General features: G+C 52.7%; 1 protein-coding gene across 1 annotated transcript; it reads right to left on the reverse strand.

Annotated features, from left to right (window-relative positions):
• Positions 1-11204: 11204 nt before the first annotated feature.
• LOC309684907 (E3 ubiquitin-protein ligase TRIM36-like) lies at positions 11205-95327 on the reverse strand (the record flags this gene model as incomplete). The annotated part of the gene is given in 9 exon segments (XM_082500745.1): positions 11205-11376; positions 63566-63627; positions 63631-63863; positions 64149-64442; positions 64984-65108; positions 65760-66013; positions 66950-67045; positions 68124-68270; positions 95322-95327. Coding segments are annotated over 9 exon segments (1389 nt in total).
• Positions 95328-142753: the final 47426 nt, after the last annotated feature.

Genomic DNA, 142753 nt, shown 5'->3' on the forward strand with positions numbered 1-142753 from the left:
GATGATTTTTATCCTTGGGCAATTCTCCAACCTCTGGGATACATCCGAGATTCTTCCCAGTCGTCTCCCGCAGACATTTTTCCTGTGGTTTGGGGTACTATAATCCTGGAATGCAAGCCCAGACTCCTCCAGCCAAGATAGCCAAGATGATTTTTCTCCTTGGACAATTCTCAATCCTGCGAGATGCACCCGAGACTCCTCCCACGTCTGTTTCTGAGTGTTCTCTTCCTGGGTTTTAGGGCCCTGTGATCCCAGGTAGCAACCCCAGACTCCTCCAGGGAAGATAGCCGAGATGATTTTTCTCCTTGGGTAATGCTCTATCCTCTGGGATGCACCTGAGATTTCTCCCAGGCATCTCCCGCAGATATTTTTCCTGTGGTTTGGCGCACTGTAATCCTGGGTAGCAACCCCAGACTCCTCCAGGGAAGATACCCGAGATGATTTTTCTCCTTGGGCAATGCTCCATCCTCTGGAATTCACCGGAGGTTCCTCACAGGTATGTCCCTCAGTCTTTTTTCCGGTGGTTTAGGGTCCTGTCATCCCAGGTAGCTACCCTAGACTCCTCCAGGAAAGATACCCAAGATGATTTTTCTCCTTTGACAATACTCCATCCTGCGGGATGCACCCGAGACTGCTCACAGGTATGTCACCGAGTCCTATTTTCGGTGGTTTAGGGCCCTGTGATCCCGGGTAGCAACCCCAGACTCCTCCAGGGAAGATACCCGAGGTGATTTTTCTCTTTAGAAAATGCTCCATCCTCTGGGATGCATTCGAGACTTATCCCAGCTATGTCCCTGAGTCTTTATTCCGGTGATTTAGGGTCCTGTCATCTCGGGTAGCAACCCCAGACTCCTCCAGGGAAGATACCTGAGATGATTTTTCTCCTTGGGCAATGCTCCATCCTCTGGGATGCATCCGATACATATCGCAGCTATGTCCCTGAGACATTTTTCCGGTGGTTTAGGGTCCTGTCATCCCAGGTAGCAACCCCAGACTCCTCCAGGGAAGACACCCGAGATGATTTTTCTCTCTTGATAGTGGTCCATCCTGCGGGATCTACCCAGAACTCCTCCCAGGCATCTCCCGCAGAGTTTTCTCCAATGCTTTAGGGCCCTGTGATCCCAGGTGGCAACCCCAGACTCCTCCAGGGAAGATACCCGAGGTGATTTTTCTCCTTGGACTATTGTCCATCCTTCGGGATGCACCCGAGACTCCTCCCAGCTCTGTTCCTGAGTGTTTTCTTCCTGGGGTTTAGGGCCCTGTGATCCCAGGTAGCAACCCCAGACTCCTCCAGGGAAGATACCCGAGATGATTTTTCTCCTTGGAATATTGTCCGTCCTGCGGGATGCACCTTAGACTCCTCCTAGGCATCTCCCACACAGTTTATCCTTTGGTTTATGACCCTGTAATCCTGGGTACCAGTCCCAGACTCCTGCAGGGAAGATACCTGAGATGATTTTTCTCATTGGACAATGTTCCATCCTCTGGGTTTCACCCGAGACTCCTTCCAGGCTTCTGGTGTTGTCTTTTGTCATGTATTTTAGGGACCTCAGATCCCTGGTAGGACCTCCAGACTCTCCAAAGGGAGATAACTGTGATGGTTTTTTCTCATTGGGAAATGTTTTTTCTCTTTTAGGCAAAGCTTTTTACTCTGCGACAAACCCATGACTCCTCCCAGGCATCTCCCACGGACTTTTGAACTCTAGTTGAGGGACCTGATAGCACAGGTAGCTACCAAGACTCCTCCAAGGAAGCTTCCTTCTGTTTTTCCAATAGGTCTCTGTTCCTGGATCCATCCAACCCTCCCATTAGCGTTAGGTTAGGGTGTGAGTTCTGTATGAGAATCCCACAGCTCCAGGGACACCTGGCTGGAAAAGATATGTCGAGGAGGGAACGGTATTGCACCAACATCGCTTCCTTGACACTGTGATGGTGTGCTCCCCCTCCCCGCCTTCCAACCTGACCTTTATCTCCCGTGACCCTGCCCAAGCACTAACACCTGTGGTGGTCACAATGGGCACGTGTACATGTGATGGCTGCCCCCGGCTCGATGTGGTTTCGGGGAAACACATAACACCACAGTAGCCAAGGGCTAACTTGAGCAGTGCTGGTACTGTGGCCAATATGCAGATATGACTATAGGTCAGTCATCTCACCCACATCAATAGTGAACAGCCCAAGAGCCCTTTGAGCTCCCCTGCACGCCAGGATCTCCCCATGAGCGGGGACGCCTCTCAAGGTTACTCCTCGAGCTTCACAGATTCTTTGCCGCAACAGATCCTCGGTCAGTGATTAATAGCACGCGAAACTGTGAAATCTTAGCTAAGTGATAGAAAGGATCGATTGCACATATATAATCCCTTAGACATAAACCGTTGACCCAGTCTGGGACCAGGATTGGATCCAGCCGCACCCAGACTCCTCTCTGAGAAGGAGGTTAGAAAGCAAGGGGCTCCTTTCCGAACCTCAGCCCAACAGGAGGGTCTCCCTGGCAGTTCTGCCTGACCCTGTCCTCCATGCAGGAAATAACCAAGTGTACCTTGCCATCGAATCCTGCTAAAGCACTGTCGCATTTACTCTCAAACTTTGTTAAATCCCTGTTTTGTATCAATAAACGTGTCGCTGCTTCTCTCTACGAGTGAAGTGCATCACTCCATCCGCAACAGACACCTCTCTCCTCTGGGCCACCCGTGCTGCTGGGGACCTCAGCCTCAGCCCACGCTGCCATTAGCTGCCTGTCAAAGCGCTGCTACGGGATGGTGAAGGCAGGAACAGCTTTCCATCCTTGCTCCTTTTGTGTAGGAGCAGTCGCTGGATGTTTTCCATTTTGGAGCGGGGCTCTGGCGAGTGTGGGAGAGAGTGTTGGGAGCGTTACGGTGCAAGGAAAGCGCAGAGCCCCAGTGTTGGTCGGGCTGTGAAAGTGCTGCCGAGGGATAGTGAGGGCAAGCAGTCTAATATGACCGAATTGAATGAAACAATCCAGGAATTCTTTACTTACAGAATCTCACTTGGCTACAGCCCACGCTAAGGGATGCTGGACTAAAGTCACACTCCTTTTCTTTGGAGGAATTCTGAAAGGAAAAGGAACCAAAGAACTGTTACACAATGTAAAATTCTGTTGTACAGGAGAAGTTTATTTGTTTGCTTGCTTTAAGAACTAAAGGTGGTTTCAAACCCTAAAAATGCAAGGTAACCAAAGTACAGAAGGAGATACCCGAGCTAAACAAAAGACATCTCTCTCGTCTGTGCTATCGCCTAGCGGCCAACTACTCCCCTCGATAAATATCACCGTCAGGAGGAGCCCAATTTGACCTCTCCCTGAATGGCAGCTGGACTGCACGCCAGGCGACTCTCCCCGTGGGCAGGGGCGACTCTCAAGGTTAGAGATTCCTTACCTGAGACTGAGAGCCTTCCTCACCCACGGCGGAGAGATGCCTTAGCTGCGGCAGATCCTCAGTAAGTGACTGAGAGCGTGCTGAATTAGTACTAATGAGACATTACTAATCCATGCAGCTACTCAATATTATTGCAAACATTGTATAGATAATTCCGTTAGACATAAGCTGTTCTCCAAGTGTGAGACCGGGGCTCCATAAGGAGTTTAGAAGGCAAGGGGATCCACTCTGAACCTCGTGACTCAATGGGAGGGTCTTCCTTACTCTTTGCGTCTCCAGTCTCTGTGTGAATCAGCCTAACCTGCTTCTAACTCAGTTTTCCTTTGTATGTTTTTTCCATGCGGTAGTTAATCATAGAATGGTCTGGGTCGTCTTCAATTGGATCTGGTTGCTCAGAGCCCCATCCAACCTGACCTGGAATGTTTCCAGGTATGGGCCATCTCCCACCTCTTTGGGCAACCTGGGCCAGTGTCTCCACACCCTCATCATCAAAAAACATAATCTTCCCAGATGCCCCATCCCTGCTTATTGCAGGGGGTTGGACTCAACAACCTCTAAAGGTCCCTTCCAACCCAAATGATTCTATGATACTGTGATTTCACTGATGTTTCCCTGTTGGCTTCTGTTCCGTCAGAAGCCCCTGGCTCATCTCCATAAGACTGCGAGTCTGCTGCACCCAGCACGTCTCAGACCTACAGGCTGAGGGTCATCGCTGGCGCCCCGTACCCCTGACCTTAGCATGTTCCCGCAGCTTGTCACGGGCAAGCCTGATCCTATCCCTGACCCCTTCAAGTCTAGTTTAAAGCTCTGCCAATGAACCCCACTGGCTCCTGAGCAAAGACCCTCTTCCCCCTTTCAGAAAGCTCAATCCCATCTGACCCCAGCAGGCCTGGCACAATGGAGGCCACCCTATTTGTGCAAAAAAACGAAAATTGTGGTGGTGACAGCAGCCACGGAGCCTTGTATTAAGAGACCAGGTCCGTCTGTTCCTTCCAGTGTCGCTGCACATAACTGGAAGGAGAGAGGAAAAATAGCCGGCGCTCCAGATTCCCTTACCACCCATCCCAAGGCCCTGAAGTCTCTCCGGATTGCCCTCGGACTACGCATTGTGGCTTCGTGGCCACCCACAGGGAAGAGCAGCGCTGGGCAATAGTCCGAGGGCCGTACCAGGCCGGGAAGTTTCCTAGTGACGTCCTTAACCCGGGCCCAGGGGGGCAGCAGACTTCCCCAAGAGGAGGGTCTGCCCGGTGAGTCAGGGGTATGTGATAGAGACAATAACACTTTGTGCACTGATTGACTAGCAGTGATTCATAACCTAAAGGACAGGCCTGATAAAAATGGACGAAGCAAGAAGCCTTGAGATTGCCAAGGACAGCTCCTGATAACGAATAAGAGTATGCCTTGAAAAGCGGCTGAAACCGACCCTGCGGTCTGGACAGAGACCAAAGAAGAACTGAGTCTGCGCAAGGACAAAGAGTTACTTGCGGTGATGAAGAGGAATCATCAGCCTTCGTGGTCACGACCCTCAGTGACCACCACCAGGAGGCATTGTGCAAGCGCAGTTGGGAGGAGTTTATGGAAATGACTTCTTAGAGCTAATTTTAATACGAAGTGGGGACAGGTTATGCATATGTATAGGCGTATTGGGAAATCTTATGATTATGTAATTAAGCACTATATATATTTGAGAAGGCCGCTGCATTGGGCGCGCACGATTGTGGTGGGGCGACCCCCCCGTGCTGCCCAGCGCTGAATAAACACCTACTTTACAACCTTCCCGGTTGTGGAGTCTGGAGTTTCGTTTCCGCATGTCACCGGCAGATCCGGTCCTCTGTTCCCGTCCCCGTCTCCGGGAGGGCAGAGCGTGGCTCCAGCGGCCCCTCTCTCTCTCGCTCACGCTCCCGGCTGCTCCTCAGCCTTTCTCCTTCCCCCCCGGCTCTGCCGCCAGGCCGAGCGCACCGTCCCCCTGCTCCCCCCTCACGCTGCGCTGCTCTCCGCCGCGGAGCGAGCCGGCCCCGGAGCGGCTCCCTCGGCCACCGGCCGCTCCCTCCGCTGCGGCGCGTTTGAGCCTCCCGCCGTTGCCCGGGCAACGCCCAGGTCTCGCCAGCGGCTGTGGCGAGAGGTACCGGCTGCCGCTCGGCCCCGCTCGGATCGGCTCGTCATCTCGCGGCCCCTCTCGGCCGGTCAGGGCCGTCCCCGAGCGCGGCGGCGGGGCCGGGCTGGCGCAGGGCGGGCAGAGGAGCGGCGGGCGGAGGGTCCGAGCCGCCCTGGGAGGAGGCTGCGGGGCGCTCCCCTCCTGCGCTGCCCCGCGGTCCCGGCCGGTCCGGGGCAGCCGCTCGGTGTCCCTCGGGTCCCCGCTGTCCGGGCGTCGGGGCAGCCCCGGGGCTGGGCTGGGGCCGCTCCGTCCCGGCGGCCATCCCCCTTTGGCGGGGCAGCCGGCGGGGGGCACGGCCGGACCCTCCTGCCTGCCCCGGGCCCCGCCGCACGGGCTCTGTGCCGCACACACCGTCCCGTCCGTACCCGCCCTCTCCCCCGCTGGGAGGGCGGTGGGGCCACCGCGGGGCGGGCAGAGCCCTGCGGGGCTGCGCCCGGGAGTCACCGAGCGCCGCAGGTTGCCCGATGCGGAGCGAAAGGAGCCCGAGGGGCCGCCCAGAGCAGCCCCCGCAGCGCAGCGCAGCGCAGCGGCAGGAGGGGCAGCCCCCGGCCGGGGGAGCCCCCGTCGGGGCGGGTAAGTAGCACAGCCACGTCTGCGCAAGAGGAGCAACGCAGAAGCCTTTTCCCGCCCCGACTGCTCCCGCCAGCGAGCTCGGGGCCGGTGGCACTGACGGCGGCAGCCAGGAGCATCGGGCCCCGAGTCACCGGCGCCGACAGCACAGGCGCCGCTGGAGGCGTCCGCCTCTTCCCGCCCCGACGGGATGCCGAGGGCAAGAGCGGGAAGAGGCCCCCAGACGCAGCCCCGCTGCCTTGCTGCGGCTCCTCTGCTTCCAGTACCTTTCCCTTTCCTTCCACAAGGCCGCCGTATCTTCACCAATCTTGACCTTTTCATGCTGGGAAGCAGAGGCCCGGCTCATACTAGAAACCTCTGCTGCTTCTTGGAGGGAATGAGTGTTTTCTGCCGGGGTAAGACTGATTAAAGACTGATTAAAATAACACCAAGTTCCAAGTTGCTGCTTCTTTTATTAGAATCCCATAGAACAGTTTTTCAAAGGCACATTCCTGCTTTGTGACACGCAAGGATCAAAATCTTAAAGCTTGTTGCTCTTTTCCCCAAAACTCTAGGTTGTGCAGAAAAACACATTCCAACCCAACACCTTCAGTACATCAATTTGGAAACATAAACAAAGTAGCATTTCACTTAAAGCATTCACTAGCTGAGACAAGCCATGTGAAAAGCAGAGTTACACAAGAAACAATACCACCAAACAGTCACACTACAAGTTTACCTTTCCACAACAATCAGTGCTTCCAGGTCAGTTCTTTCCACCAAAAAGATGCTGGAGTGGCAAAAAGATGATGCTGGGGAAACAACAACGAGCACGTTACACTGCCAGTCCTTCTCTGCGAATTGTAATGACAAGGCCATTTCTGGCCACCGGAAAGACACAACCCCAGCACAAAACAGACAGGGAAAGACTGAAAAAATAGAGACAACATAAAGAATAACTGGTGCACGGTGATGTTAATTTCAGTTTGCAATGGTGTCTTCAGGAGTGTTATGGTTTGAGAGACCCATAACAATCTGTTGTCATTTAGACAATCATTCTATCACCCGATGACCCCTCCCCACCTGGGAAAGGGAAATCGGGAAAAACAAGAAAACCCGAGAGCTGAAGTATAAACAGATTTAATAGAATAAGATTAGATAATTAACATTAACAGCACTAAAGAACTGATATTGATCCCGACACCAATACGGAATATGCAAAGATTATACTCAGCCAATTCTATCAGTAGGAAGCTGTGCACTCCCAGCAGTGGACAGCAAATGTCGGACACTGCGAGCGCTACGGCTTCAGGAGGAAGGGAAGGCCTCAGGGCTCCGGCACCAGGGCACGAAGTTCTCAGGATGGCAGCCATCAAGGGAGAGAGAGAACTTCGCAGCAAACTTTCTAATTTATAATGAGTGTGACGTTGATGGTATGAAATAATCCTGTTGGCCAGCTTGGGTCAAGTGCCCGGGTCTCGCTCCTCCTCATTCCTGCACCTGGCGAGCTCGAAAACACTGAGACCTTGAGACCCACACACCATAGCTGGCTGTAAAGTAAATATTTTCACAAATTCAGACACTGGAGACTTCTGAAAGTGCAGTTTTCCCAAGCATTAGAAGAGAAATTAGTCCTGTGTCTCTCAAACCAGGACATTTTCGGTAAATGCTCATCCCACTTTTTAAATGTTCCAGCAGTCATTGCTTTCAAGGTAGTCTCCAGTAATCCATTAAATAAACCGTAGAACAGGTTTCTGCCAAAATGGCTCCTCTTGCAGCTGGAGTGTTTGCCCATGGCATGCACTCAGTCCCTTCCTCTGCTTAAAAGGAGTCAAATTCTTACCACCCTGCCCTGTTGGCTATGTACTGCTCTGGCTTTCTGCCTTGACTACTAAAGTTGTGATTTAAAAAAAAATAAATGATGAAATGTTGGCCGAACCAGAGATGGTAGGGAAGAGTAAGTGGTGCCCTGACCTGGCAGGTTGATGCTGGCTACTGTCCTGACCAACTGTTTCATGTAAAGAAGTCATTGAAGGAAATGCGTAAACAATCCATGGAGCAGGGATCAGGATCTGGGGGATCCCCTCACCTACCCATGCAACAGATCTGCTCAGCAGGCCAAAGACTGGTATTTCGTTTTTGTCTCTCGAGGGATTCAAGGATGGCAGTCTTTGGTTTGAGAGCTAGTAATGCAGGGAAATTATTTGGTGAAAAAGGAGTCTGTCTTCTAGGGACTAGAATTTCCTGAAGTGCCTTTGGCATGCAGCAAGTCTACAGAGCTTAAAGAGATCATGCAGGCTTGCATGATGGCATTCAAGTCCTTGGTCCAAATCGGCCTAAAGTGGCGACTTGAAATTCTCTAACCATTAGCTGGACCTGTTTCTCTCTGGCTTTAAGAGCCAGTCTCAGAAATGGGCTCACAGCTGACATTTCTTAGCGGACACAATTACATGTTCTTGGTGGCCTGCACTGTTGGCTAGGCTCAGATGGCTCTTTGCTTAGCTTGATGGTTTCCAGGGAAGACAGTTCCACTTTCTACTGCTCCGTGACATTATCTGGGGAGCCCCCAACACCCTGCCCAGGAGAGTGAGGTCTCTCTGGTTCTGACTAATTCAGTTCCCCTTTGGATTTAGCCCTCAGGTCAAAGTAGCAAATTTGTCTGCCTTGTGATTGATCCCAGTGTTAAAAGCAAGTCTCTAGAAAGATGGTACGTTACTGTGTTGTGTCCTCTGACTTTGCACGTTACACGGGGACAGGCTGGAGACTGCAGCCTCTGAGCTAAACAGACCTGAGACAAACTTTTACAGAGACCTGAGAGCATTCTCAGAGTTCCCTCCCGAGTCCTCTCCCTGCACTAATCCAAACAGGGTCTTTTAAAAAGTCAGGAGGCTTCTGCTCCTCTCAATCCCAGGAAGACTCTGCTAACCATGATGCATTACAATACTCTGGGCACTACCTGCTCCGTTGTCTTCTCATGGAGAAACGGCAGATTTTCCACGTATTATCATCACTCCTGGAAAATAATGCAGACAAGGTATACTAATAAACTCCTTTTGCCATGGTTATACTGGGAAATATCGTTACTTAATCAGCTCAACGGATTATAACATTTACTCACAATCACACGCAGAGGTGCGCTTGGGTTCAGGAAAAGGCTGTATTGTATGTGGAAGGGTTAAACTGAATCAGTTCTTCCTGCAGAGTAGCCAGATGCGGTTGTTTCTGTCTCCAGGCAGACAAGCCCGGCTGTAGCCCTCTGAAGATATAACTCACTGTGAAGACTTTCCGTGAAACTCAGCAGTGTGGGCCGATGTGATCCCAGTTTCATCTTTCTTTGATCTGCTCTGAAGCCAAGTCTGGCAAGGATATGGTCTTGTGCGACCTGTGGGCTTGTCTGAGTTCTTCGGGCGATTTTAAGATTTAAGATCATCAAGTCCAACCATTAACCTACCCTGATAAAAACACCACCACTCCTAAACCATGTCCCTAAGCACCTCATCTACCCTTTTCTTAAACACCTCCAGGGATGGTGAATCCACCACCTCTCTGGGCAGCTTATTCCAATGTTTAATAACCCTTTCAGTGAAAAAATGCTTCCTAATATCCAATCTAAACCTGCCCTGACATAACTTGAACCCATTTCCTCTTGTCCTATCACTTGTCGCCAGGGAGACGAGGTCAGCTCCCATCTCTCTAAAACCTCCTTTCAGGTAGTTGTAGAGGGTGATAAGGTCTCCCCTCAGCCTCCTCTTCTCCAGGCTAAACAACCCCAGATCCCTCAGTTGTTCCTCATAAGGTTTGTCCTCCAGACCCTTCACCAGCTTTGTAGCCCTTCTCTGGACATGCTCCAACACCTCAATGTCCTTCTTGTAGTGAGGGGCCCAAAACTGAACACAGTACTCGAGGTGAGGCCTCACCAGGGCCGAGTACAGGGGGATGATTACTTCCCTAGTCCGGCTCACCACACTATTCCTGACGCAGGCCAGGATGGTGTTGGCCTTCTTGGCTGCCTGGGCACACTGCTGGCTCATGCTCAGCCGGCTGTCCACCAACACCCCCAGGTCCTTTTCTGCCAGGCAGCTTTCGAGCCACTCCGCCCCCAGTCTGTAGCGCTGCATGGGGTTGTTGTGACCCAAGTGCAGGACCCGACACTTGGCCTTGTTGAAGTAGAAAGTGTCTATTTTCTGGGAGTTTCCTCTGAGTCATGAAGAGTTGGACAGTAAAGCATTTAGCACTGGAAGAAATAACCGGAGTCGCAGGTGCTACTTACAGCCGCGTCAGATTAGTTTTTGAAGTTGTCTTTTTATTCAGATACTAACAAAAGCCATACAGTCTATTTTAAAGTATTGAGTTGTCTGTTCTTTCAGCAGCAATGGCTCTCTGGACATAAAGCCCCAGAGAGATTGGGTGTAAACCAGCGCAAATGACAACATTACTTTTCAGCCACTGGTGCCTGATCAGATGAGCACAAGCAGTTGGTCCATCTCTGCTGTCACTCTTTCTCAGCAGTAACGTATCTGACTAAAAGCTTTGTTCTCAGGTTTTGTGTATGGCTTGAGTTCCTCTCTCTGGGAATGTGCCATGCTGAGCAATGCAGCTAATTTTTTTCTCATGAATCCGGTCATGTTTCCTACCTCCCAAACTGTCCTGATGGCATATGTACCTGTTCTGGGGTCATCGTGCCCTTTTGCTTGACTCTGACCAGGCACACGTACTGCTACCTAAGGATCAGCAAACACACCCCTTCTGGACTGTTAGCTCAAACTTGTGTTCTCTTCTCATCGAATTTGTGAATTTGGAAGAAAACCGAAACCTCTGTGCTGTTAACTGGGTGAGTACTTTTGTTTGAGTTGAATTATCTTGAAAGGCAGAAATACGCTGGAACTGAAACTTCACAGCTGAAATACTTGGGTTATATCTATTTGGTTGGTCTGTACCTTACCTGAAGGTAACTTAGACCCACTGCATCTTTGCTTGATACTCAGAGAGTCAGAGTTACGGCTATCTTGTGGAAACGCAGATTTGATTCATATGCTAGTAATATTGCGCCTCTGTCTTCTCCATCTTTTGCTTGGTTGAAACCTTCTGTTATTGGTCTGCGTGTGTCAGTTGATAGAACATTTCTTTGGCACATCCACGTGAAGCTTGTGGATGATGTCTACTGCTAAGGATGTTAGCAGAGTCAAGTCCTCTGATACAGCAATTGCCTTCAGACGCCTTGCATTCAGCGGGGGTGTTAGGTTATCTCCGGCGGGTGGAGTTGGTGCCAGCAGCACGCTGAAATGGCAGAGGGAGCTTGGAGTGGCTGGCAGGATGCGGTGCTCTCTGGGTATGGGTGAAAACAGCGTCGTCTTCTGCCAAATCTTACAGAGGTCTGTGTGCGCCAATGTTCTGATGTCCCAAAACACGTGGGGATTCCTTTGGTTTTAAACAATTCACGTTGCCAGCAGACGAAGTGCTAAAATAGGGGTTTTATTCCCGCTCCCTCCCCCTCCCTTCTTTACTATAGGAATTACAGTAGTGGAGGGAGATAGCCTGTGGAATTCAGAATCCTCTTCCAGTGGTTTTGACCCCCTAATGAAATACAGGAGGTGCTTTGTCGCTGGTGAGGACCTCCAGACAGAGGCTCAGCAAAAGAAACCTCTTGTAAATTGTATAGATACTCGCCTCACTTCCTACAGACGTCGTTAAGTTCCCATAAGTGTCATCTCTATTATGTTGTTGGGGAGTTGTGCCATGCTCTACTACTTTCTTTCCTAAACATCGGGTATTCTCTGCCCCATATTTGACAGCATGTTGGAATAGCGCTGCAAGTGAGGAGAATCCCGAGGCAAAACACTCGGGCGGAGCGGAGAGCAATGGCTTCTTCACCAGTCATGTGCATGGACAGTGCGAGGCGGTGGGGAAAGGTGAGCATGCAGCCCTCTGCAGCCGCTCTCGACAGCACGGGTGATTCGATAAAGACATCTGCACTGAGCAACAAACGCACGTGAAGTAGCAGGTGGTTGTCTGAGCCAAGTTAAGAAAGACGTGCCCAGGCACATTCAATCCAGCTTGAATAATCTTCATCAGTGAGGACAGCAGATTTATGTTCCTATGAACAGGCTGTGTCTGAAATAGCGGACACGGCTCCCAGAAGGGATTTTCACAGGCTTTGGCAGGCAGCCTCGGGAGGGATTTTCACTGGGTGGGTGTTCCCAGAACAGATCGTGCGCGTTATTTTAAGGGAAAGTTAGGAAATGAAAGCATTTCCCCCTCTACTCGAACACTTGGTCGAGTTTGAAACCCTTCCTTGGCGGGTTCCCGCTGTGCTGACCTGGCTGCGAGATGCCTGACACGTGTCGATGAGGCTGGGAAAAGTTCTCGCAGCCTAATGCTGGCCGTCCTCATGTTAGGTGTCCAGTGACGGTGCTATGTCTATATACCGGTGTATAGGTCCAGTAACGCTGACTTGAGGGAATTGAATGATGATGCTGGAGGAATGGGAGGGTGCTTTGCCCTTCTCCCCCCTCCCCAAAAAACAGGTGTGCTGCCATAAGTGTGCCCACCCAGCTGCCTTGAGAGCGTCCACGAGAGCATTGAATGGTGATTCTTGGAAGCCCACCAGCAGAACCAGCCCACTGGCTGGGCGTAGGGGTGGCCATCCAGCGGCAGCAGAAGGAGAGGACATCTGTCCAAAGGCCACAGCCTCCCTCCTGTGCCCTGAACGCATGGGCAAACCTTCTCTGGCAGCAGCTGCTCCCGGTGGCTCTGTCCCTACCTGCAGAGCATTCGCTGTGCTGGCTACTGAGAGCATCTCCCAGCCCGTGCTGGTGTCACTGGGTGTCCTCCCTGCCAGAACCCCCGCTCCCCTTGCGCCTGCCTGCCTTCGGGCCAGCCCGGGCTCTGCATCTTTACCGGTCAAAACTGGATCTTGCCCCGGGCCCGTCAATGCAATTGATCTGGCAGGTGACTCCAGGAGAGGAGGCAGCGCAGGTGCTGGGGAGCCCGTGCTCTTAGGGAATTATAGTGGGTTGTGGTTTTTTTTCTCCAGGGCCTGGAGAAATTTGTGAAAAACTCTTTCATCCTAAACTTGGCTGCTTCTTAACCCACCCTTTCTTGTCTAGATAGTAAATACAAACAAGCCCTAAAAAAGCGGTCCCCATGTCTGCTGGTGTCCTGCAAGTGCTGTTGCCCTGTGTCCGTAGCCCCCAGCGCTGCCTCTCCCTGGACAGTGGCCGGGAGAGGCATGTTGGTATGGACAGGTACAACGCTCCAATTTGTTACTGTTTGAGGAAACCTCATTAGTTTTAGGAAAAAGTAAAAAAGGTTTTGTTTTATTTCTGTAACGACTCTTGCCATGCCATCTGCTGCTTTTTATTCTTGAACTGGGTGGGTGCCATGGAGCTGATCAACAACTTGGGCGCTTGCTTTGGTAGCAGGAGGTGAGGACCTGCAGCCACACGCCAGTGGCCCTGCTGCCTGTGGCCTGGAATAGGCACTAGCCAGGACTCCCTTGCTTCCTGGGAAAGGTGGCCAGATTTTTCCATGCTACATGATCCATATCTGTGTCACTTTATGCACCTGTAGTTTGAGGGTCTGGCCCATACATTCATGCTTAAGAATATAGTGGGCCCCAGCACCCTGCTGATGTAAATGGGCTCAAGTCCCTTGGCATTCCTCCCCCTCTCCTCTGCCCTGGTGGGGCCACATCTGTGTCCAATACTGTGTCCAATTCTGGGCTCCCCTGTTCAAGAAAGACGAGGAACTACTGGAGAGAGTCCAGTGGACGGCTATGAAGATGGTCAAGGGAGTGGAGCACCTCTCTGATGAGGAGGGGCTGAGAGACCTGGGTCTGTTTAGCCTGGAGAAGAGAAGACTGAGGAGGGATCTCATCAACGCTTACCAACATCTCAAGGGCGGCTGTCAAGAGGATGGGTCCAGACTCTTTTCAGTGGTGCCCAGCAACAGGACAAGGGGCAACGAACACAAACTGGAATGCAGGAAATTCTGTCTGAACATGAGGAAAGGCATCTTTACTTTGAGGGTGACAGAGCGCTGGAACAGACTGCCCGGAGAGGTTGTGGAGTCTCCTTCTCTGGAGATGCTCAAAACCCGCCTGGATGCATCCCTGTGCAATGTGCTCTAGGTGAACCTGCTTTAGCAGGGTGGGGGGTTGGACTAGATGACCTCCGAAGGCCCCTTCCGACCCCTACTGTTCTGTGATTCTGTGAAGAGCTGGTGCAGTGGGCCCTGCATTCGTGATTCAGTTGGTGGCCGGTCAGAAGCGGTGTTCTCCAGGGCTCAGTATTGGGGCGCACCTTGAGTTCTGTGTTCAGTTTTGGGACCCTCACACAGGAGGGACGTTGAGGTGCTGAAGCGTTTTCAGAGAAGGGCAACAATGCCGGTGAAGAGTCTAGAGGACAAGTCTCATGAGGAGCGGCTGAGGGAACTGGGGTTGTTTAGCCTGGAGAAAAGGAGGCTGAGGGGAGACCTTATTGCTCTCTACAAGTACCTGAAAGGAGGTTGTAGCGAGGGGGGTGTTGGTCTCTTCTCCCAAGTAACAGGCCATAGGTCAAGAGGAAATGGCCTCAAGTTGCGCCAGGGGAGGTTTAGGATGGATATTAGGAAAAATGTCTTCACCCAAAGGGTTATCAAGCATTGGAACAGGCTGCCCAGGGAACTGGTTGAGTCAGCATCCCTGGAGGTGTTTAAAAGACGTGTAGCTGTGGTGGTGCTCAGGCACATAGTTTAGTGGTGGACTTGGCAGTGTTTTGGTTGACGGTTGGACTTGAGAATCTTAAAGGTCTCTTCCAACCAAAAGGATTCTATGAGTCTATTCTATATTCAACTTGCCATCAGCCCAAAACCCCTAGATGTCTTTCCGCACGGCTGCTCTCCAGCCTCTTGTCCCCCAGTTTGTATGTGTAACCAGGATGACCCCATCCCAGCTGCAGAATCCCTGACTTGCTCTTCTTACCCTTCAGACGGTTGGTGGTGATTGCACCGCTCTCTACTCTACCCCGATCTCTCTGGAAAGCCTCTCTACCCTCCAGGGAGTCCACAGCTCCTCCTCCTTTACTATCCTCGGCAAACTTACTGAATGTCCATTCAAGTCCTGCATACAGATCATTTAGAAAAACATTCAAGAGCACTGCCCCTGAAATTGAGCCCTGGGGGAACCCACCTGGTGACTGGCGCCAACCTGATGGAACCCCAATTACTATAACTCTTGGAGCCCGACCCGTCTGCCACTTAGTGTTGCAGTTGGACTCGAGGGTCTCAAGGGTCTTTACCGACCCGAATGGTTCTGTGATTCTATGACTTAATTGAAGGTTGCCCGGCGCGCAGTCAGGGGCTGGACTGCAAGATCCTCGTGAGTCCCTTCCCACCCAGGGTATTCTGTGATTACGAGATTGCCGCTGGCAGGCAGACGAGAGCCAACGCAAAACACAGCACGACGGCAGCTCCCGTGAAGAAAATTAACTCCAGCCCGGCCTGAACCAGGACCCCAGGGCAGCCGAGGGCCGCTGGGACAGGCTGGGGCCTGCCGCCGGGTGTGCCTGTGATGCGTTCCAGCGCCTGTGACATCACAGGCGACGTGTCGCGATGCGGGCAGCTGTAAAGAGCACCAGCAGGCAACGCTGCCCCAGTACGGCTTGGGCCAGCGGTGAGTGCGCAGGCGGGGGGAGGCTGGGCTGGACGAGGGCCAGGGCAGAAACGCGCGGCCCCGGGGGGTGGGTTCTCACTGGGCATCGAGGGCCCCGCCGCTCGCGGCAGCGCCTTGGGCCAGGCACGGTGCGTTGCCACCACCGGGGCTAGGCGCAGGCCGTGCTGCCTCCCCACTGCCTCAGCCCCTCTCCTACATGCCCCCAGCTCCCTGCAGCTCCCGTCCCCGCTGCCCCCACCGCCAGCACTGATCCCCTTCTCTCCCTCCTCCTGCAGACCATGGCTATCGTAGAATTCATCTGCATGGTTATAGAAACCATGGTGCAGAATGCACTGACCGTCGGTGGTGAGCTGGACGAGGAGACGCGCCAGAGCATGCAGCAGCGTGCGGAGTTCCTCAGCCGGCAGATGAGCCGTCTGCTGCAGGAGGTGGAGCAGAGCGACTCTGCCTGGGGAGCCCTGCTCTTTGCTGCCTTGCAGCGCTGGCAGTTCTGGGCGGTCGCTGCACTCCTGGTGCTGCTCTTCGGGCTCTGCTGGTGGCTCAGGAAAAGGAGCCGCTGGCCAGCCAGCAATAGCAAGGAGGGCAAGAAGCAGGAAGGAGAAAAACCCCGGGTTGCCCAGCATGCGTGCACTGTTTCAGCCGACCGCCTCCTGGACCTCTCTGAATCCTTCAGCATGGTGGAGGAGCTGATGGATGAACTTCTCCGTGTCTGTGGAAAACTGTCCAGGAATAGTTTCATGCCACGACTGAAGCCAGTCATCGGGGTGAGCGGTGCCCTAGGATTGTTGAGTCCCGGTGAGGAGGATGCCGTCTACCACCTGCTCGTGCCCCTGAAGCCCCCCCGCGGGCACACCTTCCACGTGGACCTGGGCACCGCCACCGAGGACATGCCGGCGAGGAACTCCAGCCTCCGCGTCGAGCTGCAGTGCACCTGCATGAGGGAGTCGCTGGAGGAGGACATGCTGTGCTTCCTCCACCACCCCCAGGAGGAGCTGAGGAAAAAACAGGGTCCCAGCCTCCTACGCACCCTCTGCACCGGCCCCTACCTTGACATCGTCAAAACCGCCCGCTGGTTGCAGGTAGTGGTAAAAGGAGCCTGGGCCATGTTACCTCACTCCAAGTTCTGCCATCTAACGGTGCTGCCATCCAGGCACTCCTGCAAACTCCGGCTGACGCACGCTTCCGGTAGTACCATCCTGATTGACATGATGTTTGGCGTGAAGCAAGGTGACTCCTACACCTTCCTGAGCACCGACTAGGCAGAGGCCACCACTACCAGCAGCAGAGACTCCCATTACCCCCTGGTCAGCTCCCGCCCTCCCTCCTCCTGACTCCCGTTCCCTTGGGGAGTTTTACCGTGTATGAAGGTGTCAATAAACCACTTGTTTAACACACAGACGCTGTGTCTCTCATTGTCTGTGCCTCTCATTGTCTGTGCATCACTTGGTTGGGCGACATAGGCACAGGGTGCTGACAGCTCAGCTGCCACAGAGTCAGGGAGCATTTTGCAGAAGAGGCATTCCTGAATGCTGCCTTGGCTTCAGTCTTTAAGCTGGTCCTCATGAATCCGAGACCCTGGAGGTAAGAGAGCCTGCACAAAGGAAGACTTTCCCTTGGCCAAGGAGGATTGGGTCAGAGATCATTTAGGCACACTTGACACCCCCAAATCCATGGGCCCTCATGGGATGCACCCACAAGCACTGAGGAGGTGGCAGATGCTATTGCAAAGCCGCTCTCCACTGTCTTGGAAAGGTGAAGGAGAACAGGAGAGGTGCCTGAGGACTGGAGGAAAGCCAGTGTCCCACCGGTCTTGAAAAAGGGCAAGAAAGAGGAGCCTGGAAACTACAGGCCAGTCGGCCTCACCTCCATCCCTGGCAGAGCGATGGAACAGCTCATTCTGGATGTCATCAGTAGGCATGTGGAGGAAAAGCAGGTTATTGGGAGTGGTAAACATGGATTCACCAAGGGGGAACCATTCTGTGATGGCATGACTGGCTGTGTAGATGAGGGCAGAGCAGTGGACGTTGGCTACCTCGCCTTGAGGCGACACTGTCTCCCATAACATCCTCCTAGCTAAGCTTAGGAAGTGTGGGTTAGATGAGTGGACAGTGAGGCACATTGAGAACTGGCTGAGTGGCAGAGCTCAGAGGGTTGTGATCAGCGGCGCAGGGTCTGGTAGGAGGCCTGTAACTAGTGGTGTTCCTCAGGGGTCATTACTGGTTCTAGTCTTCTTCAATAAGTCGTCATCAATCACATGGGTGAGGGGGCAGAGTGTACCCTCGGCAAGTTTGCTGATGACACAGCACAGGGAGGAGCGGCTGACACACCAGAAGGCTGTGCCGCCAATCAGTGAGACCTGTCCAGGCGGGAGAGGTGGGCGGAGAGGAACCTAATGAAGTTCAACGAGGGCAAGTGTAGGGTCCTGCACCTCGGGAGGAACAACCCTGTGCACCGGTAGAGGTTAGGGGCTGACCTGCTGGAGAGCTGCTCTGCAGAGAGGGACCTGGGAGTCCTGGTGGTGTCCTGGTTTGAGGTAAAACAGAACCAATTTTCTGTTCAGTAACTTTACTTTTCAGTCAAGCCTCTTCTAACTCCTGAAATGAACAGCGTATCGTGCAGGCACTGGTCGCTCTCAGAGTGATAAGACCCGATGTGTATAGCTGATGCCCAGGGATGGTATGCGGAGAGGCTCGGGGTTAGACTCATTGCTCTAACACCCAAGGGCAGCCAACTTTGTTATTTGCCCCGTTGGAGGGTCAGAAGCAGAAAAGCATAGAGGTGTCGCAGCTGTGGGCAGGAGCGGGCTGGACAGGTGACCCAAAACTGACCAACGAGGTATTCCATTCAAGGAAGCTGCTTTACACTGACTGGCAAAAATCATTTCAGAACTGTCTGAAAGTCTCTCGTAACAGTGGCTTTCCAGTTTCGCTAACTGGCAATACTAGGAAGCCTCTGCACTCCTACAAAAATGATACTCAAGTTCTGAATTAGTTTACTTTTTAAGAGTTGTCTTCATATGTAGTATTCTTTTTGGCTATTTTATTCCTTTTTCTATGTGTGTTTATTTCATGCCTCTGTAAATTACTCTGTATTACACCCCACAAGTTTGAATGAACATTTCCAACTTTATCAGCCCCAGCAGAAGCGGTCTCTTGAGCGAGGGGGTGGAATGTGGGAAAGTAACGGAAGATTGGCGAGGAGGACTGCTCAAGTGCCGCGCCCCTGGGGTGCTGGACAACACATGTGTCACACTAATTGTTGTTCAGCCCCATGTGTGCTCTCAAGTGGAATATCCGCACTTAGATACCGTGAGCCTGGGATGGGCTCAGGGACACCTTATCTGGCATACAGGAGATCACTGCTTTGGTGTTGAAGAAGATCAAAGTGCACTGGAAAGCTATGCCTGCTTCAACCCTTGAAAAGCAGTCGAGAACAGCGAGTTGGGAAAATTAAATATCAAACCGATCACGGTCTCCATAAGAGAGACCCAGATCAGTCAATTAGGATATTTTTTTTATTATTATTATTTTTAATTTTTATTTTTTATTTTTATTATATTTTTTAAATTTAAAAATTTAAAACCACTCTGTAGAGATCTCTAAGTGTCCCGGGGAAGTGTTCGAATCTTACCCACGAGTGTCCTTCTGGGGGGAAGTGAGGCTCAGGCCGTCGACTGGTCCCAGAAGTCCACGATGGTGTTTTCCCTCACATCCCCCCTTTCTTGGGCTATTTTTATACTTTTTTTTTATCGTCAAGGTGGAGTTTGAGTGACTCGAGTCATAAATACTTTCATTATGATTGGTGTAAAATTTTCTCGCCTCGCATTTAAAGGCATAGTTTACGAACAATTCAGGGCGCAGACTCAAGCAGGAGTGGTCGCACCTTGGAGACGTGTAGCTTTTGGGATGGAGGTGTGTTTTGGTATTATGATGACATTATAACGAGCAAAGTTCACCAAAGGACAGCATTTCATCAAAAAAATGACAGATCGTTTGCTCAAGGTAAGAAGTAGGCAGTTTATCAGTTCTATAAGACCTTCGAGGGCTCCGTTTGGCCCTCAAGTTCCCAGTTTATGACAGGGTTTTAGCTGCAGTGTCTCCACTCTGCTCCATCCTTCGCCCTGTTTTTCTTCCGTGGTGCCATCTCTTTCCCATGTTTGCTGGATTATCACAGGGTTTGGCCAACATCCATGGTTGAGCCCATGGAGACCAACGCATGCCAAAGGACACCCCTGGCTGAACTATGAATTACTCTTCCGTCTGTAGCATCTAGACACATCCTGGCAGTTTGTGAACATAACAAAATACTGCCAATGATGAGGCTACTGGTGGCAGAAGTAAGCCCACTTCGAACTACAAACGGAACCTCACAAGGCAAGTGGCACTATAAAGTAGCCACAGTGCTCTTCGCCCGGCCCCTGCTACTCTGCCTGTTCTTCCTTTTCTCCTGCTAATGTAAATTAAGCAGTTAGTTCCTCTCAGTTCAGGCCAGAATGCAGCAGAAATTGTGGACTTCTGCTTCAGTTTATGGGGTGGCTGAAAGCCAAACTCTGTGCTTTTTTTCTTTTTGCTCCAAAACTGCAAAGTAATATCAGGTGAAAATTTACCTGCAGTAATCAGATTGATCCATTCTATACACTGCCAAATCTACTCTAGAATTCTCTTGTGAAAAGGATGAAGCCTATCCACCAAGGTACTTAGGTGTCAGTATTTTAATTTGCTGTATGTGACTAGCTTCTAAGTGCACTTTATGGAGGGTTATGCTCTTTCCTCGACTGTAGTCTGACTGGTTCTGTAAGGCCCATGTTCTGTGAGATATCAACTACATGCAAATCTGTTTCACCCGATGGAAGTGGAAAATGCACAGCACATCACATGCTCAAACATGTGGACATCAAAGCTTTTGGGAACTCAGGGACTGACCCTGCTCACATTGAATTTAACAGAGGGTGCAGACTGGCTAAAAGAAGCAGAACTGGTACATAACATAGAACAACTTCTGCCGTCTTGCAATGAAAGAAAATTTCACTTCAGATTGGTTTTATGGAGAGTGTATAGCGTCCAGCGCATTTGCAGGCAAAGAAAAGTAATCTCATCTAAAAATTATGAAATACATCATAATTAGGTACCTTTCACGTTGGGATACTTTGATGCAATTGCTTCTCTTTCCCGAGGTAGTGCCTCGCATCTTTTCCCTTCAACACATGTGTTCCTCTCTGCCACAGAGCAATCACCTCCTACAGGAAAGAAGTCTCACAGAGTCACCTGTACTCAAGAGCACCCTGAGAAATGAGAACAATGCAAAGACTCTGCTCTTCTTATAATTACATGAAGTTTATAACGGGAATGAATAAAAATACGCAAAGAATACCACAAAACCAAATAGATGATTCACTAAGGCTCACAAAAAGTTAGATAAACAGTCCACTTCGAAAGCTTTCTATAAATATGGGTATAAAGAGAGATTTCATTCTAGAATTTTTTCTCATCTCTATCCTTTTCTCGGAATGTATGTAGTTATAAATGAAGATATATCTTAAAAGCGATATTCATATATTGTTACTGATTTCCTTGTTTATAGTCTAAATATATTGAGATACTTGCCAGAAATAGCTTATCAAAACAATTTTAATAACAAAAATTTTAAATGTAGAAATGAGAAGAAAAGAATGTTGCCCAAATCTATTTAACAATTTAGGCTGACAAAAACGATCAGTTGAAAAAATGTGACTTCACTTGTCTGTATTATTCAAAATTGAGACAGATTTTCCATTCCCAGTTTTTATCAGCACATCATCCTACTCAAATCTGCTTTACATAGAACAGTATTGTGGGAAACCTCGGCTGGTCCGAGGCATCAGAATACGAGTTTAACATTGACCTTGAGCAGATATCCGTGTACCCTTGAAGAGACTGGGGAGTCCTGAGAAGAGCTAAGTAAAAAGATAAGGGTTGGCAAACGTCCTGGCTTTGACCAGAGCATGAACAGTATGTGATGTGAGCGCGTATCGGGCAAAAGTAGAATGCTGAATATATGCATAGATAAGCACCTGGGTAAAAGAATATAAAAAAGCACTGCTTGTTAAATAAAGAAATTGGATTGCTGCAACTTGATGTCCAGTGTCGTGTCCGTCCCAACAACGACAACTGGTGACCCTGACGTGATTCTAAGGAAGAAGATGACTGGAAATAGTCGTGGGGACGGAGCCCAGTGAAGCTGAGGACAGCGGGCAGAGGTGTTGATGGATCCAGACCATATTTAAGAAGACACCTGTAGTAGTTGAGCCACTGGGGACATGGGAGGGAAGTTAACTAAGGAGGAGCAGACTATACTCTCCACATGGACGCTGTTGTTGAAACGGCAAGGTGTAATCCTCCCTGAAGTGACTTTGTGAAAAATGCTATTGTGGGGAAAAGAATGGGGAGTAGAAGTAACGTCGGTTACAGCATTTAGTATAACGCAATGGACAAAGCTAGGGCAGACTTTGAGGAAGCTACGCGCGGCTCAAAAACGGCTGTTGTTAACTCCGTGGTGACTTTTATTAGAGACATTAAAGAACTTTAAGGAGCAGAGAGATTTAGCAGGAGGGAGTGAACAGCCGTCCACAGCCCCTACGTCGTTTGTCTCTAAACCTTGTGTTGATGATTTAAAAGGGCTGGAGATTGCTGCTTGGGAAAATAAAGGACTGCTCCCGATGAACACAAAAGATAAACAATATAAATATGTATTACCTCACGATCAAGTTGCAAGTGAAGGTGCTAACCGATCGGGATTTTTATTGCCTAGAGACCAAATCAAAAGCAGTGAAGAGGTCCAAAAGACCCCTCCGGAGGAGGTGCTCATGCCTTGTGAACCTCCTAATCCACCCTTCCCTTATCCACCTTTGCCCCCTGAATCGGACAATGAGGAGGAAAGCAATTTGATCGACTTGGGCAATTCTCCTCCAGTTTCTGTCCCTTCTGCCCCACCTCCCCCTTGTCCTTCTCACACTGATGTAAAATCACAAATAGAACAAGGGGGTCCTCTCTGTTGTTCAAAGTATCCCCGAACTTGGGACTTACCACCAGTTCAAGTGACGGTTAAACCCCGAAACCCTGTCCGATTGTGGAGGGAGGTGAAGCAAAAAGCGATGGAATTGGGTGAATGGGACTTGTCAGAGAAAATACCTGTTTCACTTTCTCATGCCGAGTCTCCTAGTACTGAAATTGCCGAGCCTGCTGCTTTTCCTGTAGTATACGATGACCCTGCATCAGGGCAGCCCCATGAACATATGCCCTGTTCCTGGAAAGTGATTCAGGATTTGCAGAAAGCTGTTGCTCAGTACGGCCCTAACTCTCCTGCAGTAATGCAACTCATAAGATTGCTGTCCTTAGAAGCGATGACTCCTTATGATATTCAACACCTCGCTCAGATTATTTTTCAGCCGGTGCAGTTAACAGTTTTTAGAAGCATTTGGCAACAAAGAGCTGAGGCACAAGCTGTGGCTAACTTACAGTTTCCGCAAGGGGACCCTCGCTATGGTAATGGCGCTGAAGTATTAACAGGGACAGGTCAATTTAATAATCCACAGCACCAGGCGCAATGGCCCCCCCTTGTGTTAGAACAAGTGAAGCAAGTAGGAATTGAATCATTAATCCCTACTGCCGAGTTGGCAGAGCCAAAACAGAAATATACCACTATTAAGCAAGGTACTCGTGAAGCATTTCTTCCGCTTGTTGAAAAACTGCAGGCAGCCATTGAGCGACAGGTGTTTGGCACTCACCTCCGTGAGATGCTACTGAAACAGCTAGCCCGAGGTAATGTGGACTGCCAAAAAATAATTGAAGCTTTGCCAGGTGATCCCACCTTAGAGGCAATGAGAACCGCATGTGCTAAAGTTGGGTCTATGGAACATAAAATGACTGCACTTGCAACAGCAATGGCAGCAGTGCGTGAGCAAAGCCTAAAATGTTATGGGTGTGGTCAGTCGGGCCATGTAAAAGCAGAGTGCCCTAGAAAGAAGCCACAGAGAACTGGCCCTCAAAAGCAGAGTACAGGAGGTGCTGCAAGCATGATGTGTCATCGATGTGGAAGAATGGGACATATTGCTAAGCAACGTCACTCAAAATATCACTTTAATGGGAAACCTATACCATCGGGAAACGGCAAGAAGAGCACAAAAGGGTGTGCGCAGACACAAATACCCCGCCTCAACAATCCGTTCCTGGGAGTAGTGCAAGAGCAACCCTCTGTGACAGGCTATCAGGAGAGACAAGGGGGGCAGCCGGGATGGATGTATCCACTGCCGACGCAGTGACAATAAGTACGAAAGAGGTACACAAGGTGCCCCTGGACGCTTGGGGACCAATGGGCAAAGGTTTAAGTGCCTTACTGATAGGAAGATCTCGTACCACCTTACAAGGCCTCATGGTACGTGTTGGAGTGATTGATGCTGATTACACAGGACAAATATGTGCCATGGTATCAACAGCTACACCACCTGTGACTATTGAGAAGGGAACTCGACTTGCTCAGTTAATCCCATTTCAAAGTTGTGTTCCACGAACAAACAATGTTACACGTGGTAATGGTGGTTTTGGCTCTACAGGAAAGCCACAAGTCTATTGGGTGCAAAGAGTATCTAATCAACGCCCACAAATGCATTGTGTTCTTGAACTTAATGATGCCACCCCCAAGAAGATCCGACTGACTGGATTATTAGACACTGGAGCAGATGTGACGATCATCTCTTTATGGGAGTGGCCTGTTGCTTGGCCATTAACCTCCAATGCCTTGGGAGTGGCAGGACTTGGAGGAGTTGCCAACAGTTATATGTCCACTAACCCTATTGTGATTGTAAACTCAGAAGGGCAAAGGGCTACAGTGCGGCCATATGTGACCTCAACTCCTTTAAACCTATGGGGAAGGGACTGCTTAGGCCAATGGGGAGTTCGCATAACTACGGATTTTTAGTCGGGGCCACTGTATTGCAGGGTGTTTCTCAACCCACTTTAGCCCTAAAATGGCTAACAGAAAAACCGGTGTGGGTTGATCAGTGGTCCCTTGGCCAAAAGAAGTTAACGGCCCTGCAGTCTCTGGTAACGGAACAACTTGTTGCAGGACACATAGAGGCCTCACATAGCCCCCCAGTATTTGTTATCAAAAAGAAATCGGGGAAATGGAGATTGTTGCGTGATTTGAGAAAGATTAATGATGTCATGGCAACAATGGGAGCACTACAACCGGGATTACCTTCACCTACTATGATACCTACGGGGTGGGAAATTGTTGTAATAGATTTAAAAAAATTTTTTTTTTACCACCCCTCTGGCAGAACAAGACAAAGAAAAATTTGCATTTACTGTTCCCTCTGTGAATAACATGGAGCCTACCAAAAGGTATCAGTGGAAAGTGTTGCCACAAGGTATGAAAAACTCACCTACAATTTGTCAATGGCCTGTAGCAAAAGCGTTCACCATTTATCTTCACACCCACTGATTAAATTGGGCACACAAATAATCTTTGGCCAAAAAAAAAAAAAAAATCTCAGTCGTGGAAACCCAGTGGAGGGCCCCACGGTGTTCACAGATGGGTCAGGAAAAACTGGAAAAGCTGCCATTGTCTGGAGACAAGGAACACAATGGCGACGTAAGATCGAACATCAGGAAGGTTCGCCCCAAGTCGTAGAACTACAAGCGATGACCATGGTGTTTCAGAGTTTCCCCGGCCCAGTCAACATTGTGACAGATTCAGCTTATGTGGCCGCTCTGGTACAACGTTTAGATAAAGCTGTTTTAGGTAATGTAACTAATGAATTACTGTTTGGTGTATTGAAACTGTCATGGATAACAATGCAGAGGCGACAGCAGGAATATTATGTGATGCACATTAAAAGTCATACCCAGTTACCAGGATTTATTGTAGAAGGCAATGCACAAGCTGATGCTTTAGTGTCTGCAGTGGCCCTGGGACCTGTGCCCAACGTTAAACAGCAAGCGATAGCATCGCATAGTTTTTATCATCAGGGACATCGTGCTTTGAAACGTCACTTTAATCTTAGTAATACTGAAGCCCGCAATATTATTGCGGCCTGCCCCGATTGTCAAGATGAACATGTACCTGTATATTATGGCACCAACCCACGAGGATTACGCGCTTTACAGCTTTGGCAAACTGATGTCACACATATTACTGAATTCGGCCATTTGAAGTATATACATGTATCAATGGATACCTTTTCTTCTGCCCTCGTAGCCACTGCTCACACTGGAGAATCAGCTCGAGATGTCTTACACCATTGGCAGCGTGCATTTTCTGGTTTAGGTGTCCCACAACAGATCAAAACTGATAACGGTCCTGCTTATGTATCGCAAAAGGTAGCTTGTTTTTTACAACTCTGGGGCGTGACACATGTCACAGGCATCCCCCACTCACCCACGGGTCAGAGTATTGTTGAGCGTGCACACGGGACTCTAAAACGCCTTTTACAAAAACAAAAAGGGGGAATGATAGGGGAAACCCCTGAAGCACGATTAACTAAAGCTGTATATGTATTAAACTTTTTGCAGTTTGCTGACGATACTCCTGCTGCGATGCCACCCCTTCTTCGGCACTTTGGTTCCCTTGTGACCCAGGAACGGGTGGGTCCTGGAGCAAAAGTGCTGCTGCGAGACCTCAGGACAGGACAGTGGTTGGGTCCGCATGACTTGATCACGTGGGCAAGAGGTTATGCTTGTGTCTCCACAGATCACGGACCACAGTGGGTGCCGTCCAGGTATATTCGTCCATACCTAAAGTCTACAGACAACGACTCCTCACGTGAACTCACAGGATGAAGGCTTTGCACTTGATCCTGGCATGCGTGACTCTAGTTACTCATGTCTCGGGATTTTGGATGCCCGCACAAGCAAAGACTAATGCGTGGGTCACCCTAGCAAACTTAACGGGCCAGGACACACTTTGTTTGTCAACCTCATCACCAGAAAATCTTTTCTCAACATGTCTGCTGGGACAGCCCTTAGACACCTGGCCTGTGCCGGAGTTAGAGTCTCTGAAGCACTTGACAAAAGGGGGTGATGCAGTTGATAATTGGGATGCCTGGGTACCCTATCTGCAATACAGTAACCTCAAACCACAAGAACTAGAATTACTGGGTTCTGTTAAAATGGATTACTGCTTGTATTTTAATTATAGTGGCAAAAATCAGTCAAACATTCAATGTATTAATTCTAGTCTGATTGTTTATAGAAATGAATCTGCTTGGTGTAACTACACATCAACTAATATCTCTAAATCTACTAATCATCCTCTTAGCTTGCCAGCGGGAATCTTTCTCATTTGTGGACATAGAGCATGGCCTGGTATCCCCTCTCATATAAAAGGGGGACCCTGTAGTTTAGGAAGATTAACCTTACTAACACCAAATACATCTATGATTGTGTAACACTATAGGTGCCCAAAATGAAGTGCTCATGCATTCAAAAATAGCTGCGATGACAATGTACAATTTTGGAACCTGGAGAAATAATCATGGCATCCTTTTTAGGCCCCAGAGTGCCGTCAGCTAAAGCACTTGCTACGCATAACAAGCTTGGGTGTTGGCTGGCTAAGCAATCTAATGCTACATCTTCAGCTTTTAGTAGTTTACTACTAGATGTAGACTCAGACATGCCACACTGCAGAATCGAGCTGCAATAGATTTTCTGTTGCTGGCTCAAGGTCATGGTTGTCAAGATTTTGATGGGATGTGCTGCATGAACTTATCAGACCATTCTCAATCCATTCATGCACGCATACAAGAGTTAATGGAATGAATGAAAAAATTAAAGGAAGAGGATGGGTTCTTCTCTTTTGATCACCTTTTGCAAAACTGGGGACTCTCGGGATGGCTGGTTTCAAAGGTCAAAGCAGGATTAATAATATTGTTGATAGTTGTAGTTGTGCTAATGATGGTGCCATGTCTCATCTCCCTACTGCACAGGGCCCTGGAGCAGGTGATGGAGGCGGCATTTGTAGCACAAATACAAAAAGGGGGAATTGTGGGAAACCTCGGCTGGTCCGAGGGATCAGAATGCAAGTTTAACATTGACCTTGAGCAGATATCCGTGTACCCTTGAAGAGACTGGGGAGTCCTGAGAAGAGCTAAGTAAAAAGATAAGGGTTGGCAAACATCCTGGCTTTGACCAGAGCATGAACAGTGTGTGATGTGAGAGCGTATCGGGCAAAAGTAGAATGCTGAATATATGCATAGATAAGCACCTGGGTAAGAGAATATAAAAAAGCACTGCTTGTTAAATAAAGAAATTGGATTGCTGCAACTTGATGTCCAGTGTCGTGTCCGTCCCAACAACGACACCTCCCCACACGGGAGTTGATGGGAATATTTCCTCAATCCACACTAATGTGTTTTAAGAAACCAGAACCTGTGGAGATCTCTGGGAACCAAGCCGTGGCACCCCACCAGCCACCACCTCCGGGAGAAGACTGCTTGCTGCTGGAGTCCTTTTGGGCTCATCCCTGCTGCAGGCAGAGCCTCCTCGTGCAGATGCAGCAGACACCAAGTCCTCTGCCACACATCAGTGGTGTGAAATCCCTTCTTCGAAGAAGAGGGAGCAAAGCAGACGCGCTCAGGGGTTCACCGGGTTCAGGCTGGAGGCGTTTGCTCAGCAAGGAGCACCCAGGGACGGTGCAGTTGTCAAGCACAGGACGTTTCTCCAGGGCAGACCTCGGGTTTTAGCTAATATTCCTTCATTCCCAGCACTTGGAGTAGGATAACTTCTATTCTCCCAATTGTCACAGAATTGACAAGAGACAAAACAAGCTCCTATTGATACATGGCGTCTGTCACCCCACGAGACCTTAACTCTGCCCCTTTAGCAAAGAAATTCGAACCTGCAGAACAGAAAACTCGGGAGCGACTCCCAGCTCATCCCAGTGCCAAAGGCTGTCCTAGACCAGTAGGAATTCAAAAACAGCTGATTCTTACCAGAGCTTCATGCAGGCGGTGCAAGGCATGCTCGAGGTTGGCTCTTTCCCCTGGCACGATCTTGGAGCCGGTATCCAGGTTTGTTTCGAAGTCTCCCCAGGGCTTCCACACCAGCGACGCTCCCTCTTCTTCCTCTTCCAACCGGGAACTGTCCTGCAGGTCTTGGATCTCCGTCTGAAAGTCGCTGCTCATGTTGACGTATCTGAAATCGATAAGGCAGAGGAGGTGAGGAAGGCAAGTTGGGAACAGCACGATAGCACACACCCGCTTTGAAGGAAGGGACGCGTCAGGTACGGCAGTTATTTCTCAGCACAGCATCACCAACTGCCCTCTAACAACTCCCACAGCCCCGTCTCGGCACCAACAGTGTTACCGTGCTGCCCTTCAAGCCCTTTTGTGCCCCATCAGGCAAGAAAATTGGGTATTTCTTCCTCAAAACCTGATCGAAATGGCAAGATCTACTCCAAGACTGACGGCCAGCAGCAGAAGAGCTGCGACTGCAGGCCAAAAAGAGCGTCAGAATGTTGTGTAGAACACGGGAGTCCGGCAAACAGCATCATGAGGTCAGCCTGAGTGGCAAGCCCAGCCTGGGCTAGCACTGGCCATTTCTGGCCAGCACGGGGGGATCCTCCGGCCAACAAAAACCCTCCGTTACCCTCAGCAGCACTGTGGGGCAGTGGGAGAACTGGTTGAGCCATGGGGAGAAGGACAACAGCAACAACGAGGGCTGGCCGAGCCCCAGCACCAAACCAACCACGCACCCGCTCCTCAGCCCCGTTTCCCCAGGGGTTACGGTTATTCTGACCGCTGGGCCAGAACTCACGGCCCAACTTGGATTTTAGGATTATCCTTCATCAGCCAAAACCCAAAGTCCCCGACCATTCTGCCCGAAAGATATATAAAAAAAAAATCCACTCAAGATAAAAATCTTTCCGCTGAGACCATCCTTTAGCCTCACGGCACTCATCATCGCACACCACCCACTATTCTCTTGGAATTTCCCTGCTTTCAATGAAATCTCTCACTGGACATGTAAGCTGTGGAGATGGACCCTCCGGATCTCCTGGCACAGCTGCCCCTCACCCAGCTCAGAGTCGGCCCCGCAGGGATTGAGCCGTTTGGGGCTTTTTCCAAGCCAAAGCCAGGAGCGGAGCAAAACCCCGGTGGGCTGTTTCCATCCCCTCTGCTACAACAGCAATCCCAAAGGAGAAAGGCACATCCTTTTTCACTTTTCCAGACTTTCATTGGAAGGCAGGAGCCTCTGAACAAAATAGTTTAATCACCGTCAACCATGCTCACATTGCGTAGACTTAACTGCATGTCTAGCAGGGAAATCTCTGCCCCTCATTTAGCGGCAAAAGGTGGGAACTTGAGAAAAATCCCCAGCGGGACATCAACCCCGGCATCATCATGATAGAGCCTGAAATAAGAGAGGCGGTTAAGATCCCTTCTCCTTTGAGCGGCTACGTGAATTGTATCCATTGACAGAAGCATACAAATATTAGTTTCAAAGTTACAGACGTCAATTTTTAACCACAACACCAAAAAAGAATGACCTGCATTAAAACTCCAAACGTGTTTTTCTTCCATACTGTGCTGGAATTTCTGAATAGTCCTGTTTCCTGCATGGAAAAATGCATCGTTTCTGGATAACAAAAGGCAACCTGAGCATTTGGGGAAGGTGAGCTCCAAAGTGCTGCGGATCGATCTTTCCATCCGCAGGAGGAAGACAGCAAAGGCAGTCAAAGCTCCCCAGCACAGCATCCTTACTGCCTGCCTGTTCCTATAGCCCGGGAGATCCTCGGAGCCTTCCCACAGGGAAAGGGAGGAGTGGGCAGACCCCCAGGGCAGGGTGGACCAGGTAACAATTGTCACCACTTTCATTGCTTGCCGAAGAACAATGAAATTCGTCCATCTGAATGAGACAGCAGGTCCCTTCCCTGCCATGGTTCAAGAGCTGGAGGAAAGGCACCTCTCCCAAGGCTGCATTGGGACAGCACTGCTGCACAGAAGGACAGAGAGTATAAAAATCTCTTTATTTCTTCCAGGGCAAAACTTGCTTTCTCACTCAGTAAAGGACAAGCTGGCCGGGCAGGAAGGCGGCACAGCCGTCCAGAGGGCTGTGCGGTCCCTGTGCCCAAGGAAAGCGGCCACTGCGAAAGCAGAGGGAAGGATGTGTCTCATCCGCAGCAGAGAGATCCGAGTCACAGACTCACTCTGCAAAAAAAAGAATTACCATAAAATTAGCTAATGGCTTCCCAAACCTCAATTCAGGGCCTGCCTCTGTGATTATAATGCAATGATGGTCTTAACAGGCAGGCAGCTCACCAGGAACGAGATGGAGAGTGACCCCCGTATTGCCCGGGTAACCTTTCGATGAGGCAAATCCATTAAGGCTCTCTCAAATTGTCGGTTCTTTACCTCCCCACGGGGAACTTGTGGCCTTTTATTGTCATAGTGTGTGACCAGGACAAGCCCGGCCATTCCTCATTCCATCCTTAAAAGCCTTCAGCATTTCACTCGGGTTACCTCCCTGTCCCGCTTCCGTCCCTCAACAATTCTTAGGAGGGAGACTCAGAAATTAGGTCTTGTGGTTCTCACTGAAACACCCATTAATTCATACAACCAAAACCCAGCCAAATGAAAAGGCTATGTTACATCTCAGCCCTGAGGGAAAAGAAATGTGCCCGACGAGGTGCTAAAAGGCGCTCTGGCAGACCTCCACCCCCCCACCCCCACCCCCCAAACTGCAGTTTTCTCTAGAAAACTGATGAGTTTTCTTCCTCTGCGGCCTTAGCGAGGCTGTAGATTTTTCCACCCTGCAGGGAAAGAAACAATCCTCAAAAGCAGATGTTATTCTGCCTGCAAGGAAAGCTTTAAAATAGGCATTCTGCCTTTAACAAAAGAAAAATAAAGGGAACATCTGAGTTTGTTTCTCCATGAAAATAACACTTTGCACTTGCACAGCAAAGCAACACTCATTAACCAATCTCATAAAGCTTCGCAGGCATTAAGAAACACCTGCGTACACCCTGTAAGCACACGTGTAAAGAGGAATCGCCATTTCCACACCGCAACTATATCAAACCGCACTATTTCCCTCACAAGCCGTGATGGAAATGGGCCACGCTCCCATTCCTCAGCTCCAGAGCTCTGGCAATGTCGGGATCATGCCAACCCTCAGCCGCTGCGGGCATCAGTTCTTCCAACCACCCGCTGCAGGGTCAGCGACAGGAATCTGGGAGCAGGAAGGGGATTGTACCACCCAGGCTCCCCCAAATCCCCCGCACTTAAGAGGAATGCAAATCTCAGGCTCCCCTAAGCCACCAGATTTCACATCGTGACTGCCGCAGTAACATCAGAGCAGTTTTTAAGCAGCACCGACAGGGTTTAACCTCCTCGCCTGAGAAATTCCCTGTCCTGAGGGCTGCCGGTCCCCTCGGCCCAACGCAGGAGGCAGCAGCAAACCCCTCCGGAGAGGGCAAGAGGCGCTTGGAATAGTGACATCCAGCTAATAACCAAAAAGCACTTAAACCAACCCCAAACTTTGGAGATATTTAGTCCCCGAGCCAGACGCAGCATGTTGCTCAGTAAGGCACACTTCCACAACTCCCCTTAATTAACTGTGACCTCCAGAGCCTCATCTCTGAAGGCGAGAAAGTCGTTTGGTTGACTCTTGATGTCCCTTTCTGTCCCACAGGCAACGAGACACCAAGTATTTCCACTTGAGAGCACAGTTCCCCTTCCACGGGCACCGAGCTCGCTCTGCAGCTTTGGATTACCACCGACCTTCAATGTAACAAATTCTACCATTCTTCCACCCCTCTTTCTTGGGAAAAGACAGAGGGAACGAGACAACTCCAAACCGCTCTCTTTTATTTGATTTGCAGTGATCGGACAACCCCAGCCCTTCCCGCTGCCTTAGGCTTTGGGAAACAATTCAAGGGTCCTCAGCCACCAGTAAGAAACGAGCTGTTACTCATGGGCGAATCAGTAGAAACACCAGCCCTGATCATTAGGAGAAAGTCTCATTTTTCAGTCATGGATTTTCACGGGTTTTGTTTTCAGGCCACCCAAACAGGGCGCGCTTTTATAGCCATCAGCAATTAAATTCTCTGTCCCCTCCAGAAAAGCCTTTTCCTAAAGGCGCTCTCCTTCCAAGGGCAGACCCACAAAAAGAAGCCCACACTGCTTAATCCATTTCACAGAGAATTTCAAATGCAAACAACAATTAAACAGGATGTATTTTCCCCACTTCAGGGAAAGCCAGTAATACAGACCTTTGCAACATATTTAGCAAATCTATCATTTTAATGCCTTTGCATTTCCCACTTCCAGCTGGAGAGCAGGTTGCAAGGACTCATAACAAAAAACAAACCAACAGAACATATTCCTGTCTAGGGTATAATTTTATGATAGTGAAGTTCCTGCAAAACAGAGGTGTTATGATTGTTACCGTCTTCTTCAGCCTTATCGATTTGAACATCTTTTTACAGGTACAAAGAAACAAGAAACATTTTTGAGGTACCAAAAAACCCCACTTATTCACCTCTGTACCCCAAAGATTTTTCAAGACATGGATTCTGCCACCAATACACAGCTGCTAAATATCCCCGGCTGCTGCCTATCTGTAAAAAAACCTCCAAAATACAAGAGAACGCTGAGCCCGGCGCGCTGACGGTGCTGCCAGGGCTGTGAGTCGGAGCTGGAAGGAGTCGCAGCCCCTGAGGTTGAAATCAGCCCCACGTTTAGGCACAACCCGGGGTTTTAAGCCTCGCTACAAACCAGCCCCCCGCTTTTGAAAAAAAAAAAAAAAACAACAGGGAGATTCACCTCGAAATGAACCACATTCTCGATGCTGAAGGGGCACTGGTCCATAGCCGCCGCCGCCCTTAGGGCCAGTTCCATGGGGCTTCACTTGACCTGGAGCAGAACTTGCGGGCGTGAGGACAATGACTTCCCTAAACAAAACCTAAAAAAAGGAAAAGTTAAATAAAATTAGCTTAACTAAATAAAATATAAATAAATAAATAAATAAATAAATAAATACATAAGTGACTGTCTGCAAAGCCCGTGCAAATACTACAGACATCAGTAATGCAGCTCGGTTACAAATGCGCTAAGCTATAAAGCCACTCTGTGGAGATCTCTAAGTGTCCCGGGGAAGTGTTCGAATCTTACCCAGGAGCGCCCTTCTGGGGGGAAGAGAGGCTCAGGCCGCCGACGGGTACCCGAGACCCGGGCAGGCTGTGAGGGTCACCTCCTCCACTGGTTCACCACGGGGTCTTCCCTCGCCGTGCCATTGGCCAGGGCTGAGCCAATCAGCGGAGCCGGTGTTGGGCTGTCAGTCACAGCCATCCGGGGGCGGGGCCGAGGGGCCCGAGGAGGGGAGGGCCTGAGGGGATACAGAGGGGTGTGGGTCACAGCACCTTGAGTTGGAATTGCCTTCGTGTGTGGGAGAGGAGTCTGTTAATTTAATCTTGTGTGTATAGGCAGGGCCTTGAGAGTGCTACTGTGCTGGCCTCAAGTCTGTGGGTGTCTGCTTTTCTGTGTGTTTGTGACTGACCTTTCTTGTTTCTTTGAGTCAGGAAAATCTTGATATGTACTCCGGAGGGAAGAAAGAAATACAAAGAACTGAGAAAGACAGTGCTGCCAGTCAAAGGTTAGTTCTGGTTTTAAATTGTCTCAATTGTCTTCTAGCCACAAGCCTTGTTAGGAATTCTCGGGCCGCAAGGGGCGCGTGAGCAGCCCCTCCTGAGCGAGCGTGGTGATGGGCAGGGGAGAGGACAGGGCTGTTTGTTCTTGCTGTGAGCAGGGGACAGTGGGTGGAAGCTGCTCTGTGGACATACAGTGAAGAGCTGCCATCATGGTACTTGGTGGGAAGTCCCATGAGGAAGGAGGCTGCGTCAAGAAAGGCCGTATTAACTGCATGTGTGCAGTGACGGAAACAGCTTCAGGGTGCCGAGGCCACTGCTCGTTGTGATTAAGGCAGTGAGTGAGATGGTCCTTGTGGGCGCTTTCCAAGTGCCTCGGAATGGGGCAGGACTGCTCGTAGGGACAGAAAATGCTGTGGCAGTGGTTGAGCTGCTCAGATCTCGACAGTCCTACTCTTGTGGTTTTTCATTCTCCTTAAAAGAGTGGGTGTGTGCTTTTTCACTTGTGCTGGGAAGTGATTAAAAAAGAAAAAAACAAAAACTCTTGAAACTTCCTGTGAAATTAGGGGTGGCTGAGACACATTACATTTCTCACCTCTTTCACTAACTATGCTGCTTTCTCTGAAACTTGTTTGTATCCTTATTCTAAATGGTTTGGCTTCAGTAGAGCCAGGACACCCTAAGATCCAGTTTTGGGGCTGGTCGTCTCTTGTCAGGCAGAGATGTCCACATCGACATCCATGAGTGATGGTTTGGAGATGTTTCAGACCGGTGGTAATGACAGTAGAAGATACTTTGTATTAGCTCTCATATACTTTGTATTATACATAGTATAATACTTTGTTATTATATTATATTATAATACTTTGTATTAGCTGTCAGCTTTCTTTGCAACACAGTGTTTGTGGGTCGCTGACAAGAGGCTCCTGGAGGTGTTGGCTGAGATTCTGTAATGGGAATTCTTTTGTTCTGGGGCTGAAGCCCAAATCGCCGTCTCATGGTGTGCGACTACGTAAGCTCTTCTTAAAAGGGAAGATCATTGCGGTAGCAGGAGAGCCTGTTTGGCAGGTGTAGTAGTTTGGGGACAGAGTGGCATCGTGGGCTGGGCCTTCGGGGGTGGGGGCTGTTTGTGCCCTGAGCCCTTGGCCCGGTGCTCACAGCTGGAACAGGCCCTGCAAAATCCTGCTGGAAGGAGCTAGATGAGGGACCTGTGGCCGAGCCGGGGCAGAGGAAGAACCCCTGGAGCGGCCTGGGGACCTGCGGCAAAGCTGCCTTCAAATCAGCTCTTCCCAGGAGGCACTGAGTGCTGTGGTTCTCCTTCAGGAAGCACGGTACGCACCAAGCACGGCCAGAGCTGTTGCTGTGCCAAGAGAAGACTTCCCGCCATGCTGGGGCTGATGGTGACAGTTCCCACCAGCTGTGCATCTCAGGCAGGTGCTGGTAAGATGCCACAGAGGGGGCACCGCCTGGCTGTCACTTCTCTTGCAGGTTTAAGAGCAGAAGAGAGGCAGGATGGGAGGGTGCATGAGGTGCAAAAGCTCATCAGACAGCTGGTGCAGTAGTGATGAGAGCAGAAGGAGATGCAGGTGATGTGGCTGGGACAATGCTTCTGAGGTACCATCTGCCACACCAACACAGCGACAGCCGGAGATGTTGGGATGTCATGGAGCAGGTGAGAAAGGTGCCTGGGAGAGGGGAGAGCCTGGGGAAGTGGGAGACAGGGATGGAGGGGCAAAATCTTGGGGGTTGGCAGTAAGGGTGCTCCTGCTGTGCAGGTGCTTGTGAGGTCACTGGTGGCTGAGCAGGATTTAAGGCAGGAGAAGGCCCTGGCTTGTGCAGCTGCTTGTGCTGCCACAGCTGGGTGAGTAGGTGATAGTGTAGAAGGTCACACCTGGCTTTTTCATGTGCTTGTGCTGTCCCATGTGCCTGAAGAGGTGCCTGCCTGAAGAGGTGCCTGCCTGAAGAGGTGCCTGCCTGAAGAGGTGCCTGCCTGAGGGCAGGAGCAGGACCTGGCTTGTGCAGCTGCTTGTAATGTCATCTGTGTCTGAGTAGGTGTTAGGGCAGGAGAAGCCTCTGGCTTGTTGTTTCAGGAATTATGCAGCTGCCAGTGAGACTGTGGTAGGAATTTGTGTGTGCCACCTCAACAGGGCTCAGCCCCAGGTTTCCACTCACAGAAGATGAGTCGCCAGTTCGCTGAGTAACTCAGTGGTTTATTTACCCGACACGCAGAGCAGTTCGAGCTGTTGCCTCCAGGGAGGGACCCCTACTGCAGATTGCGCACCCCAATTATACCCTTACAGACAGATTCCCCAGAAAATACCGCCCATCACCCAATGCCCAAGTGCAATTGCTTCATTCTGGTTGGTGGTCTCTTGATTTCTTATTTTTCTTGGACAAATGCCATAGCCTTCAATAGACCTTCCCCCAACACCTTGCTCTATCTTTCCCCAACTTTTATTGCTGAGCATGACGTCCTATGGCGTGGGATATCCCTTTGGTCAGTTGGGGTCAGCTGTCACATCTGTGTCCTCTCCCATCTTCTTGCCCACCCCCAGGCTAGTTGCTGGTGGGTCAGCATGAGAGGCAGAGAAGGCCTTGCTGCTGTGCAAGCCCTGTTCATTGACAGCTAAAACTGCGTTGTGTTATCAGGACTTTTTGGTCACGGATCCAAAATAGGGCACCATTTGGGCTGCTGTGGAGCAAACTAACTCCGTCCCAGGCAAAAGCAGTGCCGTAAAGCCCATCCTACTCCTGCCGCAGCAGCCACACGCAGCGGAGAGGAGTGTTGGAGCACACTGGAGGGGCCGATGCATCCCAGAGGCATTCGATGCCCTCTCTCGTAACTGCCCAGCCGTAGCCCACACCTAAACCCCATCTGCCCGGACGGGCTGCCAGTGGCAGAGACATGCTGGTGCAGGGGGCAGTCGGGATTTTTGGAAAAGGACTGGGGAAAAGGGGGATCGCTGATTCCCAGGACAAGATGGGAAACCTATTTCCTCTCTACCCAGCTGTGCCCCCTCCCTGCAGGTGTCATAACACACCTTCACGTGACGCAGGCTGATGGCACAGGGAGGTCACCCCAGCAAAGCAGCATTGCCAGGACTTCCTGGCAAGGCCTGGGCACTGCTGGGCACTGCTGAGGGGCTCCCTACTGCTTCCCTTCAGATCTGCTGCACAGCCAGGAGCGGGGTCGGGAGGCAGCGGGGCTGTGCTGGGGGACCCTTGCTGACAGGCAGAGCAGGAGCACGTCGGAGAGGAGTTTTGGGCAGGGAGCTGCAAAGAGCATCCCTTTTCCCTGAGCTGAGGGCAAGCAGCAAGCGCGAGGGAGGGCTGCTGCACTGTGGCCGTCAGCTTGGAGCTGAGCTGCTTGTTCCCCATGCATTCCCAAAGTGAGTGCCGTTCTTCTGCAGCCCTCGAGCGAGCGGGTGGCTTGCCAGCTCCTGCTTAGGAGCACGCGTTGTAGGGGCTCAACACTAGGCGTCGAGTCAGGGATCAGTCCGGAAGGGACTGCTTTCTGTTTAACTAATGCTGAGTTTGGGCTGCGTGTGTATTCTCCTGGAGTGACTGGGCATCGTGATCGCATTTCTCTCAGCCAGCCTGCCGTCATTGCCAGCAGAGAGAACCAAGTGCAGATGGAGAGGACACGGAGAGGCAAGTTTTCTGGTGTTGGGGGGAGATTGCCAATAAAAGGCATGCATGGCCCCAAAGGGAGAGGGATGCCACGCCTCACACGACAGCCAGGAGGACTAGTGCTGGGGAGCTGCAGTGGGGTCAGCCCTCTTCAAGCCTGTGTCATCGTTTGCTTTCCAGGTTTAAGTTGCAGCCATGCAGGAGAGCCATCCCCTTTGGACACTGTGGCTGTAGGGACTCTGGAGGTCCCCAGCACGTGCCATATGGTTTTCATGAGCTTGTTTGCCTCATTGCAGGCCTCTGAGTGGGGAAGACGGCAGATGCTGAGTGCACCCCGCATCACTTTGCTTGCCCTTACAGCAGACCTGAGGTGCAGTCCTCTCCCATCTGCCTGAAGGGGCTCAGGGCTCATCCCCCCTTGCCATGGGAAACGGCCCCACCTCCCCCGCTTCTTCTGCCAGCCTGGGAAGCTTTGATCCCAGATGCACACGGGAGGCCAACCTGCCCCGTGCTCATGCCGCCTCCTCCTGGTGTCTCTTTGCAGTGCGCTCCCCCCGTGTCCAGGCAGCTCCCTCAGGACCAAGGAGGCGGGCAGGCAGGAGCCAGCTCCTCCAGCCAGGCCCACCGTGGCCCTCCCATCCTCTGAAAACTGCAAGAGAGCACCGCAGGTACGTGCCCTGCCTTGCTTTAACTGCTGTGCTGTCTGAGACTCGGCAAAGGCCTCTTTGTGCAGAGAGCCATCCTGAAAGGATCCCTTGGCCTGCATTCATTGTCACCTCCTTCAGATCTGCTTCACGACAAGGAAGGTGCTGCACGCCCTTCCTGCCTTTTATTGCCCCCTGAGTGGTCAGGGAACACCTTACTGTGGACAGGGGCTATGGAAAATGTGCGAGTCCTTTCCAGGTGGTTGGCAGTGGAGGTCTTGGTCACTCTGCTGTGTTTTGCCAGGACTTGAGGAGCCTGGCATGACTCCACGGCCCCTGATCTGTCAGGGGCAAAGCGCTGCCGACCGAGCGGCTGAGGCAGGGGCACCAACACGGGTCAGAGCCAAAGGAAACCCCTCCAGGAGCCAAGACTAATCCTGCCTCCTGCTGCGTTTCCCTGCCCTCCAGGAGGTCAGGAGCTGTCTGCAGAGTGGGACGGGTTGAAGATGCCGTGACAGGAGCGGCAGGAACAAGCGAGGGCCGAATGGGGGGCGTGGGAAGCCTGGTCTGCAGGGGAGGACCGACAGCTGCCCCAGGTACGGGCAGCCATTGACAGCGCTGAGACAGCAGCCACCCTCTCTGTCACGGCAGCCGGGGTGGCAGGTCTGTGGGGGTGGGAGCAGGACTGACCCCCAGCTGCAGGGCAGGGCTTTGCCTGCTCAGCCCCGTGCAGGAGAGGTGGGCGGCAGGGTGCGAGGGGCAAAGCAGCCGCCATCTGTGAGGACGGGCACGCGGTGCCGAGTCTCCTGGCTCCCAGGTCCCGCTGAAGGCTCCTTTCAGGAGGTCCTCTGGGAAAGGGCACCTCTGTTTGCTGTCTGGTTTGCTGAGAGCATCTCCTCCTCGGCAGGCACTCGGCACTGGAGGCACTTGGACTCCCCACCCTCCAGCCCAGCCCAGGAGAAAGGAGGTCAGCCAGAGGTGGAGGAAGGCTGGAAAGCCTCTCCCAGCAGAGGAGATGGCAGCAGCAGCCCAGCTGCAGAGACTCCAGCCTGAGTAAGTGTGCGCTGACTCGGGCCACAGCCTGGGGCAGTCGAGCAGCCATGACCCCGCAGAGATGCCCAGGGGGTCCCTGCGTCCTGGGGTTGCACAGGACACTCTCTGATGTCTCCTACCACGGGCATGATGTGGATTGCTCTCCCAAGCCAAGGCCCAAAACCCACCCGCAGGGTTAAAGGATGGGTGGATGTGGGACAGGGTGGGCGTGTGGACTTGAGGTGGCAAGAAGGGGTCTCCGGCAGAGGGATGATGTTGCCCTCTTGTTGCAGCCACCTTTCTCCATGAGCCGCCCAAGTCCTCAGAAGGCTGGAGCTGCATCAGGCACAGAGGAACGTACTCCAGCATGTCACTGAGAACAGGCTGTGTGGAGAGCAGCAGAGGCAGCTCCCCTGGTAACTGTGTCCAAGAAGGGATGGTGCTTCCCCTGGCTCCAGGACCCATCCCTCCACTGAGGGCAGCCCTGGGGGAAGGAGGGGGATATCTCTGACACCACTCGTCAGACAGAAGGAGGTTTTGGAGGCCGGCTTTAGGCTGGACCTTCCTGACCCCCAAGGGGACTGCCTGGGCACCCAGAATTGGCTTTCCACGGGGGCAGTAGAAGTCCTGGCTGAAGGCAGAGGGATCCCTCTGATGGCTGTAGCTTCCTCTTTCCAAACTGGAGAGCATGTCCTGCCCCAAGATGCCTTGCCCTGAGGGGGAACACCACTATGGGACAGCCAAGGTCTCAGCCCCACCTGACCAGCTGTACCTGGGACCTTCTCCTGGGCTTGGGCATCAGGGGCCTCTCCCACTTCACAGACACCTTGAGGCTTCCTCACAGGCAGATCCCTCCCACCGCGGGTGGCCTGAGCGATGCCTGTGGGGTATCTCTGCCTTCTCCCTCTCCATATGATCATACACTTTTCTTTCTTCCTCCCTGGCACTACAGGCTGGTACCGCAGCAGAGGGGCAGATGCTGGGAGCAGCGGCTGTAGCGGTGGCAGTTAGCCAAGGGGCTGGGTGGCTTCTCAGCTGCCGATATGCACCTAGAAATACAAAATCAAGAGCTCTGGGGCTGTTCCCAGCTGGACTGACTGGCCTGTGCCTGGCATGGATCAATCTAAAGGGATTGTGCACACCCCATGTGTCATCCCAGTACTCCTTGTAGGGGCAGGAGAGATGGAGTCCACACATACCCCACAGCGCAAAGACGTGCAGCCCCCTGAACTCTCACACCCTTCCCGGGTGGGAAACCAGCCCAGCTGGTACCTCCCTGACATGCCTGGCACGCTCCTGCACACTGCGCGGAGTACCACCAGCAGGGCCAGAAGTCTGCACGTGATTACCAGGCTGTGACCACACTGGGACCGTGGAGGTGTGGTGGGTAAATGGCACAGAGGGAGAGCTGCAGTGGAGAGACGCGGGTTCTTCAGGAAGGGCCATGTGGGAAGGCGAGGAGGTGGACTTGCCTGCTGCTCGGGGTGGGACAGGAGCCGGCTTAGGGGCCAGGGTCAGCAGGCAGACCAACGTGGGTGCCGTGCTCGCAGGTACCTGCTAGGGACCTCCTGTTAATGAGGAGGATGTAGATGAGGAACTCTGAAAGATTTAAGGGAGTTTTTAGAGATGTATCAGTAAAAGAGTGAGGAAGGCATGCCGGCATGGATTTTGCAATCTTGGGGTAGTAGAGCTACATCTATTCTTTTATCAGCAGGTGGAAAAGATTTAGTAAGCCTTATAGCCATTGATGATCAGACACAATGAGGATATGCTCAGCTGCAAAATGTCAGAGGTCCTGCCAGGCGAGACATTATTGCACCGATGTTGTATCGGTGGTTGTGCGCAGCAGTTTCAGCAGCATATACAGAACCCGTTGGATCAGTGTCGTCCCTCAGAAACTGGTGTGCAATGGAGAAAGGTACTAATTTGGTGCAGCAGGTGGGGATGGCTCATGTGTTGGGTACAGGGTGCAATCCGGAGAGTTTAGCAGTGACGAGAAGTATCAAAGTGCAGTTTGTGAGAGGAGCGCCTGCCTCACTAAACCCCACGTGACAAATGCTGTGGGTACTGTAGGTGCCCTAGGAAAGACCTTGAGGGAAATTGGGGCTGCAATTTCGGGACCATCTGTGCAGGTGGTGAATAAAGTAAAGCCGGCAAAACCGGGGGGAGTTACAGCACAGGTTACAAGGAAACAAATGTGGAATAATCTTGTGCAAGCCAGTATCCCCCGACCAGAAATAGATGGGATCACAGCATCAAAAAGGTTTCGACGATGGCAAAAGTTAGCGTTTATGCAAAAAAAGCCAACCGCCCCCTGCCCCACCACCAACTCCTCACCCCCCTCCACCCTGCCTGCCCCCTCACTGCAAGGTGTGACCTGGAAACAAAAGCACTGTACTTTCCGAGTATTGCCTCAGGGATACACACACAGTCCCTCCATTTGCCGCCTAATGACAGCAGCTGATTTAGCACTATGCTTGGGGACTGTTACTGGTTACAGTTCTATTGATGATCTATTGATTCTGGCCGAGTCATAACAAGAAAGTGAAGCAGCTGCCAAATTGCTGAAAGCGCATTTGCAGGACTGAGGCTGGGCAATGAATGCCAAGAGAGTACAGGGTCCGAGTGCTACTGTACAATTTTGGGGAATAGTTTGGCATGGACAGATGAGAGGAATACCAAATCGGGTACAGCAAACAGCCCAGCAGCTTCCTGTGCCCATCGCAGTAAAAGAGTTACAGACCTTTTGGGGACTTTTAGGGTATTGGAGAACTTTTTCCCACATTTGGTGATATTAATGTGCCTTCTGCAGAAATTAATGAGGAAGAAAGTTTTCTGGCAGGGGACCAAGCAACAAGAAGCCTCTGATGCCTGCAAAAATGCTTTGATTGAGCATTTGCAATTATACACTCCTAAGCAAGGCTATCCTTTTGAATTAGAAGTAACAAGTCCAGATGATACACTCTCGGGATTGTGGCAGATGATTGGGACAAGAAATGAGAAAGAACCTGTAGGATTTTGGTCCAAGGCATTACAAGGCTCCACAATACATTATACCCCAACTTCCCCTCTTATTTGACATCACTTATTAGTATCAGATTCTTGAGTTCTTGTATTTCAGGTACCTTCGACAAATACCTGCGTCTTATCTAGAGGAGACGGCATCGGAACGGTGTTGCAAACACAACATCACGTTGAAGTTCCATCTGAAAAAGTGCGCGCCACAGCTCTCCAGTCTGTATGGGCAATTAGCCCACATGAGGGTATCAAATCTAGAGTAATATTGGCTGAAGGAGCTGGAGCGATGTCTATGTGTCACTGGAAGGAGATGACACTGCTGCTTTTCTCCCCTAGCACAGGTTGGCCACTCGTGCTGTGTAGTCTTGTGCTACAAGCGCATGCCCTGGGTACAGCTCTGACAAACCAACATGCAAATACTTAGATTTGGTCAGCCTCTACTGTCACTAACTCATCTGCCTTTTGTATCAAGGGAAGATTAGCAGCTGCAGGTCTTTTGGTAACTTGTTTCCGTGGCACATCAACCCCAGCAGCTGTACTACAGAACTACACTGTGCAAAGTGGTTTTGGTATTAATGTCTCTCATTGCTCTCTCTTCTGAGTAGGTAACAGCTGTATGCCAATGAATATTACAAACCCAACTGATGGTGGACTGTTTCCTCCCTCGACGTCAGAAATGCTGCTTCGACTTTGAAAACACGTGTTGTTCCAACATAACTGAGGAAGCAGTCAGCATGAAGCAAGACATTCAAAATCCTCCAGGACTTAATGCATCCAGTGAAACAACGTACTGGCGGTGCCCGGCTGGCTGAGGGGTTTAATTTCTTGACAGGAGGAATGGGACACCTGATTCAAAGCTTTACTTTAGAGAGTTGTTTATTTCCTTTTTTATGTGTGTTTATTTCATGCCTCTGTAAATTACTCTGTATTACACCCCACAAGTTTGAATGAACATTTCCAACTTTGTCAGCCCCAGCAGAAGCGGTCTCTTGAGCGAGGGGGTGGAATGTGGGAAAGTAACAGAAGATTGGCGAGGAGGACTGTAAACACGCTCAAGTGACGCGCACCTGGGGTGCTGGACAACACATCTATCACACTAATTCAGCCCCGTGTGCTCGCAGATGGAATATCCGCACTTAGATACCGTGAGCCTGGGATGGGCTTAGGGACACCTTATCTGGCATATGGGAGATCACTGCCTTGGTCTTGAAGAAGGTCACAGCACAGTGGAAAACTACGCCTGCTTGAACCCTTGAAAAGCAGGCGAGAAGAGCGAGTTGGAGCTCACGCTGCTGCTAACAAGGACTTTCTCCCACCCTGTGGCACCTGCATCCCCTGCGTGTGTCCCTCTGTCCGGGCGTTGCTGTGGAGACTCCCCGATTCGCGAGGTATTGAGATCACATTTGTTCTTTGTCTTTCATCCGTGGTCTTGTGGTCGTTCCTGCGTCCTGCCCGAGTCAGCTCACACAAAAGCCTTTTGATTGTATACCATTCCTTAACGTGTGACCAATGCTGTATTATTGATCATTTTTAGTAATCTTTCCACAGGGGGGGATGTTGGAGTCCCTCATGGCACCATCTGTGGTGCAGCCGCGGAACCCTGGGGTGCTCCCCATGGGAAATGTTAAAGAAATAGAGACCAACGTTTTATCCCTGGTGCTATGGTTCCTCCTCCCATCCCGCGGCTGGGGCTGTGCCCCCCTCAGTGCCCGACCCAGTGGGACAGGCTGGCACTGCTGGCACCCACCAGCCTGGGGGGGTGACTGTGTCAGGGGAGCTGGGTGGGCTGGAGAAAGGGAGGAAGCACCTCTTGAAACCAGCTCGGCCCTCTCCAGCCACAAAACCCTCCCCAGAGGCACCAGAGGGGACCCCCAGATCCTTGAAGGGCTGCCCCAGACTCCCTCTGGCCTGCAAGAGTCCCCCCCAGGACCCCATAAGGGCAGCCCAGGACCCCTTACAGACAGCCCAGTGGTGTCCCAAATCTGGGTTCTTTACCTGCTGGGCAAGCCAATAACACACAGAGCAGAGGTATTTCTAATTTTATGCCATTAATGTGCAGAAATGGGTGCTTGTCCCAAAACAGGAGCGCTCACACCTTAGTTCCAAAAGTCCACTTTTACACATTGATTATTACATATTCAAACAATTAATACATAGTCACTGTTATTCCCTCTAATGATTGGGTAAATGACTAAATGAGTGTGCAGACTCTGTCTTCTTTTTCCTTCTTTTTAATAGGTGGTATCATTTGGGGAGGTGGTCAATGAGCCAGTGGTCACCATCTCCCCCCGGCCGAAACCACCTTTTACCTGCTTTTCTTCTGATCTTGGCAGTTCCAAGTGGGTTTCTGGGTTTGCTGACCAGGCCTACAGCTCGTCGCTCTCTTGATAGGAATACCCTGCTTATCGACAGTGCTACACTGTCTGCTGGGTAGTTCCTTAACTGAATCATAGAGAAATCGTGTCTACTAACTATTTCTCTATTTTGACATTAGGTAAATAAATAGAGTTGGGGCAGTATAGAGGACTTGAGCAGCAGCAGGTTTCCTTTGTTGCTTCAATTACAGTTTACATTTAATTTTCCTAGTTTATACCAATTTTACTACAACAATTCCCCCCCCCTTGAGACTTACCCAAGTCTTTCTGTACTTCAGTGAGCCTCATTTCCTAATACACATACTAATACATAAGGTTAAGATGATCGCTTGATAACGATGCTCTTAAGACATCCAAACAAAACACAAACAAAAATCACTACGATCACAAAAATGACTGGGTTTCGCAATAGGCTTTGCAGCCATCTGGTCCGGGCAAACTCAAAGCCAAGCAAGATCTTCTTCAACCATCTGACTTCTATTGCCTCTTGTAGATTTCTGCTATCCAAGCAGGAGCCAAATTAATTTTTCCTATCTTCTCTTTTGACTGATTCCCTGTCCAATCCATACACCAAGGAGTAGATTGCACATAATGCCTTTCTCTGTGTTCAAATTCCCTGCTCCAAAGGAGAGTTTGCTGTCTTTGGTAAAGGCAGACTTGCTGTAATTGAACCCATGTTAGGGATTTTACTACAGCACCAGGACACCGCAGCGGACACGCAGTGTCCTCAAGGGCCCATCCAGCACAAACCAGGACACCATAAAAGGACCCCCAGCACCATCAGGGGAACCCCAGACCCGAAGATGCCTCTGTTTTGGGTAGCGCTTCCAGGAGATGCGGTTTCTCAGCCCCAGCCTGAGAAGCGAGCTGCACCAGCCAGTGAGAACCATGCTGTTGTGGGTTTGCAACCACCAGTCCCCATGTGCCACCCAGTTTGGGGTGTCAAACTCGGATTCCAAAGCCACAGGCGCAGATGCTGGCAGCCAGCTGCCTACTCGCAAGGACCCATGCGCAGCTACGACATCCTTCTGGGGAAGGATGCCATGGAGAGAACCCCGAGATCCACCAGCAACTGGAAAACTACATCCTGGAGCCCCTCTGCAAGCGAAGCACCAGCCGCTGCACTGGTGGCAGAACAACAAGCATCGCTTCCCGGCCGCGGGGCGGCTGAGCCGGCAGTACCTCGCCATCCCCATCCACCATCCTCCTGCCAGACCATGCCTTCGCTGCCAGGGAAGGTGCCCTGGAGCATGGGCGCGCCGTCCTGGTGCCAGAGAATCTGGTCCAGATTCTGTTTATGCGTCAGAACTTTGAGGTTTTTGAAGCCATACGGAACAGCAGCAAGACTTGCAGCAGGAATCCGCACGTGGAGCCCTTCCGTGGGGCAGCGGTGGTTTAAATCCACCCACGGGGCTTTTGGACCTGTATTTCAATACAGTGCCGGGTATTTTCCCCAAATTCCCACCTTTTGGCATCGCTTTGGCAGCACCCGCAGCGAGGAGCGGGCTTAGGGAGGAGGTGTAAACACACCGCCGCTTCTTTGATTTTCAGGTTTTTTTACGAACAAGTGATGAGGAGCAAAAGGAGAATGTGCTGTTAATGTTAATTACCTAATCTAACTCTACTAAACATGTTTATACTTCAGCTCCCGGGTTGCCTTGTTTTACCCAATTCCCTTTCCCAGGTGGGGAGAGCTCATCGGGTGATAGAATGATTGCCTAAATGACAATAAATTGTTATGGGTCTCTCCAGCCATAACAGCACCACCAACCAAGCGGAACGAGTTTTAATTGCTTAAATTATTTACGGCACAAACAGCAAGATCAGTCCCAGAAATTTTACATTCACCAACCCAATTTAATAAGTAAAAGACATAAAATGTGTTGCAGTTGATTGCATGCTGTGGATTGCATGCTCTTGATTGCAGAAGCCAGGGCAGTCACAATTATGCCATGGGGCGTGATGATGTTGTTGTTCCTCCTCCTCTCCGATTGCGCTTCCTCCTCCTGGGAGGTGCCTTCCTCCTCGATGGTGGCCGGAAGCGGCTCTGTGGCATCCCACGGCAAGCTGAGCAGCTATCCGCCTCGCTGCACCGGCTGCTCCCTGGCAGGCAGATGCACTTGTGCTCCACGTCGTTCTCCCGTGGGCTTACAGCCATGCGCTGAGTGCCGTTGATCACGGAAGCGAGGTCACTTGCACCTGTGCCATGAGGAGTGACGTTCCTCCTCCGCTGCTTGCGCTTTCTCCTCCTGGCAGGTGCCTTCCTCCTCCCTGGTTGCAGGGAGTGGCTCTGTGGCGTCCCATGCCAAAGTGGACGGCCATCTGCCTCACTGCTCTGGCTGTTCCCTGGCAGGCAGATGCGCTTGGGCTCCACGCTGTCTCCTGGTGAGCTTATGGTCAGGCGCTCCATGCCTCTGATTATAGAATCGAGGTCATCCGCGCTTGTGCCATCAGGAGTGGTGTGCCGCCTCTGCTCATTGAGCTTCCTCCTCCTGGGATGAGCCTGCCTCCTCTGCGGTTGCGGGGAGCGGCTCTGCGGCGTTCCACACAAAGGTGGGCAGCCATGCGCCTCGCTGCTCCAGCTCCTCTTCCTTCCAAGCATGCTTGGCATCCGAGGGCCTGGAAGCTCGGGAAACTGTGGGCCAGCTGCAGGGACCCCTGCTTTTATAGGTCCCCAAGAACAGGCAGTGTGAGGTGGCTGATGACATCAGGAAGCCATTGTGATGTTGATTGGGACTGTGGCTGATGCGTGTGGCCAAATAGGGTATGTTTGGGCGGGGGGGGGCTGTGGCCTGAAACATGCCCAAATGTGGGAAGAGGAGGAGGGTCGAGGGGGCCGAAAGCCTCTTTCCTGGGGCTCACTCCTGCCCGTCATGTTGCTTGCCCGAGAGGGCAACAGTGTTCCAGGAGGGCTGGGGGTCCTCAGTGCCCTCCCACCGACCCAGTGCCCTGCAAGTGGCAAAGCCCCCCATGCTTGATAGTGGCTCTTCATCTGAAGTAAGGGCCTGGGTGGTAGTGCGACAGGCCGCCTTCCACAAGGTTGTGGCTGTCGCTGCCCATCTGGGGAAGGCAGGACAGCTCACCTTTGAAGAACCACAGAAGCATAGAGGTTGGTAGAGACGCTTGGAGGTCTTCAGTCCAAGCTTCTGCTCAGAGCAGCCCCAGCTGGATCCCGTTGCTTGGAACTTAGTTCAGTCATGTTTGGGTACCCTCAAGGACAGGCTTCACAACCCCTCTGGGCCCTTGTGCTGTGTCTGAGGAGCCTCATGGTGACAATCTTTTCATTTTGTCTAGCTGGGATTTCTTCTGGGCCTAGTGCCACTTGTTCAGCTGTAGTCACCAGCTGGGTCCACCACGAGCCTCCTCTTCTTGATGCAGACCAGAGGCAGCTCCCTCTGCCTGCCTCTTGTGTGCCCCTCACCATCCCAAAGGCTTTGGGCTGGGCCCACAGCAAGTCTTTTCTTGGTCTGTGGAAACCAGGAGGGGGACAGAAGTGTCCAGATGAAGTTTCCCAAGTGCCAAAGAAGAGAGGAGGCATTTCAATTGCATTTTCTGGTGTCGTTTTATTGTCTGGGTTTTTTTTTTAATGGATTATTGCCCAGTCTTCTGCCATGTTGTCAGTCACTTCTGTTGCTCTTTTCCTTAAAATGTGTTCATGTGAAGCACTGGGGCATTTGGATACAATGAAGGAAGTCTGTCCCTTTGTGTCCTTTGCCATTGATTTGTGAGGAGAAGAGCAAAGGGGAAGGAAGAGGAGGACAATCAGCAAATGGTTGCGGTAGCTCAAGAAATCCCTTAACTTGAAGCTGTTATCCAGCAACCTAATCAAACCAAGACCTCTTCCCATTGCAGTTTCTCTCATGGGACCTGTGTTGTGCTTTTTCTCGTCTGGACTCTAAGTAGCTATAGATTTTATAAATATTTTTCCAGCTCCCCCAGTGATGAGTTTGCAAAGAGAGTGACAGTTCCCTGTTCATGCAGATTGATTTCTGAGGTGCATTGGGGTAAGGACAGTTTTCCAGCCTATTTGGAGCCAAGTGTTGAATCTGACTGAGGCCAGTAGGTGGAGGGAGGTCATTCTTCCCCTCTACTCTGCACTGGTGAGGCCTCAACTGGAATAATGTGTCCAGTTCTGGGCTCCCCACTTCAAGAGAGACAGGGAACTACTGGAGAGAGTCCATGTCCTGGTTTGAGGTAAAACAGAACCAATTTTGTTCAGTAACTTCGCTTCTTAGCTGGGCCTCTTCTAACAACTGAAATTAACTGCATATTGTGCAGACAATGTTCACTCTCTCAGAGTGATAAGACCAATGTTTATAGCTGATGCCCAGGCATGGTATGCAGAGAGGCTCCTGCTTACACTTATTGCCATAACAGCCACGGCCAACCAACATTGTCATTTGCCACGTTGGAGGGTCGGAAGCGGAAAAGCATAGTGGGGTCCCACCTGGAGGGAGGAGCGGACAGGACAGGTGACCCAAAACTGACCAACAGGGTATTCCATCCCATCTGCCTCATGCTCAGTAGAAAAGCTGAGGGATCAAAGGGTCAGGGGCTCTTCCTTCAATGGCTGACGTCTGAGGAGGACTCTGTTCGTCTGCCTGTGATCCCAATCCTGACTCCGGATCCGGAATCCAGTTCCCGTCCGTCACTGAGTCCAGCCTGGGACTGCCCCAGTGCCAGCCGGTGACGTGATTGTCATCTCGGGAGCTTGATACGGTTTTGTATATATTTTTCATTATTTCTTTTTATTTTCTTATTAATATTTCATTAAAGTAGTTTAGTTTCTTCTAAACTCGTAAGTCTCTTTTTCCTCCTCTGCCTCTCTCTTTGTAGAGGGGTAGAGGGGAGCATCTGTCGGTCCCGTCTGGGGTCCCTCGGGTCCCCAGTGGTGGATTTGGCCTAAACCACGACATACCCAAAGAACACACAAGTTAAAACCCGCACATGAGGATAACTCATTACTTTCTTATTGAGCCAACATTATATTGATTCTGAATAAATAGTCCATGTTTGTAATTTCTGCTTATAGCAACTACCTGAATTTCTGCAAAATCCGTTATTTAACACAAAGTCCTTCAAAACAGGTTTGTTCTTCAAAGAAACATTTATATTGCACCTGGTGAAAATCCGGGGGTGGGTGTAGGGCTCTCTGTCATTGCATCCATTTCAGCACTGGGGATTTAGGTGTTAATACCTGGGTGATGGCCTTTGGCTCCAGACCCCATCATGTCTCAGGGGATGGCCCAGTCGTACTGACTAGAGACCAAAAGCGGCGTGGTTTTGAGATGCTGCTCCTAGAGCCAGCTGTTAATGTCTGGAACTGGGTGAAACTGACCTTCAAATATTTTCAAATGTGACTTTGTTTTCCTCTAAAAAATTACGCAGAAACCCGTTAAGAAATAACCGGCAACTTGGCACTTACAGATGTCAGCTGGGATGTTGTTCGTACCCAGGATACAAACCCACGTGTCTATTTGTCACCATAATACTGTTATACCTGGACTACTGAATCACCTCCCCTGTTAATTAAAACCAAGAATTTTTAATCTGCTATGCCAGCAAGTTGAAGGCAAAGAAAGGAATTGTATTGGCATTTGAATAGGGTTGCGTATGATTTTTTTTAGCTGTCATTTTAGGGATCTTCCTAAGTGTCAGTGACATGAAAGATGAACTCGCAAACAGCAATTGAGGTTGCCAAGGTCCACAGAGTAAAAGTGTTGCTTTACTTGGGTATTTGCTAGATCAAATCTTTCTAGTAGTAAAAGTGGTGAGTAGGCAGGTGATGATGTAAGAGAAATGAAAAGTAGTGTGTGTGGTGGTGGGAGGCGGTTGGTAGGGCCACGAGTAGCAATATCTGTTGACAGAGCACAACATGTGAGATGGATGAGACCCCCCTCAGACAGATAACATCAGATTACAATGCTGTGTGTGCAGGTGTACTTCCAGTTCATTGTTTAGAATAAATTTTTCAGGCTTGAACACTGGATGCAGGCTATTGAAGTACAGTACTAGTGTACAAGGCAGTATAATATCTGAAAATCAGAGTATTTATGGAAAAAAAAAATTATAATTTGGGATTTTTCCCTCAGTCCATTCTAAGAAGAGCTCTTGTCTACCAGGAGTCCTAGTAGACAGCCGGAACCTGGAACGGGGTAAGACTCCAGGGCAGGGAACCAAGACAGATGTCAGAAATCGGGGGAAGCCAAAGTGAGAGCAAGTCATCGAACCATAGAATAATATAATAGTTTAGGTTGGAAAGGACCTTAAAGATAATCCTGTTCCAAGTCCCCTGCCATGGGCAGGGACACCTCCCACTAGACCAGGTTGCTCAAAGCTCCATGCACCCTGGCCTTGAACACCTCCAGGGATGAGGCATCCACAACTTCTCTGGGCAACCTGGGCCAGTGCTCAGCAACCTCAGAGTGACAAATTTCTTCCTCATGTCTAATCTAAATCTCCCCTCTTCCAGTTTGAAGCCATTACCCCTCATCCTATCACTACATGCCCTTGTAAAAAGTCCCTCTCCAGCCTTCTTGTAGGCCCCCTTCAGATGCTGGAAAGCTGCTATAAGGTCTCCCCCGAGCCTTCTCTTCTCCAGGCTGAACACCCCCAACTCTCTCAGCCTGTCCTCCCAGCAGAGGTGCTCTGATCATCTTCGTGGCCCCCCTCTGGACCCGCTCCAACAGGTCCATGTCCTTGTTATGTGGAGGCATCCAGAGCTGGACACAATAGTCCAGGTGGGGTCTCAGAAGAATGGAATAGAGGGGCAGAATCCCCTCCCTCGCCCTGCTGGCCACGCTTCTTTTGATGCAGCCCAGGATATGGTTGGCCTTCTGGGCTGTGAGCACACGTTGCCGGCTCATGTTGAGCTTCTCGTCGATCAGCAACCCCACGTCCTTCTCCTCAGGGCTGCTCTCCATCCATTCTCTGCCCAGCCTGCATTTGTGCTTGGGATTGCCCCGACCCAGGTGCAGGACCCTGCACTTGGCCTTGTTTGAACTGCATGAGGTTGGCGTGGGCCCACCTCTCCAGCCTGTCCAGGTCCCTCTGGATGGCATCCCTTCCTTCCAGCGTGTCAACCACTCCAGGCAGCTTGGTGTCAATGAGAAACTTGCTGAAGGCGCACTCAATCCCACTATCCATGTCACCGACAAAGATCGGTTCCCTTTAATCCTGACTCATAAATTCTCTGTCGGCTCCTCATCTATCCCTAGGTGGAGCTCCATGCACTCACTCCAGGTGGTCATGGACATAGAGGGCAACACCCCCTGCTTGTTTCCCCTGCCTGTCCTTCCTAAAGGGCCCGTATCCCTCTATTCCAACACTCTAGACATAGGCGCCATCCCACCACGTCTCTGTGATGCCAATGAGATCATGGACCTGGAGGTGTGCACACGTCTCTAACTCCTCTTGTTTACTCCCCACGCCATGTGCGTTTGCATAGAGGCACTTAAGCTGGGTCCCCGTTGAAGGTGACTTAGTGGCTGGAGTGGCTGCAGTTCCTTTGTGCTGTTCTCCAGGTGGCCTTCCTTTGAGGTGTTTACCTGTGTTTCCCCATTGGCTCCTCTTGCCTCAGGAGCCCCTGGCTCCTCTTCATAAGACTACGAGTGTGCTGCAGTATACCCAGCACATCTTGGAGCAAGAGGCTGAGGGCCCTCGCTCGCGCCCCATCCCTCATACCTTGGAGTGTCGTCCCTTGGCTTGTCACAGCCATCCTGATAACACCCTGCGAGTGTCCCTGCACTGGCCCAGCCTTTCCTGCCCCAGAAAAGCTCCAGAAAGGCCCGGGTTGAGGCCGAAAAGGGGTTCCGCTGCGGCCCTGCCTGTACCAGCACTGCTCATTTCAGCGAGTCGGCATGGCGTGTCATAGATGGATGAAGAAGTGGACTAAACCAGAGTTGTTCCTGGGCCTTATCTCCAGAGCTGTGGACAGGTGTCACCAGAGAACTCCAGAGAGACCTCTAGTCAGAAGCAAACACCTTGAGTTCCTGAAATTCCCCCAGGAAAGGGTAGCCTGTCATATCTGGGCATGTTGAGCCTAACTAACCCCATGGCAAGGGGTCGTGTGCTCTTTCTGTGAGTGCCCATACTGCTTCCAGTGCAGTTTCCACTTCCCCCGTGTCGGCGCCAGGCAGCTGGTGCTGCCGTGCCCACCACATAGGCATGACATTGGGTCTGGTGTGAGTCAGAGACTGTGCCTAAGAGGCACTGCGGACAAGGGCATCCTGTAGAAGAGCAACGTCCAACACTCAGAAAGAGAAAATGGACGCAGGCCTTTTCCTTTTTACTGCAATATGGATGAATTCAAAGTTCGTGTGCTGCACAATAACATTGCAAATATGAAAAGTGCATTGATTTGTTTTAATACTTAGAAATCTTGTTAAACGAATTCAAGTTTGATTTGGCTTACACTACCCAGGGCTAATAATATCCTATTCTGGACACTGACAAAGGCTCTATCAAGGTAAAGTGTTGTATCTTACATTCTCTGGCATGAAATACAACAAATCTGATCTGCAGGAGTGTTATTAAAATGGGTTTGCTAGGATACGCATGCTGCTCCTAGGCAAGCAAGAGATGCGGAAGAATAACAGCAAGTGGAATAACAGAAAATGCCCACGCTTCATCTTATTTCTTTGATATTTTTAATATAATGCACAGAATCCTGATTGTATATAGAGCTGCAAATTGGTCAGCTTGAACAACACAAATAGACTACCATTTTTCATCATTTTTATTTTCAGTCCGTTGCATTTCCTGGCTCTCAGAAAATGCTATCCCTGTACTGGAATGGTTTTGCTGCAAATATTATGGGTAGATATAAATTCCTAAGGAAAATAATATCTTTTCTGATTTTCTTCTAATTAAGTGCAAATTATTTTTGTGAACTGGATATTCTTTCTCAAAATCTACATTTTGTACTTAGTAAAGAGAATTGTGATTCAGAAAATTGATAGCAAAAGAACGTCTACAAGCCAAAAAAAGGTAATCTTAGCATTGTGTCGTGGTTTAGGCCAAATCCACCACTGGGGACCCGAGGGACCCCAGACGGGACCGACAGATGCTCCCCTCTACCCCTCTACAAAGAGAGAGGCAGAGGAGGAAAAAGAGACTTACGAGTTTAGAAGAAGCTAAACTACTTTAATGAAATATTAATAAGAAAATAAAAAGAAATAATGAAAAATATATACAAAACCGTATCAAGCTCCCGAGATGACAATCACGTCACCGGCTGGCACTGGGGCAGTCCCAGGCTGGACTCAGTGACGGATGGGAACTGGATTCCAGATGTGGATTCAGGATCGGGATCACAGGCAGACGAACAGAGTCCTCCTCAGACATCAGCCATTGAAGGAAGAACGCGTGACCCTTTGATCCCTCAGCTTTTCTACTGAGCATGAGGCAGATGGGATGGAATACCCTGTTGGTCAGTTTTGGGTCACCTGTCCTGTCCGCTCCTCCCTCCAGGTGGGACCCCACTATGCTTTTCCGCTTCCGACCCTCCAACGTGGCAAATGACAAAGTTGGTTGGCCGTGGCTGTTATGACAATAAGTGTAAGCAGGAGCCTCAAACCAGGACAACGTCTTTCATAGAGTTTTTCTTCATGATCAAGATTTGTGTAGTCTAAGTTTAGCCACCCTAAGGTTAGGAATATAGTTTAAATTTCTCATGTAGGCTCTCTGTTGGAAATGGAGAGATATAGGCACTCTTTTGGGGCTATTTATTGAATCATAAGACAGTGCCAAAGACAGGTGAGAGGACTCACTTTCCCAGAGGTGCTCCGTGCTCTCTGCTGGCTGTCTTGAGTGTCTACAGGATTAGATGCAGTGATACACCAAACTTTTATATTACTAAATGTAGATTAAATAAATACCCCCTTGAAGTGTCTTGTATGCTCTCACATCACACGCTGTTCATGCTCTGGTCAAAGCCAGGATGTTTGCCAACCCTTATCTTTTTACTTAGCTCTTCTCAGGACTCCCCAGTCTCTTCAAGGGTACACGGATATCTGCTCAAGGTCAACGTTAAACTCGCATTCTGATCCCTCGGACCAGCCAAGGTTTCCCACAGGATGGAATACCCTGTTGGTCAGTTTTGGGTCACCTGTCCTGTCCACTCCTCCCTCCAGGTGGGACCCCACTATGCTTTTCCGCTTCCGACCCTCCGACGGGGCAAATAACAAAGTTGGTTGGCCTTGGGGGTTATAGCAATAAGTATAAGCAGGAGCCTCTCTGCATCCCATGCCTGGGCATCAGCTATAAACAATTGGTCTGATCTCTCTGAGAGAGTGAACACTGTCTGCGCAATATGCAGTTAATTTAGTAGTTAGAAGAGGCCCCGCTAAGAAGCGAAGTTACTGAACAAAATTGGTTCTGTTTTACCTCAAACCAGGACAGTCTCCATCCACAACCTTGGGGGATTCCTCATATACAGGGGTGAAGAGGTGGAGGGTCAGATGTACACATGCGGCACGGGCTGCGTTAACCCCCGCGCCTCCCACTGCAGGAATGACCGCAGGCAGACGCACTGTGAACCAAACATCAAACCTTTAATGAATTAAGAAAGAGAGAGAGATGTGGGAGAGGTCTGGGGCTGGAGTGGGTGGGTGCGGGTCGCATGCGGTGGGGATGCGTGCTCCACGCCTTCTCTATCAGCCCATGAAGAGAGGCTGGGGGAGCGTGGGGCACTTTGCCCCCCAGCATCCCCCAGGGTTCTGGGTCGCTTGGTGGCCATGGTGTTGCCATCTGCCCTCCACTTGTTGCTGCCCACGTGCTGCCTGCTGCTGCCCACTGCGGCACCGTCCCGCTCCGGCATTCCCTCCCACAGGGGTTTGGAGTGTTTTTCCACCTGGCACACCACCATCTTCCTCTTCTTGGGTGGGATGTTGTCCCACGGGGAGGTCTCTTGCGTCCTGGGGGTGCAGTGTGGCGCGGGGCGCTTGGCCTGCTTGCCACCCGCCTCTCCCGATCTAGGCACAGCCTGGCAGGAGACAACGGCTGGTGGCAGCAGCGAGCAGGTCAAAACCTCCTGGGACTGCCTCCTCAGCAGCTCCTCCAACAGTTGGGCCATGCGGGGTGGCCGATGCTGGGGGACAGCCGGGGGTCTGGCCAGGGTTCTTGGCAGCGGGTGACAGAGGGTTCTCAGTAGGGAACTCTCTGGAGGACCCTTCAGGGGATCCTTCCAGGGACTCTTCACAGGACTGTCCTTTAAAGTCTTCTCTGAACTCTCCACAGAGCTCCCCTTGGAAGTCTCCAGGGGACTCAGTGGCAGCCAGGTGGGGAGGCCTGCCGCCACCCCACCCTGCTTGCCCTTGGGGTTCTGCAAGGGGGTGTCTGGCACTCCCCAGAAGGGCTCATTATCCCCGAGTATTGCTTACACCAGGCGGTCCTTGGAGCAGCCACCCTCCACCCCAGGCTCCAAGAAGTCATGGATTTTGTTAAAGGAGGTGGAGCTGGCAAAGCTGTTGGGGTCATCAGGGAAGGTGTTTTTGCCAACTGCCAGCATCACCACCACCACTAGCTCCTTGTTGCAGCCACCCTCTGCCCTGTGCTCCAAGAGGTGGGGAAGCTTGTTGAGGGAGGTGGTCAATGTTCTTTTGCAACATCTCTGTGGTTTTATTCAGCTTCATGGTGACCAACCGTGGCCTCTACGGCCAAAGAGCACCAAAGTGATCTTCAGCGCCAGACAATGGCCTGGAGGTGGTCCCCTCGCCCACCGGCTGGACCTAACCAGGGGTGTCCATGGAGGGACAGCTTTGCTGGTTTTGCTGCCTCGGCTCGCTGGTGGCCGTTGGAGGGCCCCGTAGGCGGGCTCCTTGAGCAGGCTGACCTCAGAACTTGTTGCCGATAATACGGCTATTACAGACGTTATGAAGGCCGAGGCTTCGCGAGGATGGGAGGACTCGGCCTTCACCGCCTTCAGCACTGTGCATTCGGTGAGGATTTTCTCCACTATTCCTTCTCTTTCTCTTCCTCCTTCTCTTCCTCTTTCTCCTCCTTCTCCTCCTCGTTCTTCTTCTCTTACTCTTTCTCCTCCTTCTCTTGCTCCTTCTCTTCCTCCTTCTCCTCCTCTTCCTCCTCTATAGGACTGAGGGTTGGCTGCCATCTCTTGGCTCTGCGTCCACGTTGTCTTTTGGGCATTGCTTTGCCCTTGGGTTGGCTGGTCATGGGCTGGTTTGTGTCGGAGGAGACCCTTGGGACCACCAACCGCCGCCTGGAAGGACACAAAGGGAGAGGTCTACCTGAGGACGCAATGGGTTTGGGGCTGCTTTCTGCCCCTCCCCATGAGCCACGTGCCTCCTCACGTAGCCACCAGCAGGTCGGCTGAGGAAACCCCCTGTGCCGGGACCCTCATCTGACACACAGCTGTCCCATTGTCCCTAGACCACGCATGGGCTCTCCTGAAGAGCTGGAGAAGATCCAGCCCTGTGAAATGGGGGTGTTCCTGGCAGCCACATCCCCCGCCTCCAGGTGCTGCCTTCACCACGCTTGGGTGGTGATGACCAAGGAGCGTTCAGGGCTGGGGAACGGGCTCTTGCTGGGTCAGAAAATCATGGAATGGTTTGGGTTGGAAGGGACATTTAGAGGTTCATCTAGTCCAACGCCCCCCGCTGTCATCGGCAGGGCCACCTTCCAGTAGACCAGGTTGGTTCCAGCCCCATCCAACCTGACCTTGAACACCTCCAGTCAGGCTGATGGAATGGTTTGGGTGGGAAGGGACCTTTGAAGGTCCATCTAGTCCAACACCCCTGCCATGAGCAGGGAGGTCTTCAACCAGATCAGGTTGCTCAAAGCCCCATCCAACCTGGCCTGGAATGTCTCCAGGGATGGAGCGTCTCCCACCTCTCTGGGTAAAATGGCCCCGTGGGGCTGCCCACCCTGAGCCTTCAGCCTCACCTGGCCAGAGACCTTGTCCTCTTCTTCTTCTGCAGCTCCGAGATTTCCCCGAACTGCGGTGTTTTGCTTTGAGTCGGGCTCGGACCAGCAGGAAAGGGAAAACCGGGAAACCCCACTGGAACCAGAAAGAAGACACCTCCTCAGAAGAGCGTCGCTGCGACGCTGCCAGACCACCCAGGGACACGCAGGGGGTGCTCAGGCCTCTTCCCAAAATGTCTGAGGGTTGGACATTCTGCTCCTCTAGCAGCCCCATCGTGTCCTCCCCAACACCAGCACCATTTCCAATGTGGTTTTCCGACTTCATCATCATCATGATGGTCAGGAAGGAGGAGCCGGGTGGTGCCAGGGAGGGGACAGGTGTCATTTCTGAGGGGAAGAGGGGGAGGAGAAGGCCTTGGCCCACCATCCTCCCACTGTACCCTTGGGCACATCCCACCCCGGGGCTCTCTTTTGGTGACACCAACAAATCGTTAGGACAAAAGGCCCTCAGGAGTTGGCCTGAAGCTTTGGGACAAGTGGGAGCCTTTTGGCACTCAGCATCAGCCATTTCCCCACAACATGGCAGAAGTTGGTTGCCCGTCCCATGGAGAAGAGCTGGGAGCTGCTTTACCTTTCCCACCTTGCTGGAGAGGTGGCAAACTGTCTTTTCTCATCTGCACATCCTCACCAGGGACTTGTCTCGAGGTCTTGAGGAGAGCCCTGGGTGGGTGTTTGGGCACACACTCCATCACAAACCTGGAAAGAAGGAGAAGACACCCATATGACCCATGGCACCACCAGCACTTGCCACTTGCTGCGGCCACCTGCCCGCAGGCAGAGTTTGGCATTGCCATGAAGGCCATTGTCTTCCCAAGTCTACCACATCCCATCCCCAAGGACGGGCCTGGGAAATGGAGTCGCCCAGCAAAGAAGTCCAGGCCACCACGGGAAGAAATGTCACCCAAATTCCTCTGTCTTTCCCCTCAGAGCTGCCTTATGGGAGTGACTGCGGCCTGGGGACATCATCAAGAGTCGCCGCCTGGTGTCCCCAGGACACCCGCGGTGGCACAAGGAGGAGATGCTACCTTGGGCGTTGGCATCAAAGAGCGGCTACAGCCGCCAACGTACTCACTTGGGAAAGAGGATGACATGGCCGGAGAAGCTCAGTGAGGCCACGGGTACCACTGGGGACACAATCATGTCCAGCAGATGGGGGACCTACAATGGAGGAACACAAAGATTGCCAAAGATGCAAAGATGCATCTTTGGCAAAGATGCCAAAGACAGCAGGACATCCTCAATGTGGTTGAGGGTCTCAGTGTTGGAGGAGGCCAAAGATGGCAGGATGTCTCCAGCATGGCTGAGCCACTCAGTGTTGGAGGAGGCCAAAGATGGCAGGACATCCCTCAATGTGGTTAAAGCACCCCACATTGGAAGAGGCCAAAAACGGTGGGACATCCTCCACATGGCTGAGGCACTCAAGTGTCGGAGGAGCTTGAGGCAGCAAGTGTTGGCAGGACCGTAACTCTCACCTGGACCGAGTGGCTGAACGTGTCCTGAGGGACCCCACACAAGCAGTGCCAGAACACTGCTGTGTGACCACGCGCACAACAGAGAAACCAAAATGCTTACCTTGAAGACAACCTTCTCCAAGTTCTCCTTCCCAGACAGCCTCTCCAGGAAGCTGCGGTAGAATTTCACGTGCACCTTCGTGCCTTCGATGAGGAGCACCCCCACCTCCCTCAGGATGAGGGCCACATTCTCCCCCTTCCCCAGGCAGTGTGAGAGGAGGGTCGTGGTGCCTTGGATGCAGTCCACCACTTTCTGCCGGGACACGGCGGCTGCCACGGCCACCTTGGAGTACTTGAGGGGCTCCAGCTCCTTGTTGCCTGGAAGAACCACAGGAGAAGGATGGAGAGGCTCACCCGGTGGCCCGTGTCCTACAGCTTGTGCGTCACAATCACTGCATTGCCCCAAAAAAACTCAAAACCACTCAATTATTGGACTTTGGAGTTGCTTCAGAGAAGATGACCGTGCAGTCAGCCATCTTACCAGGCAGGTAGTCCTTGTTGTCCATCAGGTTGTGGACAACAGCAAGGTTCCTGGCCAGGTGGAACACCGGCTTCTGGATAGTCAGGGTTTCAGCTCCGACCTGGACGCGTTCGAGGACAGTGCCGAAGGAGCCAAGGGTGGGAATTCGGATGCCCTGCAAGTGGACGAGAAGGGTGGGAGGGTGAGGACTGGCCAGAGGGAAGATCTGGAGGTGACCTCCCCCGTCCAGGGATGGTGCTTCAGGCTGGATCCTGCCCTCTCCCACCGTTTGGAGGCACGAGCTGGGCGGTGGGGAGAACTTTGGGGAGGAGATGTTGAGTCCTTCCCCTCCTCAGGAGAAAAAAACAGCACTGGAGTTTGGGCAGAACCAGGATGAGGCCATCCCGGGGGGTCTCCAGCGACCAGGATCAGCCCTACCAGAAGTGACACCAACATTGCACAGGCCCCGTTTGGCCGTCAGTGGGGACTTTTGGGGTGAGATTCCTGTTTTCTGAGGAGTTGAAGGGTGAGAGCAGGCCACGCCCCAGGGGGATCCCACCACCCCTCATGGTGCATGAGGAGGACATGGGTGTTGCACCACCTTGTGGAGCAGGAGTTGGTCTTGAATGTAGCCAGCCACTGCATCCCAGACGGCCGTTCGCTCTGAAAAAACAAAGAACAACCAGGTCAGGCCCCATCTCCACCAGCTCTCAGGTCCACCCCAAACATCTCCCCCTTGAGCCGCGACGCGGTGGCAGACGCCAAGTGTCATGGCTGGCTCCGAAATGGTGACAAGGCCTTGAGTCTTGGCTGCCGGAGAGGTGGCTGCGGTTGGCCGTACCTTCAGCGGTGACGCTGGACATAGCGAAGGTGTGCTCCATCCCATCCCAGAAGTCCATCTTGGTCCGCCTCACGCTGGCAGGTCGGTTCTTGGTGGTGACAGCCATGTTAGAGGTCATCTTATGGACGTTCCTCCAAAGTGTGGGACCCACCACCCGGTGGGCCCTTTTATACCCCCTGAGTGGGTGTGCCACGCACCTCTTGTGACATCAGGGTGACATGTTCATCGCTGATTGACTGACCGTGGTGACACGGCAACCGCCAACCTCTGGTGGGGTGGCCATTAGCAGGGAGAGCTTCAAGCAGCTCAGGATGCTCCAAGCCCCATCCAACCTGACCTTGGACCTTCCAGTCATGGACACACAGATTGGTTTGGCTTGGAGGAGACATTTGAAGGTCCATCTCGTCCAACCTACCCTGTCTTCGGCAGGGGCATATTCCAGTAGAGCAGGTTACTCAACGCCCCATCCAACCGGACCTTGGATACATCCACTCAGACCCACAGAATGGTTTGCATTGGTTGAGTTGGATTTTTGGGTGGTTTGGGTTCCAACAGACCAGGTTGGTCCCAGCCCTGTCCAATCTGACCTTGAACCCCTCCAATCAGACTCATAGAAAGTTTGGGTTGGTTGAGTTGGATTTTTGGGCTGGAAGGTTTGGGAACCAGTAGAGAAGGTTGGTCCCAGTCTCATCCAGCCTTACGCTGGACACTTCCAGTCATAGACCCACAGAACGGTTTGTGTTAAAGGGGACCTTTGAAGGTCCATCCAGTCCAACCTCCCCATCATCGGCTGGGACACCTTCCAGTAGACCAGGTTGGTCCCAGCCCCATCCAACCTGACCTTGAACACCTCCAACCAGACCCAAAGAACAGTTTGGATTGGATTTCTGGGTGGTTTGGGATCCGGTAGACGGGGTTGGTTGCAGCCCCATCCAACCTGACCTCAGACACTTCCAGTCATGGACCCAAAGACTGGTTTGGGTGGGAGGGGACCTTGGAAGGTCCATCCTGTCAAACCCCCCAATCACTGCAGTGGCCGAGAATAAAAGTAGTGCCACGAGTGGGGCGGGTGCTCCTGCGTTATTGTATCTCATCCTATTGTATTATTTTATCTCTTTGGTTTATTTTGTTTTTTCCTCTTGAGCTGTTGAGCAGAGATGGTTCTCGTGCTCTCTTCCCATCTCGGGGGGGTCGTTGGGCTGCGGCGTGGGGCTGCAGAGCCCGGGAGGAGAGGACAACCCCGAAGAAAAGGTCCCCTTGCCGCCCTCCACCAGCAGCGGTGGGATGGGTGCAGGGACCCTCCTGCCATCGGCTTATCCCGTCCCCTGCGGGAGCCTTTTTCTGCAGCAAACCGACCCAAAACGACAACAGCACGTTGGTGCTTCTTGCTAAATGGGGAGGGGGGAGAAAAACAAATCTATCAGTTTGCTCTGTAAGGATGGAAGCGGCGCATCCCCAAACAGGGCCAAAATCAGGCGGCTTTTACAGGATGGGGTTTTGCAAAGCTGCTGGTGCCAGTGCCCCATGGTGACGGTCAGAGGGGGAAGAAACTGGTTGAGCCCTTAAAAAGAGGAAAAGAAAAAGGCTCGGAGGAAGGGAAAGGTGCAGTGCCGGGGTTTCCTTGCTGCTGTTCCTCCGGGATGCCCGTGCGCGTCCCCTCCACGCTGCCCTCCGGGCAGGACCGTGCTCGCTGCTCCGGCTCTGCCTCCCTGGAGGGGAAAGGTCCCGGCGCAGGAGAGTCCCCATCTCTCCCCCCTTCCCAAAAGAAACTTTAATTACCGGAGAGGTACATTATTACGCCGGTGACCCACAGTGGCTGTGGGGCTGGGGGGCTGTGGTACCAGCCCTATTGCTGCCCTACCCTTAAAATGGAATTATACACTTCTAATATAGGACAACTTGGTTTTCTTTTTTCCATTTTGTTTTCCTCCCTGTAAAAGGAGGGAGCGGGGCTGAGCTTCACTCCCTCCTGGCAGGGACCGGGAGAAATGAGAAAATCAGGATCTAATTTCTCATTTTTCAAAAAGTCTCCATCTGACTTTCAGAAGCTTGAGACACTGGCGTTTTTATAATTTCAGTATGTTATACAGCAGAAGGCCAACACTTTTGTTAGATTCATGAAAAAGTTAAGAGCCCCTGGGAGATAGCCTCCCAGCCTGCAGTTCCTAGACACATCCAGGCTTACTACAACTGTAATTGAGAGCTGGAAATCTTTTTGCTGGTTTATCCACTGCACTTTGGCTTGTGCTCAGTAGCACTCCAGTGTCATATGCAAATCTATAGCCTGGGATGAGCCAGTGACTTGGAATCCACCATGACGCAAGCTACAGCAAAGACACACAGATATGCACAGTGAACACTGTACCTCTGAGTGGCTGCCAAACCTAGTATGCTAAGGGAATTAAGGCAGAATCTTACTATTGACAACTAAGCATTGCTTCAATCTTGCAAATGATGCTTTTTTTTTCTCTTTTTTAACCTTCTTGCTTTAACTGACATATCTTGATATCTGTAGAAACCCGATTTCTTTCCCAGAAAGAAAGAAAATAGGACTCTGGACAATTAGAACATCTTCCTACTAATTGTAGAGGATGAACAGGACAACCTGCTTACACTATATCCTTCAAGCCACTTCCCACTGCTTAGGTTCATCTTGTATACTAATTGAGACCAGGCTCGCTCTTAATTTATTTTTTAAAAAGCCATCTCCTTATACAAAACATGTATTAAGCAAGAGTCTGCAATTTACCTTGGGCTGGTCACATCATGGGTATTATGGAACAACTTCTGTATCTTGTTGCTAGAAACAACTCACACTTTCACCAGGTAGGAATAGGCTTCCACGTGAAAAGCCCAGAAGTGCTTCCCTTTGGCAATCCCAGTGTCGCCAATGATGTAATCCAGGGTTGTGTAGCATCCGACCTGCATGCGCTCAGACCCCAGCAGTAGAGGAAATCCAGCCCTACTTTCCACAGAGGTTCTTCCTGGGTTCAGCAGGAGATGTTCACTGTTGTACCCGCATTTGTCATCAAAAAGAAAACTGAGAACTGAAAAACAGCATCCCAAAAAATTTTCTCTTAGTTAAGTATTTCTGTGCTTATAAACTATATTTTAAGTCATGCTGGCACTAGAATTCCTCGCTTTTAAAGGCTACCAGGAACATTACGCAAGCTAACACAGTCTCAGTATGCTACCTACTTAACCTGTTTGTTAACAGTGCTTTTAAACATGTATACAACCGGTAACAGTGTAGTAGAAGTCTGGGAGCTACTGGAAACCACCTACAGCTCTTAACACCACCAGCAGCTCGTGGACATAAGAAAACCCAATACCTGGGGCTGGAGGCGTACGCAAGATAACTTCTCGGCTCCAAGGGCTAGAGATGGATCCTTTATATCCTCGAACTCTGAAGGCATAGCTGCTGTCGTCATCGAGATCAGATATTACTTTGCTCTTGCTGCAAACTTCGATCTCCTGCCACGTTGTACTCTCCTCTTCTCTATGAAGCTTATGATACTCAAGAACATAGATATCAGCTGAGTCTGTCTTCCCAGGGCATTCCCAACTGATCAGAGCTTTGTTGTACATTTTGCTCTGCTCTTCATTGATTTCTGGTATTTCTAGACCTGGAATGACAGAGATTCAGGAGAAAAAAACCTCAAATGTAGATACATGTTGTTTTAGAATTAAACACAGAAGCCCTTTGTTGAGTGGCTACAGCACTGGGGGGACAGTGGGGGGGGGAAATCTGACTCAGTCAAAGAGTGCAGATGAGGATGGGTCTGTTCATGCACTTAAATCCTTTCTGGTTTTACTTTGAAAGTTGTATTATTTATTTTTGCTGGCAACTAAAAAACCATATAAAAACCTATTCTTTTCTGTCATGCAATCACGACAAAAAGCTGCTAGGAAGACCTAGTATTACTTAACTACAATATTTTGGAAGCCAATGTAAACTGGTTCTGAATGCCATGGCATCTTAGCTTCTTTATCAAAGCTGAAGCTAGCATTGCTGCCAGGTAACGCCTTGTGAATCACAGAGGCAGAAGGGACAATGCAAGTCACAAGATTGAGTTCTGCAACTGCAGCCCTGCACAAGTTTTGCCTCTTTCCAGAGAAGCCCTTAAAGCTGTAACTCAAGAAAGACGTGATGCTCTCATAATTTACCATTGGAATGGAAGGACAAGTCACCAAGGATCTCTTCTTGCTTGGCTATGTCCATCACAAAGTTCTCGAAAGTAGTTTCAGCTGCTGGCTTGAAGCTCTTCAGAGATTCAGTAGCTTTTTGGATTCTGAAAGCACAGAAGCAGAGGGATGGCAGAAGAGGGAAAAAGGAATTCACATGGGTGCATTCCTTAAAGCAAAACCGCTAGGTTTTGCTTTAAAAAAAGTTCTCTTTTCAGGTACTTACTCATGTGTCCCAGAAACTTGTCTCTCTAGACAGAATTAAAATGCAAAATTTAAAGGCCTTTTGTACATCAGTGTAAAGATAACTAACAGGGAATCTTTTGGTTGGCAGAGCATTTTAACAATTTGGGGCATTACATTCAAAGAACAAAATAGGTGTGAAGCGCTAATGGAGCACAACTATTCAGATCAAAGAGTTTAAAGCCAGAAGAGACCTGTTAGATTAACTTGCAAACACCCGATGCAATCTCTGAGCAAAGGACTGTATCAGTGAGCTGAATGGGTTACCCTTCCACTGCAGTCCTACTGAAGAAGGCTAGGCGTTGTCGCAGGACAGAGCCCCTCCTCTGGGCTGTTTTTTAACGCACACTGTAATATAGGAATTTCTACTGAATGGTACCGGGACCGCCTCTGAGGCTCTGCAACACAAAGTACTTGCATTCAGTACTTTCCTAGCAGGTGTCCAAAGAATAGGACTGACCAGACATCCCTGGAACAGTACCTGTACCTCAAACGGAAGATAATTAATAAGATACCTGACATGAAGTTGTTTTGCTGTTTGAACAAAACAAGATGGATCAGTTTCTTTAAGCAGTTCTTGAGCAAGTCCTACAAGGCCATTATTTTCCAGGAGCCCTTGAGATTCTTCTGCTTGTGTTTGCAATTTTTCCAGCCTTAAATTCTTAGAAGCTTCAATTGCCCTAAGAGCTGCGGATTTCTTCTCTTCCAGGACATGAGATAATTTCTCAAAACTCTGAGATGCTTCTTCTTTAGCTCTTTCACTGTTGCACTAGGAGGGAATAAAAGACACTTTAGACGGATCCCACAGCACTGTGGCTGTGTACAGAAATGTACTTAGGGTTGTTCAAGAGATCAGAGCAAACTAGTCATCTGTTTGACTGACAAGACTAACGAGCTTTGTTATGCTCTTCAACACTGAAAATGCAATCAGCACTGCACCCAAGCTAGTAAGCGTCTCCTACGTTAACACAGAGAGGAAAGAGCAGGAAATTATTCCTCCGATTATGTATTGAGTTACGCACAGCGTTTGTCTAAATAGTTCATGGAAAAGCACTGTAAAAGCAAGTCAGCGTCTGAAGTCTTCATGCCCAAGACCTAGGTGCTCTTCCACCTTCCCCAGTCACCCTGAACTGGGAGTCCAGCCCAGTTTCTCCCCTATGCCCTGTAGTGCCACCTCTGATGAGTGCCCTGGATTAAAGGAACTATGAAGCACAAAGGCCATCTGCAGCAAGATACAGGCAGGGCCAGGAGCTCCTGCCAATTTTTGCCATTGCGTTTTTCAGCTCGTATGTGAGCTCCCAGCTCTGACTCTTCTGCAGGGAGATTTTGCCCTTAATTCTGACTTCACTGCAACATCCTCAAGGTAAACAGACAGCATAAATTGTGCAGCACCACTCATATGCAAGAGCTGTAAGTCTAACCCACCTCTCTTTGGGTAAGGTATCAAATAAGCTTTATGTCAATTAAATTCACAGCAGCACCCAAAACTTAACTTCCCTCTGTAGGTTGCCCAAATTTCCCACACTGTCAGGATTAGGTCTTACCGTCTGTGACTCAGAACCAACACAAACTGTTCAGAAATGGTTTTGCTGGCTAACAAAAAAAAAAAAAACCCAAAGGATCTGGAACACTTCACTGTTCCATTTGGAGTCCCTGCTGTGTCCTTGCAAGGTCCATCCCCAGACAACCCACAAGCCACTCTCACCTCTGTTTCTTTCAGCAGCAGATCCAGCTGCGTGATGCGAGCTTTCACCTGGCTCTCCTTACTGATGAGGTACTCAATATCTTTTGAAAGCTTCTCCTGTTAAAAGAAAACAGCAAACTGGCAGGCAGAACAAGGGCATCCCACCCAAACTGACAACAAGCACAGGTGGGCCACCCAGCCAGCACTCAGTTTCTGTAGTTACGAGGACAAGAGCCTGCCATCAGTTATGAGCAGCAACCCTGCGGAGAACTGCTCAGTGACCCGCCATGACTGGCCCGGGACATCAGGCCACTGCCATGTGCAGGACTGGTGGCACAGCCTCTGAGGAGAAGAGGTGACAGCCTCAGCTGGCTCATCCTTCCCCAGCCACAGCAGTCACCTTCTCTCTTAGGCTAGGAACACGAGTCTTCAAGACATTACCAGAACTAATAGAAAAGCCTCATAGGTTATTAACTCATCTGTAGTAAGGTTTGCTAGAAAAATGAGTGGTTGGAAACTCGAACTTAGGAGTGTCTCTGCACTTCCTTAGTTGCAAGAGTTAACAGCTGTACAGGAAAAGCCTTGCAAACAGGCGAGGAGGCCAAAGAGCAGAAGGCAGGCTGGGATGGGCTTTTTTTTTTTTTTCTCTCCTGTGAGCAAGAGAGGAAGCAAAGGAAGAAGAGGAGGCAGCAGCAATCATTCTTTAATAACAAAGCAGTGTTTGCAAGGCTGCCCTGTTGTATGGTGCTTAGGGAATCAACAGCTCTGCAACTTCAAAAACATACAGCGTCCCAGCAGATAACTGCCGATGCAGATTCTTCAGGAGTGCTTCTGAAGTATAAGCTAACCCAAGCCACAAGGACACTTGCCTTAAAAAAGCCAGATTGTAAACCATTAACTTCTTAAACCTTCTGCATTGGTCAGTACTGATGCACAGTTGGCTAACATAAGGTGGAAGCGCTTTTAAGGGGTTCTGTTTGAAGCCTCATAGAAAATATAGTTTAGTTTCTTAGCCGCACACTATGTCACACTAATATATACATTAACAGATGTTGCACAGCAGCATGCCTCATGACTCGTTCAGTGTCCTCCAAACACACGTCCTGGCATCCTGCCAGGGGAAGTTTGCCCTTAAACCCGAGGCTCAGTGCTCTTCCCCCTTCTTAAGGCCAGGTCCAACAATATTTACTTTTACCTTAAAGGTTTTGTAGGCAGTGCTTATGGTTGTTACTCTGTGGTTTGCATGACATCCACCCGGTTTACATAGACGACAAACAGGCCTTCTGCAGGTTTCACAGTACATGTTTACCCTCTCCATTTCATGTTCTGGACACATCAAAATCTGGAAGAAAAAAAAAGAGAGCAGAGAGAATGCAGGTGTCCTTCCAAAAACTGAGGTGCTCAACAAACCACCAAAACACTCAATTATCCCACAGCAGCGTCTGACTTATCAGTGGGTATTTTTTATATTCTGTTTATCTTCCACCTTTTACATTTGTCCATGCCAGTGAAAGCCAGCAGATGAAAACAAACAGTTTCACCAGGTTTACAGTGAGTGAACCTGTAGCAATGTCTGTGTACACATCACATAGCCTCCATACTGCAATCAACCATTTTGCTAATCCCTGAAGTTGTCTGCACACCTCAAGCTCCCCGCACTCCAGTTCGGAGATGTAAATGCAATACAGAACATGTCCACCCTGTCAAATTTAACCCTGTTCACACCGGCATCTCTTGAAACAGCTATGAACTGTTTCTTAAAGCAAGAGTTGACATAATACTGTAATGACTGAGGTCTAAGCTAGACTCTGACCAGCCACATAGCCATTGCTCTTGGAGCAACAAATGAAACGCAGCCACCACCACCAGTCACAGCCATCTTAAAGACAAAAGGCCCCAGTGTTTCAATTTTTCTGTCTGACTCCAATTACAAGTTGCTCATGCTGAGCGCTAATTCCAGCAACAGCTTAAACAGCACTGTAAAAAACCTGGTGTTCACTAAAACTCATCTTTCAAAAACTGAGCGTGTTGAAATAACTGCTCAAAGAGGGAAAAAGTGCCGCTCAACTCCAAGATCATGCAACAGATAAAGCCATCTAAAAGGCACATAAAGTAGCATAAACACGGACACTCAAAGCTAAGGTTGCAGACCATCTCCAAAACCAACTCTCAAGCTCCAAATGTTATCTTAGGCTATGGTGAAAAGCCCAAAGACAAAGGAAATGTTCAGGAAAATTAGCTGTGCAGGCAGACATCTCCAAAAACTGCAGTCATGCTGTTAGTCTGTGGAAGCAGTTTTTCCACAGCAGTGCACAGTCACACCTAATGGAAACTGCACACTTTTATTCATCTCCTTGTGTAAGTAAGAATTACAGCCTGCAAGCTAGAGACCGAAGAGGTCAGCAGATTACCTCGTCTAGTTCTCTCAGAATTCAAGAACAATCAGCCCAGTATCTGCTTCTCCCATCCCCACCACACACGTTACAAAGTGCTCTCCAGTCTGGTTGTGAATGAAAGCGGGTTTATGAAAGGTGGGTTAACCTTGACCAGCAGCCAGACAACAACCAAGCTGCTCACTCGCTCCCCGTCCTCAAGATGATACGAGGGGAAAGATGATCATGGGTCAAAACAAAGACAGGGAAATCACTTACAAATTATCAGTCCATTGCCAAGTCAAGTAGACTTGGATAGTCAGAAACTATGACTAAATATTTTAGACCATTCCCCCACCCCACTTTTTTTTTTTTCCCCCTAGGCTCAAATTACTCCTTCATTTGCATTTGCATTTCTTCTTCTCACTCCCGCCTGGAGAGGCACACGAGGGATGGGAAATGGAGGATTACAGTCAGTGCATAACACTCCATCTCTGCTACTCCTTCCTCATTATAAGTTTCCTCTCTTCATCACAGGTCCTCTCCACAGGAGACCAAGGTGTTTATGGCCAAGGGGATCTGTTCTCATTTCTTTCTGTCTTACTTTTGTCCTCTACACTCACAGAATGGGTGAGGTTGGAAGGCACCTCTGGAGACCGTGTAGTCCAAGCCCCAGCTGAGGCAGGGTCAGCTACAGCAGGTTGCTCAGGACCTTCTCTCGGTGGGTTTTGAATAACTCCATTATTAGAGACTCCACCACCTCTCTGAGACACCTGTTCCAGTGTTTGTTCACCCTCAAAATTCAAAGCTCACTGGGAACTCCTGAGGGTTTGGAAGATCTCCATTGGTGGAGAGTTAACAACCTCTTTGGGCGGTTGCAGTGTTCCAGTGGTTCCAGAGTTTGACAACCTTCCGAGTCTACTCACTGGGAACTCCTGAGGTACAGTTGGCTCCCTTGCCTTCATTCCCTCCCATCAGGCATTGAGACACCTTAATAAGGTCTCCCTGAGCCATTTTTTCTCCAGACTGAACAGCCCCAGATCTCTCAGCCTGAAGAGGACTTCAGGTGTGTAGGGGCCATCGTGTCCACAGGCAGGTCCATGAAACTCTCCACGACAGCAGAGACAGGAGATGTGATGGGACACCGTACCACAGACCTATGGCACATCCTCCGCTTGAACGGCAGGTAACCGTGGCTGAAGAAGACACCAGAGGGGAAGGAAACACTGGAAACTCTTGGGGAGAGTGAAAGAGGGAACAGGGAAGGAGGGCTAAGACAACAGTGACAGGAAAGGAGAAGAGACAAATTGTCCCTTCCCAGGGGCGGGCTCACAGGGGGCGGGCTCACAGGACACAGCCAAGGGGGGTGAAGATGTCTATAAGAGCGTCCCACCCTGTGCCTGAGCTCTGCTTCCAGCAACAATGGCCCAAGGAGCTGCTCAGACATGCAAGTTTATGCACGTACCTTCAGACAGCGCTGAGTAAGAAAGCAAGGCCTGGAGTTACTAGGAACCAATTAAGGAAGCTAATTATGGCCTTCAAGCATGAACTGAAGTCCTCCAACTTCTCCAATAACCAAAGCACCCACTGAACCTTGCTCCCAGACAGAACCGCTGTCCTGAGGATAACAGTTATTGCCCACCATGTCAGGGATGAGGTGGACTCTCCTTCCCAGGCCCAAGGGGGTTAAACCCACACCTTAGACTGAAATAACGACTTTTCAGAGCAGCACTGGCACAGTTGGAAGCCCATCATCACCTGAAGGGCTCTGAGCTTTGCACCAGGCCAGTGCCCCTGGACGCCACGGCCGCGGCACGAGGAAGCAGTGACTCGGGGCACTTACAGTCACCGTGAGGTTCTCCCAGGTGATGCCAGACACATTGATCTTGTTGCTCTCCCAGAACTGCAGGGTTTCGTTGCTGGGATGGGTCGGTGCCTCACACTTACAGCTGGGAGGAGAGGAGCCAAGACAGAGGTGAGGGGAAGGCGATGGAGGTGCAGCCCTGAGCTCCTGCCAAGGGGCAGCGGCACTTTAGGAGGAAGAAACCCACTAGGAGATGGTGAGGAAGTCCAGCTTGCTGTGCGTGTGCACAGGGTAGGCCTCTCGCAGGTGACTCAGCTTCTCCAGAGCCTCATAGATGAAGATGATGCAGATGAGGGAGGCGAAGGCTTCTTCGGTGAAGCGGGTGATGTAGCACACCAAAGAGCTAGCGTCAGTGGCCACCAGCACCGTGCAGAAGAAGGCGGTCCACAGCCCAATGCACGCCGTAGAGAGAGGTAGAAGAGTGCGTACTCCCTGGGAAAGCAAAAGAAAATGCAGGGTGGAAAGGGCAGCAAGAGGCTCCGAGCCGTGCCTTCCTTTGGGGAAAGTCGGCAGCAATTCAGGAGTGTGTCAAGGCTGCGGATGGTAAATGCAGTTTCCACGTCCTACGACAGACAGCCTCGGGGCTGCGGCGCAGGGTGTGGGCCCGCAGGAGGAGAGGCCAATTATTTAATTATCATTCTTTAACAATTACCTTGTGTTAATGCCTCGGAGGCTAATTGAGGTCAGGTCCCTGTTGTGGAAGGTGGTGTTCTCCCACATCACCCCGATGCCCTAACAGCGAAACCGGCTGGGTTTGCACCCAGTTACCTGCTGCCAGCAAGTTGGGGCTTCATAATAAATTTAATTGCAATAAGAGAGGTTAATCTCCCATCACAGTTGCCACAACAAAAAGACTGTCATGGAAAATATCCATTTTGCCTGAAAAGCTCCTGCTTTTTCAAAAATCATCAAAACATTTGACCAGAAAACTGTTTGGATATGTAGGTAAAATATATTTCCACTTCCAGCAAAAAACATGCAAAAAAGTGCCCGAGTTTGTACTGAGAGGAAAGCAAATCTTCCCTCATTCCCAAACCAGAGTCATTTGTCTCATCTTCCCTGTGCAGCCCATCTCGGGCATCCATATCCTTGTGGTTTCTCCTCCTCCTGCTCTTTCACTTTAACTCTAAAAACCCTGAACCACCCATCCATCCTTCAGAGACCGAGGGCTCCTGCACCGTCACATACTAAAGCAGCAGCGCGTGATGTCTGTGACACAGAAGACAACTTAAATCTACCAACTACCACTAACAAAAACATCTTTTCTCCATCCCTGCCTTCTTCTGAAGGCGCTCGCAGCACCTGGCCGCAGCAGCCAGCCTTACTTGCAGAATTTGTAGAGGATCTTCTCGAACACGAGGACGGGGCCGGTGCTGCCGAGGATGGCGAGAGGTTGGCCAGCAAAGAGGAAATACACCACGCCGGTCATGGATGCGCTCAGCAGCGACTCCATGGCCCTCTGTCCAGGGAAGAGAGGCAGCAGCGAGTAATTAAATCATTAGAGGGAAAACCACAAGTGCAAATTCACTGCAGCAAGGACTTTTGCATGAGTGTTGTCCTCCCTCGTGCCACCCAACAGAGAGAGGTGCTCACTATGTGGCCGTTGGTCGCCTCCCCCAGCAGTCCCCCAAAGGTGATTGATGACGGGGGACATGCAGGCACAGTAGAGGAAGAGGAAGGACGCCAGACACTGCAGGCTCAGACCATCCCGAAAGTCACTCCAGAACCAGGGGGCTTTTCGCTTCACATCCCAGATCAAACCTCCAAAGAGCCTGGAGGAAGGAAAAAAAATTAAACCATTTTCGTGGAAGACCACGTTGTTTTCTTGGCTGAGGAAGGACAATCGCAAGCACAGAGTAACTTCCATTGCTAAAAAGAAGTCTCCTTCTCCCATTTTAGCCCCAGGAGAAACTGAGGCATACAAAAAAAACACAGAATCACAGAATAGTCAGGGTTGGAAGGGACCTCTGGAGATCATCTAGTCCAACCCCCCTGCCAGAGCAGGGTCACCTACAACAGGTTGCACAGGACAGCGTCCAGGCGGGTTTTGAACATCTCCAGAGTGGGAGACTCCACAACCTCTCTGGGCAGCCTGTTCCAGTGCTCCACTACCCTCAAAGTGAAGAAGTTCCTCCTCATGTTAAGATGGAACTTCCTATGTTCAAGCTTGTGCCCATTACCCCTCGTCCTATCAATGGGCACCACTGAAAAAAGACTCCTCCCATCCCTCTGGCATCCTCCCTTTAAGTATTTGAAAGCATTAATAAGATCCCCCCTCAGTCTTCTTTTCTCTACACTAAAGAGACCCAAGTTCCTCAGCCTTTCCTCATATGAAAGATGTTCTAATCCCCTAATCATCTTCGTAGCCCTTTGCTGGACCCTCTCCAGCAGATCCCTGTCTTTCTTGAACTGGGGAGCCCAGAACTGGACGCAGTACTCCAGATGCGGCCTCACCAGGGCAGAGTAGAGGGGGAGGATGACCTCCCTCCACCTGCTGGCCACACTCTTTTTGATGCACCCCAGGATGCCATTGGCCCTCTTGGCCACCAGGGCACATTGCTGGCTCATGGTCATCCTGTTGTCCACCAGGACTCCCAGGTCCCTTTCCACAGAGCTGCTCTCCAGGAGAGAGTCAGCCCCCAACCTGTACCGATGCGTGGGGTTATTCCTCCCCAGATGCAGTACCCTACATTCACCCTTGTTGAATTTCATTAGGTTCCTCCCTGCCCAACTCTCCAGCCTGTCCAGGTCACGCTGTAAAGCAGCACAGCCTTCTGGCCTGTCAGCCACTCCTCCCAGTTTAGTGTCATCAGCAAACTTGCCGATGGTACACTCTATCCCTTCATCCAGATCATCGATGAATATATTGAACAGGACTGGACCCAGTACTGACCCCTGAGGGACACCACTTGTTACTGACCTCCAACTAGACTGCACCACTAACCACAACCCTCTGAGCTCTATCTGTCAGCTTCTCAATCCACCCCACTGTCCATCCTCCAACAGAAAGAAAAAGAGACCAAACCTGAGAGCCCGTCCCCTCTTATTGCAACAGTCCCTCACTTTGAGAAGCAGCACAGCTCTACCTGGAGGTACTTACACATCTGCTTCCACCCCAAAGCAAGAAAACCTGTGTGCAACCACGCTGCGGCTGAGCCCAGCTGCCCAAATCTCCCACCCACCCAGCCCAAGGGACCAAGCTGGTAACCTGGAGCCCCTTCACTGACCCACTTCACCCCAAAACTCTGCTAGAAGGGAGGTGCACACTCAGATTTTAGGGGCAAACAGAAAAACACCCCACCAAACTATTTCAGTTCACACCTTCCTGTCCGCTCCAGTTACTAAAAGGGGAGACAGTTGAGTGTTTCAAACCAAAACCAAACCTCCTGCTTCATTCTTGTGGTTCCTTTCGAAAAATTAAAATAGGGATTTCCAAACTGGGGGTGGGGTGGGGTGGGGAGACCCAACCCCACACTTTTGAGCACAGCCAGTTTCATTCTCCAAACGTGATACCTGCAGGACTCACTAGATGGCACTTGGCCACAGGACATGGCCACCACCTACCTCCAAAGGCCCTCAGAACCTACAAGGGTGAAGCTTCGTCTTCAGCCCAACCAGGCTCAGGCTTCTCTTGCTGCAAGCCCGCTTTCCACACAAAACTGCATTTTTCCCCTCAAAAAAAAAAAGCCAAGGGCTGACAGCTAATGCCCTCCTTGGCTGAAATACCACTGCCAGCGCTGCACAAAGAGCATCTGTGCCTTAAAAGCTGAAGGAGAACTACAGGAGTTCTCTTCTCTCCTTGCCCCCGGGGCTGGGGAAGCATCACTGGGATCACCGCGCTCAAAGAAATAAAAAACCAACCACATCTCACACTCGAGTCGCAACTGCGGCTTTGAAAGGGCCTCCAGGAAACCCTTCTCTTTAGAGAAGAGCAAAATACCGGAAATCTGCTTTTTATCCCCCAAATTCCTGCTTCGACCGAATGGCATCACCTGCCGCCGCGCAGCAGCGACGCTCGGGGAAGCTCACATCTCCCACTCGCCAGCCAATTTAACGAGCAAAAGGAACAAACGTTCCCATCTGGGAATGAGCTTTTTCTGGCCCCCGAGTACTTTGTCCTTCGCCGCCGCTGCCAGGTGCCTGGAAAACATCAAAGCATCGAAACTGGGCTGGGAAAGGGGATGGCGAGCTCACTTTTGAGTTTCGGAGCAGAGAGTGTTGTTCCATCTCAAGAAAACTTCTCCAAATTATTATTTTGCTGCAGCGGTTTTTTTGTCCCAGCAGGAGAGAGAGGGATTTTTGACTGTCCTGCCTCAGTTTACCTGTCTCAGTGCAACTCCTCCAGTTAGAAAGAAAAATCTTTCCCTGGGGAAGCGTTGGTGTAATTGAGGATGAGGAAAAGTACAAAGCAGAGGTTCAGGTCCGGCTTTGAGTCCTCCCGGTGCCGGGGGAGGCCAAAAGCATCGCACGAGCACGCAAACTTCCCACCTCGGCCCCCTCGTCCCATCACACGCAAGCTGGACTGGCCACCAGCAGCAGGAGGGAGGATTAATGTAATTAATCTCGCGCAAAGTGTAATTAATAACACTGATCCCAGTGTTATAAGGGGATGAGGGGCCAAACTGGGGGAGCTGCTCTGGTGGCGGAGCAGGAGACCCCCCTCCTTGCCCCTCTCCATCTCCATCCTACCCAGACGAAGCCACCGGTCCTGTGGCTCCCTCCTTTGCTATCGTGGGGGTCAGCACCGTCCCCTGCGGGGACCCCTCTGGCTCCTGAGCCAGGATTTGGGCTGTGACGGGGACTGGACCCGGGAGAGGACACATCTCCAGAGCCCCAAAGTGGGGCTGTGAGGGGGGGACACACGCAGGTCACAGCTGAGCATCACCAGGACGTGACCGTCATCCCTTGCTGGTGGAGACGCAAATTCCTCTCAGTCTTTGCCGTGAGCTGTAATTTCAGGCCAGATTAATTAATTCCCCACCTCTCGTTTGCCCCCGAGAGCAGCTCCTGCAGCCGGGTCCCATGGGTGCAGCGGGGGGGCGGACAGGCCCTCCCCCAGGCTAAGGAAATGCAGAAAGATGGGGGGACCACCCAGCCACCTCCTGCCTGCACCCCAACACCAGGCGCATCCGCACAAGCGCCCGGTGGGACAATAGCTGAGGTGACCGGGTGGCATGGGGCTCTGTGGGGACAGTGGCCTTTGTCCCACTGCTCTGAAGGGCCACAGCATCACCAGGGGGTCACATCGAGATGCGGAGGAGGGGACAAGGAGGGGGGGGCTGGTGGGGAGACCCACAACAGGCATCGCCCAGGTGCCTCCCTCCCACACCCACCTTGGGTACCCCTCACCTCCCCCTTTGAGCCCCCACCCCTCCGCCTTGCAGATGCCTTACACCCCCCTTCAGCGGCCTGCTGCCCCCCCTCCTTGCACACCCCCAGCACCCCATTTTAGACACCTACCACCCTCCTTACCCCCTCCAACCTTGCAGATGCCCTTCACTCCCCTTTCCATGGCCCTCACAGCCCCCTCCCTCCCCCCCGTGCAGATGCTTTGCCTCCCCCATTTGCCCCCACCCCCTGCTCCCCCTGTGTTTCCTCCCTGCCATGGGAAATGCCGCAGTGAGCAGCCATGGAGCATCCTCCAGCCACACCGGCGGCACGGCCCGCCCGGGGGTACCGGGCATCCCCCTCCCTGCCCCGGTGCCGCTGCCTCCCACCTGACAGCTGAGGACCCCATCGGCCCATTGCTGCCGGCGGGCATGGCAGGGCTGGGGGGAGATAATTGCTTGATAACGATACTCTTAAGACATCCAAACAGAACACCAACAAAAATCACTACGATCACAAAAATGAATAGGTTTCGCAATAGGCTTTGCAGCCGTCAGCTCAGGGCAAACTCAAAGCCATGCAAGATTTTGTTCAACCATCCGACTTCTATTGCCTCTCGTAGATTTCTGCCATCCAAGTAGAAGGCAAATTAATTTTTCTTATTTTCTCTTTTGACTGATTCCCTGTCCAATCAACACACCAAGGAGTAGATCGCATGTAATGCCATTCTCCGTGTTCTGCCGTCTTCCAAACTGAAGGGAACTGCATTCGAGAAAGTGCTCGAAAGCCCAGCAGCTATCACCTCTGTTTTGGACCCGTGCTTCAAGGAGATGCAGTTTCTCAGCCCCAGCCTGAGAAGCGAGCTGCACCAGCCAGTGAGAACCACGCTGTTGTGGGTTTGCAACCACCAGTCCCCATCTGCCACCCAGTCTGGGGTGCCAAACTCGGATTCCAAAGCCACAGGCTCAGATGCCGGCAGCCAGCTGCCTGCTCGCAAGGACCCATGCACCAGCGCCCCATCTCAGAGCATCTATGACATCCTTTTGGGGTAGGACCCGAGGAGAGCATACCCGAGATCCACCAGCAACTGGAAAACTACATCCTGGAGCCCCTCTGCAAGCGCAGCACCAGCTGCTGCGCTGGTGGAAGAAGAACGAGCATCGCTTCCCGGCCATGGGGCGGCTGAGCCGGCAGTACCTTGCCATCCCCACCACCGCCTTCCTGCCAGACCATGCCTTCGCTGCCGGGGAAAGCACCCTGGAGCATCAGTGCACTGTCCTGGCGCCGGAGAATCTGGTCCAAATTCTGTTCTTGCATCCGCATTCTGATTTTTTAGAATGCACAATTTTTGGGATGGCGACTGAGAAATTAGGTCTTGTGGTTCCCATTGAAACACCCATTAATTCATACAACCAAAACCCAGCCACATGAAAAGGCGATGTTAAACCTCAGCCCCCAGGGAAAAGAAATGTGCCCGACCAGGTGCTAAAAGGCGCTCTGGCAAACCACCCCCCCTCTCCAAACTGCAGTTTGCTCTAGGAAACTGACAAGTTTTCTTCCTCTGCAGCCTTAGCGAGGCTGTAGATTTTTCCACCCTGCAGGGAAAGAAACAATCCTCAAAAGCAGATGTTATTCTGCCTGCAAGGAAAGCTTTAAAATATTTTTCTTTTTTTAAAGGCAGAATGCCTAAATGGAACATCCGAGCTGGTTTCTCCATGAAAATAACACTTTGCACTTGCACAGCAAAGCAACGCTCATTAACCAATCTCGGAAAGCTTCGCAGGCATTAAGAAACACTCCAAGTAACACACCTGCGTGCACCCTGTAAGCACACGTGCAAAGAGGAATCCCTGTTTACGCACCCCGGCTATATCAAACCGCACTATTTCCCTCACAAGCCATGATGGAAACGGGCCACGCTCCCATTCCTCGGCTCCAGAGCTCCGGCGATGCCGGGATCATGCCAACCCTCAGCCGCTGCGGGCATCAGCTCTGCTAACACCCCGCTGTCGTGGTTTAGGCCAAATCCACCACTGGGGACCCGAGGGACCCCAGACGGGACCGACAGATGCTCCCCTCTACAAAGAGAGAGGCAGAGGAGGAAAAAGAGACTTACGAGTTTAGAAGAAACTAAACTACTTTAATGAAATATTAATAATAAAATAAAAAGAAATAATGAAAAATATATACAAAACCGTATCAAGCTCCCGAGATGACAATCACATCACCGGCTGGCACTGGGGCAGTCCCAGGCTGGACTCAGTGACGGACGGGAACTGGATTACGGATCTGGAGTCAGGATTGGGATCACAGGCAGAGAGAGTCCTCCTCAGACGTCGGCCATTGAAGGAAGAGCCCATGACCCTTTGTTCCCTCAGCTTTTATACTGAGCATGAGGCAGATGGGATGGAATACCCTGTTGGTCAGTTTTGGGTCACCTGTCCTGTCCGCTCCTCCCTCCAGGTGGGACCCCACTATGCTTTTCCGCTTCCGACCCTCCAACATGGCAAATGACAAAGTTGGTTGGCCTTGGCTGTTATGGCAATAAGTGTAAGCAAGAGCCTCTCTGCATGCCATGCCTGGGCATCAGCTGTAAACAATTGGTCTTATCACTCAGAGAGAGTGAACATTGTCTGCACAATATGCAGTTAATTTCAGTAGTTAGAAGAGGCCCAGCTAAGAAGCCAAGTTACTGAACAAAATTGGTTCTGTTTTACCTCAAACCAGGACACCCGCTGATGGGTCAGCGACAGGAATCTGGGAGCAGGAAGGGGATTGTACCACCCAGGCTCCCCAAAATCCCCCGCACTTAAGAGGAATGCGAATCTCAGGCTCCCCTAAGCCACCACATTTCTCACCGTGACCACTGCACTAACACCCAGAGCAGTTTTTAAGCAGCACGCACCAGGTTTAACCTCCACGCCTGAGAAAGTCCCTGTCCTGAGGGCTGCCGGTCCCCTCGGCCCAATGCAGGAGGCAGCAGCAAACCCCTCCAGACAGGGCAAGAGGTGCTTGTAAGAGTGACATCCAGCTAATAACCAAAAAGCACTTAAACCAACCCCAAACTTTGGAGACATTTAGTCTTGGGCCGGCAGCAGCATGTTGCTCAGTAAAGCACGCTTCCACGACTCCCCTCAATTAACCGTCACCTCCAGAGCCCGATCTCTGAAGGTGAGAAGTTCCTTTAGGTTGACTCTTGACGTCCCTTTCCCTCCCACAGGCAAAGAGACCCCAAGTATTTCCACTTGAGAGTGCAGTTCCCCTTCCACGGGCACCCAGCTCGCTCTGCAGTTTTGGATTATCACTCAGCAGGGAGTGCGGGAGTCGCGGCAGCAGTTGCATCGATAAGCAATCTGTGCAACAGTTCCTAAAACAGGGGCTGCCCACAATCAGAAGTTGACTCTTTGGTACAAACTCCCTCCACACCAGTCATCACACAGGGGGAAAACAACCAAGCTATTGTAGGGCTCAGTATTACCCATTTCTCCGCAGCTGGGCAGAAATACACACTTTTGCGGCTTTTCCCACACTGGAAAATTCAAAGCATTAGTACTAATCAAAAGACTTCTTTTTCTAATGCCTCTGTTGGAGGGCTCCGGAACGTGGTCTGCAACGAGCGAATATCCACACAAAAACAAGCCCCAAAAGTCCCACAAAGCTGCTCTACCTCTTACGGTTTATTGCTGGGGTCCCCACCAACACCTAAACCCACGTCCCACCCCCCACACGGTACATCCTTTGCCATTTTGAACTTTGCTGCAAAACATTTTACCATTTTCCACCCCTCTTTCTTGGGAAAAGAAAGAGGGAACGAGACAACTCCAAACCGCTCTCTTTTATTTGATTTGCAGTGATCTGACAACCCCAGCCCTTCCCGCTGCCTTAGGCTTTGGGAAACAATTCAAGGGTCCTCAGCCACCAGTAAGGAACGAGCTGTTATTCATGGGCCAATCAGTAGAAACAGCAGCCCCGATCATTAGGAGAAAGTCTCATTTTTCAGTCAAGGATTTTCACGGGTTTTGTTTTCAGGCCACCCAAACAGGGCGCGCTTTTATAGCCATCAGCAATTAAATTCTCTGTCCCCTCCAGAAAAGCCTTTTCCTAAAGGCGCTCTCCTTCCAAGGGCAGACCCACAAAAAGAAGCCCACACTGCTTAATCCATTTCACAGAGAATTTCAAATGCAAACAACAATTAAACAGGACGTCTTTTCCCCGCTTCAGGGAAAGCCAGTAATATACACCTTGGCAACAGATTTAGCAAATCTATCATTGTAATGCCTTTGCATTTCCCATTTCCACCTGGAGAGCAGGCTGAAAGGACTCTCATAAAAAAAAACCCAAACCAACCACAAAACATATTCCTGTCTAGGGGGTAATTTTATGAAACGATTTGAACACCTTAACGATTTGAACATCTTTTTACAGGTACAAGGCAACGAGAAACATTCTTGAGGTGAAAAAAAAGAAAACAACACCTATTCACCTCTTTACCCCAAAGATCTTTTCACCACATGGATTCCACCACCAATACACAGCTGCTAAATATCCCCGGCTGCTGCCGATCCGTAAGAAACCCTTCAAAATACAAGAGAACGCCGAGCCCGGCATGCTGACCGTGCTGCCAAGGCTGTGAGTCAGAGCTGGACAGAGTTGCAGCCCCTGAAGTTGAAACCAGACCCACGTTTAGGCACAACCCGGGGTTTTAAGCCTCGCTACAAACCAGACCCCCGCTTTTCAAGAAAAACAGGGAGATTCACCTCAAAATAAACCACGTTCTCGACGCCAAAGGGGCGCTGGTCCATGGCCACCGCCGCCCTTAGGGCCAGTTCCATGGGGCTTCGCTTGACCTGGAGCAGAACTCGAGGGCATGAGGACAACAAGCCCCCTACACAAAATCTAAAAAAAAGGAAAATTTAAATAAGATTTGCTGTTACTCACCCACCAAAGCCTAACCACTACAACTGGCCCTTTCACAACCAGGCCTGATTGCAGAAGAAAACTGAAATATCCCAATTCCTGGTTCAAACACAAGGCGTGGAGCTGCCCAGACCCCACGGGTGGGCTGGGCAGACGGGGGGCTCTTCTTCTCAAAACCCGCAGGAAGAGAAAGGGCAGGAGTGTTTTTCCAGCCCTGGAAGAGGCTGTGGGGAGAAGGTGGGAGGGAGGAAAAGGCTGCCCAGGAGTGGAGTCAGGGGAAGGAGAGGGCTCCATCCATAGGGGAAACGCCATTCCTGGCCACACAGGAGGCTGCGGGACCACCCTGGGGATGGATTTGGGGGCTCTCCCTGAGGGAAACCCCATTCCCGGCCACACAAGAGGCTGTGGGGACACCCCGGGAATAGGTTTGGAGACTCTCCCTGAAGGAAACCCCATTCCTGGACACACAAGAGGCTGTGGGGCCGCCCGGGGGACAGATTTGGGGGCTCTCCCTGAGGGAAACACTGCTCCCAGCCATGCAGGAGGCTGTAGGGCAACGACAGAGATGGATTTGGGGGCTCTCCCTGAGGGAAACACTGCTCCCAGCCATGCAGGAGGCTGTAGGGCAACGACAGAGATGGATTTGGGGGCTCTCCCTGAGGGAAACACCATTCCCAGCCACGCAGGAGGCTGTGGGGACACCCCGGGAACGGGTTTGGAGACTCTCCCCGAGGGAACCGCTGCTTCCAGCCTCACAAGAGGCTGTGGGGCCGCCCGGGGAACAGATTTGGGAGCTCTCCCTGAGAGCCTGTGGGGAGGAGGGAGGTGGGGGCCGCCCCAGGGCCGGGGCCACTCCTGGAAGGGGAGGGGGGGATCTCCAGCCGCCCACGCGGGGCTGCCCGAAGCCTGAGGAGATGAAAAGAAGAGGAGAAAAGCCAAGAGTTCCCTCACCGCCATCGCCTCTCACAGGCCCGGCCCTCCCCGCCGCGCCTCATGGCGGCTGTGTGCGGTGTCACCTGAGCGGGGGGCGGCGGCTGGGGCAGGAAAAGGCGAGAGGGGAAGGGAAGGGCGGCGCCATTTTGAATGGGAGGAGAGGGGAAAGGGGGGGCGAGAGATGGGGGGCGGGGGGGGAGCGAGGGTGTGAGGGGAGTAGGTGTTGTGTGAGGGGGGAGCGAGGGGGGAATGGGTTTTCGGGAGAGGGCGGTTTGCAGGGCTGTGAGGTGCCTGTGAGAGAGGAGGCCCCGGAGGGAGGTGAGTGGAAAGGGCTGTGTGTGAAAAGAAAAGCTTTAAGGACAGGCTGGGCTGGGGAAAGGTGGTGGGCCCTGAGGGAGGGCTTGGGGACCGGGGCCGGAAGCGTGGGTTTGGGGCAAAACTCTGGGAAAGAACTGCAGGACAGGGCCAATCTGAGTATACAGTTTTCGCGAAGCTTCAAGAAAAAGGTGACCAAACGCGCCTCTTGCCCTTCTGAGAGCTGGTTTTGTCTAAGTTATTCATGTGAGTGGATTTTTGCCACATGGGATGGGAACTTACGCTTCCCGGGATAGCTGATGCCCCTGGATAACCACTGCCCGCGAAGCACTGCGAAACCCCGTGATCAAAAATGAGAACAAAGGCCGGGTTTTGCCTCTCAGAAGGATCTGAGAGCCCCACCTCCAAGCTATTTTCAGTACCTTTCTGGTTGTTTTCTTTCCCCCCATCCCCGTGATGTCCGTCGGGGGGGCTGGCGGAGCTCTGCAGGCGGATGTCCGGCTCATTTTGGGGAGGGCTGGGATGGTTTCGGGGGGTCCCGGCTCTTTTTGGGGAGGGCTGGGATGGTTTCGGCCTCACATTGCCCGACGCGGAGAGAAGCTGTGGTGCGGGGCTCGTTGTCCTCGGCGCGGCCCCGCCCCCTCGCTCGCGTTTGCCGCGGCGACGCAGGGGGGCGTGGCCCGGGTTTTCGCCTCGGCACATGCGCGGGTGGGCGGACGTGAGGGGGAGCACTTCCGGTGTGCGTCGGCGGGCGGGAGCTGCGACGGTGGGTACCGGGGGAGACGGGGGGACCGGAGCCGAGGAGGGCGGGAGCGAGCGAGCGAGCGGGCGGGCGGGGCAAGGCGGGGTGGGGTGGCGGCGGCGCGGAGGAGTGCAGGGCCAGTTCGGGGGGTTTGTGGGGTGGCGGGACCGGGCTGGGGGGCTCGGGGGGCGGTCTGGGCCTGTTTGGGGGGGCAGAGCCGAGTGGGGGTTCCCCGGGGGAAACAGGGCCGATTCAGGCCCCCGTCCCCCGCTGCCGCCCCCTCACCCCCCGCTCGCTCCCCGCAGGTGGCGGCAGCCCTGGCCGCAGCGCAGGGTGCCCGGGGCCGGCCTGGCGGGGCGCTTGGCTCCGCTCTGGGCTCCGCTCTCAGCCCCCCCCCCTTCCCCCGGCAGGTCAGCCCGGCCGTGCCTGGAGCAGAAGGAGCTGTCCCCACTGATAGGACCTATAGGCGGGAGAGGAGGGCAGGGGGACCTGGGGGCTTGGGGGGGACAGGGGGTAGAGAGAGGCATCACTGCTCAGATGGTATATGGTTGGCAGGGAGCCCAGTGGGTTCTGTGGGGCCCGGTGCTCCCTCCTCGCTGCCTCCTCAGTTGCCCTGCAGAGGAGGAGAGAGAAGAGAGCCCGCTGCACCCCGTCTCCTCCGTCGGGGCCCACGGGCAGCACCCCCTCCTCAGCAGGTGGGCAGGGCTGCCCAGCACAGGCAGGGCAGGGCACGGCACGGGCTGAGGGTCTGGGGCAGCATCTGGGGGTCTCCCCCACACTCCCTGCTTCTCCTGCATCGACTTGAGCTCCCATCCTTCCTCTGCTAGTCAAGAAGCTGCTGAGGGAGGGGACGGAGTGAGTGGCCGGCAGCCCCCGGCACAGCCCCGGCTCAGGGCTGCCGTGGGGTGTGGGCTGTTTGCATGGTGCTCGGTGCCAGGGCCACTCACCGCTCTGCTCCTCTGGGCAGGCTCTCGTGTCCGTCGACCCTTGCTTTGGCTTCTTCCAGTCCCTCTGCAGGACCCCGGGAGCTGGGTGAGATGGGAGCAGCTCCCAGCCCCGCGCCGCAGCCCCCCACCCCACCCCACGCTGTGGCACAGTGCGGTGCAGCAGTCGCCTACCTGGAGCCGCTTGGTCCGTAGCACAGAAGAGACCGCGCTGAGCCCCATCAAAAGCATCACGAGCGGAGTCAGGTGAGCTGTGGGGGGGACATTGGAGTCCCTCCTGGCACCAGCTGCGGTGCAGCCGCGCAACCCTGGGGTGCCCCCCATGGGAAATGTTAAAGAAATAAAATGTTGGTCTCTATCCCTGGTGCTGTGGTTCCTCCTCCCATCCCGCGGCTGGGGCTGTGCCCCCCTCAGTGCCCGACCCAGTGGGACAGGCTGGCACTGCTGGCACCCACCAACCTGGGGGGGAGGGTGGTGTCGGGGGAGCTGGGTGGGCTGGAGAAAGGGAGGAAGCACCTCTTGAAACCAGCTGGGCCCTCTCCAGCCACAAAACCCTCCCCAGAGGCACCAGAGGGGACCCCCAGATCCTTGAAGGGCTGCCCCAGACTCCCTCTGGCCTGCAAGAGTACCCCCCAGGACCCCATAAGGGCCGCCCAGGACCCCTTACGGACACCCCAGTAGCGTCCCAAATCTGGGTTCTTTACCTGCTGGGCAAGCCAGTAACACACTGTGTGGGAGCAGCCAGCCAAGCCGGTTTCAGAGCACAAGAGGTGAGAGGCAGGGAGCTGCCATCCCACTCAGCTCCATCTCCGCCGTGCCTTGGCTGTGCAGAGAGAACTTGGGGGCAGCTGCAGAACAGCTCAGCCCGGGCTTATCTCAAGATGGCACAGAACAACCAAAACCAAATGGCCCTTAACAAACAAAATGCCCCGAGTCCCATCCCACCACTATTCCCGTGACGTTGAGCGCCGGACATCACAAATTGGCAACAGAGAGTTTGCTATTGCCCCACCAGAGGGAAATATCCCAGACAGTGTAATCCACTCGGGCATAATCCTGCACCCTCACCGAGTCAGGAAATATAAACCGCAGGGTCTGGGGAGACAAATGGGGAATCCTCCAAGGATACAGCTGGCCCCTAGGAGATCTGTCCCCCCCATCCAGGACGCTGTACAGGGTAACTTCCCCGGGATGGAGCGACCTCACCTGAGAGAGAGAGGGTAAGTGACTAAGAAACATCCGTACGGTATATGCCATGTGATTGAGTTTGTGACTGGTGCACTCTTTTAAGGCATTAATATCTAGCGCCCTTGTGGTTTGTGTTGCTACTTGTCGGGGGCATTTGTAGCTCGCAATAGTGGATCCTGCTAATTTCTTTTAAATTGCAATAGTGTAATCGCCATCGCACACACAGAACTTGCAATAGTGACGTATTGGACCTGTGAGCGAAGTCCAAAGAAATTGTTAATTTGAACCTCTCAGTGAAGCCCTTTTTCCCGTTTCGTCACACTCCCCGAGCCACTGGGTAAAGCGACACCTGGCAAAAAACCCACCGCCACCACCCCAAAAAAAAACCCACACCACATCCCCCACTCCCCACCCACACCTTCTCCCCCCATCACAGCCATGGGACAAACTCCCACCACCACCCCCCCAATCTCAGCTCGGCCGTGACCCCCCCCGAGACACTGGAACGAAAGCAACGGAGAGCGAGCTCAGGCTCGTGTGAGTTGGAGAGATTTCTCTTTGGTTTTTGATGTTGTCGTTGGGTGGGATTTGGTTGGTTGTTTTTCACAGAACACTTTGCAGTGTGGTGTCGCAGCCCCCAGGGCCGGCGCTGGCACCGCCACCTCACCCCCTGGCTCTCGTCCCTCCTCCTGCCCGATGGCTTTCACCACTTTCCTTGCTTGGTTAGTTTTGTTTTTTCCTTTGTACCTTTCTTTTTTTATATTTGGGGTTTTTGTTTCCTTTTCCTTTTTTTTTCTCTTCCCTCCCCTTTTTTCATTTTCCCTTTTTTTTTTTTCCCCCTTTTTTCTTCCCCCCCTTTTATCTCCTTTTTCTCTTTGTTCTTCTTTCCCCTCTTTTTTTTTCTCCCCCCATTTTTTTCTTTTGGTTTTTTTCTTTTTGTCTTTTCAAACATTTCTCAAGCTTTCTCCGAAGGAACGGCCCCTGGCTCTCAGCCAGCGGAAGGAGACTATGGAAGAGCTCTGGCACCCATGGGATTGCTTTCCTTCTCCCACCTCGCACTCAGTAAGAGTGTGTTTTCCAACTCATTTTTTTTTTATTAAGAAAATAAACAAAAATAATGCTCCAGCTATCAGTTTTACAAGGCATAGAAAATCTCTAAAAGGGAAACAGAAGCGCAATCTGCTGAGGTATGAAAACCTGAGGTAGTTTTTGTGTGTGGATGTGTGTGTGTCATTTGGGGTTGGGGGTTGTGTGTGTTTTATTTTTGAAATTAAAAAAAAAATAATAATTTTGCTAGTGTTTTGGTTTTTTTTTCCCCCAGCCCTGGGCTGACAACCTCTTGGAAATCTGTTTTCCCCCCCTGCCCCTCTTTTCCCACCTTCTCTCCTTGCAACCGGGATCTTTCCCCAAAGCGTTTACGGCCGAGCACGGCCTTTCTTTAACCTCTAGAAAAGCCGGCTTGTGCTAAAAAACAAACATCCCCCTCCCGCCCCCACCCCCTCTGAAATGAAATAAATAAATAAAATCCTTACAAAACTTAAAAGTCGCCGTTAGTGTTGTTATCGTTACATTAATTCTAAAAACTCATGAGCCGCTGCGCTGTGTGCCACAGCCCAACCTCCCCCCCTCAACGCTGGGTGAGCTCCTCTGGCCATGCCTGGGATGAAAAACCGGTGGCTTTTAGGAAATAAAAAATAAAAAATTAAAAAAAAAAAAGAATAATAAAACCTCTCTTTCTCTCTCTCTCTGCCTGTGTTAGTCCAACTGAAGGGAGAGCGTCGGGAGGCGAGGGAGGAGGAAGGGGGAGGCTGTGGGATGGAGAGAGCCCTCCCCGTACCCCTCGGCTGTGCATCCTCGCAGCGCTGTGGGGAATGGGGGTGGGGGGGTCTTTGGTTTGCACAGGGTGGCCGTGGTGGGGGCTCAGCCCCATCCTTACAGTGCTGGGGAGCACGGGGCTACCAGGCGCAGAGAGTCCCTCCCCCAGTGAGGTGCTTTGGTGCGTTCAGGTGTTAGATGGGGTGGCACAGCCCCTGCCCACTCCGGGAGGGGGGACACCACGTTTCCGGTGGCACTGGATGGGTGGGAGGGAGGGAGGGAGCAGAGCTCTGGGAGCCATGGAGAAAGGTGTGGGGGTGTCCCTCATCGTGGCAGCCCCCAGCAGCCCTACCCCGCCACCCGGCCACCCCAAGGGACACCCAAGCCCCATCTTGGTCCTCTCCCCGTTGGGTGATGCCCTTCCACCCACCCCGGAGGTGCTCTCCTCTCCTGCGGGGGGGACGCCCAGCGCTCGCCTGGCTAGAGAAGCACCGGGGGGGTGCTTAGGGGGCATCTGAGCTTCCCCGTTAGATGGGTGTAATTAGTGCACCATTAATAACCATTAATAACGACTTTGGCTCTGCTAACCAACTGCGGCGAGGCCCCCACTCCGCTTTAGCACAGGCTTCCTGATGCCAACGCCTCCCCGAGCCACTGGGTAAAGCGACACCTGGCAAAAAAACACCACCACCCCAAAAAAACCCCCACACCACATCCTCCACTCCTCACCCACCCCTTCTCCCCCCATCACAGCCATGGGGCAAACTCCCACCACCACCACCTCCAATCTCAGCTCGGCCATGACCCCCCCGAGACACTGGAAAGAGAGCAGCGGAGAGCGAGCTCAGGCTCGTGTGAGCTGGAGAGATTTCTCTTTGTTTGTTGATGTTGTCGTTGGGTGGGATTTGGTTGGTTGTTTTTCACAGAACACTTTGCAGTAGAGGACAAAAACGTGGTGTCGCAGCCCCCGGGGCCGGCGCTGGCACCCCCACCTCCCCCCACCTCCCCCCACCTGCCCCCTCCCCCGGCTCCTGTCCCTCCTCCTGCCCGGGGGATGTTCCCACTTTCCTTCCTTGGTTTGTTTGTTTGTTTTTTTCCTTTCTACCTTTCTTTTTTAATATGTGGGGTTTTTTTTCTTTTGCCCTTTTTCTTCTTTCTCCCTTTTGTTTTTCGCTTCCTCCTCCTTTTTTCTCTTTTTCCCCTTTTTTTTCCGATTTTTTTTTCCTTTTCCCCATTTTTCTCTGTTTTCCCTTCCCCCCCATTTTTATTTTTCTCTTTTTTCACTTCTTCCCCCTTTTTTCTCTTTTTCCCCTTTTTTCTTTTTCCCTTTTTGTTTTTTGCTTTTTCCCCCTTTTTTCTGTTTCCCGTCCCCCCCATTTTACTTTTTCTCTTTTTTTACTTTTTTCCCCTTTTTTTATCTTTTTCCTCTTTTTTCTTTTCCCACTTCCCCCCCCCCCCCCCCTTTTTTTTTTTTCCTCTTTTTAAACAAGCTCTCTCCTGAAGGAGCGGCCCCTGGCTCTCCGCTAGCAGAAGGAGCCTACGGAAGAGCTCTGGCACTGACACGGGCGGGAACACCCACTCACACATCGCAGCACAGCAGTTAGTTTGGCAACACCCCCACCCCCTGTCACAAGTGAGACCCGCACAGACAAAAGGCTCCTGAGTGAGGGCACTGGGGCAGCCCCACCTTAGAAGCAGCAGAGGAGCAGAGCCGTCCGGAGCCATCAAGAGCACAGGAAGGGCTATTCAGGGCCTCATTGTCTGCGCCGAGTGACCGTCTGCCGAGAACCGCTCTGGCGGCTCAGAGCTCAGCCCCAGCAGCAGTCTGGAGCCAACGGGGAAAAGTACACTGGGAGGAAGACTGGCAGCCTTCCTCCACAACGCCCCGGAGAGAATGACCAGAGTGCTGCCTATCCCCATCGCTTTTCCAACTCGGTTCTTTTTTTATTAGAAAATTAATTAAAAAAGGATCTCCAACTCTCAGGTTACCAAGGCACACAAAATCTCTAAAAGGGAGACACAAGCGTGAGGTGCTGAGGTACCCAAACCTGCCCACTTTAGTCCAACTAAAGGGAGAGCGTCGGGAGGCGAGGGAGGAGGAAGGGGGAGGCTGTGGGATGGAGAGAGCCCTCCCCGTACCCCTCGGCTGTGCATCCTCGCAGCGCCGCGGGGAATGGGGGCCTGTGTGTTTGGGGGGGTCTTTGGTTTGCTCCCCTGACCCGCTGGGGGTGAGGGAGGAGGGTTTGGGAGGGGGGGGATGTCTGGCGGCGGGGTTACATTCATCAGGCGGTGCTGGGCGGCACGGCGGGAGCCTCCCTTGCTGTGCTGCGGGGCCGGGGCTCCCGGAGCGTGTTTCTGCTCCTGCTGCTTCACCTGCTGGAGCATTTCCCTCATCTTGCGCTGTGCAGTCTTGGGGAGGAGAGGGGAAAAGCAAGAGGTGGGGGTCAGGGCACCGCTTCTCCCCCCACCACCCACCCCCGAGCCCCCACCGAGCATCTCGACACTCCCAACAAGCTGTAATTAATTTCAGGTTTGTTATGGGTTAGTCCCACAAATTGATGCAAGGAGACGGAGCCAATTAAGACTGAAGTATTTATTAGCAAGCGGCAGCAAGCAAAACAGCGCTGGGCGGCCCGGGAGTCTCACTCCGCCGACGGCTCGCACCCGTTTCCCGAAAGTCCCTGGTTTTATACTCTTCTTCTTCCGGTAGAGGGGTACTCTGTGCTGTGGGATCCGTCTAAAATGTCTTTTGTTCCCTCCTAGTGCAACAGTGAAAGAGCTAAAGAAGAAGCATCTCAGAGTTTTGAGAAATTATCTCATGTCCTGGAAGAGAAGAAATCCGCAGCTCTTAGGGCAATTGAAGCTTCTAAGAATTTAAGGCTGGAAAAATTGCAAACACAAGCAGAAGAATCTCAAGGGCTCCTGGAAAATAATGGCCTTGTAGGACTTGCTCAAGAACTGCTTAAAGAAACCGATCCATCTTGTTTTGTTCAAACAGCAAAACAACTTCATGTCAGGTATCTTATTAATTATCTTCCGTTTGAGGTACAGGTACTGTTCCAGGGATGTCTGGTCAGTCATATTCTTTGGACACCTGCTAGGAAAGTACTGAATGCAAGTACTTTGTGCTGCAGAGCCTCAGAGGCGGTCCCGGTACCATTCAGTAGAAATTCCTATATTACAGTGTGCGTTAAAAAACAGCCCAGAGGAGGGGCTCTGTCCTGCGACAACGCCTAGCCTTCTTCAGTAGGACTGCAGTGGAAGGGTAACCCATTCAGCTCACTGATACAGTCCTTTGCTCAGAGATTGCATCGGGTATTTGCAAGTTAATCTAACAGGTCTCTTCTGGCTTTAAACTCTTTGATCTGAATAGTTGTGCTCCATTAGCGCTTCACACCTATTTTGTTCTTTGAATGTAATGCCCCAAATTGTTAAAATGCTCTGCCAACCAAAAGATTCCCTGTTAGTTATCTTTACACTGATGTACAAAAGGCCTTTAAATTTTGCATTTTAATTCTGTCTAGAGAGACAAGTTTCTGGGACACATGAGTAAGTACCTGAAAAGAGAACTTTTTTTAAAGCAAAACCTAGCGGTTTTGCTTTAAGGAATGCACCCATGTGAATTCCTTTTTCCCTCTTCTGCCATCCCTCTGCTTCTGTGCTTTCAGAATCCAAAAAGCTACTGAATCTCTGAAGAGCTTCAAGCCAGCAGCTGAAACTACTTTCGAGGACTTTGTGATGGACATAGCCAAGCAAGAAGAGATCCTTGGTGACTTGTCCTTCCATTCCAATGGCAAATTATGAGAGCATCACGTCTTTCATGAGTTACAGCTTTAAGGGCTTCTCTGGAAAGAGGCAAAACTTGTGCAGGGCTGCAGTTGCAGAACTCAATCTTGTGACTTGCATTGTCCCTTCTGCCTCTGTGATTCACAAGGCGTTACCTGGCAGCAATGCTAGCTTCAGCTTTGATAAAGAAGCTAAGATGCCATGGCATTCAGAACCAGTTTACATTGGCTTCCAAAATATTGTAGTTAAGTAATACTAGGTCTTCCTAGCAGCTTTTTGTCGTGATTGCATGACAGAAAAGAATAGGTTTTTATATGGTTTTTTAGTTGCCAGCAAAAATAAATAATACAACTTTCAAAGTAAAACCAGAAAGGATTTAAGTGCATGAACAGACCCATCCTCATCTGCACTCTTTGACTGAGTCAGATTTCCCCCCCCCACTGTCCCCCCAGTGCTGTAGCCACTCAACAAAGGGCTTCTGTGTTTAATTCTAAAACAACATGTATCTACATTTGAGGTTTTTTTCTCCTGAATCTCTGTCATTCCAGGTCTAGAAATACCAGAAATCAATGAAGAGCAGAGCAAAATGTACAACAAAGCTCTGATCAGTTGGGAATGCCCTGGGAAGACAGACTCAGCTGATATCTATGTTCTTGAGTATCATAAGCTTCATAGAGAAGAGGAGAGTACAACGTGGCAGGAGATCGAAGTTTGCAGCAAGAGCAAAGTAATATCTGATCTCGATGACGACAGCAGCTATGCCTTCAGAGTTCGAGGATATAAAGGATCCATCTCTAGCCCTTGGAGCCGAGAAGTTATCTTGCGTACGCCTCCAGCCCCAGGTATTGGGTTTTCTTATGTCCACGAGCTGCTGGTGGTGTTAAGAGCTGTAGGTGGTTTCCAGTAGCTCCCAGACTTCTACTACACTGTTACCGGTTGTATACATGTTTAAAAGCACTGTTAACAAACAGGTTAAGTAGGTAGCATACTGAGACTGTGTTAGCTTGCGTAATGTTCCTGGTAGCCTTTAAAAGCGAGGAATTCTAGTGCCAGCGTGACTTAAAATATAGTTTATAAGCACAGAAATACTTAACTAAGAGAAAATTTTTTGGGATGCTGTTTTTCAGTTCTCAGTTTTCTTTTTGATGACAAATGCGGGTACAACAGTGAACATCTCCTGCTGAACCCAGGAAGAACCTCTGTGGAAAGTAGGGCTGGATTTCCTCTACTGCTGGGGTCTGAGCGCATGCAGGCCGGATGCTACACAACCCTGGATTACATCATTGGCGACACTGGGATTGCCAAAGGGAAGCACTTCTGGGCTTTTCACGTGGAAGCCTATTCCTACCTGGTGAAAGTGGGAGTTGTTTCTAGCAACAAGATACAGAAGTTGTTCCATAATACCCATGATGTGACCAGCCCAAGGTAAATTGCAGACTCTTGCTTAATACATGTTTTGTATAAGGAGATGGCTTTTTAAAAAATAAATTAAGAGCGAGCCTGGTCTCAATTAGTATACAAGATGAACCTAAGCAGTGGGAAGTGGCTTGAAGGATATAGTGTAAGCAGGTTGTCCTGTTCATCCTCTACTATTAGTAGGAAGATGTTCTAATTGTCCAGAGTCCTATTTTCTTTCTTTCTGGGAAAGAAATCGGGTTTCTACAGATATCAAGATATGTCAGTTAAAGCAAGAAGGTTAAAAAAGAGAAAAAGAGCATCATTTGCAAGATTGAAGCAATGCTTAGTTGTCAATAGTAAGATTCTGCCTTAATTCCCTTAGCATACTAGGTTTGGCAGCCACTCAGAGGTACAATGTTCACTGTGCATATCTGTGTGTCTTTGCTGTAGCTTGCGTCATGGTGGATTCCAAGTCACTGGCTCATCCCAGGCTATAGATTTGCATATGACACTGGAGTGCTACTGAGCACAAGCCAAAGTGCAGTGGATAAACCAGCAAAAAGATTTCCAGCTCTCAATTACAGTTGTAGTAAGCCTGGATGTGTCTAGGAACTGCAGGCTGGGAGGCTATCTCCCAGGGGCTCTTAACTTTTTCATGAATCTAACAAAAGTGTTGGCCTTCTGCTGTATAACATACTGAAATTATAAAAACGCCAGTGTCTCAAGCTTCTGAAAGTCAGATGGAGACTTTTTGAAAAATGAGAAATTAGATCCTGATTTTCTCATTTCTCCCGGTCCCTGCCAGGAGGGAGTGAAGCTCGCCCCGCTCCCTCCTTTTACAGGGAGGAAAACAAAATGGAAAAAAGAAAACCAAATTGTCCTATATTAGAAGTGTATAATTCCATTTTAAGGGTAGGGCAGCAATAGGGCTGGTACCACAGCCCCCCAGCCACTGTGGGTCACCGGCGTAATAATGTACCTCTCCGGTAATTAAAGTTTCTTTTGGGAAGGGGGGAGAGATGGGGACTCTCCTGCGCCGGGACCTTTCCCCTCCAGGGAGGCAGAGCCGGAGCAGCGAGCACGGTCCTGCCCGGAGGGCAGCGTGGAGGGGACGCGCACGGGCATCCCGGAGGAACAGCAGCAAGGAAACCCCGGCACTGCACCTTTCCCTTCCTCCGAGCCTTTGTCTTTTCCTCTTTTTAAGGGCTCAACCAGTTTCTTCCCCCTCTGACCGTCACCATGGGGCACTGGCACCAGCAGCTTTGCAAAACCCCATCCTGTAAAAGCCGCCTGATTTTGGCCCTGTTTGGGGATGCGCCGCTTCCATCCTTACAGAGCAAACTGATAGATTTGTTTTTCTCCCCCCTCCCCATTTAGCAAGAAGCACCAACGTGCCGTTGTCGGTTTGGGTCGGTTTGCTGCAGAAAAAGGCTCCCGCAGGGGACGGGATAAGACGATGGCAGGAGGGTCCCTGCACCCATCCCACCGCTGCTGGTGGAGGGCGGCAAGGGGACCTTTTCTTCGGGGTTGTCCTCTCCTCCCGGGCTCTGCAGCCCCACGCCGCAGCCCAACGACCCCCCCGAGATGGGAAGAGAGCACGAGAACCATCTCTGCTCAACAGCTTCTTCCTGCAAAGGGGCAGGAAAAAGGAGGAGGAAAAGGCACCTTCCCACTTGCCTCCGGGCTCATCCCACCCTGCGAGAGAGACGCGGCTTTGTGAGGAGAGGGGAGGAGGAAAAAGCACCACAGAGAGAGAGCCAGCGAGGGAAAAGGAAGGAAAGCGGAGGGACAGCGGAGGGGCAGCCCGGGGACACAGAGCCCCAGGTCTCGCCTGGCCGCTCCCGCCACCACCCGGCGGATTGGAGGGGTTTGATCTGAAGCGCTGCCTTATATTAATTTAACAGCCAGGGGAGGAGAAGGCGCCATTTCTGCCTTTTGCAGCTTCCAGGCTGATGGCAGAGCCGAAACAAGAAAAATAATTATCATAAAACAAACAAACAAACAAAAATTCCCCAAAAACTCCAATGTAAAACTGGAGCGCAGGGAGCAAATGCTTTTCCTTTGCCTCGGCCCAAGCACCTTGCATGAAAATCTGGCAGGAGTTCAGACCAAGTGGATTTGGGAGGTTTGTACAATAGCTACTTCTCAAAAAAAAAAAAAAAAACCAAACAAAAAAGACTATTTTCATTCATAAAGAAAGTTCTACCACTGGCAAGCAAGGCGTGACCCCAAGTTATCCCTGGCAGCGCGTCAAAACGATTCCTTCCCCCAGCTCCTGCTGGCGTTCTGAAACAAAAACACGCTTCTATAGTGCTCGAAAATTAATTTGTTCCTCCAAAAGATTGCTCATCTGAAGTCCCCTCGTTTGCTCCCTGTGACATCACTAATCCAGCAGAGCATCCTGTCACACAGCCTGACCTTGTCCCAAGCCAACGCCTTCACAAAGCACTTGGCATAGGAGCTTCTCCCCACACCTGCAGCCCAGAGTGGGGTGGGGATGGGGTCAGCTCTTGCAGCCTCTTACCTTCAGCTTGTGCTCCTTCCTGTTGACAATGACAGCCGTGATCTGATGGTCCATGAATATCAAGATGGTGCAGAGCAGAGCTGGGATGGACGTGCCAACACCCGTCCACCAAGGGTTGGGCCCTATGGGGTTGACCAACCACCCGCGGTCGTCTCTGGTACGCTGCAACAAAGCCAAACCACACATCAGGATCAACTCCCAGCCCAGCCACTTCACTGGCTTTGATTTTCCCCTCCATTGCTGTGGTGCCTCATCTCCTGGCCCTGCCTTCATGTCTTCATGTCTCTCCTATGGGGTTCAGCAGTGCCAGTGTCCTCGTCGCAAGCACCTATAGATGCTTCTGTAGGTATCAAGTTTTGGGGCTGGCTTCTTCTTTCCAGAAGGAAACGATGCACTCGGAGGTGGAAGAGGAGATGGTAACACCACCAGCATCCTCAGACTCAGCCCTGTCCTGTCCCAGCATCACCCTGTGGCATCCCCAAGAGCTGAAAGCAGCTCCACACCAAAACACCCCATTACCTTGAACATGTGGGGGACACGGAGCTTCGGTGACGGGATCCCAACCAGGAAGTCAATGAGCACCATGATGACAATGGTGAGGAAGACACCAAAGTCACTTACTGTAGACCGTACCTGGGGCAAGAAAGCAGAGCTGAAAGGGACAGCACAAACAGGGCCATACCGTGAGATGGAAAAGTTAAAGACATCAACAGCATTAAGGCTGGTTAACAAATTCCCACCACCCTGAGGACATGCAGCAAATCCCTCAGTTAGATACTGTTGCTGTGTTTGTCCCTGTGAGATCTGGTGTCAGAGAATAAAAAAAGTTTAATAAAAGCCAATAAATATTAAAAAATAAGGAAACAGATGTCTGCCACTACAGCTGCACTCACAGCTACAATGGGAATAAGGCACTGAGGCATCATTTACTCCTCAAAAGGAAGAAACAGTGTCTTTTGTGTCTTTTTCTATGGCAGCTCCTCATTTAAATCAACTTTCCCCTTGGGCACACCAGGTGAAAAAAAAAACACAAACAAAAAAACAACAAACAACCAACTTTGGAAGACCTGATTTCCCACTGCCTGGGCAAAAAACCGCTCCAGGACAGGTTGCGAGGCAGGTGGGAAACGCTACGATCGTTTTGCACTCCTGGAAATGAGTGAGGGACATGCAAGTTTGGCCTTCAAGGTCAACATTTCCCAGTTTGACCAAGCGGTGGCAAACACTGCTTAGTGCTCCGGGAAAGCCATTTTGGGAAATGAGTGGGGAGACTGCTGCTGGCCACTGTCTTCTACCTACTCTGGTTGGGAAGTAACGGCTGGTTTTAAACTTCTTCAATAAGCTCGACAGGACAAAGGTGGAGAAGAAGAGGATGCAGCACCAGAAGAGGACTTCAGGTGTGTAGGGGCCATCGTGTCCACAGGCAGGTCCATGAAACTCTCCACGACAGCGGAGACAGGAGATGTGATGGGACACCATACCACAGACCTATGGCACATCCTCCGCTTGAACGGCAGGTAACCGTGGCTGAAGAAGACACCGGAAACTCTTGGGGAGAGTGAAAGAGGGAACGGGGAAGGAGGGCTAAGACAACAGTGACAGGAAAGGAGAAGAGACAAATTGTCCCTTCCCAGGGGCGGGCTCACAGGACACAGCCAAGGGGGGTGAAGATGTCTATAAGAGCGTCCCACCCTGTGCCTGAGCTCTGCTTCCAGCAACAATGGCCCAAGGAGCTGCTCAGACATGCAAGTTTATGCACGTACCTTCAGACAGCGCTGAGTAAGAAAGCAAGGCCTGGAGTTACTAGGAACCAATTAAGGAAGCTAATTATGGCCTTCAAGCATGAACTGAAGTCCTCCAACTTCTCCAATAACCAAAGCACCCACTGAACCTTGCTCCCAGACAGAACCGCTGTCCTGCGGATAACAGTTATTGCCCACCATGTCAGGGATGAGGTGGACTCTCCTTCCCAGGCCCAAGGGGGTTAAACCCACACCTTAGACTGAAATAACGACTTTTCAGAGCAGCACTGGCACAGTTGGAAGCCCATCATCACCCGAAGGGCTCTGAGCTTTGCACCAGGCCAGTGCCCCTGGACGCCACGGCCGCGGCACGAGGAAGCAGTGACTCGGGGCACTTACAGTCACCGTGAGGTTCTCCCAGGTGATGCCAGACACATTGATCTTGTTGCTCTCCCAGAACTGCAGGGTTTCGTTGCTGGGATGGGTCGGTGCCTCACCCTTACAGCTGGGAGGAGAGGAGCCAAGACAGAGGTGAGGGGAAGGCGATGGAGGTGCAGCCCTGAGCTCCTGCCAAGGGGCAGCGGCACTTTAGGAGGAAGAAACCCACTAGGAGATGGTGAGGAAGTCCAGCTTGCTGTGCGTGTGCACAGGGTAGGCCTCTCGCAGGTGACTCAGCTTCTCCAGAGCCTCATAGATGAAGATGATGCAGATGAGGGAGGCGAAGGCTTCTTCGGTGAAGCGGGTGATGTAGCACACCAAAGAGCTAGCGTCAGTGGCCACCAGCACTATGCAGAAGAAGGCGGTCCACAGCCCAATGCACGCCCGTAGAGAGAGGAAGAGTGCGTAGTCCCTGGGAAAGCAAAAGAAAACGCAGGGTGGAAAGGGCAGCAAGAGGCTCCGAGCCGTGCCTTCCTTTGGGGAAAGTCGGCAGCAATTCAGGAGCGTGTCAAGGCTGCGGATGGTAAATGCAGTTTCCACGTCCTACGACAGACAGCCTCGGGGCTGCGGCGCAGGGTGTGGGCCCGCAGGAGGAGAGGCCAATTATTTAATTATCATTCTTTAACAATTACCTTGTGTTAATGCCTCGGAGGCTAATTGAGGTCAGGTCCCTGTTGTGGAAGGTGGTGTTCTCCCACATCACCCCGATGCCCTAACAGCGAAACCGGCTGGGTTTGCACCCAGTTACCTGCTGCCAGCAAGTTGGGGCTTCATAATAAATTTAATTGCAATAAGAGAGGTTAATCTCCCATCACAGTTGCCACAACAAAAAGACTGTCATGGAAAATATCCGTTTTGCCTGAAAAGCTCCTGCTTTTTCAAAAATCATCAAAACATTTGACCAGAGAACTGTTTGGATATGTAGGTAAAATATATTTCCACTTCCAGCAAAAAACATGCAAAAAAGTGCCCGAGTTTGTACTGAGAGGAAAGCAAATCTTCCCTCATTCCAAACCAGAGTCATTTGTCTCATCTTCCCTGTGCAGCCCATCTCGGGCATCCATATCCTTGTGGTTTCTCCTCCTCCTGCTCTTTCACTTTAACTCTAAAAACCCTGAACCACCCATCCATCCTTCAGAGACCGAGGGCTCCTGCACCGTCACATACTAAAGCAGCAGCGCGTGATGTCTGTGACACAGAAGACAACTTAAATCTACCAACTACCACTAACAAAAACATCTTTTCTCCATCCCTGCCTTCTTCTGAAGGCGCTCGCAGCACCTGGCCGCAGCAGCCAGCCTTACTTGCAGAATTTGTAGAGGATCTTCTCGAACACGAGGATGGGGCCGGTGCTGCCGAGGATGGCGAGAGGTTGGCCAGCAAAGAGGAAATACACCACGCCGGTCATGGATGTGCCCAGCAGCGACTCCATGGCACTCTGTCCAGGGAAAAGAGGCAGCAGCGAGTAATTAAATCATTAGAGGGAAAACCACAAGTGCAAATTCACTGCAGCAAGGACTTTTGCATGAGTGTTGTCCTCCCTCGTGCCACCCAACAGAGAGAGGTGCTCACTATGTGGCTGTTGGTCGCCTCCCCCAGCAGTCCCCCAAAGGTGATTGATGACGGGGGACATGCAGGCACAGCAGAGGAAGAGGAAGGACGCCAGACACTGCAGGCTCAGACCATCCCGAAAGTCACTCCAGAACCAGGGGGCTTTTCGCTTCACATCCCGGATCAAACCTCCAAAGAGCCTGGAGGAAGGAAAAAAAATTAAACCATTTTCGTGGAAGACCACGTTGTTTTCTTGGCTGAGGAAGGACAATCGCAAGCACAGAGTAACTTCCATTGCTAAAAAGAAGTCTCCTTCTCCCATTTTAGCCCCAGGAGAAACTGAGGCATACAAAAAAAACACAGAATCACAGAATAGTCAGGGTTGGAAGGGACCTCTGGAGATCATCTAGTCCAACCCCCCTGCCAGAGCAGGGTCACCTACAACAGGTTGCACAGGACAGCGTCCAGGCGGGTTTTGAACATCTCCAGAGTGGGAGACTCCACAACCTCTCTGGGCAGCCTGTTCCAGTGCTCCACTACCCTCAAAGTGAAGAAGTTCCTCCTCATGTTAAGATGGAACTTCCTATGTTCAAGCTTGTGCCCATTACCCCTCGTCCTATCAATGGGCACCACTGAAAAAAGACTCCTCCCATCCCTCTGGCATCCTCCCTTTAAGTATTTGAAAGCATTAATAAGATCCCCCCTCAGTCTTCTTTTCTCTACACTAAAGAGACCCAAGTTCCTCAGCCTTTCCTCATATGAAAGATGTTCTAATCCCCTAATCATCTTCGTAGCCCTTTGCTGGACCCTCTCCAGCAGATCCCTGTCTTTCTTGAACTGGGGAGCCCAGAACTGGACGCAGTACTCCAGATGCGGCCTCACCAGGGCAGAGTAGAGGGGGAGGATGACCTCCCTCCACCTGCTGGCCACACTCTTTTTGATGCACCCCAGGATGCCATTGGCCCTCTTGGCCACCAGGGCACATTGCTGGCTCATGGTCATCCTGTTGTCCACCAGGACTCCCAGGTCCCTTTCCACAGAGCTGCTCTCCAGGAGAGAGTCAGCCCCCAACCTGTACCGATGCATGGGGTTATTCCTCCCCAGATACAGTACCCTACATTCACCCTTGTTGAATTTCATTAGGTTCCTCCCTGCCCAACTCTCCAGCCTGTCCAGGTCACGCTGTAAAGCAGCACAGCCTTCCGGCCTGTCAGCCACTCCTCCCAGTTTAGTGTCATCAGCAAACTTGCCGATGGTACACTCTATCCCTTCATCCAGATCATCGATGAATATATTGAACAGGACTGGACCCAGTACTGACCCCTGAGGGACACCACTTGTTACTGACCTCCAACTAGACTGCACCACTAACCACAACCCTCTGAGCTCTATCTGTCAGCTTCTCAATCCACCCCACTGTCCATCCTCCAACAGAAAGAAAAAGAGACCAAACCTGAGAGCCCGTCCCCTCTTATTGCAACAGTCCCTCACTTTGAGAAGCAGCACAGCTCTACCTGGAGGTACTTACACATCTGCTTCCACCCCAAAGCAAGAAAACCTGTGTGCAACCACGCTGCGGCTGAGCCCAGCTGCCCAAATCTCCCACCCACCCAGCCCAAGGGACCAAGCTGGTAACCTGGAGCCCCTTCACTGACCCACTTCACCCCAAAACTCTGCTAGAAGGGAGGTGCACACTCAGATTTTAGGGGCAAACAGAAAAACACCCCACCAAACTATTTCAGTTCACACCTTCCTGTCTGCTCCAGTTCAGGACCGCTGTGTTTCTCCGGCTTGCTGCAAGAAGCACTGTCATCGAGAGCTTCTGGCACCTTCCTTTTTTCCTGGTAAAATGGAAATAAGATAAAGATATGTCTTTTAAGCCACTGGCTTGTTTTGCTTTTTGGGCTGGGTATGTGACCTGTAAATTTGGGCCCCTGAGCAGCACCCCCAGCCGTGCTGCCCTCCTGCCCGTCCCCATCGTGCCTCCTTCTGCCGCATCACCCACCTGCGAAGGGACGTTTTTCGGGGGCTCAATTCGGATGGAGGGATCCCACTCTCCTGGCGGCAAAACCATGACCTGATCCAGAAACTCATTGATGCCAGCCACCAGGTCAGCTCGGTTCTTGGCTTTATAGGCAACATCGTGGAAGACCTGCCGTAGGAGACAACCAGGTGAGAGGATGACCCATCTCGGATGTCCTAACCAGTGCAATAAGCTCTTGGCGAAATGCAAGGTCATTTTCCGCAGATCGCCTGTTGGAAATGGCAGGAAATATTCCCCCCAAAGGAAAAATCTGTGCATCACAGTATTTGTAACCATCTCCACCAGGCTCCCGTCCCCCATGGCACCCCACAGCCTTCTGCTTCAAGAGGAGAAGTTTCACTGGCCCTGGCAATGCCACCACTGGGGGCAGCATGCTGGGGACCCTGGGGAGAAGGATGAGGCGCAGGCTGCAGCCCAGGTGGGATTTTAGCCTCCTGCAGGCAGCTAAGAGGGACAACAAACCCTCTTCCTCACTACTACAGAGACAGGGAGAGGTGAAGAAAGCCCCCAAAATGACCCGGAGATATCTCTTATCTCGTCACACCTCATCCGTCATGATAGTAGCCACGGACCTGCAGTTCAGCCTTTGCAGCAAAAGGAAGAATTCTCTTTTGCTAAAAGCCATCATCAAAGTGCTTATTCATCACTCCACTCAGATAATTATTTCCCATCCTAGATAATGACATTTTTTGCCCGATCTGGCGTTTCTCCTTCTCCATGGCTCTGTGCAAGCCTGGCCAGACCCGGGGGAGAGGGGCTAGCCCAATATTTAGGGCTGAACTGGTGCCAATCGATGGCCGCTTTGCATGTGAGCGTGACAGGCCGAATGCAGGTGTGGTAACGGGATTTATCTTCTGCCCCCAGACACCCCATCCCAGCGGGTGTAGTTCATCCTCGGCACCGAGGAGGATGAGCAGCACATTCCCCACCACTTGTTCACCGAGCTGGATGAGATCTTCCTGAAGGAGGGTGAAGATGCCGAGTGGAAGGAAACGGCAAGGTAAATCCCTGCTGCCAGCTGCGGTGGCGGCCGCGGGCTCTGCCTTCCGCTCTCTGGGACGCAAAGCTTTTGCAGCTGCAGGTGCCGATGCGCGGAGCCTTCTCCTCTTGCCGCCCCGTAGCTGCACCAAAGGGGTTGCAGAGCTGAGGCTGTTTTCTTGCAACGGGGCTGATCGTGCCCGATGTCTGCAGGTGGCTGAAGTTTGAGGAGGACGTGGAAGACGGCAGCGAGCGCTGGAGCAAGCCCTACGTGGCCATCGATTGGCACCAGTTCAGCCCTAAATATTGGGCTGGCCCCTCTCCCCCGGGTCCGGCCAGGCTTGCACAGAGCCATGGAGAAGGAGAACCATCTGTTCCACCTCTGCATAAGGATGGGCCACTTTCCTTCCCCACGTTTCCATTTTTAAAGGCAGGATCCCTCTAAGGAAGACCAGCCTCAATCCATTATGCCTTCAACTGCCTCCCAAATAATGCCACTTTCCCTCAGAAGAACAGCAAACCACACAAATCAGCCACACGGACCTGCTTGCAGAGGACCCCGGCACCCACGCAGCCCCGAGGAGGCTCATGAATGCTGCGGCGGGACTTACAGTGGTAGCCCTGCTCCATCGGGGCACAGTCCTCCCGTTCCTTCTTCCGATGCTTCTGGCGGTGGGGTCGGTGGTGCCGGTGGCTTTGCCTCACCAGCGGCATCCGCATGCCCACGGACAGGGTGTGGTGGCCTGCAAAAAAAGCAGCATTCTCATCACTCTCGATATTGCGGAGACGGTTGACGCCGCTGCCATGATTAAACCAGCACAGCCATCCCAGGAGGAAACACCAACTTCTCTTCATTTTAGTTTCACTGCATTCCTGAATGTCAGAGACCCGTCCCTTTTTACAAGCCTGTTTTACTCTAACTTTGCAACAACAGAGCAACAACAAGCGATGGCTCCGGGTCACCTAAAAGTGCCCTGAAAGTATCAACCCTCGTCTCAAATTCCAGCTTCGGCTGGACAACACTCAGACCTGCTCATTAAGCAGCCACAGAAGGTAATTATTTTTAAAATCTTTGTCGGCACAAGGCGACAAGAGGAGATCCAATTAGTCCCGTGATAATGAAGTCTAGAACAAAAAAAAAGAAAATCACAGCCCTGTGTCTGCAGCCATCAAATTATTCTCCTGACCTCTCCAAGCCAAGAGCAGCCTCTGAGAAAACAAGCTGGGAACTGCCCAGCTCCGTGGCCAACACTCACACCACAGATGCCGCGGGGGCTTTTTCCCCTCTGTCTAAAAGCCACAACATTAAAAAAAAAGTGAAAATAACTGTGCTTGTTTATTTAGAAGCACGCCACGTTTCGCTGCAGGTGATGCGTACACTGAGCACAGGACGCGGCAGGGACTTTGCGCAACGGGAAAACGCGTGGAGCTGGTGCCACCTCTCCCGACTCACCTTTCAGCTCCTCCTTCTCATAGTGAATATTGGCAACGGTGCTCGTTCTTCCCTGGTCCATCACCGCCTCCTCGTCGTGTCTCTGTTTAGCGAGAAGAAGAAGGTACAAGTTGGGGCCAGGTGAGGAGAGCTCCCTTACGTCCTCCCAGTCATCACCCATCCCCGCGGCCACGCGAGCCAACGAGGATCACACCTCTGCATGTCTCCTCCTTCAGGCACAGCCCTAAAAACACGGACTTGGAGGAGGTTTTTTTTCCCCTACCCAAATAAAACCACCTGTAATGTCACCTGTATTGTATACACCGTGAGTCTGGAAGGATTTACTAAAAGGGGAGACAGTTGAGTGTTTCAAACCAAAACCAAGCCTCCTGCTTCATTCTTGTGGTTCCTTTCGAAAAATTAAAATAGGGATTTCCAAACTGGGGGTGGGGTGGGGTGGGGAGACCCAACCCCACACTTTTGAGCACAGCCAGTTTCATTCTCCAAACGTGATACCTGCAGGACTCACTAGATGGCACTTGGCCACAGGACATGGCCACCACCTACCTCCAAAGGCCCTCAGAACCTACAAGGGTGAAGCTTCGTCTTCAGCCCAACCAGGCTCAGGCTTCTCTTGCTGCAAGCCCGCTTTCCACACAAAACTGCATTTTTCCCCTCAAAAAAAAAAAGCCAAGGGCTGACAGCTAATGCCCTCCTTGGCTGAAATACCACTGCCAGCGCTGCACAAAGAGCATCTGTGCCTTAAAAGCTGAAGGAGAACTACAGGAGTTCTCTTCTCCCCTTGCCCCCGGGGCTGGGGAAGCATCACTGGGATCACCGCGCTCAAAGAAATAAAAAACCAACCACGTCTCACACTCGAGTCGCAACTGCAGCTTTGAAAGGGCCTCCAGGAAACCCTTCTCTTTAGAGAAGAGCAAAATACCGGAAATCTGCTTTTTATCCCCCAAATTCCTGCTTCAACCGAATGGCATCACCTGCCGCCGCGCAGCAGCGACGCTCGGGGAAGCTCACACCTCCCACTCGCCAGCCAATTTAACGAGCAAAAGGAACAAACGTTCCCATCTGGGAATGAGCTTTTTCTGGCCCCCGAGTACTTTGTCCTTCGCCGCCGCTGCCAGGTGCCTGGAAAACATCAAAGCATCGAAACTGGGCTGGGAAAGGGGATGGCGAGCTCACTTTTGAGTTTCGGAGCAGAGAGTGTTGTTCCATCTCAAGAAAACTTCTCCAAATTATTATTTTGCTGCAGTGTTTTTTTTGTCCCAGCAGGAGAGAGAGGGATTTTTGACTGTCCTGCCTCAGTTTACCTGTCTCAGTGCAACTCCTCCAGTTAGAAAGAAAAATCTTTCCCTGGGGAAGCGTTGATGTAATTGAGGATGAGGAAAAGTACAAAGCAGAGGTTCAGGTCCGGCTTTGAGTCCTCCCGGTGCCGGGGGAGGCCAAAAGCATCGCACGAGCACGCAAACTTCCCACCTCGGCCCCCTCGTCCCGTCACACGCAAGCTGGACTGGCCACCAGCAGCAGGAGGGACGATTAATGTAATTAATCTCGCGCAAAGTGTAATTAATAACACTGATCCCAGTGTTATAAGGGGATGAGGGGCCAAACTGGGGGAGCTGCTCTGGTGGTGGAGCAGGAGACCCCCCTCCTTGCCCCTCTCCATCTCCATCCTACCCAGACGAAGCCACCGGTCCTGTGGCTCCCTCCTTTGCTATCGTGGGGGTCAGCACCGTCCCCTGCGGGGACCCCTCTGGCTCCTGAGCCAGGATTTGGGCTGTGACGGGGACTGGACCCGGGAGAGGACACATCTCCAGAGCCCCAAAGTGGGGCTGTGAGGGGGGGACACACGCAGGTCACAGCTGAGCATCACCAGGACGTGACCGTCATCCCTTGCTGGTGGAGACGCAAATTCCTCTCAGTCTTTGCCGTGAGCTGTAATTTCAGGCCAGATTAATTAATTCCCCACCTCTCGTTTGCCCCCGAGAGCAGCTCCTGCAGCCGGGTCCCATGGGTGCAGCGGGGGGGCGGACAGGCCCTCCCCCAGGCTAAGGAAATGCAGAAAGATGGGGGGACCACCCAGCCACCTCCTGCCTGCACCCCAACACCAGGCGCATCCGCACAAGCGCCCGGTGGGACAATAGCTGAGGTGACCGGGTGGCATGGGGCTCTGTGGGGACAGTGGCCTTTGTCCCACTGCTCTGAAGGGCCACAGCATCACCAGGGGGTCACATCGAGATGCGGAGGAGGGGACAAGGAGGGGGGGGCTGGTGGGGAGACCCACAACAGGCATCGCCCAGGTGCCTCCCTCCCACACCCACCTTGGGTACCCCTCACCTCCCCCTTTGAGCCCCCACCCCTCCGCCTTGCAGATGCCTTACACCCCCCTTCAGCGGCCTGCTGCCCCCCCTCCTTGCACACCCCCAGCACCCCATTTTAGACACCTACCACCCTCCTTACCCCCTCCAACCTTGCAGATGCCCTTCACTCCCCTTTCCATGGCCCTCACAGCCCCCCCCCTCCCCCCCGTGCAGATGCTTTGCCTCCCCCATTTGCCCCCACCCCCTGCTCCCCCTGTGTTTCCTCCCTGCCATGGGAAATGCCGCAGTGAGCAGCCATGGAGCATCCTCCAGCCACACCGGCGGCACGGCCCGCCCGGGGGTACCGGGCATCCCCCTCCCTGCCCCGGTGCCGCTGCCTCCCACCTGACAGCTGAGGACCCCATCGGCCCATTGCTGCCGGCGGGCATGGCGGGGCTGGGGGGAGATAATTGCTTGATAACGATACTCTTAAGACATCCAAACAAAACACCAACAAAAATCACTACAATCACAAAAATGAATAGGTTTCGCAATAGGCTTTGCAGCCGTCAGCTCAGGGCAAACTCAAAGCCATGCAAGATTTTGTTCAACCATCCGACTTCTATTGCCTCTCGTAGATTTCTGCCATCCAAGTAGAAGGCAAATTAATTTTTCTTATTTTCTCTTTTGACTGATTCCCTGTCCAATCAACACACCAAGGAGTAGATCGCATGTAATGCCATTCTCCGTGTTCTGCCGTCTTCCAAACTGAAGGGAACTGCATTTGAGAAAGTGCTCGAAAGCCCAGCAGTTATCACCTCTGTTTTGGACCCGCGCTTCAAGGAGATGCAGTTTCTCAGCCCCAGCCTGAGAAGCGAGCTGCACCAGCCAGTGAGAACCACGCTGTTGTGGGTTTGCAACCACCAGTCCCCATCTGCCACCCAGTCTGGGGTGCCAAACTCGGATTCCAAAGCCACAGGCGCAGATGCCGGCAGCCAGCTGCCTGCTCGCAAGGACCCATGCACCAGCGCCCCATCTCAGAGCATCTATGACATCCTTTTGGGGTAGGACCCGAGGAGAGCATACCCAAGATCCACCAGCAACTGGAAAACTACATCCTGGAGCCCCTCTGCAAGCGCAGCACCAGCTGCTGCGCTGGTGGAAGAAGAACGAGCATCGCTTCCCGGCCATGGGGCGGCTGAGCCGGCAGTACCTCGCCATCCCCACCACCGCCTTCCTGCCAGACCATGCCTTCGCTGCCGGGGAAAGCACCCTGCAGCATCGGTGCACTGTCCTGGCGCCAGAGAATCTGGTCCAAATTCTGTTCTTGCATCCGCATTCTGATTTTTTAGAATGCACAATTTTTGGGATGGCGACTGAGAAATTAGGTCTTGTGGTTCCCATTGAAACACCCATTAATTCATACAACCAAAACCCAGCCACATGAAAAGGCGATGTTAAACCTCAGCCCCGAGGGAAAAGAAATGTGCCCGACCAGGTGCTAAAAGGCGCTCTGGCAAACCACCCCCCCTCTCCAAACTGCAGTTTGCTCTAGGAAACTGACAAGTTTTCTTCCTCTGCAGCCTTAGCGAGGCTGTAGATTTTTCCACCCTGCAGGGAAAGAAACAATCCTCAAAAGCAGATGTTATTCTGCCTGCAAGGAAAGCTTGAAAATATTTTTCTTTTTTTAAAGGCAGAATGCCTAAATGGAACATCCGAGCTGGTTTCTCCATGAAAATAACACTTTGCACTTGCACAGCAAAGCAACGCTCATTAACCAATCTCGGAAAGCTTCGCAGGCATTAAGAAACACTCCAAGTAACACACCTGCGTGCACCCTGTAAGCACACGTGCAAAGAGGAATCCCTGTTTACGCACCCCGGCTATATCAAACTGCACTATTTCCCTCACAGGCCATGATGGAAACGGGCCACGCTCCCATTCCTCGGCTCCAGAGCTCCGGCGATGCCGGGATCATGCCGACCCTCAGCCGCTGCGGGCATCAGTTCTTCCAACCATCCGCTGCCGGGTCAGCGACAGGAATCTGGGAGCAGGAAGGGGATTGTACCACCCAGGCTCCCCAAAATCCCCCGCACTTAAGAGGAATGCGAATCTCAGGCTCCCCTAAGCCACCACATTTCTCACCGTGACCACTGCACTAACACCCAGAGCAGTTTTTAAGCAGCACGCACCAGGTTTAACCTCCACGCCTGAGAAAGTCCCTGTCCTGAGGGCTGCCGGTCCCCTCGGCCCAATGCAGGAGGCAGCAGCAAACCCCTCCAGACAGGGCAAGAGGTGCTTGTAAGAGTGACATCCAGCTAATAACCAAAAAGCACTTAAACCAACCCCAAACTTTGGAGACATTTAGTCTTGGGCCGGCAGCAGCATGTTGCTCAGTAAAGCACGCTTCCACGACTCCCCTCAATTAACCGTCACCTCCAGAGCCCGATCTCTGAAGGTGAGAAGTTCCTTTAGGTTTACTCTTGACGTCCCTTTCCCTCCCACAGGCAACGAGACACCAAGTATTTCCACTTGAGAGTGCAGTTCCCCTTCCACGGGCACCCAGCTCGCTCTGCAGTTTTGGATTATCACTCAGCAGGGAGTGCGGGAGTCACGGCAGCAGTTGCATCGATAAGCAATCTGTGCAACAGTTCCTAAAACAGGGGCTGCCCACAATCAGAAGTTGACTCTTTGGCACAAACTCCCTCCACACCAGTCATCACACGGGGGGAAAAAAAACAACCAAGCTATTGTAGGGCTCAGTATTACCCATTTCTCCGCAGCTGGGCAGAAATACACACTTTTGCGGCTTTTCCCACACTGGAAAATTCAAAGCATTAGTACTAAGAAAAAGACTTATTTTTCTATTGCCTCTGTTGGAGGGCTCCGGCACGTGGTCTGCAACAAGCGAATATCCACACAAAAACAAGCCCCAAAAGTCCCACAAAGCTGCTCTACCTCTTACGGTTTATTGCTGGGGTCCCCACCAACACCTAAACCCACGTCCCACCCCCCACACGGTACATCCTTTGCCATTTTGAACTTTGCTGCAAAACATTTTACCATTTTCCACCCCTCTTTCTTGGGAAAAGAAAGAGGGAACGAGACAACTCCAAACCGCTCTCTTTTATTTGATTTGCAGTGATCTGACAACCCCAGCCCTTCCCGCTGCCTTAGGCTTTGGGAAACAATTCAAGGGTCCTCAGCCACCAGTAAGGAACGAGCTGTTATTCATGGGCCAATCAGTAGAAACAGCAGCCCCGATCATTAGGAGAAAGTCTCATTTTTCAGTCATGGATTTTCACGGGTTTTGTTTTCAGGCCACCCAAACAGGGCGCGCTTTTAGAGCCATCAGCAATTAAATTCTCTGTCCCCTCCAGAAAAGCCTTTTCCTAAAGGCGCTCTCCTTCCAAGGGCAGACCCACAAAAAGAAGCCCACACTGCTTAATCCATTTCACAGAGAATTTCAAATGCAAACAACAATTAAACAGGACGTCTTTTCCCCGCTTCAGGGAAAGCCACTAATATAGACCTTGGCAACAGATTTAGCAAATCTATCATTGTAATGCCTTTGCATTTCCCATTTCCACCTGGAGAGCAGGCTGAAAGGACTCTCATAAAAAAAAACCCAAACCAACCACAAAACATATTCCTGTCTAGGGGGTAATTTTATGAAACGATTTGAACACCATAACGATTTGAACATCTTTTTACAGGTACAAGGCAACAAGAAACATTCTCCAGGTGAAAAAAAAAGAAAACAACACCTATTCACCTCTTTACCCCAAAGATCTTTTCACCACATGGATTCCACCACCAATACACAGCTGCTAAATATCCCCGGCTGCTGCCGATCCGTAAGAAACCCTTCAAAATACAAGAGAACGCCGAGCCCGGCATGCTGACCGTGCTGCCAGGGCTGTGAGTCAGAGCTGGACAGAGTTGCAGCCCCTGAGGTTGAAATCAGACCCACGTTTAGGCACAACCCGGGGTTTTAAGCCTCGCTACAAACCAGACCCCCGCTTTTCAAGAAAAACAGGGAGATTCACCTCAAAATAAACCACGTTCTCGACGCCAAAGGGGCGCTGGTCCATGGCCGCCGCCGCCCTTAGGGCCAGTTCCATGGGGCTTCACTTGACCTGGAGCAGAACTCGAGGGCGTGAGGACAACAAGCCCCCTACACAAAATCTAAAAAAAAGGAAAATTTAAATAAGAGTTGCTGTTACTCACCCACCAAAGCCTAACCACTACAACTGGCCCTTTCACAACCAGGCCTGATTGCAGAAGAAAACTGAAATATCCCAATTCCCGGTTCAAACACAAGGCGTGGAGCTGCCCAGACCCCACGTGTGGGCTGGGCAGACGGGGGGGCTCTTCTTCTCAAAACCCGCAGGAAGAGAAAGGGCAGGAGTGTTTTCCCAGCCCTGGAAGAGGCTGTGGGGAGAAGGTGGGAGGGAGGAAAAGGCTGCCCAGGAGTGGAGTCAGGGGAAGGAGAGGGCTCCATCCATAGGGGAAACGCCATTCCTGGCCACACAGGCTGGATTTGGGGGCTCTCCCTGAGGGAAACACTGCTCCCAGCCATGCAGGAGGCTGTAGGGCAACGACAGAGATGGATTTGGGGGCTCTCCCTGAGGGAAACACCATTCCCGCCAACGCAGGAGGCTGTGGGGACACCCCGGGAATAGGTTTGGAGACACTCCCTGAAGGAAACCCCATTCCCGGACACACAGGAGGCTGTGGGGCCGCCCGGGGGACAGATTTGGGGGCTCCCCCTGAGGAGAGCCTGTGGGGAGGAGGGAGGCGGGGGCCGCCCCAGGGCCGGGGCCACTCCTGGAAGGAGAGGGGGGGATCTCCAGCCGCCCACGCGGGGCTGCCCGAAGCCTGAGGAGATGAAAAGAAGAGGAGAAAAGCCAAGAGTTCCCTCACCGCCATCGCCTCTCACAGCCCCGGCCCTCCCCGCCTCGCCTCATGGCGGCTGTGTGCGGTGTCATCTGAGCGGGGGGCGGCGGCTGGGGCAGGAAAAGGCGAGAGGGGAAGGGAAGGGCGGCGCCATTTTGAATGGGAGGAGAGGGGAAAGGGGGGGCGAGAGATGGGGGGCGGGGGGGGAGCGAGGGTGTGAGGGGAGTAGGTGTTGTGTGAGGGGGGAGCGAGGGGGGAATGGGTTTTCGGGAGAGGGCGGTTTGCAGGGCTGTGAGGTGCCTGTGAGAGAGGAGGTCCCGCAGGGAGGTGAGTGGAAAGGGCTGTGTGTGAAAAGAAAAGCTTTAAGGACAGGCCGGGCTGGGGAAAGGTGGTGGGACCTGAGGGAGGGCTTGGGGACCGGGGCTAGAAGCGTGGGTTTGGGGGCAAAACTCTGGGACAGAAACTGCAGGACAGGGCCAATCTGAGTATACAGTTTAGCGAAGCTTCTAGGAAAAGGTGACCAAACGCGCCTCTTGTCCTTTTGTGGGCTGGTTTTGTCTAAGTTATTCATGCGAGTGGACTTTTGCCACATGGGATGGGAACTTTCGCTTCCCGGGATAGCTGATGCCCCTGGATAACCACTGCCCGCGAAGCACTGCGAAACCCCGTGATCAAAAATGAGAACAAAGGCCGGGTTTTGCCTCTCAGAAGGATCTCTAAGCCCCATCTCCAAGCTATTTTCAGTACCTTTCTGGTTGTTTTCTTCCCCCCCATCCCCGTGATGTCCGTCGGGGGGGCTGGCGGAGCTCTGCAGGCAGATGTCCGGCTCATTTTGGAGAGGGCAGGGATGGTTTCGGCCTCGCATTGCCCGACGCGGAGAGAAGCTGTGGTGCGGGGCTCGTTCTCCTCGGCGCGGCGTGGCCCCGCCCCCTCGCTCGCGTTTGCCGCGGCGACGCAGGGGGGCGTGGCCCGGGTTTTCGCCTCGGCACATGCGCGGGTGGGCGGACGTGAGGGGGGGCACTTCCGGTGTACGGCGGAGGGCGGGAGCTGCGACGGTCGGTACCGGGGGAGACGGGGGGACCGGAGCCGAGGAGGGCGGGAGCGGGCGGGCGGGGTGGCGGCGGCGGCGCGGAGGTGTGCAGGGCCAGTTCGGGGGGTTTGTGGGGTGGCGGGACCGGGCTGGGGGGCTCGGGGGGCGGTCTGGGCCTGTTTGGGGGGGGCGGAGCCGAGTGGGGGGTCCCCGGGGGAAACAGAGCCGATTCAGGCCACGTCCCCCGCTGCCGCCCCCTCACCCCCCGCTCGCTCTCCGCAGGTGGCGGCAGCCCCGGCCGCAGCGCAGGGTGCCCGGGGCCGGCCTGGCGGGGCGCTTGGCTCCGCTCTGGGCTCCGCTCTCAGCCCCCCCCTTCCTCCGGCAGGTCAGCCCGGCCGTGCCCCCTTCGCCCGCCTCCAGCCCACGGCCGAGTCCCCCCAGGTACCCCCGAGATGGGTCGGGGGTTGTCAGCGCTGGGCCCTCTGAAGCGGGGGTGGGTGGTGGGCACGGGCATTGCTGGGAGCCCGTGGGCAGCCCTGGGACCCCCTTAAAGCCCACGGAGACCCGCGGGGCCCCCTTGTCTCCCCCAGAGCCGACGGGGAGCCGTAGCTGTGGAGTCAGCTTAAGGAGTCTGCCCTAAGGACTGCTGCTTTTTGGAGCGTTGGGGGAGGGGGAGGGGTGGAGGTGTGGGGAGTGGAGGTGTGTGGGAGGAGTCCCGTGTCTTGAGGGAGGTTTGGGGATGTTGAGCAGCTTTGGGGGAGTGGGGGAGGGGTCCCCTCACTTGGAACCCCCTGGTTCTTCTAAACTGTGGGAGGCAGCGGGCGTAGGGGGAAGGCAGTAGAGTGGGTTGCTGTGTTTCAGTCCTTGGTTGAGAGTCAGCGACTCTGCTCCCTTGCTGCTCAGCAGACTATTAACTCCGTGGGGCTGTTTCTCCAGGCAGGCTACGACTACAGAAACGGACCGACTTCCTCAGAAGAGTTGTTAGCGGTGACGTCTCCTGTGAATGTACTGCCTGACGTTGGATAGACCTGGCACCACACAGCAGCTCAGAGCCCTACAGCGTACGCTGCCGCTCTCAGTTGGCTCCATCAAATCCTCCGACCTGAGAATACCAAAGGTACGGAGTTGAAACGGGCCCTTCCTCACCCGCTGAGTCAGATGAACCTTTTTGTGCCCAAGTTGGCTGGGGACTGCTCCTGCCTCGCCGCCTTCAGGCGGAGCATGGCTGTGAGCAGGGGAGCTCAACACACAGTGCTTGCTGATTGCACCTGCTCCCTCGGGGGAGCACCCGCAGCGGTGGGATGGGAGGAGGGAGGACAGCACGAGGGCTAGAGACAAACATTTTATTTCTTTAACATTTCACATAGGGGGTACCCCAGAGGGGTTCCCGGCCCCACACCCCACAGCCGCTCAGTATTCGGGGCACTGTTGGTCTCCTGGGCCTGGCGCTGTCACCACTTGCAGGGCTGGCAGAAGCAGACACGGCTAGTGGCATCTCCACCAGCCCTTCAGGTAGCCCCACAGCCAGGCGCAGCCCTGCCGTGGGCATCTTCCTGCCCTGCACAGCCCTGGGTCTGCCTGGCCACACTCCCTGCCCATGGTCTTGCAGGACTCCTCCCTCTTTGCCTTCAAGGCCTGTAAAGCGCAGGTGATCTCCCGCACCACCTTGTCCATGTCCATGGCTGGGGGCCTTCCGGGGGACAGGTGCTCGTCCGTGGGCCTCTGTGTCCTGTCCATCCCCTGCCGGGGAACCCACTCTTTCTCGGTCCCTGCTGGCAGCTCCTGTGGAGGCTCCTGGCTGAGGACCAGCCCCAGTTTCCCCACTGCCCCACCAGCAGCCATGGGAGAGCGGGGTTGTCCTGAGTGTGTGAGCACCACTGGCTCTGTTGCTGCACTGGGCCAGGGCTCCAGGAAGTGGTAGAGGGAGCATCGGGAAGAGGAGCTGCTCCTCAACAGGCTGCTGCAGTCCTCCGAGTTGGCCAGCGAGCACAGGCTGCAGGGGCTCTTGCGGTGGCCCTCGGGGGGCCCAGGAGCCCGGGGGGTGCCTGGACCAGAAGGAGCTGTCCCCACTGATAGGACCTATAGGCGGGAGAGGAGGGCAGGGGGACCTGGGGGCTTGGGGGGGGGGGACAGGGGGTAGAGAGAGGCATCTCTGCTCGGATGGTATATGGTTGGCAGGGAGCCCAGTGGGTCCTGTGGGGCCCGGTGCTCCCTCCTCGCTGCCTCCTCGGTTGCCCTGCAGAGGAGGAGAGAGAAGAGAGCCCGCTGCACCCCGTCTCCTCCGCTGGAGCCCGCGGGCAGCACCCCCTCCTCAGCAGGCGGGCAGGGCTGCCCAGTGCAGGCAGGGCAGGGCACAGGCTGAGGGTCTGGGGCAGCATCTGGGGGTCTCCCCCACACTCCCTGCTTCTCCTGCATCGACTTGAGCTCCCATCCTTCATCTGCTAGTCAAGAAGCTGCTGAGGGAGGGGACGGAGTGAGCGGCCGGCAGCCCCTGGCACAGCCCCGGCTCAGGGCTGCTGTGGGGTGTGGGCTGTTTGCATGGTGCTCGGTGCCAGGGCCACTCACCGCTCTGCTCCTCTGGGCGGGCTCTCGTGTCCGTCATCCCTTGCTTTGGCTTCTTCCAGTCCCTCTGCAGGACCCCGGGAGCTGGGTGAGACGGGAGCAGCTCCCAGCCCCACGCCGCAGCCCCCCACACAACCCCATGCTGCGGCACAGTGCGGTGCAGCAGTCGCCTACCTGGAGCCGCTTGGTCCGTAGCACAGAAGAGACCGCGCTGAGCCCCATCGAAAGCATCACGAGCGGAGCCAGGTGAGCTGTGGGGGGGACATTGGAGTCCCTCCTGGCACCAGCTGCGGTGCAGCCGCGCAACCCTGGGGTGCCCCCCATGGGAAATGTTAAAGAAATAAAATGTTGGTCTCTATCCCTGGTGCTGTGGTTCCTCCTCCAATCCCGCGGCTGGGGCTGTGCCCCCCTCAGTGCCCGACCCAGTGGGACAGGCTGGCACTGCTGGCACCCACCAACCTGGGGGGGTGGGGGTGTCGGGGGAGCTGGGTGGGCTGGAGAAAGGGAGGAAGCACCTCTTGAAACCAGCTTGGCCCTCCCCAGCCACAAAACCCTCCCCAGAGGCACCAGAGGGGACCCCCAGATCCTTGAAGGGCTGCCCCAGACTCCCTCTGGCCTGCAAGAGTGCCGCCCAGGACCACATAAGGGCAGCCCAGGACCCCTAACGGACACCCCAGTGGTGTCCCAAATCTGGGTTCTTTACCTGCTGGGCAAGCCAGTAACACACTGTGTGGGAGCAGCCAGCCAAGCCGGTTTCAGAGCACAAGAGGTGAGAGGCAGGGAGCTGCTATCCCACTCAGCTCCATCTCCGCCGTGCCTTGGCTGTGCAGAGAGAACTTGGGGGGAGCTGCAGAACATCTCAGCTCGGGCTTATCTCAAGATGGCACAGAACAACCAAAACCAAATGGCCCTTAACAAACAAAATGCCCCGAGTCCCATCCCACCACTCTTCCCGTGACGTTGAGCGCCGGACATCACAAATTGGCAACAGAGAGTTTGCTATCGCCCCACCAGAGGGAAATATCCCAGACAGTGTAATCCACTCGGGCATAATCCTGCACCCTCACCGAGTCAGGAAATATAAACCGCAGGGTCTGGGGAGACAAATGGGGAATCCTCCAAGGATACAGCTGGCCCCTAGGAGATCCGCCCCCCCCATCCAGGACGCTGTACAGGGTAACTTCCCCGGGATGGAGCGACCTCACCTGAGAGAGAGAGGGTAAGTGACTAAGAAACATCCGTACGGTATATGCCATGCGATTGAGTTTGTGACTGGTGCACTCTTCTAAGGTATTAATATCTAGCGCCCTTGTGGTTTGTGTTGCTACTTGTCGGGGGCGTTTGTAGCTCGCGATAGTGGATCCCGCTAATTTCTTTTAAATTGCAATAGTGTAATCGCCATCGCACACACAGAACTTGCAATAGTGACGTATTGGACCCGTGAGCGAAGTCCAAAGAAATTGTTAATTTGAACCTCTCAGTGAAGCCCTTTTTCCCGTTTAGTCACACTCACTGAGCCACTGGGTAAAGCGACACCTGGCAAAAAAACCACCACCACCACCCCAAAAAAAACCCCACACCACATCCCCCACTCCCCACCCACCCCTTCTCCCCCCATCACAGCCATGGGGCAAACTCCCACCCCCACTCCCAATCTCAGCTCGGCCGTGACCCCCCCCCCGAGACACTGGAACAAAAGCAACGGAGAGCGAGCTCAGGCTCTTGTGAGCTGGAGAGATTTCTCTTTGTTTTTTGATGTTGTCATTGGGTGGGTTTGGGTTGTTTTTTTTCACAGAACACTTTGCAGTGTGGTGTCGCAGCCCCCAGGGCAGGCGCTGGCACCGCCACCTCACCCCCGGCTCTCGTCCCTCTTGCCCGGTGGCTTTCACCACTTTCCTTGCTTGGTTTGGTTGTTTTTTTTTTTTCCTTTTTACCTTTATTTATATTTGGGGTTTTTGTTTCCTTTTCCTTTTTTTTTCTCTTCCCTCCCCTTTTTTCATTTTCCCTTTTTTTCTTTTTCCCCCTTTTTTCTTCCCCCCCTTTTATCTCCTTTTTCTCTTTGTTCTTCTTTCCCCTCTTTTTTTTTCTCCCCCCATTTTTTTCTTTTGTTTTTTTTCTTTTTCTCTTTTCAAACATCTCTCAAGCTTTCTCCGAAGGAACGGCCCCTGGCTCTCAGCCAGCGGAAGGAGACTATGGAAGAGCTCTGGCACCCGTGGGATTGCTTTCCTTCTCCCGCTTCGCACTCAGTAAGAGTGTGTTTTCCAACTCTTTTTTTTTTTTTTTATTAAGAAAATAAACAAAAATAATGCTCCAGCTATCAGTTTTACAAGGCATAGAAAATCTCTAAAAGGGAAACAGAAGCGCAATGTGCTGAGGTATGAAAACCTGAGGTAGTTTTTGTGTGTGGATGTGTGTGTGTCATTTGGGGTTGGGGGTTGTGTGTGTTTTATTTTTGAAATTAAAAAAAAAAAAAAATTTTGCTAGTGTTTTGGTTTTTTTTTTTCCCCCAGCCCTGGGCTGACAACCTCTTGGAAATCTGTTTTCCCCCCCTGCCCCTCTTTTCCCACCTTCTCTCCTTGCAACCGGGATCTTTCCCCAAAGCGTTTACGGCCGAGCACGACCTTTCTTTAACCTCTAGAAAAGCCGGCTTGTGCTAAAAAACAAACATCCCCCTCCCGCCCCCACCCCCTCTGAAATGAAATAAATAAATAAATAAATAAAATCCTTACAAAACTTAAAAATCGCCGTTAGTTTTGTTATCGTTACATTAATTCTAAAAACTGATGAGCCACTGCGCTGTGTGCCGCAGCCCAACCTCCCCCCCTCAACGCTGGCTATGCCTGGGATGAAAAACCGGTGGCTTTTAGGAAATAAAAAATAAAAAATTTAAAAAAAAAAAGAATAATAAAACCTCTCTTTCTCTCTGCCTCTGTTAAAGGGATAGCGTCGGGAGGCGAGGGAGGAGGAAGGGGGAGGCTGTGGGATGGAGAGAGCCCTCCCCGTACCCCTCGGCTGTGCATCCTCGCAGCGCTGTGGGGAATGGGGGTGGGGGGGTCTTTGGTTTGCACAGGGTGGCCGTGGTGGGGGCTCAGCCCCATCCTTACAGTGCTGGGGAGCACGGGGCTACCAGGCGCAGAGAGTCCCTCCCCCAGTGAGGTGCTTTGGTGCGTTGAGGTGTTAGATGGGGTGGCACAGCCCCTGCCCGCCCCAGGAGGGGGGACACCACCTCTCCGGTGGCACTGGATGGGTGGGAGGGAGGGAGGGAGCAGAGCTCTGGGAGCCATGGAGAAAGGTGTGGGGGTGTCCCTCATCGTGGCAGCCCCCAGCAGCCCTACCCCGCCACCCAGCCACCCCAAGGGACACCCAAGCCCCATCTTGGTCCTCTCCCCGTTGGGTGATGCCCTTCCACCCACCCCGGAGGTGCTCTCCTCTCCTGCGGGGGGGACGCCCAGCGCTCGCCTGGCTAGAGAAGCACCGGGGGGGTGCTTAGGGGGCATCTGAGCTTCCCAGTTACAAGGGCGTAATTAGTGCACCATTAATAACCATTAATAACGACTTTGGCTTTGCTAACCAACTGCGGCGAGGCCCCCACTCCGCTTTAGCACAGGCTTCCTGATGCCAACGCCTCCCCGAGCCACTGGGTAAAGCGACACCTGGCAAAAAAACACCACCACCCCAAAAAAAAACCCCACACCACATCCCCCACTCCTCACCCACCCCTTCTCCCCCCATCACAGCCATGGGGCAAACTCCCACCACCACCACCCCCAATCTCAGCTCGGCCGTGACCCCCCCCCGAGACACTGGAAAGAGAGCAGCGGAGAGCAGCTCAGGCTCGTGTGAGCTGGAGAGATTTCTCTTTGTTTTTTGATGTTGTCGTTGGGTGGGATTTGGTTGGTTGTTTTTCACAGAACACTTTGCAGTAGAGGACAAAAACGTGGTGTCGCAGCCCCCGGGGCCGGCGCTGGCACCGCCACCTCCCCCCACCTCCCCCCACCTCCCCCCACCTCCCCCCTCCCCCGGCTCCTGTCCCTCCTCCTGCCCGGGGGATGTTCCCACTTTCCTTCCTTGGTTTGTTTGTTTGTTTTTTTCCTTTCTACCTTTCTTTTTTAATATGTGGGTTTTTTTTTTTCTTTTGCCCTTTTTCTTCTTTCTCCCTTTTCTTTTTCGCTCCCCCCTCCTTTTTTCTCTTTTTCCCCTTTTTTTTCCGATTTTTTTGCCTTTTCCCCCATTTTTCTCTGTTTCCCCTTTCCCCCCATTTTTATTTTTCTCTTTTTTCACTTCTTCCCCCTTTTTTCTCTTTTTCCCCTTTTTTCTTTTTCCCTTTTTGTTTTTTGCTTTTTCCCCCTTTTTTCTGTTTCCCGTCCCCCCCGTTTTACTTTTTCTCTTTTTTTACTTTTTTCCTCTTTGTCCCCTTTGTTCTTTTTCCCTTTTTTTTTCTTCCCCCCCCTTTTTTCTCTGTTTCTCCCTTTTCCCCCGTTTTAATTTTTCTCTTTTTTTACTTTTTTCCCCTTTTTTTATCTTTTTCCTCTTTTTTCTTTTCCCACTTCCCCCCCCCCCCCCCCCCCCTTTTTTTTTTTTTCCTCTTTTTAAACAAGCTCTCTCCTGAAGGAGCGGCCCCTGGCTCTCCGCTAGCAGAAGAGCCTACGGAAGAGCTCTGGCACTGACACGGGCGGGAACACCCACTCACACATCGCAGCACAGCAGTTAGTTTGGCAACACCCCCACCCCCTGTCACAAGTGAGACCCGCACAGACAAAAGGCTCCTGAGTGAGGGCACTGGGGCAGCCCCACCTTAGAAGCAGCAGAGGAGCAGAGCCGTCCGGAGCCATCAAGAGCACAGGAAGGGCTATTCAGGGCCTCATTGTCTGCGCCGAGTGACCGTCTGCCGAGAACCGCTCTGGCGGCTCAGAGCTCAGCCCCAGCAGCAGTCTGGAGCCAACGGGGAAAAGTACACTGGGAGGAAGACTGGCAGCCTTCCTCCACAACGCCCCGGAGAGAATGACCAGAGTGCTGCCTATCCCCATCGCTTTTCCAACTCGGTTCTTTTTTTATTAGAAAATTAATTAAAAAAGGATCTCCAACTCTCAGGTTACCAAGGCACACAAAATCTCTAAAAGGGAGACACAAGCGTGAGGTGCTGAGGTACCCAAACCTGCCCACGTTAGTCCAACTAAAGGGAGAGCGTCGGGAGGCGAGGGAGGAGGAAGGGGGAGGCTGTGGGATGGAGAGAGCCCTCCCCGTACCCCTCGGCTGTGCATCCTCGCAGCGCCGCGGGGAATGGGGGGCCGTGTGTTTGGGGGGGTCTTTGGTTTGCTCCCCTGACCCGCTGGGGGTGGGGGAGGAGGGTTTGGGAGGGGGGGATGTCCGGCGGCGGGGTTACATTCATCGGGCGGTGCTGGGCGGCACGGCGGGAGCCTCCCTTGCTGTGCTGCGAGGCCGGGGCTCCCGGAGCGTGTTTCTGCTCCTGCTGCTTCACCTGCTGGAGCATTTCCCTCATCTTGCGCTGTGCAGTCTTGGGGAGGAGAGGGGAAAAGCAAGAGGTGGGGGTCAGGGCACTGTTTCTCCCCCCACCAACCACTCCCGAGCCCCCATCGAGCATCTCGCTGCTCCCAACTTGTCACTCTGGACAAGCTGTAATTAATTTCAGGTTGGTTGGTTGGTTGTTTTTTTAACTTGTGCTTCACTCCTCGAGAGAGCCTGAATTTTTTGGGGGCTCGCCATGCCACCTAAGTGTACAGGAGACAAGGTTATGGAAGATGCACCCAGGTGGGATGCGCATGGATTTGCCCGCACCGGGGAGTCCATTCACACCCTGGGTGCTGCTCTGCACAGCATCCAAAACACCCATTTTTAGATCAATCAAGCCAATCTTCAATTTCAGCGCTCGCACAGCCGGGGGGAGCTACCGAAACACCTTCAGTGCCTCTTGGGGACACAGGGACCTCCCAAAAGAAGAGCAGCAGGTCGCTCGGGTGGTGCTGGGCTCAGCAAGCCCCACACCTTTCCTCGGTGGATGAAAGCGGCCGGGGAAGATCAGGTAAAGCCACAGCCAAACCGTACCTGACTGGCAAAGAAATGCCCAATGATTTTAACAATGACCTCCTCGTTCTCGTCCAGGGTTTGGTCTCATGGCACAAGGACTTCCGCACTGGTTAAGTTTTGCAGTTTGTTCACCTGGAGCGAACCACAAGAGGCTTCTGTTGTGGAAGAGCCAAAATCCTCCACTGCCGGTGTCACCACGGCACCAGGCACCCTGTGTGTCTCCTCCTTCCTTGGGACCAATGAGAACCACCACCAGGACATGGGGGCTGAGGGTCAAGACATCGCTGAAACCACTGTGCACCCGGGATTTGTCCCCCTGGGGTGGGCAGGGGTGATGGGTGATGCCCAACTCTGCATCCCCGGGGCACCACCACCCACCGTTTTGCCACCTTTGCCTATCACATGGCCGGCTGCGAAGGAAGGCACCTTGATGTGGGCTTCAAGCTTCACTTCTTCTTTCGCGTTAAAGAAGTTTGCCTCTTTCAGCTTCCCAAATATTCACCCCTGGGCCTGGGGAGGAGACGGACGGGAAGGAAAACCATCAGGCAGCGCCCGCTGTGCCTCTCCATCCCCAAAGCTGATAATGTCCCCACGTCCAGCAGCATCAAAACCATGGTACCCAGCAAAGAACTCCCCCGGCGCTGAGGGAGGCCAAGCCAGGCTGGCAGCACAGTGGTGACCACAGGGATGCCCGCGACTTGTCCCTTACTGTTCCCCCCCCCATAGCCCCCACCCAGAGCACCCTGAACTGAGCCTCGGGCGGCCCTGTGATGATGACCATCCGCTCGCTGCCCTCGGGACCTTCTGCCGGGGCGATCTGGGGAGGGATGGGGGAGAGGGAGCATGAGCGCAGCCCCCACTTTGGCGAGACCTTCCCTCGGTGGCATTTCCCCCCCAGTGCAGGGCAACCCCCCCATGCAGGAGCATCCCCTCCCACCCGAGCCAGGGTGATAACCGGGTGCTGCAGGCCTGGCCTTCTACTAATGACAGGCTGGAGAGGTGGGCACATGCCAACCTCATGAAGTTCAATGAGGCCCAGTGCAAGCTCCTGCACATGGGTCGGGGCAATCTCCAGCACAAATCCAGGCTGGGCGGAGAATGGATGGAGCGCAGCCCTGGGGAGAAGGACCTGGGGGTGCTGATTGATGAGAAGCTCAACATGAGCCGGCAACACGTGATCACAGCCCAGAAAGCCATCTATATCCCAGGCTGCATCAGAAGTATGGTCAGCAGGGCAAGGGATGTGGTTCTGCCCCTCTGCTGCGTTCTGGTGAGACCCCACCTTCAGTACTGCGTCCAGCTCTGGAGCCCCCAACATAGGAAAGACATGGACCTGCTGGAGCGGGGCCAGAGGAGGCCACAGAGATGCTGAGAGGGTTGGAGCCCCTCTGCTGGGAGGACAGGCTGAGCGTTGGGGTTGTTCAGCCTGGAGCAGGCGCCGGCCGGGGGGGCTCCGTACAGACCCGAGAGGTACACCCAGGAGCTCCATGGTGGGAGAGAAAACAAGGGTCAGTGATGGCCCCAGTGTGCCAGACCCTTCCCCGCCACCCCCAGCCCGACGCAGAGCAGCGTGACACCACAGTGAGCCCGGCAGGGACACAGGGACAACCCTTCAGGCCCTGAAACCCCCCCCTCACAGAGCACGGGGGCACCCGAGGGTGCATTGGGGTGAGCTGCGGCCCCGACCCAGCACCCAGGTACCCTCAGTTCCTCCCCGCTGCCATCTTTCTGCCTGTGTCCTGCCTTTGTAGGGGAAAACCGGCCCCAACGGCCTTTCAGAGCAGCCGTAACCCCGCAAAGCTGAAACCGTGCTGTGACCACCATCGGTCCCCTGCGCAGAAAGTAGGGGGTTGGCGAGAACCGAGCACCATGTCTGGTTTGGCTCTGATTTCCATCATCGTTTCACTTTTCCAGGTCCAAGAGAAGAGAAAGCCAAGGCTGAGGAAGATGTTCCCTCAAGACCTGGGCTGGGGACAGGGGGGAAAGCAGCAAGGGGTGCGTGCCAGCACCCCAACCCAAGTCAACCCAGCCCAAAGCCTCGTCAACTCTTTCATGTCTCAAATCCATCAGAAATCTCCCCTGGCAGTAGACACAACTCTCTCCTGCTCTGCATTCCAGCAAGTGCAACCAGATGCTACCTGCAAACCACCATTTCTCACATGGAGGACGAGCAGACCCAGCTCCCTTGCCCAGGCTGGACGCCGCTCTCGCTCCCAGCCCTCTAGTTAAACCCGCTGCGCCGAGGTTGTGCTCCCTGTCACATTGAACCCATGCTCCCTGTGTCCACCCTCTGCTTCTGGCCACGGGCTGCTCCATGGCTCCTACACCAACATGTCCTCTCCTGCCCAGCCAGTCCTCAAGGCCAGCGTGGACGCCGCACCTCCTCACTTCCCTCCCTTCACCAGGAGCCTCATTCCTTCTCCTCCATCCTTCCCAGGTCTCTACAGCTCCACAGTTGAAGCTACTGCCACCGGCCCCAGGTCCTGCTGAGGATGCAGTCAGAAATGACCACTCCACGGTGTGAAACGTAAAGTACTTGGGTGGAAGGAGCAGAGGCCTCACCAGGGTGGCTTCAATAAGGTCCCACAAAGTTTTGGGCTGAAGGGGGTCCCACCAAACGCTGCCCTTTGGGACACCTGCCCAGCTCTTCTCCAATACGCCAACAAACGCTCAACCAGACGCTTCCCCAAGGCCGCGCTTGCTCGGGTGGTCACCGCGGGCAGAGCATCCTCCCGCACAGCCAGACCAACCGACCCTTCTCAGTGCCTTCCGGGGCCACCGCGCACATCACACTCACACGCCCCTCCGCACCACCAGCCTGGCACTCACCCTTCTCCTCCGACGGCTCTGCTGCTGGCATTGCCAGGAGAAGAAAACAGCACAAGTAAACTTCAGACAACAGCACAAGTGAACTTCAGAACTCAGCTTGGCCACTGCAGTTAAAGACAATAAGAAGAGATTCTTTGAGTATATCAATAGAAAAAGGAAGATTAGGGAAAATGTAGGCCCACTGGCGAATGAGACAGGTGCCCTAGTGGTGGAAGACACAGAGAAGGCAGAGTTCCTGAATGCCGCCTTTTCTTCGGTCTTCACTGCTAAAGCTGTCCCTCATGAATCCCATACTCTGAAGGCAAAGGAGAAGGTCTGGAGAGAGGAAGATTTTCCCTCATTTGAGAAGGACCGTGTCAGAGACCACTTGGCCAAGCTGGACATTCATAAGTCCATGGGCCTTGACGGGATGCACCCGCGAGTGCTGAGAGAGCTGGCAGATGTTATTGCTAGACTACTCTCCATCATCTTTGAAAGGTCATGGAGAACAGGAGAGGTGCCTGAGGACTGGAGGAAGGCTGACATCACTCCGATCTTCAAAAAAGGCAAGAAGGAGGACCCAGGGAACTAAAGACCAATTAGTCTCACCTCTGTCCCTGGGAAAGTAATGGAGAGACTCATCTCCAAACACGTTGAGGAACAGGAAGTTAATGGAAGTGGTCAACATGGATTTACCAAGGGTAAATCATGCTTGGCCAATCTGATAGCTTTCTATGATGTTATAACTGGTTGGCTGGATGAGGGGAGAGTCGTAGATGTCACCTACCTTGACTTTAGCAAGGCTTTTGACACTGTCTCCCACAACATCCTCATTAGGAAGCTGAGGAAGTTTGGGCTAGATGAGGCAACAGCGAGGTGGATCGAGAGTTGGCTGCGGGACAGAACTCAGAGGGTTGTGATCAGCGGCACAGAGTCTAGTTGGAGGCCTGTAACCAGTGGTGTCCCCCAGGGGTCAATACTGGGTCCAATTTTGTTTAATATATTCATTAGTGACCTGGATGAGGGGGCAGAGTGTATCCTCAGCAAGTTTGCTGATGATACCAAACTGGGTGGAGTGGCTGACACCCCAGAGGGCCGTGCTGCCATCCAGCGTGACCTGGACAGGCTGGAGAGCTGGGTAGAGAAGAACCTAATGAGGTTCAACAAAAGCAAGTGCAAGGTCCTGCACCTGGGGAGGAAGAATGTAAAGCACCAGTATCGGTTAGGGGCGGACCTGCTGGGAAGTAGCTCTGAGGAGAAGGATCTGGGGCTCATGGTAGACAGTAAATTATCCATGGCCCAGCAATGTGCCCTTGTTGCCAAAAAGGCCAATGGAATCCTGGGCTGCATAGGGAAGAGTGTGGCCAGTAGGTCAAAGGAGGTCATTCTCCCCCTCTACTCTGCACTGGTGAGGCCACAACTGCAATACTGTGTCCAGTTTTGGGCTCCCCAGCTCAAGAGGGACAGGGAACTGCTGGAGCGAGTCCAGCGAAGGGCAACTAAGATGATGAAGGGATTGGAGCATCTCCCGTATGAGGAAAGGCTGAGAGAGCTGGGACTCTTTAGCCTGGAGAAGAGAAGGCTGAGGGGAGACCTTATTATGGCATACAAGTATCTAAAGGGTGGGTTGAAGGAGGATGGAGCCAGGCTCTTTTCTATGGTTCCCAGTGACAGGACGAGGGGCAATGGGCACAAGTTAGAACACAGGAAGTTCCGTTCAAATACACGGAAACACTTCTTTACGGTGAGGGTGACAGAGCACTGGCCCAGGCTGCCCAGGGAGGTTGTGGAGTCCCCTTCTCTGGAGCTTTTCAAGACCCACCTGGATGCAGTCCTGAGTCATGTGCTCTGGGCAATCCTGCTTTAGCAGGGGAGTTGGTCTTGATTATCTCTAGAGGTCCCTTCCAACTCTTAAAACTCCGTGATTCTGTGATTCCATAGTGGAAATTGCTAAAATAGCATTAACTGCACGAGAGTCCAGGAGATCGGGCATCTCAGACTGAGTTCGTGGTTAAGGAAAGTTCAGAGTTACGAGATTGCCCTGATCCAATAAATTCTAACGCAGATGCTTCAAAACTTAAGCGACAGCCTCACTCTGATTTGCCAGGATGTTATGAATCACCTACGAAGAAGTCTAATACTGCAAGTTTCACAGGGGAAGGTACTATTTTAGCAGACTTTAACGAAGATGTCCCTTTTTGATATGTTCCAGTTGAAAAATGGAGGCAAATAAAGCAAAAGGCACTGGACAGTGGAGATACAGCATGTGGAAATGCAATAGCGTGTCCCGTCTTACGACGAACGGATCAGCCTAATGAGCACTCGCCTTTTCCTTATGGAGTAATTAAAGACTTGAGACAAACTCTTATGCAAAATGGGTTAAGTGCACCACATACTCAAAGTTTGCTACAAGGAATATTTGGGGGGAATGAGTTAACACCCTATGATATTTGGCAAATTACACGTTTAATACTTACTCCTACGCAAATGGTATTATTTGAGTCAATGTGGAAATCTGCTTGCCAAGTGGCAGCCCTTGCAAGCAGCGAATGCTGCTGCGAAAGAGTCTTTGTTAACGCAGCTTGTTGTGGGAAATGCTAATTATGAATGTCAGTGTATTTTGCGTTCATTACAAAATCCAACGATAGTCCAAATGATTGAGACATGTCAAAGAATCGGTTCTAACTCTCATAACATGGAGATGTTGGCAACAACTTTTGCTGCAGCGGTGAAAGTACAAGGAAGTTGGTTTTTGTGTGGGCCGGCTATAGCCCAGCGGTTACTTTGGTCTTTCACAAGTGTGTCGTGTGAATCTGTCAGATCATTCAGAATCTGTGCGTAAAAACATTCAAATGTTAAAGGAGGGGGTCAGAAAGTTGCAAATAGACAATGAATGGAATTGGTTGAACGATTTGTTATCTGGTTGGGGAATTACAGGATGGATAGCTGCAATTATTAAGACAGGATTAATGATATTGATCATAATTTTTTTTATAGCATTAATTTTTCCATGTTTATACTCTTGTCTGCAAAGGGCCCTGCAGAAGATGATAAACTCGGCGTTTCTAATTGAAAAACAAAAAAGGGGGAGATGTGGGGACTGAGGCAAAAGAAGGGTTAAGTGGGGTAGAACTAATAGGGAGGAATAAGCAGCTGCAGCACTGTTCTGGCAGACCACGAAGTTGTGTGAAGCTCCTCCCGAGATAAGGAGGTGCTGCTCACAGGGAAGAGAGATTCCCTTTTCGGTGGGAACGTGATCTTTTGGAGTACGCGATGGGGTAAACAAGCAAAGTAGGCAATTACTGGCCTTGGTAGAAAAGTATGTAAAGAGCACGCTTGCTTAATACAGCGGATGTCGGTTTCGATCCTGCATATCGCAGTCCGCGCGTTCCCACCGCCACACGCCCCCTCCCCCGCGGGCCGCCCCCCGGCCCCGGCAGCGCCCCGCTCCGCCCGCCCGCCCCCGCCCTGGGCAGGAGCTCCCCGAGCCCGCGCCGCCCCGCCGGAGCGCAGCGGGACGAGCAGCTGCAGCGCCCGGTGCCGCGGGGCCGGTTCCTGCGCGCCGTCACCCGCGGCGGGAGGAGCCGCACCGCGCCCGCGGGCACCGGCGGGGCTCGGCTCCGCTCGGATGGGGTCGGATGGGGTCGGCGGGGGTCGGATCTGTTCGGCCCATCCATCCCCCAGTGGTGGGAGGGGAGAAGGGAACCCCCCCGTCTTTGCCAGCGCCGCCTCCTCCCCACAGTGTCCCCCAGAGAAGGCTCTGAACTCGGGACGATGCCAACGCGGGGGGGGACTGCAGTCTCCGCCCTCCGGCACCCACTCCAAGGGGATCTTCCGCTCTCTGACCATCTCCTGCTCCCGCTGCGGGGAGTTCCTGCTCTGGATGGATCCAGCCGGTTATGGAGGTATCGAGGGAAGTTGGACTCTCGCGTCCGCTACGGGGAGGTCAGAGCTGGGAAGCGCTCCGTACCCCGGCAGCAGCGGGGGGGGGTCGAGCTGAGCAGGGAGGTGTTGGCCGGGCAGGAGGAACTGCTGCGCTGTCCCTGTGTCCCTCCAGAAGGACAGCGGCAAGAGAGGAGTGTGGGAGGAGGAGGTGGCGGGGGCAGAAGAGGAGGGGGAAGGGGAGCCGAACGCGGAGGAGCTGCGGGAGAAGAGCTGGACCATGGGGCTGTCCTGCCCCCCGCTGCCGGGCACGGGGGTCTGGGGGCACCGAGGGCTGGAGCTGTGCTCCGCAGGGCTGTGCTGGCCCCCAGGTGCGGTTTTAATGTTGAATTTCTGTAAATGACTGGCTTGTAGAAGGCATGTGTAGATTTGGGGAGGGGGGAAGCAGGAGCTGTGGCCGTGGGGGGGTGCATGCAGCTGAGGGGGTGGAGCTGTGACCTTGCTGGGCAGGAAGGACCACGGACCTGTCCGTGTCTGATCCCTGCAGCCCCCCGGCTGTCCCCCTGCAGCTCTAGGGGAAGGGGCTGCCAGCGTCGGACAGGCGGCTCCGGCTCCTGCCCCCTCCGGGGGAAAAGGGTCCCCGGGGCTGCGGGCAGAGCCCCTCCTGTGCTCCCCGGGGGCTCTCGGGAGGTGCCCGACAAGGTGCCGTCAGGGGCGACCTCCTCTTGCAGTAGCAGCGGGGGGGGCAGTGCCGCCCGAACCAAGGTGCCTGCCTGTGTCAGGTTCTGCAGGCAGCCTGTGGGCAGGGACGGTGCCCGGAGGGGGCTGGGGGGACCCCGCGCTCTTCCCACATGCCTGCAGCAGGGCAAGCAGCCCCAGGACCCTCCAGCTCCCCACGAGCGCTGGGGGATGTGCCTGTCCCCACCATGGCCTCGCTACGGGGAAACAACATCCAGAGAGACATTGCAACATGGCAAAATGCATAGCAAGAGTCGTAGCTGAGAGGTTCCTGAATGGTGACCCTGGGGCAGCTCTACCTTGGAAGTGGCAGAAAGCAGAGCCATCTGGAGCCATAGAGCAGCGGCTTTGGCAACCAGATAAGGACAGTTGACCAAAACAATACAGTGATTAAAAAGGAGTCAACGACTCCCAGAGGATTCTGAAGGACTATCCGAGAGACTATAATGCGCATACCGGGGTGGGTAGTAGCCTATGGTAATGAGTTCCCGGAAAAGTAACGAACATGTTAATCATTTCCCCAAAACCTTGTGAATGTGTATATATAGCATGTCTGTAAGCTGTATAACTAACCCTTTACGGTGTGTAAGTTTGGAGGAGCGATCCCCCTTGCACCAGCGCTGCAATAGACATAGCTGCTTTATAACGCTGTGTGAGTTGTGGACTTTGTTTCCGCACGTCAGCACTGCAGGGCTCAAGGATGGGGACACCCCCCCCTCCCCCGTCCCCTCCCTTCTGCCCGCAGGGAGCAGCCCCAGGCAGGGATGCTGAGCACGGGGGTTTCTTGACAGGCCTAGGGCTGGCAGCGGTGACACTTGGCTGTAGGACATGTCCCACCCAGGCAGGGGTGCAACTCCTTCAGGGGGCAGCATGTCACTCAGAGCTGGGGGGGACTTGGATGGTCTCGGGCAGAGTGAGTGTTACCCCAGCCTGCTACCATGGCCCTTTGCAGCTCCGGTGGTACCCGGGCAGGGACGGGATGGGCTGGCCTGAGGCTGGAGCACCCGAGGGTGATGCCCCCCCACCACAGAGCATCCTCAGACCAATGCGTGCTGTGGAGATGGTGGGGCAGGGCTGGATGAAGGATGCGGAGCAGCGGGGCCAGGGCAGGGCCAGGGCCATCACCTGTAGCTGTAGCCAAGGGGAAGCCGAAGTCCTTTTGGGGTGGAGGTGGTGGAAGGAGTAGCGAGGGCGGCACTCGCTGTCGGACAGGTCCAGGTTGCAGTTCCAGCCGATGGTCACACTGATCATCCAGTCCTGCAGCAGGGACCAGCAGACCTCACACAGTGCCAGCACGCTGCGGGCACAGCATCCCAACGTGCACGGCACCACCATGGTCACAGCATCTCCAGGGGCACGGCATCCCCATGGGTACAGCACCTACGTCCCTGCAGGCGTAGAATCTCCACAGACATGGCAATCCCCCAGGCACAGCACCCCAGTGGGCATGGGAACCCCCACGGGCATGGCATCCCTGCGGGCACAGCATGTCCACGGGTATGGCATCCCTGGGGGCATGCAGCATCCCCCCAACCCACACTGCTCCCGCCCGGCCACGAGCACAGCCCCATCCTCGCCCTCCCCAGCAGGACGGGGCTGGGTTGCCACAGGCGTTGGGCCACAGGCCCTTGCCAGGGACGCCGTTGGCACTGCCTGCTGGCCCAAGAGTGCCCGGGAAGGGGCTTCCCAGAGGAGCTGGCCGGGCAGCAAGGAGCAGGTCCCAAAGGACGGGAAGACGCTGGGGACGGGCAGGGGGGCAGAGAGCGGGGGAAGGATGGAACAGCGTCGAGTGCCTCTCCTGGGGGGGACTTGTCTGCTCCTGCAGGTGCAGAGGGCAGGGAGGGCCCTGCGGGGACGCTGCGCTGCTCGGCCACCCGCCCCCCCATCCCCGGCAGAGGCGGGAGGGAGTCCCGGGGAGGCGGCACTGCCTCGCTCCGGCCGCGCCTGCCGCCTGCTCCCCCCGCCCGGCTCGGCCCGGCTCTGCCCGCACGGCTGGCTGGATCGGCTCGTCTGGGCTCGGCTCGTCTGGGCTCGGCTCGAGTGGGCTGCGACCCTGCGGGCCCGGGCCGGGCCGTGCGGCGGGAGCCCCGGCGGAGCGGCGGGGCAGGTGTGGGCGCGGAGGGGGCCGGGGGTCCCGGTGGGTGCGTGCGGGGGCTGCGGGCAGGGGGCGTGTGGGCCTCGCTCCGCGGAGGCTGCGGAGGCCGCGGCGGGGCCCGAGGGCAGAAGCGCGGGGCCGGCGGGCCCGTGAGCGGGTCCCCGCGGGAGCGGGCAGCGGCGCAGCCGTCGGGCGTCCCCCGGGCGCGGCCCCGCCCCTGCCCGCTGCTGCCGGGGGTCTGGCGGGGCGGCCGTCGGCGGGCAGCGGGGGTGCGGAGAGGGGCCGGGCTGCGGCCGCTGGCTGCGCTCCCCCCGGTGCCGGCGGGGTCGGGGACGGGGACGGGCCCGGGGAGAGGCGGGCTGGCGGCGGGGCAGAGGCTGCGGGGCTCCCCCGGGGCACAGGGTCGGGCCCGGGCCGGTGGAGACGCTCTCGGGCTGCGGCCGGGACAGACGAGGCACAGCCGGCGGCTCTGGCAGAAGAGACGGAGGCTCCGCTTCGATTGCCCGCTCCGTCCTGAGGTAGCATGGCGCCTGCAGCCTGTGCAAGCAGGCCGTGCCCGGCCCAGGGCAGAAGACCCCCGGGGGGCTCGTGCAGGGAGGTCCCGGAGGTGCCCCTGCCAAGCTGGCACAGGGAGGAGAGGCGGAGGGATGGAGGGCACCGCTGGACTCCCGCTCCTGCCAGGACAGGGAACCGCTGGCCACAACTGGCCCCGAGGAGCCCTGGCAAGGGGCCGTGCTCGGGGCTGCAGAGGAAGGCGAAAAACCCCCGGGGGCCCGTGCCAGTGTGCCCCGGGGAAAAAATTCCTTCCTGACCCCAAAAGTGGCTATGGGCTGTTCCCTGAGGACTCGAGCAAGACCTTTTGCGAGGCCTCCAGGGCAGCGGTGGCTCCAGGGGACACCAGCACTGCCCAACCCCTCCTCTGCTTCCACTGGGGGCACTTCAGGGCCATCTCAGCATGGAAAACTGACATGGTTTTCTCTACCAAAACACTCTTTTTCTATGAAAATGTATCCTCCAGGGTCCACACAAGACTCCTCCGAGGCAACTCCTGCAGGCTCTTGATCACAGCTTTAGGGACCTGAGATCCCAGGAAGCAACCCCAGACTCGTCCAGGGAAGATACCCGAGATGATTTTTCTCCTTGGACAATGCTCCATCCTCTGGGATGCACCCGAGACTTATCCCAGCTATGTCCCAGGTTTGGCCCTGAGTCTTTTTTTCCAGTGTTTTGGTGACCTGTGATCCCGGGTAGGAACCCCAGACTCCTCCAGGGAAGATACCAAAGATGATTTCTCTACTTGGGAATGAGCTATCCTGCAGGAATCACTCAGAACTCCTCCCAGGCGTCTCCCACAGTCTTTATTCCGGTGGTTGAGGGTCTGGTCATCGCGGGTAGCAACCCCAGGCTCCGTCAGGGAAGATACCCAAGATGATTTACCTCCTTGGGCAATGCTCCGTCCTCTGGGATGCATCCGAGACTTATCGCGGCTATGTCCCTGAGACATTTATCCGGTGGTTTAGGGTCCTGTGATCCCAGGTAGCAACCCCAGACTCCTCCAGGGAAGATACCGGAGATGATTTTCCTCCTTGGACTATTGTCCATACTGCGGTATGCACCGGAGATTCCTCCCAGCTCTGTTTCTGAGTGTTTTCTTCCAGTGGTTTGGGGCCCTGTTATCCCAGGTAGCAACCCCAGACTCCTCCAGGGAAGATACCCGAGGTGATTTTTCTCCTTGGACAATGCTGCATCATCTGGGATGCACCCGAGACTCCTCGCAGGTATGTCCCTAAGTCTTTTTTCCGGTGGTTTAGGGTCCTGTCATCCTGGGTAGCAACCCCAGACTCCTCCAGGGAAGATACCCAAGATGATATTTCTGTCTTGACAGTGGTCCATCTTGCGGGATCTACCCAGAACTCTTCCCAGGCGTCTCCCGCAGAGGTTTCTCCAATGCTTTAGGGCCCTGTGATCCCGGGTAGCAACCCCAGACTCCTCCAGGGAAGATACCCGAGATGAATTTTCTCCTTAGAAAATGTTCCATCCTCTGGGATGCATCTGAGATTCTTCCCAGGCATCTCCCGCAGACTTTTCTCCAGTGGTTTGGGGCCCTGTTATCCCAGGTAGCAAGCCCAGACTCCTCCAGGGAAGATACCCGAGATGATTTTTCTCTTTAGAATCTGCTCCATCCTCTGGGATGTACCCCTGACTCCTCCCAGTTGTCTCCTGCAGACTTTTCTCTAGTGGTTTAGGTATGTGAAATCCCAGGTAGCAACCCCAGACTCCTCCAGGGAAGATACCCGAGATGATTTTTCTCCTTGGGCAATGCTCCATCCTCTGGGATGCACCAGAGATTCTTCCCAGTCGTCTCCCGCAGATATTTTTCCTGTGGTTTGGGGCCCTGTAATCCCGGGTAGCAACCCCAGACTCCTCCAGGGAAGATACCCGAGGTGATTTTTCTCCTTGGACAATGCTGCATTGTCTGGGATTCACCGGAGACTCCTCGCAGGTATGTCCCTGAGTCTTTTTTCCGGTGGTTTAGGGTCCTGTGTTCCCGGGTAGCAACCCCAGACTCCTCCAGGGAAGGTACCCGAGATGATTTTTCTCCTTGGATAATTCTCCATCCTCTGGGATTCATCCGAGACTTATCGCAGCTATGTCCCTGAGACATTTTTCCGGTGGTTTAGGGTCCTGTCATCCCTGGTAGCAACCCCACACTCCTCCAGGGAAGATACCCGAGATGATTTTTCTCGTTAGAAAATGCTCCATCCTCTGGGATGCATCTGAGACTTATCACAGCTATGTCCCTGAGTCTTTATTCCGGTGGTTTAGGGTCCTGTCATCCCAGGTAGCAACCCCAGACTCCTCCAGGGAAGATACCCAAGATGATTTTTATCCTTGGGCAATTCTCCAACCTCTGGGATACATCCGAGATTCTTCCCAGTCGTCTCCCGCAGACATTTTTCTTGTGGTTTGGGGTACTATAATCCTGGATAGCAAGCCCAGACTCCTCCAGCGAAGATAGCCAAGATGATTTTTCTCCTTGGACAATGCTCCATCCTGCGAGATGCACCCGAGACTCCTCCCACGTCTGTTTCTGAGTGTTTTCTTCCTGGGTTTTAGGGCCCTGTGATCCCGGGTAGCAACCCCAGACTCCTCCAGGGAAGATAGCCGAGATGATTTTTCTCTTTAGAATCTGCTCCATCCTCTGGGATGTACCCCTGACTCCTCCCAGGTGTCTCCCGCAGACGTTTCTCTAGTAGTTTAGGTATCTGAAATCCCAGGTAGCAACCCCAGACTCCTCCAGGGAAGATACCCGAGATGATTTTTCTCCTTGGGCAATGCTCCATCCTCTGGGATGCACCTGAGATTTCTCCCAGACATCTCCCGCAGATATTTTTCCTGTGGTTTGGCTCACTGTAATCCTGGGTAGCAACCCCAGACTCCTCCAGGGAAGATACCTGAGATGATTTTTCTCCTTGGGCAATGCTCCATCCTCTGGAATTCACCGGAGGTTCCTCACAGGTATGTCCCTCAGTCTTTTTTCCGGTGGTTTAGGGTCCTGTCATCCCAGGTAGCAACCCCAGACTGCTCCAGGGAAGATACTTGAGATGATTTTCCTCCTTTGGCAGTACTCCATCCTCTGGGATGCACCTGAGATTCCTCCCAGTCGTCTCCTGCAGACATTTTTCCTGTGGTTTGGGGCCCTATAATCCTGGATAGCAAGACCAGACTTCTCCAGGGAAGATATCCGAGATGATTTTTCTCCTTGGACAATTTTCCATCCTGCGGGATGCACCTGAGACTCCTCCCGGCTCTGTTTCTGAGTGTTTTCTTCCTGGGGTTTAGGGCCCTGTGATCCCAGGTAGCAACTCCAGACTTCTCCAGGAAAGATACCCAAGATGATTTTTCTCCTTTGACAATGCTCCATCCTGCGGGATGCACCCGAGACTGCTCGCAGGTATGTCACCGAGTCTTATTTCCGGTGGTTTAGGGCCCTGTGATCCCGGGTAGCAAGCCCAGACTCCTCCAGGGAAGATAACCAAGATGATTTTTCTCCTTGGACAATGCTCCATCCTGCAGGATGCACCCGAGACTCCTCGCAGGTATGTCCCCGAGTCTTATTTCCGGTGGTTTAGGGTCCTGTGATCCCGGGTAGCAACCCCAGACTCCTCCACGGAAGGTACCCAAGATGATTTTTCTCTTTAGAAAATGCTCCATCCTCTGGGATGCATCCGAGACTTATCCCAGCTATGTCCCTGAGTCTTTATTCCGGTGATTTAGGGTCCTGTCATCTCGGGTAGCAACCCCAGACTCCTCCAGGGAAGATACCTGAGATGATTTTCCTCCTTGGGCAATGCTCCATCCTCTGGGATGCATCCGAGACATATCGCAGCTATGTCCCTGAGACATTTTTCCGGTGGTTTAGGGTCCTGTCATCCCAGGTAGCAACCCCAGACTCCTCCAGGGAAGACACCCGAGATGATTTTTCTCTCTTGACAGTGGTCCATCCTGCGGGATCTACCCAGAACTCCTCCCAGGCATCTCCCGCAGAGTTTTCTCCAATGCTTTAGGGCCCTGTGATCCCAGGTGGCAACCCCAGACTCCTCCAGGGAAGATACCCGAGATGATTTTTCTCCTTGGGCAATGCTCCATCCTCTGGGATGCACCCGAGACTCCTCCCAGCTCTGTTTCTGAGTGTTTTCTTCCTGGGGTTTAGGGCCCTTTGATCCCAGGTAGCAACCCCGGACTCCTCCAGGGAAGATAACCAAGATGATTTTTCTCCTTGGACAATGCTCCATCCTGGGGGATGCACCCGAGACTCCTCGCAGGTATGTCACCGAGTCTTATTTCCGGTGGTTTAGGGTCCTGTGATCCCGGGTAGCAACCCCAGACTCCTCCACGGAAGGTACCCAAGATGATTTTTCTCCTTGGATAATGCTCCATCGTCTGCGATGCATCCGAGACTTATCGCAGCTATGTCCCTGAGACATTTTTCCGGTGGTTTAGATACCTGTCATCCCAGGTAGCAACCCCAGACTCCTACAGGGAAGATACCCGAGATGATATTTCTCTCTTGACTGTGGTCCATCCTGCGGGATCTACCCAGAACTCCTCCCAGGCATCTCCCGCAGAGTTTTCTCCAATGCTTTAGGGCCCTGTGATCCCGGGTAGCAACCCCAGACTCCTCCAGGGAAGATACCCGAGATGATTTTTATCCTTGGACTATTGTCCATCCTTCGGGATGCACCCGAGACTCCTCCCAGCTCTGTTTCTGAGTGTTTTCTTCCTGGCGTTTAGGGCCCTGTGATCCCAGGTAGCAACGCCAGACTCCTCCAGGGAAGATACCCGAGATGATTTTTCTCCTTGGGCAATGCTCCATCCTCTGGGATTCACCGGAGATTCCTCACAGGTATGTCCCTCAGTCTTTTTTCTGGTGGTTTAGGGCCCTGTGATCCCAGGTGGCAACCCCAGACTCCTCCAGGGAAGATACCCGAGATGATTTTTCTCCTTGGGCAATGCTCCATCCTCTGGGATGCACCAGAGATTCTTCCCAGTCGTCTCCCGCAGATATTTTTCCTGTGGTTTGGGGCCCTGTAATCCTGGGTAGCAACCCCAGACTCCTCCAGGGAAGATACCCGAGGTGATTTTTCTCCTTGGACAATGCTGCATCGTCTGGGATTCACCGGAGACTCCTCGCAGGTATGCCCCTGAGTCTTTTTTCCGGTGGTTTAGGGTCCTGTCATCCCGGGTAGCAACCCCAGACTCCTCCAGGGAAGATACCCAAGATGATATTTCTGTCTTGACAGTGGTCCATCCTGCGGGATCTACCTAGAACTCTTCCCAGGCGTCTCCCGCAGAGGTTTCTCCAATGCTTTAGGGCCCTTTGATCCCGGGTAGCAACCCCAGACGCCTCCAGGGAAGATACCCGAGATGAATTTTCTCCTTGGGCAATGCTCCATCCTCTGGGATTAACCGGAGACTCCTCGCAGGTATGTCACCGAGTCTTATTTCCGGTGGTTTAGGGCCCTGTGATCCCGGGTAGGAAACCCAGACTCCTCCAGGGAAGATACCCGAGATGATTTTTCTCCTTGGGCAATGCTCCATCCTCTGGGATGCACCCGAGACTCCTCCCAGCTATGTCCCTGAGTCTTTATTCCGGTGATTTAGGGTCCTGTCATCTCGGGTAGCAACCCCAGACTCCTCCAGGGAAGATACCTGAGATGATTTTCCTCCTTGGGCAATGCTCCATCCTCTGGGATGCACCAGAGATTCTTCCCAGTCGTCTCCCGCAGCTATTTTTCCTGTGGTTTGGGGCCCTGTAATCCTGGGTAGCAACCCCAGACTCCTCCAGGGAAGATACCCGAGGTGATTCTTATCCTTGGACTATTGTCCATCCTTCGGGATGCACCCGAGACTTCTCCCAGCTCTGTTTCTGAGTGTTTTCTTCCTGGCGTTTAGGGCCCTGTGATCCCAGGTAGCAAGCCCAGACTCCTCCAGGGAAGATACCCGAGGTGATTTTTCTCCTTGGGCAATGCTCCATCCTCTGGGATTCACCGGAGACTCCTCGCAGGTATGTCCCTGAGTCTTTATTCCGGTGGTTTTGGGTCCTGTCATCCCAGGTAGCAACCCCATACTCCTCCAGGGAAGATACCCAAGATGATTTTTATCCTTGGGCAATTCTCCAACCTCTGGGATACATCCGAGATTCTTCCCAGTCGTCTCCCGCAGACATATTTCCTGTGGTTTGGGGTACTATAATCCTGGATAGCAAGCCCAGACTCCTCCAGCGAAGATAGCCAAGATGATTTTTCTCCTTGGACAATGCTCCATCCTGCGAGATGCACCCGAGACTCCTCCCAGCTCTGTTTCTGAGTGTTCTCTTCCTGGGTTTTAGGGCCCTGTGATCCCGGGTAGCAACCCCAGACTCCTCCAGGGAAGATACCCGAGATGATTTTTCTCTTTAGAATCTGCTCCATCCTCTGGGATGTACCCCTGACTCCTCCCAGGTGTCTCCTGCAGACTATTCTCTAGTGGTTTAGGTATCTGAAATCCCAGGTAGCAACCCCAGACTCCTCCAGGGAAGATACACGAGATGATTTTTCTCCTTGGGCAATGCTCCATCCTCTGGGATGGACCTGAGATTTCTCCCAGGCATCTCCCACAGATATTTTTCCTGTGGTTTGGCGCACTGTAATCCTGGGTAGGAACCCCAGACTCCTCCAGGAAGATACCTGAGATGATTTTTCTCCTTGGGCAATGCTCCATCCTCTGGAATTCACCGGAGGTTCCTCACAGGTATGTCCCTCAGTCTTTTTTCCGGTGGTTTAGGGTCCTGTCATCCCAGGTAGCAACCCCAGACTCCTCCAGGGAAGACACCCGAGATGATTTTTCTCTCTTGACAGTGGTCCATCCTGCGGGATCTACCCAGAACTCCTCCCAGGCATCTCCCGCAGAGTTTTCTCCAATGCTTTAGAGCCCTGTGATCCCGGGTAGCAACCCCAGACTCCTCCAGGGAAGATACCCGAGGTGATTTTTCTCCTTGGACAATGCTCCATCCTGCGGGATGCACCCGAGACTCCTCGCAGGTATGTAACCGAGTCTTATTTCCGGTGGTTTAGGGTCCTGTGATCGCGGGTAGCAACCCCAGACTCCTCCACGGAAGGTACCCAAGATGATTTTTCTCCTTGGATAATGCTCCATCCTCTGGGATGCATCCGAGACTTATCGCAGCTATGTCCCTGAGACATTTTTCCGGTGGTTTAGATACCTGTCATCCCAGGTAGCAACCCCAGACTCCTACAGGTAAGATACCCGAGATGATATTTCTCTCTTGACTGTGGTCCATCCTGCGGGATCTACCCAGAACTCCTCCCAGGCATCTCATCTCCCGCAGAGTTTTCTCCAATGCTTTAGGGCCCTGTGATCCCGGGTAGCAACCCCAGACTCCTCCAGGGAAGATACGCGAGATGATTTTTATCATTGGACTATTGTCCATCCTTCGGGATGCACCCGAGACTCCTCCCAGCTCTGTTTCTGAGTGTTTTCTTCCTGGCGTTTAGGGCCCTGTGATCCCAGGTAGTAACCCCAGACTCCTCCAGGGAAGATACCCCAGATGATTTTTCTCCTTGGGCAATGCTCCATCCTCTGGGATGCACCAGAGATTCTTCCCAGTCGTCTCCCGCAGATATTTTTCCTGTGGTTTGGGGCCCTGTAATCCTGGGTAGCAACCCCAGACTCCTCCAGGGAAGATACCCGAGGTGATTTTTCTCCTTGGACAATGCTGCATCGTCTGGGATTCACCGGAGACTCCTCGCAGGTATGTCCCTGAGTCTTTTTTCCGGTGGTTTAGGGTCCTGTCATCCCGGGTAGCAACCCCAGACTCCTCCAGGGAAGATACCCGAGATGATATTTCTCTCTTGACAGTGGTCCATCCTGCGGGATCTACCCAGAACTCCTCCTAGGCATCTCCCGCAGAGTTTTCTCCAATGCTTTAGGGCCCTGTGATCCCGGGTAGCAAACCCAGACTCCTCCAGGGAAGATACCCGAGATGATTCTTATCCTTGGACTATTGTCCATCCTTCGGGATGCACCCGAGACTCCTCCCAGCTCTGTTTCTGAGTGTTTTCTTCCTGGCCTTTAGGGCCCTGTGATCCCAGGTAGCAAGCCCAGACTCCTCCAGGGAAGATACCCAAGATGATATTTCTCTCTTGACAGTGGTCCATCCTGCGGGATCTACCCAGAACTCTTCCCAGGCGTCTCCTGCAGAGTTTTCTCCAATGCTTTAGGGCCCTGTGATCCCGGGTAGCAACCCCAGACTCCTCCAGGGAAGATACCCGAGATGATTTTTCTCCTTGGGCAATGCTCCATCCTATGCGATTCACCGGAGACTCCTCGCAGGTATGTCCCTGAGTCTTTTTTCCGGTGGTTTAGGGTCCTGTGTTCCCGGGTAGCAACCCCAGACTCCTCCAGGGAAGATACCAAAAATGATATTTCTCTCTTGACAGTGGTCCATCCTGCGGGATCTACCCAGAACTCTTCCCAGGCATCTCCCGCAGAGTTTTCTCCAATGCTTTAGGGCCCTGTGATCTCGGGTAGCAACCCCAGACTCCTCCAGGGAAGATACCCGAGATGATTTTTATCCTTGGACTATTGTCCATCCTTCGGGATGCACCCGAGACTCCTCCCAGCTCTGTTTCTGAGTGTTTTCTTCCTGGCGTTTAGGGCCCTGTGATCCCAGGTAGCAAGCCCAGACTCCTCCAGGGAAGATACCCGAGATGATTTTTCTCCTTGGGCAATGCTCCATCCTCTGGGATTCACCGGAGATTCCTCACAGGTATGTCCCTCAGTCTTTTCTCTGGTGGTTTAGGGCCCTGTGATCCCAGGTGGCAACCCCAGACTCCTCCAGGGAAGATACCCGAGATGATTTTTCTCCTTGGGCAATGCTCCATCCTGTGAGATGCACCGGAGATTCTTCCCAGTCGTCTCCCGCAGATATTTTTCCTGTGGTTTGGGGCCCTGTAATCCTGGGTAGCAACCCCAGACTCCTCCAGGGAAGATACCCGAGGTGATTTTTCTCTTTAGAAAATGTTCCATCCTCTGGGATGCATCTGAGACTTATCACAGCTATGTCCCTGAGTCTTTATTCCGGTGGTTTAGGGTCCTGTCATCCCAGGTAGCAACCCCAGACTCCTCCAGGGAACATACCCAAGATGATTTTTATCCTTGGGCAATTCTCCAACCTCTGGGATACATCCGAGTTTCTTCCCAGTCGTCTCCCGCAGACATTTTTCCTGTGGTTTGGGGTACTATAATCCTGGATAGCAAGCCCAGACTCCTCCAGCGAAGATAGCCAAGATGATTTTTCTCCTTGGACAATGCTCCATCCTGCGAGATGCACCCGAGACTCCTCCCACGTCTGTTTCTGAGTGTTCTCTTCCTGGGTTTTAGGGCCCTGTGATCCCGGGTAGCAACCCCAGACTCCTCCAGGGAAGATAGCCGAGATGATTTTTCTCTTTAGAATCTGCTCCATCCTCTGGGATGTACATCTGACTCCTCCCAGGTGTCTCCCGCAGACTTTTCTCTAGTGGTTTAGGTATCTGAAATCCCAGGTAGCAACCCCAGACTCTTCCAGGGAAGATACCTGAGATGATTTTTCTCCTTGGGCAATGCTCCATCCTCTGGGATGCACGTGAGATTTCTCCCAGGCATCTCCTGCAGATATTTTTCCTGTGGTTTGGCGCACTGTAATCCTGGGTAGCAACCCCAGACTGCTCCAGGGAAGATACTTGAGATGATTTTCCTCCTTTGGCAGTACTCCATCCTCTGGGATGCACCTGAGATTCCTCCCAGTCGTCTCCTGCAGACATTTTTCCTGTGGTTTGGGGCCCTATAATCCTGGATAGCAAGACCAGACTTCTCCAGGGAAGATACCCGAGATGATTTTTCTCCTTGGACAATTCTCCATCCTGCGGGATGCACCCGAGACTCCTCCCAGCTCTGTTTCTGAGTGTTTTCTTCCTGGCGTTTAGGGCCCTGTGATCCCAGGTAGCAAGCCCAGACTCCTCCAGGGAAGATACCCGAGATGATTTTTCTCCTTGGGCAATGCTCCATCCTCGGGGATGCACCAGAGATTCTTCCCAGTCGTCTCCCGCAGATATTTTTCCTGTGGTTTGGGGCCCTGTAATCCTGGGTAGCAAGCCCAGACTCCTCCAGGGAAGATACCCGAGGTGATTTTTCTCCTTGGACAATGCTGCATCGTCTGGGATTCACCGGAGACTCCTCGCAGGTATGTCCCTGAGTCTTTTTTCCGGTGGTTTAGGGTCCTGTCATCCCGGGTAGCAACCCCAGAGTCCTCCAGGGAATATACCCAAGATGATATTTCTCTCTTGACAGTGGTCCATCCTGCGGGATCTACCCAGAACTCTTTCCAAGCGTCTCCCGCAGAGTTTTCTCCAATGCTTTAGGGCCCTGTGATCCCGGGTAGCAACCCCAGACTCCTCCAGGGAAGATACCCGAGATGAATTTTCTCCTTAGAAAATGTTCCATCCTCTGGGATGCATCTGAGATTCTTCCCAGGCATCTCCCGCAGCCTTTTCTCCAGTGGTTTGGGGCCCTGTTATCCCAGGTAGCAACCCCAGACTCCTCCAGGGAAGATACCCGAGATGATTTTTCTCTTTAGAATCTGCTCCATCCTCTGGGATGTACCCCTGACTCCTCCCAGGTGTCTCCCGCAGACTTTTCTCTAGTGGTTTAGGTATCTGAAATCCCAGGTAGCAACCCCAGACTCCTCCAGGGAAGATACCCGAGATGATTTTTCTCCTTGGGCAATGCTCCATCCTCTGGAATTCACCTGAGGTTCCTCACAGGTATGTCCCTCAGTCTTTTTTCCAGTGGTTTAGGGTCCTGTCATCCCAGGTAGCAACCCTAGACTGCTCCAGGGAAGATACTTGAGATGATTTTCCTCCTTTGGCAGTACTCCATCCTCTGCGATGCACCTGAGATTCCTCCCAGTCGTCTCCTGCAGACATTTTTCCTGTGGTTTGGGGCCCTATAATCCTGGATAGCAAGACCAGACTTCTCCAGGGAAGATATCCGAGATGATTTTTCTCCTTGAACAATTCTCCATCCTGCGGGATGCACCTGAGACTCCTCCCAGCTCTGTTTCTGAGTGTTTTCTTCCTGGGGTTTAGGGCCCTGTGATCCCAGGTAGCAACTCCAGACTCCTCCAGGGAAGATACCCGAGATGAATTTTCTCCTTAGAAAATGTTCCATCCTCTGGGACGCATCTGAGATTCTTCCCAGGCATCTCCCGCAGCCTTTTCTCCAGTGGTTTGGGGCCCTCTTATCCCAGGTAGCAACCCCTGACTCCTCCAGGGAAGATACCCGAGATGATTTTTGTCTTTAGAATCTGCTCCATCTTCTGGGATGTACCCCTGACTCCTCCCAGGTGTCTCCCGCAGACTTTTCTCTAGTGGTTTAGGTATCTGAAATCCCAGGTAGCAACCCCAGACTCCTGCAGGGAAGATACCTGAGATGATTTTTCTCCTTGGACAATGCTCCATCCTCTGGGATGCACCTGAGATTTCTCCCAGGCATCTCCTGCAGATATTTTTCCTGTGGTTTGGGGCACTGTAATCGTGGGTAGCAACCCCAGACTCCTCCAGGGAAGATACCCGAGATGATTTTTCTCCTTGGGCAATGCTCCATCCTCTGGAATTCACCGGAGGTTCCTCACAGGTATGTCCCTCAGTCTTTTTTCCGGTGGTTTAGGATCCTGTCATCCCAGGTAGCAACCCCAGACTGCTCCAGGGAAGGCACCCAAGATGATTTTTCTCCTTGCGTAATTCTCCATGCTCTGGGATGCATCCGAGACTTATTGCAGCTATGTCCCTGAGACATTTTTCCGGTGGTTTAGGGTCCTATCATCCCGGGTAGCAACCCCACACTCCTCCAGGGAAGATACCCGAGATGATTTTTCTCTTTAGAAAATGCTCCATCCTCTGGGATGCATCTGAGACTTATCACTGCTATGTCCCTGAGTCTTTATTCCGGTGGTTTAGGGTCCTGTCATCCCAGGTAGCAACCCCAGACTCCTCCAGGGAAGATACCCGAGATTATATTTCTCTCTTGACTGTGGTCCATCCTGCGGGATCTACCCAGAACTCCTCCCAGGCATCTCCCGCAGAGTTTTCTCCAATGCTTTAGGGCCCTGTGATCCCAGGTAGCAAGCCCAGACTCCTCCAGGGAAGATACCTGAGATGATTTTTCTCCTTGGGCAATGCTCCATCCTCTGGGATTCACCGGAGATTACTCACAGGTATGTCTCTCAGTCTTTTTTCTGGTGGTTTAGGGCCCTGTGATCCCAGGTGGCAACCCCAGACTCCTCCAGGGAAGATACCCGAGATGATTCTTATCCTTGGAGTATTGTCCATCCCTCGGGATGCACCCGAGACTCCTCCCAGCTCTGTTTCTGAGTGTTTTCTTCCTGGCGTTTAGGGCCCTGTGATCCCAGGTAGCAAGCCAAGACTCCTCCAGGGAAGATACCCGAGATGATTTTTCTTCTTGGGCAATGCTCCATCCTCGGGGATGCACCAGAGATTATCCCAGTCGTCTCCCGCAGATATTTTTCCTGTGGTTTGTGGC

Source organism: Vanellus vanellus (genome assembly GCF_965231255.1).
Source record: "Vanellus vanellus genome assembly, contig: HAP1_SCAFFOLD_40, whole genome shotgun sequence".
NCBI classification, from domain to species: Eukaryota; Metazoa; Chordata; class Aves; order Charadriiformes; family Charadriidae; genus Vanellus; species Vanellus vanellus.